General features: G+C 42.5%; 2 protein-coding genes across 2 annotated transcripts in view; both read right to left on the bottom strand.

Annotated features, from left to right (window-relative positions):
- Positions 1–21,062: 21,062 nt before the first annotated feature.
- On the bottom strand, positions 21,063–88,767 carry IDO2 (indoleamine 2,3-dioxygenase 2). Its single transcript, XM_069766677.1, has 10 exons — positions 88,370–88,767; positions 59,178–59,273; positions 55,553–55,672; positions 48,493–48,611; positions 47,990–48,004; positions 45,492–45,591; positions 41,646–41,763; positions 41,089–41,140; positions 22,060–22,208; positions 21,063–21,822 (listed from the first exon to the last, which is right to left on the bottom strand). The coding sequence occupies exons 1-10, from the start codon at positions 88,478–88,480 to the stop codon at positions 21,458–21,460; spliced, it is 1,245 nt and encodes a 414-aa protein (XP_069622778.1). The 5' UTR covers positions 88,481–88,767; the 3' UTR covers positions 21,063–21,457.
- Positions 88,768–132,798: 44,031 nt separating this feature from the next.
- STAMBP (STAM binding protein) overlaps positions 132,799–144,179 on the bottom strand; it is a 21,306-nt gene continuing 9,925 nt past the window's right edge. Inside the window, exons 3-10 of the mRNA XM_069766678.1 lie at positions 142,358–142,433; positions 142,184–142,279; positions 141,759–142,101; positions 140,502–140,629; positions 139,942–140,079; positions 138,250–138,362; positions 135,911–136,010; positions 132,799–133,470 (exon numbers count right to left, since the gene is read on the bottom strand). Coding sequence (XP_069622779.1) covers positions 133,414–133,470; positions 135,911–136,010; positions 138,250–138,362; positions 139,942–140,079; positions 140,502–140,629; positions 141,759–142,101; positions 142,184–142,279; positions 142,358–142,433 — 1,051 coding nt within the window. The 3' untranslated portion in view covers positions 132,799–133,413. The remainder of the gene's footprint in view (positions 133,471–135,910; positions 136,011–138,249; positions 138,363–139,941; positions 140,080–140,501; positions 140,630–141,758; positions 142,102–142,183; positions 142,280–142,357; positions 142,434–144,179) is intronic.

Raw genomic sequence — 144,179 nt, forward strand, 5'->3', positions numbered from 1 at the left:
GCGAGTGCTGACATCGCAGGGACAGCACCAGCGTAGCAAGTGAGTATATGCTTTATTATTTTATGAGGGCCAAGGGAGGGGTATGAAAAGAGGTGGTCTAAGGCCAGGGTCACACTTGCAAGTTCAATGCGAGAAACTTGCCGAGTCTCTCACATCAAGTTCCGGCACTCGGGACCAGAGTTTGCAGCTGCATGTATTTCTATGCAGCCGCACGCTCCGGTCCCGAGTTCCGACGGCAGTGCCGGAACTTGATGCGTGAAACTCACGTGAGTTTCTCGCATTGAACTCCCAAGTGTGCCCCGGCCTAAGTAGTGGACAACATCTTTAAGGCTAACACATGTTATTTATGCTAATATATAATGTGAGTTAAGAAAAAATGAGAGTGGTTGTATAATTTCTGAAAAAGTATATTAAAAGTTGTAATCAGCCCTGTCCACTGTCATGAAGAATAAAGGTTGAAAGAGATAGAATTTGCTTAAATGTTTATGGAAACAATTATTGAAAATGTCATATCTCATAATCAAATGTGTTCTTCAGTTTTGTATAGGACTGCAGGAAAAACTATAAAATTATATTATAAAGTATCACTCCTGTTTTTACATATATAAAACATTAACTCCCCAGTAATATTCAAGTAGTGTAACTTGTTTCATTGTAGCTCAGTTGCTTCCATACATATTAAACCTTGTATTATCACAGCAGTTTCATGTGAGTCCAGTACATGCTCTCCTGGGTAGAGAGGAAGTCAGTCTATGACTTCCTGTGAACTAAAGGATGATAGTGTCACCTTTTTAACCCATCTGCCAGCTATCAGAGACATCTTTTCTAAACCTCTCTTATTCCTCTGTTTGTTCCCAGTAGGTGTGCCTATATACAGTATTGTTTAGCTGAATAGTTTTAAAACTCTCTTGACTCACATAGACTTTACATAACTATGTGTTACGTGTGCAGAATCTCAACTGTATTTAGAAGATGAATCTTCACACTGGTATACAGCTGACAGGGAGAAACTTATCACCAGCAGGAGGCAGTGAGACAGGCTGTATTATATAGGATCAGGGCTGCCACCAGTGATTTCAGTGCCCCATACTGGCAAATTTTTTGGCCCCTTTGAGATTCCACTCAGGCTCCACTCCAGCGCCACATCCACCCCTCAACCTTCCACAGTCCCACCACCCACTTCCGCACCACATCCTCACCAATCATACATTAACAGTTGACATTGAACACCATATCACATATATAACCATCCGCTTTTATTTTGGCTAAAGTAATTCTAATCCTGCCACCACAAGGTAGACTTTTTGGCAGGGCTGTACTCTACTCTAAGGCTGGGTTCACATTACGTTATACTGTAGGCGTCCGTTAGATGGACTACGTTACACCACGGCATAACGCGGTGTAACGCAGTCCGTTAACGCTGCCATTATGTCCTATGTCGGGTGCATCGCTAGAGCACGCCCATTGTGGGCATGCGCTAGCGATGTGCCGTCATTGAGTGACGGACCTTCAGACGCGGGCTGCAGCGTTTCCGGGTCCGTCACTGCTAGCGTAGATAGAGCATCTGCTAGCTCTATCTGCGCTAGTGCAATGACACATCGGCACTTGCGTTAACAGCAGCCCGTTAACGCATGTGTTGAACTGGCTGCTGTTAACGCAATGTGAACCTGGCCTAACCTATAAAACATTTCTTAAAATACCCAATACCCTCTTTAGCTCCTGTTCACAGCCATAAATTAATGACCATGGATCGGGGACACTCAAAGCAATCTGCTTGTCTCTACCTGTGATATCTACCTAGGCAATATTCTTCATTGTAATCCTGCCTATGATAAAAAAGAGATAAATGAGATAACTATAAAGGAGCATAATAAATAATCACCGAAAAATGATCCCTTCAGAACAGGAAGTATCAGCCTAATATTAGTCTTAGAGGCCAGAGTTCAAATTGCAAGATATTAGGGTATTTTTATTAATACAAATAGTTACATGGAAAATGTAAAAAAAAAGTAATTTTCTCTCCACATTCTAGACATTGCATTCTGCTACTTTATATTTTCTCTTCTGATCACATTATGCAATATACACCAGAGGATATAAAAATATGTGTGATTGATTGTATTTTACATGAGGGACCCCATAAAGCACGTAATGGCTTCCATGTCCCTGTGTCACTCTCCATTCACTGCCCTAGAATTCTTAGAATAAGTCCCCCCATCGGGACTTTGTATCTGTCTCTGTCACGTAGTTTGTGTCCTATTCTGACTATTCCGGGATCTCTACTATCCTGGGTTGACTTGTAGGGAAATAACAATCAGAAGATGGTGACGATAGACTTGGCGGGGGTACATCTAACACAACAAAATTGTTTTGAGCAGCCCTGGCAATCACAGGAACTGCCAGCTATGTTTCGGTGAAGAACATCATTTCTATTACGTGCTGTGCTTATAAACAGTTTCCTAGACATAATAACATAGCATTAGATGGAAGACACATTTCCAACCTGTCCGTTATCTGGAGCACCTGATCCCGTAATATAACTCTGGTGGGAATGAAAGGAATAGCACACCAGCACGTATTCTTGCTATACTACCAATATCAGACAAACCATCGGCAGATTTAGTTTTCAGTACCATCTCTATGCTGATGACATCCAAGTATACTGTACAAATCTTCTCCCGACATCACCTCTGCATTACTACAAAATACCTGAAGACACAAAAAGAGCACAGCGAGGTCAAAAATACTCTGCTGTAAAGAAGTCACAGTAAATGAGCAAGTGCTAGTCAAAAAATGAAAAAAATACAGGGTATTTAGTTAATACTTTTTTTACAAAAAAATGTATATTAAGCTGCTCCACCGATCGCTAAGGTATACCCATAATAGAGCAATCCTATCTAATGTATATAATGCCTATCTGATGTATTTAAAAACCTGATCATCTGTATAGTACCTGTATAAGCAGGGGGTTCAGAGAGAAAATATCCATGTGGACATGCAGGATGGAACAGCATCAGTGCAAATGGCCCACAGAGGAGTGCTGGACTCCCCAGTCTTATAGAAACAAGAGAACAATTATAGAACCAAAAACACATGGGCTACTTGCACAGTGAACAAGTCTGTAGAAACCTGTTCACACCACCAAGAAACTTGAAGACACAAAAAGAGCACAGCGAGGTCAAAAATACTCTGTTGTAAAGAAGTCACAGTAAATGAGCAAGTGCTAGTCAAAAAATGAAAAAAATACAGGGTATTTAGTTAATACGTTTTTTTGCAAAAAAAAGTATATTAAGCTGCTCCACCAATCGCCAAGGTATACCCATAATAGAGCAGTCCTATCTAATGTATATAATCCCTATCTGATGTATTTAAAAACCTGATCATCTGTATAGTACCTGTATAAGCAGGGTTCAGAGAGAAAATATCCATGTGGACATGCAGGATGGAACAGCTTTTGTGCAAATGGCCCACAGAGGAGTGGTGGACTCCCCAGTCTTGTAGAAACAAGAGAACAATTATAGAAACAAAAACACATGGGCTACTTGCACAGTGAACAAGTCTGTAGAAACCTGTTCACACCACCAAGAAACTTGAAGACACAAAAAGAGCACAGCGAGGTCAAAAATACTCTGTTGTAAAGAAGTCACAGTAAATGAGCAAGTGCTAGTCAAAAAATGAAAAAATACAGGGTATTTAGGTAATACGTTTTTTTTCTCTTTTTGTGTCTTCAAGTTTCTTGGTGGTGTGAACAGGTTTCTACAGACTTGTTCACTGTGCAAGTAGCCCATGTGTTTTTGGTTCTATAATTGTTCTCTTGTTTCTACAAGACTGGGGAGTCCACCACTCCTCTGTGGGCCATTTGCACTAAAGCTGTTCCATCCTGCATGTCCACATGGATATTCCCTCTCTGAACCCTGCTTATACAGGTACTATACAGATGATCAGGTTTTTAAATACATCAGATAGGTATTATATACATTAGATAGGTATACCTTGGCGATTGGTGGAGCAGCTTAATATACTTTTTTTTGCAAAAAAACGTATTAACTAAATACCCTGTATTTTTTTCATTTTTTGACTAGCACTTGCTCATTTTCTGTGACTTCTTTATAACAGAGTATTTTTGACCTCGCTGTGCTCTTTTTGTGTCTTCAAGTTTCTTGGTGGTGTGAACAGGTTTCTACAGGCTTGTTCACGGTGCAAGTAGCCCATGTGTTTTTGGTTCTACAAAATACCTCTGTCTCTAACATTATGGCCTCCTTGTATCTAAGGCCATTTTCACACGTTCAGCATTTGGTCAGTATTTTACATCATTATTTGTAAGCCAACATCAGGAGTGGGTGATAAATACAGAAGTGGTGATGTTTCTGTTATAATTTTCCTCTAATTATCTAATTCCTGGCTTTGGCGTACAAATATTAATGTAAAATACTGATCAAATACTGAACGTGTGAACGTGGCTTAAAACTGGATCTTTCCAAAATTGATCTTCTTGTGTTTTCTCCCTGTACTAGCCTACATAATCCGATATTGCAATTTCTCTTTGTGGTACTATGGTAACTTCAAGCAGCATGCTGGCTGTCTTTGGGTTATATTTGAATCACGTCTTTACTTCACTTTCTATATCTAATCACTCACTCGCTCATGTCACCTTCACCTTAAAACATCTCAAGAATTCAAGCTTTTCTTGCCTTTGACTCTTCAAAAATTCTTACTGTTGCTCTGATTCATTCTCATCTGAACTTCTTCTATTTTCGGCTAATTATTCTTAATAAAATGTCCTCTCTCCAATCTTTCCTGAATGCAGTATCTTTTTTTCTATCCACTACATTGATGCCTCCATCCTGTGCCAGTTATTGCACTGGTTGCCCATCCATTGCAGGGTAGAATATAAACTTATCTCTCTCACTCACAAAGGTCTCCACAGTTCTGCACCACCCTACATTTCCTCCCTCTTCTCTATCTACCCACTCCCACCTCCAAAGCGTCTCCTGTGCTGCGCAAGTTGTCTTGAATGCTGTGACGCTAGTCAATATTCAATGTGATGCTAATCACTACTCACGGACAGACCATGAGGCAGAAGAGTATGTAGATAACCAAGGGAAAAGACGAAGGTATAAGTCAGGTCACAGTCCAGGGTCAATAACAAGAGATAGGAGATGACAAGACAAAGGAATAGTCAGAACACGGTCCAAAGAGTCAGGCAGCAGAAGGTCAGAACTTTGAGCAACTGAATCAGGCTAGCATTTACCAAGAATCACAAACTACGTCTGGCAGGGATCAGGGGCAGACAGCTCTGTTACAGTGGGTACGGAAAGTATTCATACCACTTTACACTGTGCACCCATCTTGACTGAAAAAAACAGAAATGTAGTAATTTTTGCATATTGATTAAAAAAAGAAAAAGTGAAATATCAAGTGGTCATACGTATTCGGACCCTTTGCTCGGTATTGAGTACAAGCACCCTTTTGAGCTAGTACACCCATGAGTCTCATTGGGAATGATGCAACAAGTTTTTCACACCTGGATTTGGGGATCCTCTGCCATTCTTCCTTGCAGATCCTCTCCAGTTCCATCAGGTTGGATGGTGAACATTGGTGGACAGCCATTTTCAAGTCTCTCCAGAGATGCTCAATTGTGTTTAGGTTAGGGCTTTGGCTGGGCCAGTCAAGAATGGTCACAGAGTTGTTCTGAAGCCACTATTTTCTTATTTTAGCTGTGTGCTTAGGGTCATTGTCTTGTTGGAAGGTGAAACTTCGGCCAAGTCTGAGGTACAGAGCACTCTGGAAGAGGTTTCCAACCAGGATATCTCTGTACTTGGCCGTATTCATGTTTCCTTCAAAGGCAACCAGTCGTCCTATCCATGTAGCTGAAAATCACCCCCATAGCATGATGCCGCCACCACCATGTTTCACTGTTGGGATTGTATTGGGCAGGTGATGAGCAGTTCCTGGTTTTCTCCACACCAAAATATTAGAATTTTATAGATTAGAGATAGATAGATTAGAATTATCACAAAAAAGGTCTATCTTCATCTCATCAGACCAGAGAATCTTATTTCTCATAGTCTGGGAGTCTTTCATGTGTATTTTAGCAAACTCTATGTGGGCTTTCATATGACTTGCACTGAGGACAGGCTTCCGTCTGGCCACTCTGCCACAAAGGCCCAACTGGTGGAGGGCTGCAGTGATAGTTGACTTTGTGGAACTTTCTCCCATCTCCCTGCTGCATCTCTGGAGCTCAGCCATAGTGATCTTGGGGTTTTTCTTTACCTCTCTCACCAAGGCTCTTCTCCGACGATTGCTCAGTTTGGCTGGACGGCCAGGTTTAGGAAGACTTCTGGTGGTCCCAAACTTCTTCCATTTAAGGATTATGGAGTCCACTGTGCTCTTAGGAATCTTGAGTACTGCAGAAAATCTGTTGTAACCTTGGCCAGACATGTGCCTGGCCACAATTCTGTTTCTGAGCTCATTGGCCAGTTCCTTTGACCTCATGATTCTCATTTGGTCTGACATGCACTGTGAGCTGTGAGGTCTTATATAGAGAGGTGTGCCTTTCCAAATCAAGTCCTATTAGTTTAATTAAACACAGCTATAGCCAAAGCTAATTTGGCTATAGTTCTCATGCTTCGCACTGATGAGGGCCAACAGCCCGAAACACCGTGTCTGCGAATTGAGATACTGATTTGGCTTTTATCCTTTTTATCCTTCCTATCATCTGTTTCCTCATCTGCTATGTACGCAATAGAATTTTGAATCTATAGCTATTACAGAGACTGGCTGATAACTTGTTCATGCAGCATTATTTGAATTCCCCTATTTATTTTAATGATGGCTGGACCATTCATTACAAGCACGTTTTCACCATTTGTGTCCCCCTATTACCTCGTAGATTATAAGCTTGTGTGCAGGGCCCTCACTCCTCTTGGTATTTGTTGCCTTTTGTGTAACTCTGCAATGTCCTTTATTGTCTGTACATGTTCCCTCTGATATGTAAAGTGTTGTGGAATATGTTGATGCCGGAATAGAAATACATTTATTATTGATTCCTATTCATTTGAATAGAGGTGGATATGTAGTACCCACCACAGTCACTGTGCTGTTCAGCTCCGCAGCTGCTAACATCCGACCTCTAACAGCAATGAAAATAGCTGATCGTGGGGGTGTCGGGCCCTCACCAATCTGATATTGATGACTTATCTTGAGGACAGGTCATCAGTATAAAAGTAGTGGAAGAACCATTTTGCTGTAATAGGACCAATGAGATGAAGTGGCATGGAAATTTGTTAGTATCCCCGGCAGCTTGTTTCATGAATTGATAGAGGTCTTGATAGTTTGATACCAGTGTCTATCCAGAAACAACCCATTGGGTCTTATAAAAGACTGTCCAAAAAAAAATAAAAGTCTGCATTGGTCGATGTCTGTGAGCTGGGACACAAACATGTGAATGCTTAAGTGATATCCCTGCTATCACAATGAAATGGTTCCCTTTGGGAGGGTGTTACAGTTTGATTAAACACAGCTGGACTCCAATGAAGTAGTAGAACCATCTCAAGGAGGTTCACAAAGAAATGTACAGCATGTGTCTTACAGTGCCCTACAAAAGTATTCGGCCCCCTGGAGCTTTTCAACCTTTTCAGACATATCATGCATCAAACATAAAGATACCAAATGTAAATTTTTGGTGAAGATGAAGAATCAACAACAGGTGGAACACAATTGTGAAGTTGAACTAAATTTATTGGTTATTTTAAATTTTTTTGGAAATTCAAAACTGAAAAGTGCAATATCATTCGGCCCCTTTACTTTCAGTGCAGCAAACTCACTCCAGAAGTTCACTGTGGATCTCTGAATGATCCAATGTTGTCCTAAATGCCTAATGATGATAAATATAATCCATCTGTGTGTAATCAAGTCTCCGTATAAATGCACCTGCTCTGTGATAGTCTCAGGATTCTGTTTGAAGCACAGAGAGCATCATGAAGACCAAGGAACACAACAGGCAGGTCCGTGATGCTGCTGTGGAGAAGTTTAAAGCAGGATTTGGATACAAAATGATTTAAAAACTTTAAACATCCCAAGGAGCACTGTGCAAGCGATCATATTGAAATGGAAGAAGTATCATACCACTGCAAATCTACCAAAACCCGGCCGTCCCTCTAAACTTTCATCTCAAACAAGGAGAAGACTGATCAGAGATGCATCCAAGAGGCCCATGATCACTCTGGATGAACTGCAGAGATCTACAGCTGAGGTGGGACAGTCTGTCCATAGGACAACAATCAGTCGTACACTGCACAACCCTGGCCTTTATGGAAGAGTGGCAAGAAGAAAGCAATTTCTCAAAGATATCCATAAAAGTGTTGTTTAAAGTTTGCAACAAGCCACCTGGGAGACACACCAAACATGTGGAAGAAGGTGCTCTGGTCAGATGAAACCAAAATCAAACAATGCTAAACAATATATTTGGCATAAAGGTCACCGTGAACACACCATCCCCACTGTCAAACAGGGTGGTGGCAGCATCATGTTTTGGGTCTGCTTTTCTTCAGCAGGGACAGGGAAGATGGTTAAAATTTATGGGGAGATGGATGGAGCCAAATACAGGACCATTCTTGAAGAAAACCTGTTGGAGTCTGCAAAAGACCTGAGACTGTGACAGAGATTTGTCTTCTAACAAGACAATGATCCCAAACAGAAAGCAAAATCTACAATGGAATGGTTCACAAATAAACGTATCCAGTTGTTAGAATGGCCAAGTCCAGACCTCAATCCAATCGAGAATCTGCGGAAAGAGCTGAAAACTGCTGTTCACAAACGATCTCCATCAAACCTCACTGAGGTCAGGCTGTTTGCCAAGGAAGAATGGGCAAGATTTTCAGTCTCTCGATGTACAAAACTGATAGAGACATACCCCAAGCTACTTCCAGCTGTAATCGCAGCAAAAGGTGGCGCAACAAAGTATAAAGTTAAAGGGGCCGAATAATATTGCACGCCCCACTTTTCAGTTTTTGAATTTCCATGAAAATGTAAAATAACCAATAAATTTCGTTCAACTTCACAATTGTGTTCCACTTGTTGTTGATTCTTTACCAAAAATTTACATTTGGTATTTTTATGTTTGAAGAATGACATGTGGGAAAAGGTTGAAAAGTTCCAGGGGGGCGAATATTTTCGCAAGGCACTGTAAATATGAGTGTCTGAGCAAAGGGTCTGAATACTTATAACCATGTGATATTTCAGTTTTTCTTTTTTATTAAAGTTGCAAAAATTTCTACATTTCTGTTTTTTTCAGTCAAATGGCTGCAAGGGGTCTGAATACTTTCCGTACCCACTGTAGGTGCTACTATTTTACTGGGGGAAAACACAGGGATTCAGAAAGGGTTGACTGAGTAGTGGACAACTCCTATAATTTGTGTTTTGCACTTGGATGTAAAGATATTTACATTTATTTAGTACACCAATTATAAAGAACAGAAGAAGCCATGTTTGAACCAAACTTCTGTGTCTCAATCCCATTGTGTCTATCGCCTAAATACTTTGCATTCGTTGGGCGCAGCCTTCATATCCTGCTTTACTGTAAAGATCAGACAGTAAAATAAACTTTCTACTGTAGCCTGAGGAGAAACATAAAAGCGAAATCAATGAGCAAAAGCAAATGCCCAGTCTTTCCTAATGCCACACAAATTACTTTCTAGTTGGATTCTTTTTTCTTTTTTTTGGGTCACAGACAAATATGTGGCAATGTCTGGATGCCTGACTCTTTCCTATACTGTAAACCAAGGATCACAGGTTTGATGTCTGTCTTCTAAGGATTATGTACCAGCCCTGTTGCAACAAAGACAGGATATGTTTGTGGATTTTCCTCGTTTGTAGAGGTGATCTTTGAGTTTCATTAGTGTAGTGGGAAATTCCATGTATAGGAGAAAAAATCTGCCACACACCTTGCCCAAAGGCAGATACTGGTGACAGAAACACCGGACATAAACTGGGAGATCAAATTAAAGCGTCAAACTGGGATTTGCCCCAAGATTGGATGCCAGATCAGCAGTGACATCTTTTAAAAGATGGAGTTGTGATGAACAATCCTAGAATAAAGGCTCTCATAAACAATAAATATCTGTCAGCCATCTCTCATGACTCCCCTATACACATGGTTGTTTAGAGGAGTTGGGAAAGATAGCAGATTATCTCATGAATAACAAAAGGGTTGGGTTGGTGCTAAAATTCAGCCCTTATCTCCTCAGACACCATTAGTCAAAGAGGAGTCGAGAGTCCTCCATATGCATGAGACTGTTGGCCAGTCACACCAATATCAGCAGGCTCTGACAAATTTAGTCTAATGTGTACAAGGCCCTTAAAAATGACCTGTCATGAGATGAAAAGAGGCAGTTTTTGCTTTTATTTTATTACCCCTGCTCCCCTTAGTATATGGTTTGTTTGTTTGTTTTTAAATCCTCCAAATGAGTCCATAGATATTGACCTTCTTATTTCCTGGTAATTTTATGGTCTTTACCAAAGGAGTGTGGCTTACAGGGTAATTATGCAGAGCAGCCTAAGGACACACCCCAAAGAATTCTGTGGCCAAGGCTTTTTTGAAAATTAGCACTAAATAAAAAGACCCATATCTCTGGAACCATATGGCAATCATAGGTCCTCTTTAGGAGCCAACACCAACCAGCAGCAGAATCATAACAGCAGAAGTTGGAATTCATGATCAATCCCAGTTTTTTATGTCAATAGTATTTATACTTTGGGTTGGACCCATCAGAGTACCACTGTGGCAAAATAATGGCCCAAAAGTTCAGGATAAGAGCTAACTGTGGAGCCCATTACTTTGGAGACCATTTCTCCTGGAATTTTCTTATATGCATCTGCGGCTGAGTTTACATTGTCTGTATAAAAGCAGTGCTCAAACCAAGAACTTTATCAGACTTTTATAGAAGAACTGTCGCAGAACCCTCATTTAGAGTCAGAATCAGGGGTGGATATTCCACTGGTGCGACTTGTGCAGTCATACAGGAGCCCAAGAGAGGGCCTATTTCTACCCCCAAAGCAGGTGTAATTATGAATTATGATGAGCTATTAATCTGCTATTGTTCTTGCCCAGGGGCCCTCTTCTTTCTGTGTCCACCAGTGATCAGAATACACATGCTCTGTATAGATGGAAGGAGCACTCTAAGAAACTTTTACCCTGGTAGGGAGAATGCTCCTCAGTCCGACTCTATACCAACCATACTTGCCATCTATACTGGAATGACCTCGAAGCTCTCAGTAACAGAGGAGGCCTCCCAGATCAGTTGAAAAAATCCCCATACGTCATGGTACTTAAAAGTCTCTCCTTTCGGTAGAGTGTTCACAAACTGCATCATCAATCCAAGCTTAATGTGGAGTGGTGGTAGGAGAACTTTAATGGGATCAAAGACGTTCTCGTTGGCAAACTTTTTTGGCTCCAGTGATGAGTCCTATACCAACTGTCCCATTCACACAAAATGCATCAGTACTTTGTGTATCCTCCTTGCTGCCAAGGAACAAATACAGAACTTTCAGATCACCATCTTTTATCCTAATATTTAAGTTTCTTGAGAATAAAGCCAAAATTCTTATAGCTTCCTTCAAGTGCATAAAACGCCCTATGAAGCATACTTGCTGTCATTGTGTAGTAGCACAGCTTTCAGACTTTTTTTTGGATGGATGAATCAATAGAGATTTGCTCATACTGCACTCAATGTCACATTTTTTCATCAGCCCAGGAATACACTAGATCACCGTCTTGAGAAAAGTATGGAATTAATTCCTTTTCTTTGCTTTTGTATCATAAAACACTGGAACTAGAAGGTTCTTTTTCTTTAGTCTAGAGCCTAAAAGTTCTGCAGAATATTTAGGAAGGTCCAAGTCCTTGACTAAATCATTTAATTTCAACTGTGAAAAAAGCTGTGGCTCATTGGGACTAGCATGAAAATCTTCATCAGATTCCTGTACTTAATGTCCTGAATTTTCTGAATCAGGCGTATCTTCAAGTTTTCCCGGAGGTGGAGGGAGGCGCATTCCTGGAGTGTGAGGCACAGGGCTGATGGGAGGTCCAGATATATAATTTCTTACTTATTTTTATGGTTGAATCCCTTCACATTGCACGTACAAAAGTAGCAGTCATCACTATGATTTTGCAATTCCCTTTAGACCACGGTTGTAGTTCTTCTGCAGAACAGTTGTACACTAAAGTAAAATACACTATTCTAACGAAGTCTACTGTATAATGTTCCTTCATTGTTTCTTCGCTACAAAGCAACCACAAATGTAACAAAAGTTGTCGGGTGAATTACGACAGTGAAGCGGGGCCGGGGCACACCACTTTGTGTTTGCTGTGGGCCGGAACAGACTTCTGATTGCCCTGCAACACCTGTACTAAATGGATGTCTGGGTGGGGTGTGTGGTGTGGTGGAGTATGCTCTCTTACTCACTCTTACTTCGAATCGGAAGCCTTTACCTTCCCTGTCCATGGGACTGATCCCAGATATAAACAAGGCAGAAGATCTTGGGTTCAGGTTCACAGGTCTGACTTCCTGTGCAAATCATTTACACATGGCTGCAGCATACAGATTAAGACAAAGTGTCTCTTTTTAGTTATGTTCCCTTGCTTTTGTGTCCCATCAGTCCTTGTCCCCGTACTATCCTAAGACCCACCATCTTCACCTCATTCTGCTACCTGGCTGAAATCTTCCTCATCAGGGAGACAGAGGCATGACTCTCTATACCTCTTCCAGACCTTAGGTCAAAGACTGTCCTGACATCCATAAAGATAAACAGTCACACTGAAAAAAATCATATTTTTAGTACAGAAAAAGATTTATTTCAATCACAAAAAAAGTGCAATAAATTCACCGCAGTCAGGTCAAATGGGGAAGGCAAAAATAACCTTTCGACCCTATCTGGGGTCTTTTTCAAACCTTGCTCATATGGAAGGTCATGAAGAGAAATTGTGCACAAATGGTACAAGAATCCCGTTAGGGGCTTGTGATACGCGTTGAGGTAGAGAGCTGCGGTGGAGTCTACCTCAACACGTATCACAGACGTGATCATTCTTCTTGGAAAATTATACTGAATGGACCCGTTTTCTTCTGCTGCAGCTTAGCTGCACTAGAACCTGCTAACTCTGCTCTGCTTAGTCTTGCTCTCTACTCCACCCAGAACTGGCACTTTTCCTTGAATTAGTCCTAGACTCTGACCAGACTGTGTCTGACTGAATGTAACCTGGAAAACATTTTCTACAAAACTTGGTCTAACCCCTCCCATACTATGGGCTAATTCCAACTCTATCAAGTATCAAATCCCTAGTTTAGGGCAAACTGTATCCCTATCAACTGTATGGTTCCCCTAGTGGACAAACCTCCCGCATTCCCAGGGACAGCCTTAGGCCGGCGTCCCACTTGCAACTGCAATGCGAGAAACTCGCACCTCGCGGCTGCATGTATTTCTATGAAGCTGAATGCTCCGGTCCAAACCGACGGCGGCAGTGCCCGGTATTGAGGTGCGAGTTTCTCGCATTGTACTTGAAAGTGGGATACCGGCCTTAGGCTGAGCCTGTAGGAGAACCAAACACACAACATCGGTCATAAGGATAAAATATAACACTACTTTTTTCACACTCATAACATATATAAAACTTCACACAATGTCCCTTTTGTTGACACAACATCTTCTTTATCAGAGCCACCCTCCTACAACAGCAACTTGTAGCCTTTTCGATCACGATGTTAGAAATAGGGATGGGCGAATCCGAATTGTAAAGTTTGGAACCGTACGACATTATAATTATACTTACCTGTCCAGCGACGCATCCGCTCATTAACTGCCGGCAGTATTCACTCCACTCGGCAGTCTTCAGCTTTCTCCGGCAGTGTTTGTGCAGAAGCCAAAGACTGCCAAGTGAAGTGAATACTGGCAGAAGGTAATGAGCAGCCCCAGAAGCAGATGTGGCCGGGAGACAGTGGGACGGGAGGACGCGTCACTGGACAAGTAAGTATAATTATAACGTTTATTATTAATTTTCTGCTTTTTTTTTACAGATCCCCCTACCCATCCCATATATGTAAAGTCTGAGTTCGGGGTTCTGACGCAAGTTCGTGTCCTCTCCGGCCACGAACTCGAACTTTACAAAAAACTCGGGCGAATCTGCCATTCCCGAACATCGGGTGGTTCGCCCATCACTAGTTAGAAACAGATTCTTAATCCACTACAACCACTAAATAGTGAAAGGAATTGTGGTAAGCGCACCACCACACTCTTATGAACTCTAACGTCTAAAACAAAATCTGCCTGTGCTCCCCAGAGCAACCAATCACTGTGCAGCTTTCAGTTCTTATACTACTGAGGTAAAATGAAAGTTATGTTTTGACTGGTTGCTATGGACTCCACCACACTGTCATGAACTGTGACTAAGAAAAATTCTGTCTTTATTGCCCATAACACCCAATTACTGAGCGGCTTTCATTTCTTATACTGCTGAGGTAAAATGAAAGATTTATTATGATTGGATATTATGGACATCACCACACTCTTTGGAAGCTGGGTTACGAAAATCTTCTCTGCCCACAGCAGCCAATCGCAGCACAGCGTCCATTAATTTCTAACCAATCTAATGACACCAAAATCATCCACCAAAGGTCACGCAAAGGGGTCAAAGTATGGTACAAGGTAAACCCTATGGAGTCAGTGTTTGTGAAAAAACTGGAGGTGATGGATTTTTTCGATATTTTTACGTCGTTCTGGGATCGAAAGTACAATTTTACTCTTGCAGAGTTGTTTATTCAGTAAGATTGAGAAAAGGCGACATAGAGGCAGAAAATCTTCCATTCTTCTAGACAAATTAATGGATGGAAATTACCGCTGGAATAAGAAGAGCCGTCGTGTGATGGCTGCTTACTGTGGAGAGTATAGATTTTGGGTTGAGGAGCAGTCATGTAATCCAGGTAGGGATATGAAATGGGACATAGACTGCAATCTGTACCAGACCGTCAGAATTATTCCCCTGATAACTTTGAAAAAGCTGCACCACCCAATACTTTCTGGATTTTGTGGATATTTCATAGTTTTTAAGGTTGAACGTAGATTTAAGTCCATCAAGTTAAATCTATAGCCTAACATGTTGATCCAGAGGAAGGCAAAGACCCCATGGAGCAGATGCCTTATATTAGAAGAGAAAGTCCTTCCTTTCTCCAAATATGGCTCCATGGGCCAGCGCCCCATTACAGAATCTATCGCCCATAACCTGTAATATTATGTCTTCCAAGAAAGGCATCCAAGCCCTCCTTGAATTATAGTAGGGAATCAACCATTACAACATCATGTGGAAGAGTTACATAGTCTCACTGCTCTTACAGGAAAGAATCTGTGATTATGATGATACTTTCTTCCCGCTAGACGTAGAGGATGCCCCCTTGTCCCCATCTCAGGCCTAGAGGTAAAAATATCATTAAAAATACCTCTGTACTGTCCCCTCATATATTTGAACATTGTAGTAAGATCACCCCTAAGCTTTTTTGTTTTTTTAACCCCAACTTTATTTACCTGTCTTGGTTTTGCAGTCCACCCATTCCCTTAGCTTGGTTGCTCTTCTCTGCACCCGCTTTAGAGATTTAATTTGTATGCATGTTTAATTTGTTTTAGATGTACACTATGTTTTTAATTTATGAAATTAAGTCCGGTGTAATTGTAATAATCTCTTTAGTAATCTTGGAACCTTTGAAAAATTAGGATAAATTATTCTGCACAACATCCAGAATGAGGAAACTCTAAGCACAGCCCGAAGCTACAAGACATTGTTGTGTCAATGAGACATGCCATTCATGGTTTCTGGAAAGACACACAAACATCAGTGCATGTCATGATCACTTCCACATGGTGACATTCGCTATAAACTGGCCATGGTGACCTGTGATGTACACAGATCTATTGGAAATTGCAATTATTTCTTCTAAACACCCCCGCTTATGGGAAGGAGACATTCCAACGCTCAACTATTATTAGCGCAAACACCTAAAAGTTTCCCAAAATCCGGAATTGACGTGGAAAGAAAACACAGTATCTCTCATAATCGCATGGGACAGAAATAGCTGAAATATATATAAACTACAAGCCTGAGAAATGATGTTGATATATAGAGGTGTAAACTATGGACGTGTATATACAACCTGTCAGGAGGGGACATGAAACGCCATTCCTAATCCAAAGTCGTCCAAACTATTGAATTCTGTGAAACGTCACCTCATAATGTCCCATAATAATATGGCACTGGGGCGACTAGATTAGAGGAATAAAACTGAAGGGCTTGTCTCAAGTCCATTTGGATGCCCCAATTTTGAAATTGAGCCAGCCTGGCGATCAGTTGATCACAATCCTTCTAAGGCCTCAACCACCTGAACATTTTCCCCACAATAACCACTACCGGGAAAATATTATTATTCGAATGAATGGCCAACCATGTAATTTGTTAACAGTTCATATCTGCCAGAGCACAGATGACTGATACTTATCAGCACTTCAGTCACAAAAAAGAGGTACTGAACATAGGATCCCTGTTTGAGAGTATCCAACAGCTGCAGGCTCGTGCTGCAGGGAACCATGTTGAGCAAGTGGCACTACAGTTTGTCATTTATTAAAGTTTGGTAATACTGCATTGTATGACCTCTTTACTTAGTATGTCTCAGGTGTCTTCCTGTAATCATCCATGTTGTGATTATTTAAATAATGATTGTTGTAAAGCAATTAATTGTCCCACAATATTTGAAACTTCAACAGCTTTGAGCATATTTGAAAGTTGAGATCTGTAACAGTCCCCAATACGACATAATGTAAAGAAGGAATTCCTCCAAGGGTCCTTTCCACCCATTAACATAAAAGATGCACTCAGTTTGGTATGGGCCTGATTGCTCAAGGGGCCCCATGATCTATCTCTATGGTATATATGCCTCCTTGTGCCTGTATATTACTCTGCAGACAATGTCACTACTGCATATGACACATCTAGAGTCTAAGCCAGTGTCATAATCGATGCCACATGACCTTGGCAGTCTTATTTTTTTTTTTTTTACACAATATCACCACACAATTTAATATTTATCCTGGGCCAAGTGATATTATATGGCTTCATGCTCAAAGCTGTTGAAGTGGAACAAAACGTTCAGCTCTTTATTAGAATATGCAAAAAGTTTATCATGCGAAACTCAAGTTATTTCTTTGTTATAATTGTACCAGTGAGACACCGTGGGAGAAGGCTGGGAACATTTTCTACATTGGGCCTCAGGCTACAGTCCAAATGCTCCTACTTCACAAACTGTGTGGTCAACAATGTCTTTATCATCTTACTCACTCATTCACAAATACTGTATTAGGGCCTAGGAGCTACCTTCATTTTGTATTTGAATACTTGCAAGAAATGGAAAATCTGTTTTTCTAGCGGGTGTAGTCCTACATTTGTAAGGTTAGAACTACAAAGTCACGACTTATTGTACCCCACTAGATTGAAAACTGCCTTCAAAACTGGTAAAAGAGCCCAAATGTTGCTCTTTGCAATGATCAACATAGGAGACAAAATCCAAAGATGGAGCTAAGACCTAGAGTTGATCACCTCACATTTGTATGTAGTAATGAGCCTTTCCGGGATAAGTAAAACATGGCTATTTTCTCCCACAAGCAGCACCCCGCCTGCCAATTATTGCAACCTAGCTCTATTGAAATCAATAGAAAATGAGAAAATAAATTTGCAGGACCCTGGTCCAGAGGCCATATCAGTACCCCGAGGTCACTGAAAAGGAGCCCTGTGAACTTCCTCCTACATACGGGAATCCCTGTGTCATAGAGAAAAATTAAAATCCTAAAGACAGCTCTGGAGAGGGGACATATCACCCTCTCATCGAACATAGTAACATAGTAACATAGTTAGTAAGGCCGAAAAAAGACATTTGTCCATCCAGTTCAGCCTATATTCCATCATAATAAATCCCCAGATCTACGTCCTTCTACAGAACCTAATAATTGTATGATACAATATTGTTCTGCTCCAGGAAGACATCCAGGCCTCTCTTGAACCCCTCGACTGAGTTCGCCATCACCACCTCCTCAGGCAAGCAATTCCAGATTCTCACTGCCCTAACAGTAAAGAATCCTCTTCTATGTTGGTGGAAAAACCTTCTCTCCTCCAGACGCAAAGAATGCCCCCTTGTAGCCGTCACCTTCCTTGGTATAAACAGATCCTCAGCGAGATATTTGTATTGTCCCCTTATATACTTATACATGGTTATTAGATCGCCCCTCAGTCGTCTTTTTTCTAGACTAAATAATCCTAATTTCGCTAATCTATCCCGGTATTGTAGTTCTCCCATCCCCTTTATTAATTTTGTTGCCCTCCTTTGTACTCTCTCTAGTTCCATTATATCCTTCCTGAGCACCGGTGCCCAAAACTGGACACAGTACTCCATGTGCGGTCTAACTAGGGATTTGTACAGAGGCAGTATAATGCTCTCATCATGTGTATCCAGACCTCTTTTAATGCACCCCATGATCCTGTTTGCATACATATGGGATTAATTAATAACACTTCAACCTTTACTGAAGTAGGACTTCACATTGAACATATGGGATTAACTATAGCTGGGGAAAAATAAACTAATTATAACTAGGGAAGTGAGAAAGAGAGCTAACGCTTCAACCCCCCATTAAAGTAGGGGTCTCCTGCAGTGTCCAGGTAATTACAGCAGAGAAATGCTTTGAGAAAAAGACAGCAATACTGGGATTTGTTTAATCAGAGTCGTGAAGTACCTTTCCCAAGGATAGAGCTTCCCCTGATCAAAGCATCTTCTTAGATGTTTTAGAGCCAGTAGTCAGTGTCATGCCCTCAGCTACAGGTCCGGTCTCCGCTGCAAAGGGAGACCGGCACCTTTCAAGCAGCTCCTCTGGTACTACTCACCCTGTCTGTGGCTCCAGACGATCAGCGGCTCCTTTCTCTGCTAAGAACCTGCATCCTCTTGGCAGGTCTCCTGGAAATGCTCTTAGGAGGCGCGCCCCGCTTCCTGCACATACGTAAAACAGCAGAGCACCTGTTCTCTATTAAGGCTCTCTGTGCTATGATGCTCTGTGCATAAAAGGCATCCTCCCATTATGGGAGGTGCCTGGGCAATGTGTTCATTCTGTTGTTTGTGGCCTTCTGCTCAGGCCACGCTCTGCTGTGCTCTGCTCTGCAAAGTGTAGTTTATTACTTTCGGTTTTCTAATTCCTCTGTCTCCTCAGAATACTCCGCTGGCAGTTGCCTTTTCTGGATCCTTCTGGACTCTCCGGTTTCCACTCCAGGCTGACTAAGCTGCTCCTCACGGAACCATCCAGATATTGCTGCAGGCTGGATCAGCCTTTCCGAAACTGCACAGAGCTTCCAGGATTCTCTTCACTGACAGAGCCTGAATTCCACCGTCTTGTTAATACGGTCTGTACGGGTCGTCCCTCTGGTCCGGGTACTGCGGCATTTAGGCCATCTGGTGTTGTGACGGGGGAATCCCTGTATAGGGGTACACCTTGCCCGGTGCTCCACTATGTGGTTCAGTGTTTTGGTCCAGAGGGTTCTTCTCTCAGGCACTTCTTTCTGTTTGTTAAAGATTCATTTAAATAAATACCTTTGCTTTTTGGAAGCACATTCTCCTGTCTCTTGTGTACCGGGTATACAGCTACCACTGCTCCATCAGTGGTCTAGTGAGTCCACTATATTTCCCCACGCCTTGTGGGCATTACAGTCAGTGGTGAAAATTGGAGTTTTGCATCGATACGATCTGTATGGGAGATATATTTTTGGCATTGTAGCAAAGAGATGGACATAATGTATCCACTCACATCATGGTAAGGCTAGCAGAAGCCCTCAAACTTAACATGGATAGTGCTATCTATGTTAGGTTTCATTTCTATAGACAGGTAAAATTATGATAAGAAACATAACAACAATATCTATCGCCTGGGACTTCCAGGAGAAAAAATATCCTGTAAGTTGGGGATCTCATAAAATACTAAAGAGCCTAGCCCATCCCACAACCAGCCCCCACATGAGCTCATCAAGGGGAGGTATGTGGGCATAGCCTTGAGCTAATAAAAATGATAGTTTGGGTCTCTGTCTTTGCTCATTCTGGAAGACATACATTTACTGTGAGTGTTCCATTTTCCCAATCGGAGTGCTTCCCTCCATTAAGCTCTGAGCTATTTCCATGACATTAGGTTTAATTATTTTCTTTAGTTATTCCTTTTTATTTCATGCAATTGTATATATCACATTGTTTTTTTCTCATTTTCTACCATCTTTTTATATATATTTTTATAAACACTGCCTACTTTTCTGGAATAAATATATAAAGTTTAATAGCTCTGTTCCTCTTGCTCTGTAAACCGCACCCCTGAAGTCATACAATACATGTAATGGGTGTCCAATAGGCCTTTATAAACGATTGGTGCTGTCAGCTAGTAGTGGCTCTTGTTTTTTTTGCTATTGTAGCTGTCAGTGACCGTAACAGGATATATATATACTTCATGCATTGAAGCCGGAGGTGTATGTATCATATGGTCGCTGTGAGTTCCCCAATAACTGTCCTAGTCATGGAAGCAGCCACGGAATTGTCCATCACTCGTCAGTCAATTGTGTAGTTGCCCTTACAATTATAGACAATGGCGTAGCATTCCCATGACAAACTGCTGGCAGCGGTGGGATATGTGTGACCCCCGGCTGTTATCCTTGACACCCTGGAACGCTCTTCTTATTTGTAGCCCTGGTATTATGTAATCATTATGGTATGACGCACACACGATGTCGTTTCCGGTCAAATACAGAATTTTAATGTGGCTGCTGGGCCAGTGTCCTACAATCTATCCACTCAGCTCTACTGCCATTCATCATTAGCCTCCAACCAATATGGAGTTCTTGGTTTACAGGTTCACCATACATGACCTTCATTGCCTGTTGGTCTTTACATATGCTCTATGTACGGTATCTCGACACATAAAAATGCAAATGGTAAAAAAGGAAACAAACAAAATCCAGAAAGAAAAGAGAAATGTCAATTTAATATATTACAAGTATTATACTAAAAGACTGATAATTTAAAGGTTATTGTGTATGGGAGTTTTTCATTGGACAACTAATATGGATGTTTGTAGCGCTCGATCTATAGAGATGACGAACACTTGTTGCAAAAAAAAAGACGTTCCTCTTGGAACAGGTAGGAGACTCAAGACCATGGTGCACCATTAAAACTGTAAAACCCTGGTCTCCTAGTAAGTAAACACCCTGACGGTGGAGTTCTAATCATGATCCAATCTAGTTAGAGAGCAGTTATCCTTTAATGTTTCTAGATATTGTGAGATGTCTGAAAAACAGATCCTTCATGGTTTGAGTACCTCCAAAAGAAGAGAATTATAGAGGAGAACTGCATCAATGGTCCCCTGGATTACTGTGCCTCAGCTGTCCCTCCTTGCAGGTGTCACGAACACTCTTTAAAAAGGTCATAGCTTGTGACCCACCAGTACCCTTCTCCTGCTGGTCTTGCCCTTGATTATCCTTCTCATTCTTCTTCATCCTGGCCCGGACACCAGCTGCATTCACATATTTAGAGACAATGCGGATATGCAGGGAGCGGTGCTCTGTGAGTGCAGAGATACACTGATTGAAAGTTGACAGGAGAGTTGGATCTTCAGATCTGATTATGAACTCGGACAAGTTCGGGGCCTCTCGAACCCAATTAATAAAATTATTGTGGGCAGGAGGCATATAACTTCGCATCTTGATGAGAAAATCAGCTGCAGGAGAAGAAGAACACAAGACGATAGTGACCAGCACGAGCACAGTATGTTGCCCACTACTTTATTAATAAGAATGTTTTTTCAATTTTTTTAAAGTGCCCGTCTACTTTGCCCAAATTTGAAGTTAAGAGAAAAATAATCAATGATGCATTCAAGGCAATAAGTGCCCTTCCTAATGTCTAATCCTAAAACATTAGCCTCCAACGCAGATGTTATGCCTGTCCTATTACTTACCACTTTGAGGTTGGTGCTGAATTCCCAAAAGTTCATCAAAGGCATGGTACACCGAGCTCTGAGCAGCACTTCCCCCTGAGAAATAGAGAGGTTCGTCTGATACACCTTCATAGAGCAGACCCTCCTGCATGTTCGGGTTATCCTTCCAGCTGCAAGTAAATGCAAAATATAAACCCAATGTCATAAATCCCATTGACTTGAAGAACTGAGTTAAAACTGAGCTGCCATCAGAAGGATGATGAGGAGACAGAAATCCAAGTACGCGTTTCAAAGTTTCAAACTTCTTCATCAGGACAAACCACAGTGGTGAAGACGTTTGATAATTCGAAACGCGTTGACTAATAAACCAGATACTTGGTTCCTGTCTCCTCATCGACCTTCTGATGGCAGCTCAGTTTAAACCCATTTGATTCCAGTTTTTCATGTTTCCAACACTGTAGGTCTATAGCAGCCTATACTTTTTAAGTAGTCGTGAGCACACAACCTGATCAGGTGAGCACAATTGCCCACATTTTCCCTACTTAATATTCGGATAAGACCCCATTGCACTTTTTGTCCCTCCAGTTTTTTCCACTATAAATCCGTTTTAAAAATAAATCCCGTTTAAAAATATTACATGTCCACAATATGGCACACTGACATAATTGGAGAATTGGAACTTTTTTTTCTCTGTATCACCTTACCCTTATTCTTAACTCTAATACTACTGGAAATCTGGAATTTCCCAATTACCTCTTGCTTTTCATGGAATTTTAATGGGCTGAAGAAGTCAAAGTGAAGGAACACAAGTGCTTCAATCAAATCCCAAAGAAATGCTCTGTGCCAACTTTACTTATTAAAGTGTTATTGGGATAAAAAAATATATATATAGAAAAACGAAAACATTGCAGAAAAAATGAAACTATCAAAAGTGCAAGAATATTACAATTACAAAAATATTACTTTTTATAGTTTTACTAATAGATGGTTGCTTTTTGGCCTTTAAAATAATGTGGTAGAGGATGGCCCCTTTAAAAAAAATTTATAAGGTTTCCATATATTTAACTTACAGAATTATCTATATCCCCACCCTGGTCTTTGCATACTTAGACTATGTTCACATTTTCATTTGTATTTCAGTTACAGGACTAATTAGCTTTAATTTTTCTTTTCTAAAATTTCATTTTTCTTTTCTAAATTTTTAGTTTCCTTTCCTAAAATGTCTTCAGATAGCATCTGCTTTTCATATTTTGGCTGGATAAGAAAAGTTGGTCTGGGCAATTGTTTTCTTAACTGACCAAAAAAAGATAGCCTACAAAATGGACACTTTTGTTTTTATTTAAATTGATAATTTAGAGAAAATGGATCATAATGGACATCCACTAGTCTTTCTGTGTAACGGATAAAATTTTAAGCACTGCACGTAGAACAAAAGAGGTAGTCAGAGACAGTAATAATAGACAAAGAAACTGGATGGAAGCAAATAAAAAAACTCATACCAAAATTTTCTTTTTTAACGGATGTGTTTAAAAACAGAAATGTTGGTTTGCGTTTACATCTATATTTGTTTCTTTCTATTTTTATATTCAGCTGGATCCCTTACAAATGGATCTCAAATGCTGGTATGAACAGAGTCCGATTCACATCAGTAACAGTCGTAGAAATGACATTGTTATGGACAGAATACCTCAGCTGCAGCCATTATTGGCGAAACTGAAGGACAAAATAAGAGGATGGACATTGGCAATAAGAAGCTGGAGTAAAGTTAAGGTATGTATATTTGAATTTTTGAATTTTTTTGTGCCCAAATTGTTTTTAAATATCCACAACAACCTCCTCCCTTCAAATTTGAAGCTGAGCAAATTATTGCTTTAGGCCGGAGTCACCCTTGCAGCGGCTATGCGAGAAACTTGCGCAAGTCCACTGCCTCAAAACCCGGCACTGCCGCCAGCGGTTCGGACCAGAGTGCTCAGCTGCATAGAACTACATGCAGACGCACACTCCGGTCCCGAGTATCGACGGTAGTGCCTGGTATTGAGGCGAGAGACTCGTGCGAGTTTCTCGCATTGCAGTTGCAAGTGTGACCCCGGCCTTAGCAATGTGTTTAGGAGTGAAACCATGGAATTCCCATCTCAGCTGACATTATCGATCAATTTTTTTAGGTGAAAAACCCCCTTAAAGGGAATCTGTCACCTGAATTTGGCGGGACCGGTTGCCTTGCGCAGGTGTGTACTATGGAGGACATAGAATGAACTTCAATCCAATATTGCGGCCAGCATGCAGCCAGCGGGTAAGGAAAGGGTGAATCAAACACCCAAAAACTCCACCCATATGACCGAAAACCGGTCCCGCCAAATTCAGGTGACAGGTTCCCTTTAACTACAGCTCACAGCATTGAATAAAATCATCCTAAATTCCTTTTAATTGTTATCTGTGCTCATTTGACCTGTGTCTGATAAACTTCCCAATATATACACATGTTGAACTCTGATGATTGTTCAATATCGTATGGACCTGACTACTAAGAAAACAAAATATGCCAAGCTAAAGTGAAAAAAAATAAAACAGAACCATTCTAGGAAATAGAAACAATGGTGAACAATTGCTCTAATAATCACAGAGTGGACTTTAATGGGGCTTGGTGTTCATTTATGGCCTTCTACATACCACTAGAGTTTCTTCGGAGGTTACATATTTTTAGGTCCCCTGGGAATATTTAGGAAGTTTCTAAAGATAATATTTTCCGGGGAGCTTGGGAATTAGAGGACTTAGCTAAAAATATTTTCATAAACAAAAGTCATTAAATTGAAGCCATGGGCAAAGAGGTTGGAAAGAGCAACAGAAAGGGAATGGGGTCGGATAATAAAGGGATAAAGCCATGTTAGAACGAGGATCAGATCCATCTTGGACAGGTACCTAGTAACTTATGAAGCTCAGTTAGAGTTAAATATTACAATCCATTTTTACCCCTCCTTTACACTCAGTCCAGTAGCTCTTCAAGGGGTTTTCCATTGTCAGGTCGGGGGCTCAATCTCAATGTTGTCATGTTGACAGCGTGCATGACCACTGTAGCTAATCGCTGAGCTTAGCAGCTCCAGCCGTCGATCTCACCCCAACCGCGGAGCTCAGTGATTAGGTACAGCACAGCAGTGTGGCACATTGTCGATGTGATGTCACCACTCCAGCCAAAACATCGAGATGTGTTGGCGACAGGAAGCTGGCGCTTCACTCTAGAAGGGTGAGAACCTGCTGTGTTTGTTATTTTAAGTAATTTGGAGCATTTAGGGTTCACTTTCTTAAAATCAAGACCTTACTAATCTGACACTTTCTGCTTGCTATGGACATAATGCTTGACAACCCCATATAAACAGCTATGTCTATTGTAAATGTGTTTCCTCAGTGACCAGTCTGCCTGACGTAATTAGATTGGCACTGTGGAGGTGTAGGAATATAAATTTGGTAATGATAATGCCTAACTATTGACCGCTATTAATCTGATTTTTCTTGCAACTAATTTAGTTGTAAACCATATCTTATTACAGTTCTTAGAAAACTCTACTAATCAACTACATTACTTATATATATTGTGTCAAGGTCACTCACAATGTAAGTAAGGGGAGCTATCTCTTCACTGGCTTCCATTCCCTCAGCGTGTCCTGATCAAATTACTAATGCTGACCTACAAAGCCATCCATAACCTTTCTCCTCCATATATCTCTGAACTAATCTCCCGATATCTTCCCTCACGTAATCTCCGGTTCTCCCAAGACCTCCTTCTCACCTCCACACTTATTTGCTCCTCACCCAAGCGCCTCCAAGACTTCTCCCGAATATCCCCCATCCTCTGGAATTCTTTGCCCCAACACATCCGACTATCAACCACATTCGGATCCTTCAGACGGAACCTGAAAACCCATCTCTTCAGGAAAGCCTACAGCCTGCACTGACACCGCTGCCGCCTCACCACTACCGGAGCTACCCCCTCACCAACATCAGAGCTCCTACAACCCTCAACCTACTGTCTCCTTCCCCACAATCCTGTAGAATGTAAGCCCGCAAGGGCAGGGTCGTCATCCCTCTGTATCAGTCCGTCATTGTTAGTTTGTTTACTGTAAGTGATATCTGTAATTTGTATGTAACCCCTTCTCATGTACAGCACCATGGAATCAATGGTGCTATATAAATAAATAATAATAATAATATATATCATGAAGATTGCTATGTTCCATGATGTGAAACCAAGACATTTCTCTCCAGCATGTTCTGTGCTAAGAGGGGTTAATCAACCATGACAGGGTTGGTTTTTTTTGTGAGTAGCTTTAAGAGATGGACTGGGTGGGTTACCCACCAAATCTTCACCTCAAGGTTGTAATCCGCAAGTTTAATGTCCTGCCACTGAGTTTTTTTCTCTGTCTGTAGGTTTGGAGGAAGGGAAGTCTCCAGTCTGGAGCTCCAGTGGGAGCTGAAGTTTGTTGCACCCTGAGCGGGCGAATCTCGCAGGTATATGGACTGTGCTATAAGTTATCTTTTGTTTTGCCGTTATGCCAGAAAGGCAAAGTTTAATTGGTTAAATCCTGCACTGGTTTAAATCAGTAGAAGAAACGTTCCTGTGTCTAACTCCGAGAGCAGCCGAGTGAGCCAATCCACCACAATATATTATTTAACATTGTTAGTAGGACCGACCTGTATCATCCTTGTCATTACTAAAGGGGGCAGGTGATCTAGAGCATGAACCCCAAACCCATAATTAACCCCTTCCCGACATGCGCCGTACTAGTACTGCTCTGAGGGAACTGAGTTCCCGCAAACCGCAGTACTAGCACGGAGGCACGATCGTGCGGTCTCACAGTGAGCACCGCGGCGATCGCGTGCGGGTGTCAGTTGTATGTGACAGCTGACACCCGGCAGCAATGCCCGCGATCGGCGCTAGCACCGATCGTGGGCATTTAATCCCTCTGATGCCGCTGTCAGTAGTGACAGCGATATAGAGGGGCATCGCGCACGGACGGGGGCTCCCTGCGCTCTCCCACGGGAACAAGTCAATGCGAACGCGTTGTTCCGGGGTTCTGGAAAAAGTCCCCAGATCCAAAATGGCCGCGGGGCTCCTTCTGGGTCCTTCACTGAGGTGGCTTGCCAGCGCCTGCTCAGAGAAGGCGCCGGAAAGTCTCCTGCACTGCCTGTCAGATCGCTGATCTGACACAGTGCTATACAAAGTGTCAGATCAGCGATCTAATGAAATATAGTGATGTCCCACCCTGGGACAATGTTATAAAGTAAAAATAAAATAAATCCGCAAAGAAAGAAAAAAAAAAAATATTTTCCAATAAATCCATTTATTTATGTAAATAAAAAAAAAATAAAAGTACACATATTTGGTATCGCCGCGTCCGTAACGACCCGCTCTATAAAACTATCCCACTAGTTAACACCTTCAGTGAATACCGCAAAAAAATAAATAAAAAACAAAGCAAAAAACAAATTCTTTATAATCATAGTGCCGAACAAAAGTGGAATAAAATGTGATCAAAAAGACGGATATAAATAACCATGGTACTGCTGAAAACGTCATTTTGTCCCGCAAAAAAAAAGCTGCCATACAGCATCATCAGCAGAAAAATAAAAAAGTTATAGCTCTCAGAACAAAGTGATGCAAAAACAATTATTTTGTATATAAAATAGTTTTTATTGTGTAAAAGCGCCAAAACATAAAAAATTATATAAATGAGGTATCACTGTAATTGTACTAACCCAAAGAACAAAACAGCTTTATCAATTTTACCACACGTGGAACGGTATAAAAGAAATTCAGGAATTGCTGGTTTTTGTTCATTCTGCCTCCCAAAAATCGGAATAAAAAGCGATCAAAAAATGTCATGTGCCTGAGAATGGTACCAATAAAAACGTCAACTCGTCCCGCAAAAAAGAAGACCTCACATGACTCTGGGGGCCAAAATATGGATAAATTATAGCTCTCAAAATATGGTGATGCAAAAACTATTTTTTGCAATAAAAAGCGTCTTTTAGTGTGTGACGGCTGCCAATCAAAAAAAAAAAACCGCTATAAAAGTAAATCAAACCCCCCTTCATCACCCCCTTAATTAAGAAAGAATAATAATTTTTTTTAAAATGTATTTATTTCCATTTTTCCATTAGGGTTAGGGTTGGGGCTAAAGATAGGGTTAGGGTTGGGGCTAAAGTTAGGGTTAGGGTTGGGGCTAAAGTTAGGTTTTGGATTACATTTACGGTTGGAATAAATGTGGTTAGGGTTATGGTTGGGATTAGGGTTAGGGGTGTGTTTTGGTTAGGGTTTCAGTTAGAATTGGGGGGTTTCCACTATTTAGGCACATCAGGGGCTCTCAAAACGCGACATGGCGTCAGATCTCAATTCCAGCCAATTCTGCGTTGAAAAAGTAAAACAGTGCTCCTTCCCTTCCAAGTTCTCCCGTGCGCCCAAACAGGGGTTTACCCCAACATATGGGGTATCAGCATACTCAAGACAAATTGGAAAACAACTTTTGGGGTCCAATTTCTCCTGTTACCCTTGGGAAAATACAAAACTGGGAGCTAAAAAATAATTTTTGTGGAAAAAAAAAGATTTTTTATTTTCACCGCTCTGTTATAAACTGTAATGAAATACATGGGCGTTCAAAGTTCTCACAGCATGTAGATAAGTTCCTTGGGGGGTCTAGTTTCCAATATGGGGTCACTTGTGGGGGGTTTCTACTGTCTAGGTACATCAGAGGGCAGGGGCTCTGCAAATGCAACGTGACGCCTGCAGACCAATCCATCTAAGTCTGCATTCCAAACGGCGCTCCTTCCCTTCCGAGCTCTGCCGTGCGCCCAAACAGTGGTTCCCCCCCATATGGGGTATCAGCATACTCAGGAAAAATTGGACAACAACGATTGGGGTCCAATTTCTCCTGTTATTCTTGGGAAAATAAAAATTTGGGGGCTAAAATATCATTTTCGTGGAAAAAAAATATTTTTTATTTTCACGGCTCTGTGTTATAAACTTTAGCGAAACACTTGGGGGTTCAAAGTTCTCACAGCACATCTAGATAAGTTCCTTGGGGGGTCTAGTTTCCAATATGGGGTCACTTGTGGGAGTTTCTACTGTTTAGGTACATCAGGGGCTCTGCAAACGCAACGTGACGCCCGCAGACCATTCCATTTAAGTTTGCATTTCAAAACAGCTCTCCTTCCCTTCCGAGCTCTGCCATGCACCCAAACGGTGGTTCTCCCCCACATACGAGGTATCAGCGTACTCAGGACAAATTGGACAACTTTTGGGGTCCAATTTCTCCTGTTACGCTCATGAAAATAAAAAATTGCAGGCTAAAAGATCATTTTGTGGAAAAAAATATTTTTTAATTTTCACGGCTCTACATTCTAAACTTTAGTGAAACAATTGGGGGTTCAAAGTACTCACCACACATCTAGATAAGTTCCTTAGGGGTCTACTTTCCAAAATGGGGCCACTTGTGAGGGGTTTCCACTGTTTAGGCACATCAGGGGCTCTCCAAACGCGACATGGTGTCCGATCTCAATTCCAGCCAATTTTGCATTGAAAAGTCAAACGGCGCTCCTTCCCTTCCGAGCTCTACCATGCGCCCAAACAGTGGTTTACCCCCATATATGGGGAATCAGCGTACTCAGGACAAATTGAACATCAACTTTTGGGGTCCAATTTGCCTTGTTACCCTTGGGAAAATAAAAGATTTGGGGCAAAAAAATCATTTTTGTGAAAAAAATATGATTTTTTTTTACGACTCTACATTATAAACTTCTGTGAAGCACTTGGGGGTTCAAAGTGCTCACCACTCATCTAGATTAGTTCCTTAGGGGTCTACTTTCCAAACTGGGGCCACTTGTGAGGGGTTTCCACTGTTTAGGCACATCAGGGGCTCTCCAAACGCGACATGGTGTCCGATCTCAATTCCTGCCAATTTTGCATTGAAAAGTCAAACGGCGCTCCTTCACTTCCAAGCTCTGCCATGCACCCAAACAGTGGTTTACCCCCACACACACAGGGTATCAGCGTACTCGGGACAAATTGCACAACTTTTGTGGTCCAATTTGTCCTGTTACTCTTGGTAAATTAAAACAAATTGGATCTCAAGTAAAAATTTTGTGAAAAAAAAGTTCAGGCCATGTTCACACGTTCCTGATTTCCCTGCTGTTTTTTCTGCACTAAAAACCGCAGCTCTTGGCAGAAAACGCAGGTGCGTTTTTTGGTGCGTTTTTGGTGCGTTTTTTGATGCGTTTTTTGATGCGGTTTTTAGTGCGGTTTTTTATGCAGTTTTCTCTGCAGAGTCTGTGTGTTTTCTAGGAAGTTTTTTTAGGGTTAAAATGGCTGAAAGTACCCTAACCCTACCCCTAACCCTACCCCTAACCTTACCCCTAACCCTAACCCTACCCCTACCCCTAACCCTAGTTCTAACTGTAGTGGGGGGAAAAAAAAAATTCTTTATTTTATTATTGTTACTACCTATGGGGGTGATAAAGGGGGGGGGTCATTTACTTTTTTTTTTATTTTGATCACTGTGAGGTTATCACAGTGATCAAAATGTGCCTGGAGCGAATCTGCCTGCCGGCAGATTCGGCGGGCGCACTGCGCATGCGCCCGCCATTTTGGAAGATGGCGGCGCCCAGGGAGAAGACGGACGTCAATGTTCAATTTTTTTTAAACATTCCAAAAATTCCTGTGAAGCTCTTGAAGGGTTAATACATTTTTTGAATGTGGTTCTGAGTACCCTGAGGGGTGCAGTTTTTAGAATGGTGTCAATTTTGGGAATTTTCTGTCATATAGACCCCTCAAAGTTACTTCAAGTGTGAGGTGGTCCCTAAAAAAATGGTTTTGCAAATTTTGTTGCAAAAATGAGAAATCTCTGGTCAACTTTTAATCCTTAGGCTATGTGCACACGTAGGAAAAGTGGTGCAGAATTTTCTGCACAAAATCCGCATCTCCTGGCAGAATCTTTAACTGCGGATTTGCCACGGTTTTTATTTGTTTTTTTGTGCGGTTTTTATGCAGAATTGATGCGGATATTGTGCGGATTTTCTGCGGTTTTTGCCACTGTGGATTTTTAACATGGAGGGGTGCAGAAACGCTGCAGATCCGCACAAAAGAAGTGACATACACTTCTTTGAAATCCGCAGCAATTCCGCACTGATTTTTCCACACCATCTGCACAGCTATTTTTTTTTATCCCATTGATTTACATTGTACTGTACATCACAGTGCGGATCTGCAGCGTTTCTGTGTGGAAAAATCCGCTTTGGATCTGCAGCAAATCCGCATCGTGTGCCCATAGCCTTATAACTTCCTAACAAAAAAAATTATGTTTCTAAAATTGTGCTAATGTAAAGCAGACATGTGGGTAATGTTATTTATTAACTACTTTGTATGATATGACTCACTAATTTAAGGGCATAAAAACTGAAAGTTTAAAAATTGCAACATTTTCAAAATTTTTGCCAAATTTCCGTTTTTTTTTTTACAAATAAACGCAAGTCAAATCGAAGAATTAAAAATTATGCTCCATAAAAAATAACAAGCTTTCAACTGCTGAAGTTTGCCCACAGGTAATTCTTACTGTATATTGCAGGGTAAGCATAGGATGAGACATAGATTAGTGCTTAGGAAAAAGATAGATAGTAACTGTAGGAAAAGTAGGACAATAGGACAAGATACAGTTAATGTTTGGGATTAGCCCACATTGGGAGTGGGAAAGGGCCATTAAAAAGGACTACTTCCTGATAGTTAAGCAGACAGAGAGTTCGTTGAGTAGTGTGACAAGATCAAGTTCAAGGTGAAGTAGACTGATAGCAAGAGTAGTACATATTGGTCTGAGTGGTATGAGGCCTTATAAAATTCCCTACGGACATTCCTGCAACGTCCAGAGCTCAAGGCTCGATACAGGTGCTATATAGAGCACCTCAGCCCCTTCTGTACAGATAAAGATGGACATGGGAAAGGTAAAGGATGCTGGCAATACTGTGGGACTGGATGGGAAATCCATGGGGTTGGCAGGAACATTAAGCGTAGGGAGAGTCCATGCAGAACGGAAGTTAAAGCGGGAAATGTACTGTATTAATGAAACATGAAATGGAGGGTGCTGTGCCCGATACTGCATGTTATGATCAGATGTACTTGAACAGTCTAGTAAACTTTTACTTGTTGGAACGAAGCGGGTGTCCCCTAATCTGGGTGCAGCTGGTCCTGAACATGGAGAACTGAAGACAGCGGAGGCCAGCGGTCTACAAGTGAGTGTAACGCACCCAACATGAGACAGAACACTGGGGATAGCACACAAATTTCCTGTAAAGTGCCAGGGTGTCATGGAACAGCAGCAGCTCGACCACGGTTACCGCCCTCTTGCACCTTACGGCAGCATAATCTAAAAAGCATCGGCAGCAGCGGCAGAGACTGGAGCACTGGACCTGACGAAGGTGAGAAAGGCAGAATTTAAAGAAAAAATTACGCCTGGGGACGAGGGTTTTCTGAAATCAGGAAACTTCTTTACATTTCACAATTTAGGTCGCTCCTTTGTTCATCAAGCAATCACCTAAAACTGTCCAAATGGTTCTAATGCAAGTTAGAATAAACCACATGGAAAATGAGAATACAGATACATTTGCAAAAATAAAACCCAAAAGAACATTACCTGCATTTCGAAGACTTACGAAAGCAAAATAAGGTAGAAAAGAGGCAACAACTGTTCTATCCTGAGAACATTACATTTAGTGGAGGGAGCAGATGACCACAAACTCAAAGAAATGCTGAGCCCTCACAACCCTGAGGACTTTACTATGCAATACGCAACCTTAAAAGCATCTATTAAAATTTTATAACATCTAATTAAATAAAGAACGGAATAACAGCAGACATTGGCCTCCAGATGGAGTCAGTACAGCTAATTCCTGGGAACTAAAATGCATGTTGTAAACCAAAACCACAACTTCAAATACTTCTAATTAACATTGAATGAAAATCTTAACCTTTCTGAATATATAACCCCTGGAAAAAAATCTAACCAACATGTTTATCTATTTGTGGTCAAACGAGAATGACAAAATTGGAATAATCATATTACTCTGTAGAATAGGGATAATACTGAGTATTGTGCCAGAAAGTAACTGTGCCAGGTTGACACACTCAGTATGGACGACCAAGGAGAAGCTCCACCTGAGGAGCAGATAGTGGAGGCTTAGAATAAGCAAGGTTTTGGGGTGAGGTAGGAACCAAGATAATGATACTATGGTGGCCCATTATCATGCACATAAAATTTGTCAGGGTTGGCCAATCAACTGATGTGTTTGGGGTCCCCTTTGCCCTGTGGGAGCAGAACAGTGGAAAATTGAAGACTTGACGGTGCGAGGGAAAAGGTAGAGATGGGGTTTAGGTAGGGCTGATCGGGCAAGAAGGGCTCCTATCTTTTGGGACCTTACAGACGAGCCGTGTGGGGGACATTTGTGGTAGTCATTGGGGCACCTGTTGCAGGAATTGTAACTGATATGGGGCATCTCAAGAGCAGACAGAGAAAGAAGAGGGCCCCTGTGTAAGAACACTGTTGGCCATTGCAGCTCATCATAATGCACATTTCCACCTGCTTTGGAGACGTGGCCCCCTTACCTCTTGGGCCCCTGTGCACAGGAGCACAAATGATATGTCCTCTCCAGGGGGAATCTGTAAAGGCCGAGTGATGAAGGGAGGGGGCAGTCATTCCAAGGGGTGATATGTGGTAGGTGCTACATGGTGACATCTGTGAGAGTAACAGGGGTATTTGGACAGGTGCTTGGGGAATCTATGGCGTATACATAAAAATGTTGGCGGAAAGAATGTCACAGTAAAAATGCAGAGTATCCTGTGCATGCGCATCCAAAATGACTCCACACTGCTATTTTGGTCCATTATATGTGGTTGGAACGCACTTGATCGCATAAAAGACTGTAACATCAGAATCCAAAAAAAACCAAAAAGTCGAGATCCCATTGCAAATCTGGAGTTTGGTGTGAAAATTCCTAAACTTTGAGCTTTCTATTGAAATTTCCAATAAAACATAATTGTATTACAAGCCAAAAATAAAGCAGAGCTAATCCTTAAATTACCATGAAGACAATTTGTGGGAATTTGTTCTATAATGTAACAACTGCCCCTGTCATGTCTTACGACTAGTGTTGGGCGAGTAGCATTGTTGCTCGGGTCTTCACGAGCACGCTCGGGTGGTCTTTGAGTATTTTTGTGTCCTTGGAGATTTCATTTTCGTCGCTTCAGCTGCATAATTTGCGGCTGCTGGACAGGCTGAATACATGCGAGGAATGCCTGTTTGTTAGGGAATTCCCACATGTATTCAGCCTGTCTAGCATCCGTAAATCATGCAGCAGAGGCAACGAAAACGAAATCTCCGAGGACACAAAAATACTCAGAGACCACCCGAGCTTGCTCGGGGAGACCTGAGCAACGAGTATACTCGCTCATCACTACTTACGACTAGTGATGAGCGAGTAAACTCATTGCTCGGGTTTTCCCGAGCACGCTCAGGTGGTCTCCGAGTATTTGTTAGTGCTCAGAGATTTAGTTTTTGTCCAGGCAGCTGCATGATTTACGGCTGCTAGACAGGCTGAATACATGTGAGGAATGCCTGTTTGTTAGGGAATCCCCACATGTATTCAGCCTGTCTAGCAGCCGTAAATTATGCAGCTGCGTCGACAAAAACTAAATCTCCGAGCACGCCAAAATACTCAGAGACCACCCAAGCCTGCTTGGGAAAACCCGAGCAACAATGCTATTGACTCATCACTACTTATGACCAATGAATACATGTGAGTGGATGTATTTGAATCACAGTGGATTATTCCAACTTTTTGCTTATTGAAGTTTAATCACAGAAAGACAAACATATATCCAGTGGAACCGAGAAAACCTCTTGAATGGAAGGTGGACCTGTTTGTTCAAATGCCAGAAGACCCCATAGGTTACTCCGCATGGTGGGAAATTGAATTTAACGAAGAATTGCACAGTTTCCACAAAAATAAAAACATGTGCCTGTGCAATGTCAGGTTCTCCACTGCGGGAGGCGCTCTTTGAAGCCAATCTAAGTTTACTTTTATACACTACTCAACATTAACAATGCAGCACCAAGATGGAAACGTTATGGAGTTATAGAAATCACAGGATGATAAACATGTTATTGATATGCAAATTATGATAAAATGGAAACCAAATTTTTGAAATATTTCAATTTATTCAATGTCGAGTGTGAGCACCACATGCAGAAATACATGTACTTACACGCCCTGGCTGCTATTGATGAGGTCTTCAAACTAATCTCTGGCAGGCAGACAAAAATTAAGATCCATAAAGCATCTCTGGAGAGAGGACATATCACACATTGAACATATGGATTAATTATAGCTGGCTAAGAGACAAACTAATTATAACTGGGGAAGTGAGAGAGAGCTGACATGTCAGCCTCCATTGAAATAGGGGCCTCCTACAGTGACCAGCTAATTAAAACAGGAGATATGCTCTAGGAAAAAGACATGAAGACTGAGATTAATTTATGCAGAGACGGGGAAGTACGCTTCCCAGCATAAGCTTCCCCAGATCAAACACAGCTCCCAGACCTTTTGGAACCAGTGGTCTGTACTGAATATTGTGGTTTGCATTAATCCAATATTTATGGGAGATATATTTTCAGCATCAAAGGGAGAATATAACGCATTCAGACATCTCAATGGAACCTCTAGGGACAAAGATATCCTGTAAGTTGTGGATCCATAAAATTTGGAAAAACTAAGCACATCCCATAACCAACCCCCACATAAGCTAACCAAGAGGATGTATGTGAGCGTAACCTTTATCTAATAATTAGCACAATATGGGTTTGGTGAATTCTCAGTCCTGTTATGTACAGCTTGCTGTAGTTCTGTCTGTTTTCCTAAGGAGTGCCTCCCTTCCCTTAGCTCTGAGCCATTTGAGTGACACAGGTTTAGTCATTTTCTTTTGTTATCCCTTTTATCCAATGTGATTGTATATACCGTATTGATTTTTTCCCATTTTGCACCAACTTTGTATATTTTTTATAAACATTGCGTACCTTGCAGGATTAAATTTATAAAATTGAATAGCTCTGTTCCTTTTGCTCTGTAAACCGCACCCCTGAATCCATACACTACCTGTAATCGGTGTCCAATCAGTTTGTATAAACGATTGATGGTGGAAGCTAGTGGTTTCTTTTTGCTATTGCTGAGTTGGCAGTGAGCATACCAGGGTATATATACAGTATGTATTCCATGTGTTGAAATCAGTGCTATATATACACCTTATGCTCACTTTGAGTTCCCCAATAACCGGTCTATTAGTGGAAGCAGCCGCAGCCTCATCTGTCACTCATTAGACAATTGCACAGACCACCTATTCTACATTTCAGGTACACCAACAGCATGGCATTACATTGATTTGGTCATGGGACCAGTGTTTTCACCATTTCTGCAAGGTGTCCCTGGAGCGTTTTTTCAACACAAAAATGCCAGGTCGCATGTCGCTCATGTGACGGTGAAAGACTTGAATGCCCTAAACGTGACATCAAGGCCTACAGCATCTCCGGACTTGTCTCCCATTGATGACATCTGGGATGTCACTGATTGGCAGTTGCAAAGGGAGCTGCCAGCGGCAGATCTTGATGAATTCCCCAAGAGCATTTAGAGCAGTAGAACCTTCCTCAGACAACCATTAATAAACTCATTAATATCAGACAAGATATGTTAGTGCATGAATTAATGCACGTGGTTCTCATACTCGATATTGAATAAATCGAGATGTTTGTTTCCATTTTTCACCATTTGAACATACGGTAATTACCATGGCTATCCATCCTGTGATTGCCATAATTCTATGACCTTTCCTTCTTGATGTTGCAATTACAATGTTAAGTAGTGTAGTACTATGGATATGTTTTTAATGTAAAATTTTATGATAGGACGATCTATTGGTAGATATTTACGAAGCAGATTAAATTAAACATTTCTTTACACTTAGGCCATACAATAGTGTAAAACCAAGAACCTACAGTTAACTAATTCCATGACAGAACCCCTAACTAATTGTTTTACCTAAGGTTGAACATGAGAATGAAGAAGTAGGACCAGTGCAGAACATTAGATTGCATTGTGAGATGTCATTACTTTCTTAGTAACTGATAATAATAATAATAATTTCTCAGAGGAGGCAATTTGCATATTATATTTCCCAGAGGAGCATTGCATGGCGAATAAGCCTCCTTACCTTGACAAGCCAGAGATGGTATGTCACTCTCCATAAGGAGAAACGATACCCCTTAGGCCCCAGTCCAGAGCCTCTCACCTAGCCAAATCAGTTCTCATGCTTCGCACTGACGAGGGCCAACAGCCCGAAACACTGTGTCTGCGAATTGAGATATTGATTTGGCTTTTATCCTAAGTCATATTGCACGACTCGTTAAAGGGTTGATTGTGACTTGTAGGATCGCTACTTCCAACAGGTGGCGCTATAGAGTTTAAGTCCTCTTTTTCTCAGAAGAGGCCATTTGCATAATAACGTATGAGTAACTCGGAAACCCAGAGGTCTTCAGAATGGATTCCCAATATCTAAATAAAACATGTAAGATGCTGACCTATAATATCTGGCTGTCCCATGGAGTGATTTGTCTATGAGTAACTATAATGGAGAATATTCCACAATTTCCTGGGAAGTAGAGAAATTCCATATATAGAACTGGAGGGAATAGAGTTCAATACTCGGACAGTAAATAGTTGAAATTCTAAGAAACAATGGATGGCATTCTTGCATATTCTCACAGATGAAAACTATGTAAAAAAAAAATAAAGGAAGTAATAAAACCAGAAAAAAAAGATCAAACTAAAACCGCAGTCTATATATTTGCCTCTATTATTTCAAATATATGAATAATGAAAAGAGAGGGTCATAATTAGTGATGAGCGAATATACTCATTACTCAAGATTTCCCGAGCATGCTCTGGTGTCCTCCGAGTATTTTTTAGTGCTCGGAGATTTAGTTTTCATCGCCGCAGCTGAATGATTTACATCTGTTAGCCAGCATAAGTACATGTGGGGGTTGCCTGGTTGCTAGGGAATCCCCACATGTACTTATGCTGGCTAAGGCCGGTTTCACACGTCAGTGGCTCCAGTACGTGTGGTGACAGTTTCCTCACGTACCGGAGACACTGACTCACGTAGACACATTAAAATAAATGTGTCTCTGCACATGTCAGCGTGTTTTCACGGACCGTGTGTCCGTATGCAAAACACGGAGACATGTCAGTGTTCGTGGGAGCGCACGGTTCACACGGACCCATTAAAGTCAATGGGTCCGTGTAAACACGTACCGCACAGGGATGCTGTCCGTGTGCCATCCTTGTGCCGCCTGAGGACCACACGGAACAGCACTACAGTAAGTGCTGCCCCTGTGTGTGGTGCTGAAGCCGCCATTCATCCCTTCTGTCCTGCTCGGCTGAAAGCAGCGCTAGCAAGAGAAAAGGGATGAAAGATCAAGTTATTTTTTTGTTTAAATTAAAGTTTGGGGTCAACTCCCACCTCCCACGACTCCCCCCCCCCCTTGCGCCCGCCCGCTTGCAGAGAAATACTCACCCAGCTCCGGCAACGCCTCCTCTCAGAGCCTGCAGCTCGTCCTGTGTGAGTGGTCACGTGGTACCGCTCATTGCAGTGATGAATATGCGGCTCCACCTCGCATAGGAGTGGAGCCGCATATTCATTACTGTAATGAGCGGTACCACGTGACCACTCACACAGGACAAGCTGCCGGCGCTGAGAGAAGGCATTGTGGGAGCTGTGGGAGTATTTCTCTGCAAGTGGGCGGGTGCAAGGGGGGTGAGAGGTGGGAGGTGACCCCAAACTTTATTTTTAACAAAGAAAAACTTGATTTTTCATCCCTTCTCTCCTGCAAGCGCTGCTTTCAGCCGAGCAGGACAGAAGGGATGAATGCCGGCTTCAGCACCACACGCAAGGGACAGCACAGTCTCTCCTGTACGGTCCGTGTGGTCCTCAGGCGGCACACGGGCGGCACACGGCTGCCGCCTGTGTGCCGTACTGATGTGCCACGTGAGCACACGGACACGGATAACTCCAGTACCGGAATTATCTGGACGTGTGACACTGGCCTAAGAGATGTAAATCATTCAGCTGCTGCAAGGAAAACTAAATCTCCGAGCACTTACAAATACTCAGAGGACACCGAGCGTGCTCGGGAAATCTCGAGTAACGAGTATATTCGCTCATCACTAGTCATAATGGATCAAGCCTGGACAGGGGTTGGTCATTAAAAAGGGTTAATCAGTTGGGGTGGAGGGCTAGGAGTATAAGAATAGTTATGGGAGGATGTTAGTGGAGCAGGAGACAGGGCGGGAAAAGCCAGTTGGGGGCTTGGACTAGTCAGGTCTCTCCCTATAGTCCTTGATTATTTTTTCAAACTATGTTTTAGATCAGATTTGTGTTTTCTGTGGTTTGGACAGCATGGATGACTTATTGGGGTAGTTGAGGTCTATCAAAATGATGGTCACCCACTTCCATAAGTGCTACAACAAATGGATCTGTTATGCCCTCCAAACATTGAAGCTTCCACTACTACTTAATGACCAGACTTGTTCCCTCCAGGGAAGTCACAGAATCATAGAATCATGAAAAAGAAGCCCGGAGAACAGGTTCTGAAATGGATCAAGTACCTTGGGACAGACGTGTCATTCCAGGGTAGAGCAACTGGGGAAGGGGGAGCAATTATTTTGGTTTTGTTGGTATGAGCACATCCAAGATCTCCTCAGTTCAACAGAACTTTTTGAATGTTTGTAATGTTATTTGTGTTTGTTATGGTAATGAGTTTCTATTAGTCATATTACAGAGGCTGTGCCATTAAGTTTACCAATGTCACGCATCTTGTGTTTTATTTATGATATGATTTATGGTATGGTGTATGTAAGATGGTGTACAGTATGCCTGGTACATCTGCCCTGCCTAGTCATATATTTTCCAATCAAAAACATCAGTAATAGAAGCATTGTAAAATATAATTAGGCTGCAGTTCTCATGCCTCCAAAAAGATAGAAATAATTTGGTTTTATCTAGGTGACCGGTCGGCAATTGCCCATGGACTTACATTATCATGTTGTCTTCACTACTCAGGCCTCTCTGAATTTTCCAGATTCTGTTGTTCACCTTTTACTCTATTTGGCTTGAAAACGGCCCCAAGTGGCCAAAACATCGACCTTTTTTTATTTTTAATGATCTGACAATATTGTGGAGAATTGCATCAAGAATCTACGGGTCATGGAGTTGTGCATAGGAGTAGACATCTTTCCCAGATTCTCCATTCTCAAAACAAGAGTTTCCGTAGTTTTTAGCAATGTTGGGAGAATAACTTCACTTGGCTGGAAATGGCAGTCAGTTTGAAGGTACTACTGCACGGTACGAATATATAATGGAAGTGACCAACAGACCTCCATCAGTCTTGGTATGAAAAACAGTAAATCTCAATATTCCCATTGAGAAAAGAACTGGGTTGCTCTTGATGGCGATGTCATTGGTGGACTATCCTAAATCAAACTATTAGAAGTCTGAGTCATTGACATGTAGGTCTAGCCTGACAGGGCTCCTCAGTGGCCATGCCAGGGAGACTGTGGCTTTCAGGCTACTTTATAGGGTGTTCGGAGAAGGGAACTGCAGTTGTACATCCTATGGGTTGGTGCTCGTGTGCTTACATGGCCACCCCAGTCCATCCAAACCTCGGGTGAATGGGTGGAGTTCATTTTTGGACTTCCATATTGTAAGGGGAAAAAATCCTTCCTGACCTGCCCCTCCATAAGTTTCCATTTTGGGGGGAGGATCTTCTTTGTCAAAGTAGCTTAGTTCAGGTCAAGAGTTACAATACAAAGCAAAGAAGACATGACCATTATGGATCTAGGGGTTTAGCTGTTGTACTTATGACCAAGTTATGGATTCTTTTTTGGAGTGGGCATTATTGTATATTTTTTACTTACCCGGACAGGAATATGCGGATTGTGTTGTAATACACATCAGAGTCCACGTAATCTAAAGGAAAGAAAATTGTACATTTTAGTACAAACACAACAGATCAAAGAATGGGCATACATGGAATTAAAGGGCTTGTTACATTTTGGATAATGCTGGACCCGGCTGCAGTTTATTAAAAAAATAACAAGCTACTATGTACTCGTCTTCACCAGGTCCAGCGCTGAGTCTCATCTACTTCTCCCGCTGCCTGGTATTGGTTGCGGCGTTGACGTAACATCAACAGATCGGCAGCCAATCAGTGAGATCATCGGCTCTGAAGGGGGTGTGGCATCTACAGGGGCAGAGCTATTGATCTCATGTAAATGTTCTGATAGACCTGGGAAGGGTGAATACAGTGTGGTTTGTTATTTTTTTTAACAAACTGCAGCCAAGGCTGAATATTATCTGAAACTGAGCAAGCCCTTTAAGACCCCATACACATTAGACTAGGCTGCCTGGGGAAATAATTGAGAATCAGGGTTGGAGTGGGGGAGGAATAACAGAAGTACACCTACTCACTGACCGTACATGAGCTGCAGAGCTGCACTCATCTTCATTATGGATTGCTGCAGGTCTTGCAGTGCTGGAAGAAGCGTCTTACTGTCTTCCTCTTGGACGGCTCTCACTGTCCTGATTATAGACTGCCCAGAAGGTAAAACACAGAATATCGTCATTGCATTGTACTCAGGGCCGCTCCATTCTACCAACTATTTTAACACAGTAACGTTACTACCTAACATCTCTGGAGAACATTTTCTTAGTAACCTGATGTGTTGTTCCTCTGTTATTCCTACAAAAATTTATTAGAAAATGGGTGTTACCAAGAGGGGGTGTGCCCCCACATTCTCTGACAGTGTCCAATCAGAGCTGCTAATACCATTCCACAGGGACACGCCCACCGATTGGGGGGGTGTCCCCACATGCTCTGACAGTGTCCAATCAGAGCTGACAATACCATTCCACAGGGACACGCCCACCGATTGGGGGGTGTCCCCACATTCTCTGACAGTGTCCAATCAGAGCTGACAATACCATTCCACAGGGACACGCCCACCGATTGGGGGGGTGTCCCCACATGCTCTGACAGTGTCCAATCAGAGCTGACAATACCATTCCACAGGGACACGCCCACCGATTGGGGGGGTGTCCCCACATGCTCTGACAGTGTCCAATCAGAGCTGACAATACCATTCCGCAGGGACACACACACCTATTGGGGGTGTGTCTCCACATTCTCTGACAGTGTCCAATCAGAGCTGACAATACCATTCCACAGGGACACGCCCACCGATTGGGGGTGTGTCCCCACATTCTCTGACAGTGTCCAATCAGAGCTGACAATACCATTCCGCAGGGACACACACACCAATTCGGGGTGTGTCTCCACATTCTCTGACAGTGTCCAATCAGAGCTGACAATATCATTCCGCAGGGACACACACACCAATTGGGGGTGTGTCTCCACATTCTCTGACAGTGTCCAATCAGAGCTGACAATACCATTCCGCAGGGACACACACACCAATTGGGGGTGTGTCCCCACATTCTCTGACAGTGTCCAATCAGAGCTGACAATACCATTCCGCAGGGACACACACACCAATTCGGGGTGTGTCTCCACATTCTCTGACAGTGTCCAATCAGAGCTGACAATACCATTCCACAGGGACACACACACCAATTAGGGGTGTGTCTCCACATTCTCTGACAGTGTCCAATCAGAGCTGACAATACCATTCCACAGGGACACGCCCACCGATTGGGGGGGTCCCCACATTCTCTGACAGTGTCCAATCAGAGCTGACAATACCATTCCGCAGGGACACACACACCAATTGGGGGTGTGTCCCCACATTCTCTGACAGTGTCCAATCAGAGCTGACAATACCATTCCACAGGGACACGCCCACCGATTGGGGGTGTGTCCCCACATTCTCTGACAGTGTCCAATCAGAGCTGCCAATATCATTCCACAGGGACACACACACCAATTCGGGGTGTGTCTCCACATTCTCTGACAGTGTCCAATCAGAGCTGACAATACCATTCCACAGGGACACACACACCAATTGGGGGTGTGTCCCCACATTCTCCGACAGTGTCCAATCAGAGCTGACAATACCATTCCACAGGGACACGCCCACCGATTGGGGGGGTCCCCACATTCTCTGACAGTGTCCAATCAGAGCTGACAATACCATTCCGCAGGGACACACACACCAATTGGGGGTGTGTCCCCACATTCTCTGACAGTGTCCAATCAGAGCTGACAATACCATTCCACAGGGACACGCCCACCGATTGGGGGGGGTCCCCACATTCTCTGACAGTGTCCAATCAGAGCTGACAATACCATTCCGTAGAGACACACCCCTTTGACAAGAATGAGGTAACACCATGAGGAATAGCAAAAAGTAATGTTTCAGAATTGTTATTTCATAGTGTATACTAATATCTCTCTGAAAACAGGCCTGTCAGGAGAGCTGATGGATCCTCTTTAAGTCAAGTCATTTAGTTTGTGTCTGAGAGGAGTTCCCCTTTTATTCTATATGCCCCTCTGAAAACATGTCAACACTTTTAGTAAGTAACCTCATGTTTTTGGAACTTGCACCTCATATGTTATCTTACATGGCATGATCTCCGTAGGTAGCCATACTCAGGGGTGTAGTTGGGAGGAGGCAGGTTTGGTCTTTGCCCCAGGTGTAAATGTCCTGAAGATCTACTGGCTTGGGACAAAGCCCAGCAGGTGTTAGTGTGCCAGTCCTTGCTGGTGGGTATGGTACGTCTGGTTCAAAGTTTTGGGAGCTGGAGACAGGTGGCCCCCGCTTAGTGGGGCCCCTTACTCTCTATTTCAAGTGATTTAAATAAAAGTGGCACACTCTGCAATTTAGCTAAAGGCACTGTCATAGATGTCATAGATGTCAAAAGTCCCGTACGGGGAATAGGGATAGGCACAGGAGAGCTGTAAGTGCATTGTCCCGCCCATAGCACTTGCACCTAATCCGCTTACAATTTCAACTATGGATTTTTCTAATAGACAAAAACTGGATTTGTATCAAAAAGGTACAGATTTACTCAGCATAAAGCACCCTTACATTACATACGTGCCCTTAGTTTGGGGTATAAAATGCTGACAATAGGTTCCTATTACAGAGTAACCATCATTGAACTATTTTATTCTTAAATCAATAAGATGTGAAAATAAAAAACTTTGTATTATATTTTATTGGAGAAATCTGCTTTTTTCTCCGCGACGACTGATCTTTCATTCTCAAAATTCACAATTTATGAGTAAAATCTGTCTTCAGTAAATACAGACTTTCCCATCGCTGAGATAGGAGACGGCAGTTGGTGCTCATAAAGTTCTATGGAGAACTGTAACTGTCATTTTAGGAGAATGTCTGTGAATTCCTCTAGCTCCTCCCTTCTCCATAGAACTTTAAAAGCACCAATTGCCACATCTTATCTCAGAAATGGTAAAAATCTGTCTTTGCTGAAATCAGATTATACCCATGAATTGAGAGTGAAAGATCAGTCCAGGAGGAGAAACGAGCAGATTTTGCTGATAATACATTTTTTACAAAGTTGCTTATTTTCATGTGTACTATTATTGTTTTACATAAAACGACGGCTATGATTTAAGCATCTCTATTCTATTAAAGGGATTGTTCATATTCTCTGATGCTGGCGCCAGGTGTTGGCGGTCATGTGACCACAGATATGTGATTTGCATACTTCCGGCCACATTCCGACTAGACGAGTCTAACTGCACGTCTAGTCTGCATGTGACCACATGTATACAAATCGCATACTTGCCCACCCCTGGCATCAGCACCTGAGAATCCTGACAGCGATGTAAGGATTTACAAATCTGCAATTACATAGCGTGACTGCAGTCTTGTTGCCTAAGGCCGGACAACCCCTTTAAGCAGGATGTTGCCAAGTATGACATGTGTGGATGTATTTACAGTATTTATGGGAATGGGGGTCATCATTTTAGGTCAGTGTGCACTTTTTGGACAATCCTTGGTTTTACCTCAGACCCGTCAGCACATGCATTTCCTACCGGCCATATCTTGGGCACTACTACGGTATTAGCGTGAGGACGGAGTACGGTAAAAACGATGACACATCGCGCAGACTCATGTGTAACACAAACAGTGGCTTTCTCATGTCGCACTGTTTAGCGCTGTGTCCTTATAACAGATGATAGACGCCGATTATCTCCGCGCAGCCTGAGAAAAACACACACAACACAGATAAATGGAATCCAGGCCGCCCACACTTCATCCCCATCATCGCAAGACTTTCCCAAGATCTGTTCACCGCAGACTCCCGTCCTTACAGTAGATACGACATCTGTACTCACTTTTACTGCTGGAATTGCTGCCACCTCCACAAGTAATGTGACGAGAACAAAGCCCTGCAGACTATCACCTCCTGGGACAGACACAATGGTGGAAAGGTTCCTATGGGCAGGAGAGAGGAGGTCAGCAGGTTGCTGTAGATATCCCTTTCTGCCCCGGGTCCTATGACAGCTGAAGACCATCGGACACCCAGTAGTCTGGTACTGTTCACACAGAACACGCAGAAAGTCATCAGTATCTGGTGGAAAGTATTGGGACACCTCCACATTACACCTACAGAAGCTTTTATGACCTCCCATTCTAAATCCATAGGCATTACTATGGTGGTCCCCATCATCGCTCTCCCTCACTTTACCACCATAACAGCTCCCGCTCTTCTGGGAAGGGTTTCTACAAGATTTTGGAGGTGTCTGTGGGAATTTTTGCCTATTCATCCAGAAGATCATTTGTGAGGTCAGATACTGATGTTGGAGGAGAGGCCGGGCTCACGATTTCTGTTTTAGTTCCTTCAAAGGTGTTGGGTGGATTGAGGTCTGGGCTCTGTGCGGTCGGTCATGTTGTTCCACACCAAACTCCTCCAACCATGCCTTTATGGACCTTGATTTATGGACTAGGTACAATCATGGGGAACAGAAAAGGGCCTTCCCCATACTGTTCCCACAAAGTTGGAACGATAATAGTCCAAAATGTCTTGCATGGTGAAGGATTAAGATTTCTCTCTTCTGGAACTAAAAGATGAAGGTCAAACCCTGAAGAACAACCCCATAGCATTATCCCTCATCCACCAAACTCCAGCTGGTACTATACAAACAGGCAGGTAACTTTCTCCTAGCATTCACCAAACCCAAAGTCATTCATTAGATTCCAGATAGAAAAATGTGTTCCCTCTCTTCACAGAACACGTTTCCACTGATCCGGAATCCAGAGGCAGCTTTACACCACTATGACCAGTGCCTGGCATTGTGCTTGGTGATGTAAGACTGCATGCAACTGCTTGGTCACGAAGTTCAGGAAGAGGTCACAGTTTTTATGTTGATGTTGAAGAAGCACTCCTCCCATCAAAAATGTTATCCTCTTAATATATTGCTGTCATCATATTATATGGCACTGTGTACTTACAATTGCTCATTTTGCCTTTCTACCCAGTTAATTCTTCTGTTTTCCATTAGATCTATGACATCACGTAATTAAAAACTGATGAGCTAACTCCTTCTAAGCTCTATGTAGAAATAGGAGGTCAACTTTCCCTGTATAAGTCATGGGTCACTGCAAAAGTCTCAGGCAGGGGGCGGAGGGAACAGCTGGGTCAGGAGGTGAAGAGGGGAATGATCAATGCAGTGGACAAGAGACTTCCTGTTTCTACACAAAGCAAAGAAAAAAGAAGGATTAACTGGGTAGAAAGGCAAAATGAGCAATTGTAAGTACACAGTGCTATATAATATGATGACTTATACTCTTCAAATCCTGATCATTAGGAGGATAAAAGCTTTGATGGGAGGAGTGCTTCTTTAATGCCAGAGCAGGTTTGGATTCTGCAGTTATGGAGTCAGCACAGCATTGATGACTTTTCTGCCCTCTGCTCCTCAGCGCTTTGTAACATTACGGGGTCTTCACTTCATGGCTGAGTTGCTGAGGTTCCTTCCATTTCCCAATAATATCCCTCACAGGTGATGGGGGAAGATTTAGGAGGGCAGAAATGTTACGATCTGAATTGTTACCCCGGTGGCCCCTATTAAAGGTGCGCGCTGGTATTGGGGAGCTCTGCACCTCCCATTCTGTTACATGTCAGTAGAGGCAGATAGCATGGCGGGGGGCCTGAGGTTATACACCGGGGGTCAATGCTCCTCAATGATAAACTTGAACTTTATGATTAAGTTGTGTGTCCCAATACTTTTCTCCATACAGTGTCACCTCTTATCTAAGTAGATTAGAAATTAAAATACATACCGTAATTACATAAATTCTTCTTGTACTGATTCCAAGTCACAGTCTATACTATACTCCAGAGCTGTATTCACAATTCTGTTTGATTTTATTGAAAATAGTCAGACGTGCACATGCCGGTGCAGCTGGGCTCACATTATACAGGGTGACTGCTTTTGTTACATGTCATCACCCTGTTGTTCTCAAGCACAGACTGATTACAGGTGGTCTAGTGAGTTATGGAGGGGTCCCACTCATAGTGACTCCTACAGGGTATGGACGGGGGACATGTACATAGTGCCCTGTCTGAGACCAGCACCTAACATTGCCGATAAGAACATGTGCTCTTCAGATGAGACCTTTGCAAATCAAACTCTTGAACCCATATAACTGCACTGTCCTACAGAGCAGCGCTCCTCCCACAATGCACCCTTAATAATCAGTCCATCCACAGAGCTTACAACTTATCATTACACAGTTTCTATCAGCATTCCTTTCCGTGTGTACCCCAGTGTGAGGCCCGACACCCCCTAATTAACATCAAAGAGAACACTAAAAGTTATGGAGTTTCACTTACTCTATTGTCAGAGGTCTGAGCATGAATCCCCGGGAGCCAAGAAAGGAAGGAAACAAACAATTAGTACGGAGAGAAGGTTGCCAAAGGCTATCCCAGCCCGTAAAGAGATTTCCATCTACCCAAAATGTATTGTGTGCCATATAACAATAGAATATATCTTCTCTATTCATAGCGCCAGGCAAAGGGTTCAGGACACATTTTATTGTTATTAACCCCTTCCGCGAATGCCGAGCCCATGTCATTATTAGAGTAAACAACAGCTGCAGACTTATGCTTGAGGGACCGTGCTGCGTAGACAGATGGCAATGTGTTAAAAGATTATTGAAGGGAGTCTGTCACCCCCCAAAATGCAGTCTGATGATGCAGATAATGGTTACTGTGTATCCAAATAAAACAGGTAATTCTCCCATATAGTCTGACTCTAAGCATTGGATGATTCTGCTGAAAGCTGAAATCCGCAACAGTCCCATCCATATAGACACTAAATCCAGAGCTTCACTTACCCCGCGGGATCCTTCCGTTTCCAGTTAGCCAAAACAAAGTCTGCATGGACCATGATCAGCGGCAGCCCAAGGGTCTGGGACACTTGATGATATGGTACGGCCAGATTACGAGGCAGCACCTGAGTCAGATGAAAAATTGGTGTGGTCGTCATAAAAAAGTTTTGTAGAATATTGTGTAAAATGTCATTAATGTATAGTCTGTTCCAGTTACACCATGCTGGCCATGAATCAAAGCACTGGTATCGTCCAATGTAGACCCAATATGACAAACTTAGCTCTGCTACATCGTTATGTTCCACCAAGTATGTTATTTTCACACTTTCTTGTTCTTGCCTTAGGATCCCTTTCACATTGCATTACTCCCTACGTTTTGTGGCCACGTCGGGGCCTACGTTCGAAACCACTCCCATCTTTCGGATTTGGACGTGTGGCACCATTGACTATAATGGTTGGAGATGGACAGCAAGCGTCAGTAGACTACATCTCTCTGTGTGGCACCACAGGGTCCTGGTCGTAACAGTAGCATTGCTTTCCTCATGGGGAGAGTGATGTTACGCTTGAAGGCAAGAAGGGATGACTGTAACCAGGTAACACAAGCATGCAACACATTCACACTCCAGGCCACCAGGGGGAGCTTTTGATCCTATTTACTAGGTGACTCCCCATATATATGGTAGTTTTGGTGGGAAAGTAGCTAGAGAGTTTCAGTCAGTTCCTGTCAGAGAGACAGAGGGGAAGGAAGCAGAAAGATGTGCTAGCGAGAGAGATTGCCAGAAGGGAGCTTGTCGTGGAACATCAGCTGAGGCGGAGCTGGTACGATAGGAGAATAGCTGAGTAGACGTGGGGGTCTGCAACTTCTGGCAGAAAGAGGAAACTGAGAAGGAAAGATCATCAGTCTGACATTTCTTGCCAGGAAACAGACTGGATCCGTCTGAGGCAGAGGAGAGCTTACGTGTAGCCGCAGTGCAGCAGTTCCTGGAAAGAGACATTCAGAAAGCCGAATTGATTGCAGTGAACGTGCAGGAGAGCAAAGCACAGGAGAGGATATCAGGGGGAGACCAGCCCCAAGCAGGCTGCCTCCTTCTGAGGCGCAGAGACCGGTAGCCGGAACACCGAGGTTGTAAGAACCTCCATTACTTACATCAGAGACCGGCAGGACAGCTGAACTCCAAGTTACCTGTCCGACCTAATACCCAGGAGGCATGGTGGCACCCCTCAGAGGCTGGGGCATGCTAGAGTCCCTATAAACCGCCTCAAGCCACCAGTCATATGGGTTATGTCCTATCCGGGGGACAGAGAGAGAGATAACATCTCTCCAGCGATCCTCTAGGTGTGCTGAATGCTTATGGAGGAAAACACGCACACCAGAAGACTTCATACTCTTCAAATTTATGTTAAGGACCTATAACTTTGCCCTTCACTTCGCTAAACAGACCTACTTTACCACTCTGATCTCCTCACTATCCAACAACCCCAAGAAACTTTTTGACACCTTTCACTCCCTCCTCAGGCCAAAAGCGCAAGCCCCTATCACAGATATTTGTGCTGGTGACCTGGCCTCCCACTTTATAGAGAAAATAGACAATATCCGTCAGGAAATCCGCTCCCAACAACTAAGTTCAGTGACTCCCATCCCTCCCCTCATTGCCCCTGGCTCACTCTCCACATTCGATCCCATTACAGAAGAAGAAGTCTCCAAGCTCCTCTCCTCTTCTCGTCCGACTACATGCACTACCGACCCCATTCCCTCACATCTCCTCCAGTCTCTCTCTCCAGTTGTCACAAGTCACCTAACTACAATCTTTAATCTCTCCCTCTCCTCTGGCATTTTCCTCTCCTCCTTCAAACACTCTATCATTACTCCATTACTAAAGAAACCCACCCTCGACCCATCCTGCACAAACAACTAGAGACCGGTCTCCAATCTCCCCTTCATCTCTAAACTCTTGGAGCACCTGATATACTCCCGCCTTACCCGTTACCTCTCCACTCACTCCCTCCTAGACCCTTCACAGTCCGGTTTCCGCCCCCTACATTCGACAGAAACTGCACTCATCAAAGTGACCAATGACCTTCTGACAGCAAAACGTAATGGTGACCACTCTCTGCTCATTCTTCTCGACCTTTCTGCAGCTTTTGACACTGTTGACCACCCTCTCCTGCTCTCTAGGCTCCAGTCACTAGGCATTAAGGACACTGCTCTCTCCTGGTTCTCCTCCTATCTTTCTGACCGCTCCTTCAGTGTTCTGTTCTCTGGCTCCACTTCATCTCCTCTTCCTCTCACTGTTGGGGTACCTCAGGCCTCAGTCCTTGGCCCCCTTCTGTTCTCTCTCTACACGGCCCCAATTGGACAGACCATCAGCAGATTTGGCTTTCAGTATCATCTTTATGCCGACGACACACAACTATATACGTCATCCCCTGACCTTACCCCCGCTGTACTACAGAACACCACTGACTGTCTGTCCGCAGTCTCCAACATCATGTCCGCTCTCTATCTGAAACTCAACCTCTCCAAAACTGAACTTCTTCTGCTCCCACCATCTACTAACCTCCCTAAATCTGACATTTCCCTCTCCGTGGGTGGCACCATAATAACACCCCGGCAGCAGGCGCGCTGTCTGGGTGTTATGTTTGACTCCGATCTCTCCTTCACCTCCCATATACAATCTCTTGCCCGCTCGTGCCGCTTACACCTAAAGAACATCTCTAGAATCCGCCCATTTCTCACCATGGAGACAGCTAAAACCCTCACGGTCGCCCTGATCCACTCCCGCCTGGACTACTGTAACGCTCTATTAATTGGCCTCCCCCTCACTCGACTTTCCCCTCTCCAGTCCATCCTTAATGCAGCAGCCAAGGTCGTCCATCTGGCTAATCGTTACTCGGACGCGTCCGCTCTTCGCCAGTCGTTACACTGGCTACCCATTCATTACAGGATACAATTCAAAGTACTTGTTCTCACCCACAAAGCTCTCCACAGTGCGGCACCCCCTTACATCTCCTCCCTCATTTCTGTCTATCAGCCTAACAGACCACTGCGCTCTGCAAATGACTTTCGGCTAACCTCTGCACTTATCCGTACCTCCCACTCCCGACTCCAAGACTTCTCCCGTGCTGCGCCAATCCTCTGGAATGCTCTACCCCAAGATATTAGGACTATCCATAATTTGCATAGTTTTAGGCGCTCACTCAAAACACATTTGTTCAGAGCGGCCTATCACGTTCACTAATCAAAGTTATGTTATGTTTGTGTGTGTGTAGCCCATTCACTATCCCCATCTATTCCCCAACCCCTGAAGATGGCTGGACCATGATTGTAAATACATCATTGTAAATACACACCTGTACTTTGTATCTCCCCCACCTCATTGTAGATTGTAAGCTCTCACGAGCAGGGTCGTCTTATTTTGCTTTAATTATTGTATTGTTAACGTTGTTACTTATGACTTTTGTGATTGAAACTGTTAAACTGTAAAGCGCTGCGGAATATGTTGGCGCTATATAAATAAAGATTATTATTATTATTATTATTATTATAACATCTGTGAGTACCTTATGTGAAGCCATAGGCAGTAAGAGACTACAACACCACGGCGCTAGAGGAAGGCTCTGATTTCCACCACGAGAAGGGGACTCCTAACTTGCCTCCAAGCCAGCTTGACCCTGCCTGCCCTGTGATCTGGTGCCCTGGTCTGTGGCTGCCTGAAGTCTCCAGTAAACTAGGTAAAGAGACTGCAAACCTGTGTCATCGTTCTTTACTGCGTTATTCACCATCTTCCATCTACACATCGGGAGCCCTGGGGATATACCTCACCTGTGGGAAGTTATACCATCTAGCTGCCATACCATCACCCCAGAGGACCCCTTAAAGCAGCGTCGGTCCCCACTGACCGAATACCACAGGTGGCGTCACGAACATAAACTTTATTCCCTTTAAAGACCTTTCCCTTTTACATGGGCCGTCCAGGGACACGGACCGGATCGCCACCATGACATCCCCCTGTGAACCGCAGGACCCGGTACTGAGTACCCCACGGCCCTGGCAGGGCGACTCATTTGTCCGCCTCCAATAGACATACACGGGCGAAAACGATGCACGACCGTGCCCCGACATAGTGAGGTAAGCTCCGACGGAGCCGCTAAATATAGGAGAAAATCCTGTGTGAAAGGGCCATAAGACGCAGGGCCTGTGGCAGTGTTGGGGTATGTTCACACTAGGGCCCTGTTTCCACAAGAGCTGCGTTATTGATGCTTGACGAGGAGCCTCATGTTCACACAGTTGGAGCAGCATGACTCAGATCACAAGTTCCCTTTCATTTGGTTTCCTAGATGTAACAATCCGAGATTGGTTATAACTTTTATATGAGCGCTCGCTATGGAGTAAAGTTACAGAATGACAATCCCGTACTAAAGTCCATCAGTTATTCCGGCTCAATCTATGTGTGGATAATGGCTGCTCCTCATGAAACTCCAGGAGATAAAGGTTTTCTCCAGCATCACAGGGGTGATTTACCTGTGACTAATACTGTAGGAATGACTATACCGACATTGTACTGGCACTGGCCTTCATGGCCACGTGGTCTCTCCTCCCGACCTTCCTTTACAGTAGCCATGCACAATTTTTCCCATACCTGACCAAACAGAGGTCACTTTGGCTCTGACATTTCTGCACGTTTTTCTGGAATTCCTTCTAATGAACCAAATCTTTGCCAAGGATAAAGCAAAGCCTGACTTTGTTGTTTGATACGGAAGCTGCCAGACAGGGGCGTAATGTGTGGGAGTGGGGCCCGCTGACACTAGCAGCGATATCAGCTGCATGTCCATCCGAGGATGCAAATTCACCTGAAGTGTATTGTGGCTCAGAGACCCGCTGGGTCATTGCACTGCTATACATGCTCTCGGCCAATCAGAAGCCGGCAGCTGACGTCAGCGTACAAGTCACTGGTAGCGCAAGGTGGAGATGTCATGTGCTGCCCGTCACTTGCACGCTGAAGTCAGCTGCCGACATCTGCACCGACTAAAGAAGAGGACGCTGCATGTCGTTGGAGCAGCAGAAGATGAGTAGAATCGTTTATTTTCTTTTTAAATTTGTTGAGAAAGAGCTGCAGAACAGGGACATTACTACAGGAAGAAACCCTTGAGAGGAACATTATACTTGGATGGGGACATTGTACCAGGATGGAAGACATTATACCTGAAAGGGTCCCAGGATGGGGGACATTATTACAAGGAAAGTCCAGGATGGAGAACATTATTACAGGGAGAAGCCCATTAAGATGGACATTATAACTGGATGGGGACATTGTACGAGGATGTGGACATTATATCTAGAAGGGTCCCAGAATGGGGGACAGTATTACAAGGAAGGGCCAGGATAGAAAACATTAGAACAGAAAGGAGCCGAATGGGGACCTTATTGCAGGAAAACGGCACAGGATGGTGAACATTATTACAGGAAGGGGCATAAATAAGGGACATTATTACAAGATGAGGGCATAGTTACATGGCAGGGGGCGAACAAGTATGTGGAGCGCCCCGTCAGGGCAGGGGGGTACTCGGTACCGGGTCCTGCTGTTCACTGGGGGATGTCACAGTGGCTGACCCGGTCCGTGGCCCTGGGACATCCGTATAAAAGGGAAAGGTCTTTAAAGGGATAAAGTTTATGTTCGTGACGCCACCTGTGGTATTCGGTCAGGGTGACTGACGCTGCTTTAAGGGGTCCACTGGGGTGATGTTATGGCAGTTAGATGGTATACCTTCCCACAGGTGAAGTATGTCCCCAGGGATTCCCAGTGTGTAGATGGTAGAATGGTGAGAGGTGCAGTGAAGAACGAGGACACAGGTTTGCAGTCTCTTTACCTCGTTTACTGAAGTCTTCAGCAGCCAAAGTCCAGGGCACCAGATCACAGGGCAGGCAGATTCTGGCCGGTTTGGAGGCAAGTCCAAAGTCCCCTTGTCCAGGTTGAAATCAATAGCCTTCCCTTGTGCTGTGGTGGTGTAGTCCCTTACCTCACAGATGTGGTGTCTCTCTCTGTCCCCCCGAAGTCGGATAGGACAAAACCTCTATGACTGGTGGCTTGAGGCAGTTTATAGGGACTCTAGCATGCCCCGGCCTCTGAGTGGTGCCACCGTGCCTCCTGGGTGTATGTGCGGACAGGTAACATGCAATTAGCAGTCCTGCCGATCTCTGAAGTAAGCCATAGAGGTCCTTACTACCTCGGTGTTCCGGCTACTGGTGTTCTGCGCCTCAGAAGGAGGCAGCCTGTTCGGGGCTGGTCCCCTTCTGGTATCCTCTCCTGTGCCTTGTTTCCTTCACGCTCGCTGCAATACAATTCTGCCTTCAAAATGTCTCTTTCTGGGAGCTGCAGCTCTTAGGGCATGCACAGCTCCGTGGACCCTCCTCTCCGTCCTCTGACAGGAATTCACTCCTGCCAGGAACAGCTTCCCTAAAGGACTGTTAACTTTCCCTACAGACTACCAGTTATATATATATGGGGAGTCACCTAGTAAATAGGATCAAAAGCTCCCCCTGGTGGCCTGGAGTGTGAATGTGTTGCATGCTTGTGGTACCTGGATGCCGTTATCCTTCCTTGCCTCCGAACGTAGCATGACTCTCCCCTGGAGGAAAGCAATACCACTGTGACGATCAGGACCCTGGGGCGCCATATATGTTTTCACTGCATCTGGAATGCTATAAGGGCCCATACATCTGACGAACATGCAGGTGGGGGCCCAGGTCCAAATTTTGCATAGGGGCTTACTGGTCGCTGGTTACGCCACTGCTGCTAGATACCCCTGGCACTGCTTATCCAATTTTTAAATAAAATTGGTGGGATAATATGTAACGTCCAAAAGGCTTGTTTTACCCAGTACTATAGAAAAGGACAACAGGACCAAACACACTGTGGTTGGCAATATATGACAACAAAGTCTGCCTGGAAATGAAATTCTCATCTGGGGCATGTATGGTACATTGACAGGAGATACCATAAATGTCGGAAAGTTGCGTTTCAACAAAGCTTTAATTTCCAAGCCATTAAATGGGAGATCTTCTCACCTTAACTACCCCAGTCTCTCCGTTCTGCCATACATAACCCATGACTATATGACTGAGGATCACTCGGGCCAAGCGGAAGTGTCTGTGCCCCTTGAGGTGCTGTATGCCAAGTTCTGGCATCTAGAGAAAAAGACAAAATGTTGGTTTGTATCACGTAAAGCTGCAATAACTGACTGGTACAACACAGAGCAACACAGAGCGTGGTAATCACCGAGCAGTGAAATGTGGACTGTCCTTATATCTCCATTATAGAGGAATAGTGAGAGTTTGTAATGTGCTGCTGCCCACTGGTGCTGAAACTTAGTACTGTACTTCTACATTTGGTCTATTTATTTGTGGATTCCAAAACTCTATGCTAAAAAATGTTTTCAAGCCTATCTCCAGTGCGTCTTCAATTTCTTTTTAAAGAGTTACTCCAAATATTGAAGATTATTTCCTATCCAAAGGGTGTGCACCAGTGACAGTAACAACTATGCAATGCGACTGTGACAATCGCTCCAGACTCTCTAAAGACTTCTTCAAGTGGACATTGGGGTTTGAATGGTGGACATTGGGGTTGCTTAGGATTATTGTCCATGTTGGAAGCTCCCATAATGACCTCAGTTTCCTCCCAGACGGCATCACGTTTTCTCGTAGAATTTCCCTATAGAAATGGCTTTTCAAGCCTTGGCCTGAAAAAGACCTACCTATATATTAAGGTCGAAACGTTTCTTGTCTTCCCTGTTTTGGTGATGGAAAAATTTAGGTGTTTTACAACCTCATTTGGATCTATACTGGTCAATAATTATAATTTTGCTGAGAATTTCCCGCCGAGGGGTCGGACTTGGTGAAACCTTGCCCAAAAGTGGGTGTTTCAGCTCTGTTCCTAGTTGTTTTAGACCTTTCCCTGACGTCCTGGGGTGGGGCTCAAAGGTTTTGTAAAAGGATTGACCTGCTGTCACCTTCATGGTCCAACATTCACCTCTGTGGATCCAGCGCAAGTCACCTTAGTGGTTGCACCAGTGATTGGCTGCAGCCATCACGTGACTTGAACTGCATGTCATCGATGGAACATCCAATGACTCGCTGTTCTGTTCACCTGACCGCTGCAGCTAACCACAAGTCTCAATCCTTTCACAGAAGAGGAAAGGTGGCATTATTGCTTATGTTTATAGTGCAGACCATTAGAACGACCTCCACTGGATCCAGAAGGGATGACAGCAGTAAGTATAGGTCAGATTATTATTATTTTTTTTTTATAAGTCATCGTAGCTCAGAGTAAACATTTTTTTTAAAGCCAGACAATCCCTTTAAATATCTCAAATTTTGAGTAGTATTTTTTGATAAGTATGGAACAGATTTTTTGTTTTATTGTACTAAGACAACCTCTTTGAACTGTGTCTTCCAGTCTAGCTTGCGTAGTGTTCGTTATATACAAAAGTAGCAAAGGTTATTATGACTCACAACACATCCCGATCACTTGTCAAAGAAGGTTATCTCACTAAAAGTCATCAAGAAAACCTAAGGGTACCGTCACACAATGGCATTTTGATCGCTACGACGGCACGATCCGTGACGCTCCAGCGTCGTAACAATATCGCTCCAGCGTCGTAGACTGCTGTCACACTTTGCAATGTACGACGCTGGAGCGATAATTTCATGATGTGCGATGTAGAAGCTGTTGGTTACTATGCGCACATCGTAAACAATATCGTGCACACCTTTGTTACAACATGCGATCATGCCGCCACAGCGGGACACTAGACGACGAAAGAAAGTTTCAAACGATCTGCTACGACGTACGATTCTCAGCGGGGTCCCTGATCGCAGGAGCGTGTCAGACACAGCGAGATCGCTGGAACGTCACGGATATATCGCTGGAACGTCACAAATCGTGCCGTCGTAGCGATCAAAATGCCACTGTGTGACGCTACCCTTACTCTGCAGAAGCCACTGATTGGTGTCAAGACGAGTGTCGAATTACATTTGTCTGTGCCATGATATGAAAGTGCTGAATTGTGTGAGGCAGGCAACCATTGTTACATCCGTATGTGCAATTTATATAAACAGTCATGGCTGAATGTGTTGGCGCCCATGAAATTATCCCAGAAAATTAAGTATTTCTCCCAGAAAATTATTGCAATTCCACATGTTTTGTTATACACATGTTTATTTCCTTTGTGTGAATTGGAACAACAACAAAAAAAAACAAAGAAAAAAGGCAAACTGGACATAATTTCACAAACAACCCTTAAAAATGGTCCAGGCAAAATTGTTGGCTCAATTTAATATTTGGTTGCACACCCTTTGGAATAATTAACTGCAATCAATCGCTTCCTATAACCATCAACACGCTTCTTACACCTCTCAACTAGGTGTCTGTCCCCCGGCGTCAGCTTCCCTGCACTGTGTCTGCTTTACGGCCGGCCGGCGCTGACACAGTGCAGGGAAGCTGACGTCGGGGGACAGACACCGGAATGTAAGTATGTACTGTTTTTTTTTTTTTTAACTTTTACAATGGTAACCAGGGTAAACATCGGGTTACTAAGTGCGGCCCTGCGTTTAGTAACCCAATGTTTACCCTGGTTACCAGTGAACACATCGCTGGATCGGCGTCACACACGCCGATTCAACGATGACAGCGGGTGATCAGCGACCAAAAAAAAGGTCCTGATCATTCCCAGCGACCAACGATCTCCCGGCAGGGGCCTGATCGTTGGTCGCTGTCACAGATAACGATTTCGTTAACGATATCGTTGCTACGTCACAAAAAGCAACAATATCGTTAACGAAATCGTTATGTGTGAAGGTACCTTTACTCACATACATTTTGGCAAACTGCAGTCTAGCTGTTTTATGTCTCTGTGTCAGCAGTAGGGTCCTCCTGAGTCTCCTGCCATAGCGTTTCATTTAATTCAAATGTCGACAGATAGTTTGTAATGACACTGATGCACCCTGAGCCTGCAGGACAGCTTGAATTTCTTTGGAACTTGATTGGGGCTGCTTATCCACCATCTGGGCTATCCTGCATTGCAGCCGTTCATCAATTTTTTCTCTACTCTTCACGTCCAGGGAGATTAGCTACAGAGCCATGGGTTGTAAACTTATTGATTGTGTTAGTGAATGGACAAAGGAACATCAAGATCTCTGGAGATAGATTTGTAACCTTGATATTGTTGATATTTTTCAGCAATTTTGGCTCCCAGGTTTTCAGACAGTTATCTTCTCCTCTTTCAGCTCTCCATGCTTAGTGAGGCACACGCAGACACACAATGCAAAGATTGTGTCAAATTATCCCCTTTTTATTTGGTTTCAGGTGTGATTTTCATATTGCCCACGCCTGTTACTTGCTATAGGTGAGTTTGAACGAGCATCAAATGCTTAAAACAAAATTGTTTTTCTATGCTTTTGTGTTGTTCCAATTCACACACAGGAAATAAACATGTTTATAACAAAACATGTGTAATTGCAATAATTTTCTTAGACAAATACTTAATTTTCTGGAACAATATCAATGGTGCCAACACTTTCGGCAATGACTGTATAGTATATATGGGTGTTATATTTGTCCTTTGATTCTTGTTTACATAGAATGATTGTTATTTGTTAAACATTAATCCATAAAATCTTGAAATACCACACCCACCTTGCTGACTTCATCCCGAAGTTTCTTTGTTTCTATCAGTTCAGCTAAATGTTCTGCTATGTCCATCCAGGGCTTGTAGTAGCCAGAGAGTTTAACCTTTGTTTAAAAAATGCAGAAATATATAATTAGAACAAATATTCCCCAGCCAATAGGAGTTTCTCAAATTTGGGGACCTATGTTGACAGAAAAATAAAAAAAAATGTAGCTCTTGGAAGAGGAGAAAAAAATGAAAGCACAAAAATTAATAAAATCGCCTAGTCCTTAAAGGAAATCTGTCAGCAGGATTTCACACCCCAGTTTATTTGCATGTGTAGCTCTTTTAAAGACAAGCCCAGCAACACATTTAAGGTACCTTCACACTCAGCGACGCTGCAGCGATACCGACAACGATGTCGATCGCTGCAGCGTCGCTGTTTGGTCACTGGAGAGCTGTCACACAGACAGCTCTCCAGCGACCAACGATGCCGGTAACCAGGGTAAACATCGGGTTACTAAGCGCAGGGCCGCGCTTAGTAACCCGATGTTTACCCTGGTTACCATCGTAAAAGTAAAAAAAACAAACACTACATACTTACCTTCCGCTGTCTGTCCCCGGCGCTATGCTTTCCTGCACTGACTGTGAGCACAGCGGCCGGAAAGCAGAGCAGTGACGTCACCGCTGTGCTTTCCGGCTGGCCGGCGCTCACAGCCAGAGCAGAGAAGCACAGCGCCGGGGACAGACAGCAGAAGGTAAGTATGTAGTGTTTTTTTTTTTTTTACTTTTACGCTGGTAACCAGGGTAAACATCGGGTTACTAAGCGCGGCCCTGCGCTTAGTAACCCGATGTTTACCCTGGTTATCAGTGAAGACATCGCTGAATCGGCGTCACACATGCCGATTCAGCGATGTCTGCAGGGAGTCCAGCGACGAAATAAAGTGCTGGACTTTCTGCAGTGACCAACGACATCACAGCAGGATCCTGATCGCTGCTGCGTGTCAAACTGAACGATATCGCTAGCCAGGACGCTGCAACGTCACGGATCGCTAGCGATATCGTTCAGTGTGAAGGTACATTTACATGGCCAGTTCATTCCTCCACTACTGAGAAATCAGAGTTTGAATTGATATGTAAATGAGGCTGAAGAGATATTTGTAGATCTGAAGCCTCTGTCACTCCAGCTCTATTTTTTATCCAGCTGTTCAGTGTGAACATACTACTAAGTGTATGGTCACATTGAAAGTAAATTAATTATCTTATATTGTAAGAGGGTTAGATCTGCACTGTTAATTCTCAGAACTTCAGGGCTGAAGTATTGACAAGCGGTGGACTCCGTGTCATACCCTGGACCCACAGTGAGCAGCTCATATCCATCCTTCTTGTTGGATGACCTACCATTATTAAGAAGCATAACCGATCAGGACTTAGTCTGATCACCACTATCGCTTTCCAAGTCAATAAGTACATTACTGAGGAAGGTCACCTTAGACCGAAACGTTTATTGGTACTACACAATAAATACTGAGCTTCCTAAACTTAAGTTGAGTGCCAGGTTCTCTTTATATTGATGTCACGTGGTGTGGGAACGTACCTGTGCACCCTTCCAGTAGTGCTCACGCTTTATTTATTTATGTAGTCTCCCCATACGTGACAGCACACTGTCTTGGTCATGACCTCCACCACCTTCTCATATAACGCGGAAGAAACCACGAATATTCTAGCACATTCTAAATATTCTTGTGATTTTCTAAAAGTTGCACCTCGTGAAACCAGAGGATACAACTTAGAACGCGAACTCCGGCACCATACCAATATAGAACTTCACTGTGCCACTCTCTCGGAGTATCTATGGGTACAATAAGTTACAAGGGAACTTAGAGTTCCTCTCCGTCCCACACTGTTTCGAGACTCTCCAGATTTTTGCACGAGATTCAAACAAATACTCAACAAGTGCTCTCTTAACTTAATCACTCTTACTATAGAACACCTACAAAAGGCAATTGAGTCCAGTTCCGTACGGATCAAGACCATCGAAGCACTTTCTTCCATAGGTACCCCAGAAGAACTGAATACCCTTAAAACTGAGATCCAGAATTGGATTGACCAACACAGGAAGGATACGGAGAACAGGAAACGCATTAAATTCGCTCGTGACACCGAGGATTACAAGACCAACCAGGTCTATAAATGGCAGGACAATTACTCCACCAGGTGCATTCCAACAAGATCCGGACATCGCTCATCTACCGACTACTCCACATCTGGATCCAAATAGGACAAAAGCTCTACTTTACCTAGCACTTCTCGTTTTTTAGGACAGCGCGGATAACGCATGAAAAAAAGAGGCCACGGAGAAGCCATGGACACAAGAAGGGACATGGACCACATGAGGATCACACGGTCACAGGTACTGAATCCTTGATTGTCAACATTTCTTCCAGGACATTGGGCATATCTGAATACAGTGTACTTCAGAAGGGACTCTCCTTCTGCCTCGCTTATCGCTGGTGCACATTTGATCTTGAGATGGAATTACAGTGATTCTTTCGGACAATACGACTTAAAGTGTATTTTGCTGATTCTGCTAATAGCACTCTACCAGCTCCAACACACAATGGTGACCCACCCCAACTACTTACTGCCCAGAGCCTGGGACTCCACAACAAGAGCCACTTTAGACCCCCACGATGTTCTCATGCTCTAGAGACATTCATAGAATTCATCCAGAATACATTCCACTCACTGCGGGGTGATATTGAACAGGGGAAGTTATTCTACCCCCCTAATCTATCAGTCACTGAACGCCAGGCCTTACAATCACTATAGACAGACGAGGGTCTGATGATAAAACCTGCTGACAAGGGTGGGGCTATCGTGATTATGGACAAAAGCGATTATATGCAGGAGGCACTTAGACAACTCCAGGACAGCATGATTTATCAGAAACTTCACACTAATCCCACCAGCAGTATCCGTAATAAGATCTCAGCGATTTTACAGAAATAGACCCACCTGGGCGTCCTGGATATCAAAACTGTGACTATTTGACAAATGATCACCCTGTAGTTCTCATTTTCTATACACTCCCCAAGATCCATAAAACCTACAACACCCTCCGGGGAGGCCCATAATAGCAGCAACGGACTCCATATTGTCACCTACTGCGATCTACTTAAGAGAAAATCCTGACCCCTCACATCCTATCCACTAAATCGTACCTTCTGGACACAGGTGCTTTCCTTGAGAACATACGAAACTTGGGAAATATACCTCCCAACGCATTTCTTGTATCACTAGATGTCAAGGACTTATACACCTCAATACCTCACACTGAGGGTATCCTGTCAGCTAAGAAACTTCACTCTTCTGATCTGATATGGGTCGGTATTGGGACCTGTTCTCTTCAACATATTCATTAATGATCTGGTAGAAGGTTTACACAGTAAAATATCGATATTTGCAGATGATACAAAACTATGTAAAGCAGTTAATACAAGAGAAGATAGTATTCTGCTACAGATGGATCTAGATAAGTTGGAAACTTGGGCTGAAAGGTGGCAGATGAGGTTTAACAATGATAAATGTAAGGTTATACACATGGGAAGAAGGAATCAATATCACCATTACCCACTGAACGGGAAACCACTGGGTAAATCTGACAGGGAGAAGGACTTGGGGATCCTAGTTAATGATAAACTTACCTGGAGCAGCCAGTGCCAGGCAGCAGCTGCCAAGGCAAACAGGATCATGGGGTGCATTAAAAGAGGTCTGGATACACATGATGAGAGCATTATACTGCCTCTGTACAAATCCCTAGTTAGACCGCACATGGAGTACTGGGTCCAGTTTTGGGCACCGGTGCTCAGGAAGGATATAATGGAACTAGAGAGAGTACAAAGGAGGGCAACAAAATTAATAAAGGGGATGGGAGAACTACAATACCCAGATAGATTAGCGAAATTAGGATTATTTAGTCTAGAAAAAAGATGACTGAGGGGCGATCTAATAACCATGTATAAGTATATAAGGGGACAATACAAATATCTCGCTGAGGATCTGTTTATACCAAGGAAGGTGACGGGCCCAAGGGGGCATTCTTTGCGTCTGGAGGAGAGAAGGTTTTTCCACAAACATAGAAGAGGATTCTTTACTGTTAGGGCAGTGAGAATCTGGAATTGCTTGCCTGAGGAGGTGGTGATGGCGAACTCAGTCGAGGGGTTCAAGAGAGGCCTGGATGTCTTCCTGGAGCAGAACAATATTGTATCATACAATTAGGTTCTGTAGAAGGACGTAGATCTGGGGATTTATTATGATGGAATATAGGCTGAACTGGATGGACAAATGTCTTTTTTCGGCCTTACTAACTATGTTACTATGTTACTATGATATGGATACACGACAAATAGATCTGTGTGTTGACCTTCTTACATTATTCGTAACAAGACTTGTGTTATATCAACATGTGACCGGATTCCCTTCGTGTCAACTTATAGTGCAGCGAGTAATCGCATTGGTAATATACTCAGGAGACATTGGACCCTATTACAGCGTGGTCTACCGTCTGTCCCTAATTTTGAGATACACCCCATGATGTCTTTCAGAAGGGGACGTAATTTTAGAGACAGACTAGTGAAGTCTGATATTGGGGCCTCTTAAACCATGATCCAGAGTACCTTGAGCACAGCTAATCACGGGAATTTCCCGTGTTTAGGTTGTGCATGTTGTAACAATATGTTAAAAGGGGAGTTTTTTTACCATCCGCATACTGGAAAGAAGATTTTTCTAAAAGAAAGGTACACCTGTGCTTCGAGTTACATTGTGCATATGATTGTGTGCCCGTGTGGACTCACCTATGTAGGTGAAACAACCATGGAAGTGAGGGCACGCATCAGTAAACACAAGAGCACGGGTGAGAACGGGGCTTACAGAGCTACTGGTCCCCAAACATTTTGTGGAAAATAGACATTCAGTGAATCAATTAAGATTTAGGGTAATTGACAGCGTCCCAGCACTGAGAAGGGGTGGAAACAGGTTACAAATTCTCAATAAAAAGGAGCTTCGGTGGATTTAAATCTTGATTTCAATTTACATACTTGTGTTTGGTAGGGTCTGTGGGGGCATCGTCGTGGGTATTTGTTTTTATTGTCTCCTCTGCTGGTTGGTTGTTTTTTTATGTTTCTTTATTTCTTTCCTCCCCTCTTTTCTTCTTTTCCTCTGGATCTTAGGCCATTACTGCTACAGTCGGCTGTCAGAAGGATGGGACGTCTTAGAGTTATGTATGTACGGATACATGAATGATGTGATGTCCTTTTTGGCTCCCCTCCTTATGCCCCTCGACTGTTGCATGTATATGATGCAATGTAGTATATACGAATATGTGATTGATATAAATCCTGGCCCTCTTGATGCCCTTTGGATTGTTGCATATATGTTATGAAATATGGTGTATATTGTAACATATTATTGATGTAATGTCTGTTTGGCCCTCCTTCCTATGCTCTTTGACTGTCGCGGATATATAATGAAGTAATTTTTACATATGATCATATGACTGATGTGATGCCAGTTGTTGGCTCCTTCTTTTATATTCCCCGTCGTCACGTGAGGTGGATTCTTCCGGGTAGCAGTGCGCATGCGTGCCCTGGGTGCCGCGTCACTGGGCTCCAGTCAGCGGGAACGGACTCCTGGTGATGACATCGGAAGCTCTTGAGGTTGTTACGGGCCAGTGTATAGGTTAGATGGGAGTCACTTGTTGTTTGGGAGACAGCGATTGGCGGCAGGAATATCTGTGGCGCCACTTGAAGATGGAAATCCATTGGCTCTGCTATGTTTACAAAATCCACATGGACCTACATGGATTGGTGGATGTTGCCATGACGACCCCAATGCTGGGACCCGATTGCTTGAGACGCCGAGGTTATTCTATGTGAATCATCATTGTGTGGGGATTATTTATTGGAAATGTATAATGATAGCATTGGCGGTTGGGGACTTTTATTATAGATATGTTGGATGTCTGTTTTTTGTATATTGTAATGTATTCATCGATGGGTGGTGGGCGGCTTGATGGTGATTGGTGCCCTGTGTGGCACACACACTATTTAAAGCTGGACCTGTGCACTTTACTTTATGCTTGACAAAGACCCACAGGGTCGAAACTTGCTGTTATATGGCTGAATAAATTTATCTTTTTGGATTATACACCTGGATGGAGCGCTGTTACTTTATTGCTTGAACCTTTGATGGTCCTGGAAGGTTCCCTGGACTTGGACGGGCGCTCCAGTCTGTGAGTGCTGTCAGCCATCTATTTTCTTCTTGACCTTCTTACATTGGTCTTGAACTCCAATCATTTTCTCTTTCAGGATGATTTCTATCTCCAGATACAGGGTACCGCGATGGGCTCCAACGTGGCGCCTCCTTATGCAAACTGCTACATGGCAGACTTTGAGGAAAGTAAAATATATCCAGATATACGTTTCCGAGATAATATACTAATATGGAAACGCTATATTGATGACATATTTTGCATTTGGGATGGCACGTTGGAGCCCCTCCTAACCTTTTTTCACTATCTGAACACAGCCTGGCCGGGCATTTCCCTTACTATATCCTATGACTACAATAGGATGAACTTCCTAGACACAATTGTCATCAAAGATTCAAATGGCCTTCTTACCACGGACCTCCATATTAAAAACACAGATCGGAACAGTTTGCTCCATTTCCAGAGTTTCCATCCCCCCCTTCAGTGAAACGGTCCATACCCACGTCTCAAATTCATAGGGTGTCCCGCATAGTTTCAGATGGAGCCCTACGCAGCAAACGGGTTCTTGAAATGAAGGCCAAATTCTCCTCAAGGGGTTACCCCAACTCCATCTTACAAGGGGCGGAACTCCTATCTAGTGATACCAGATGGGAGAGCAACAACAGTATTTCCTTTGTCCATTCATTCCACTCCTTTACATATGTCCTACACAAAAAACATTCGCCGTCATTGGCATCTCCTAGCCACAGCCCATCCAAATATCCTGAAATTCCGAGAACCCTTCCTCGCATGTTTTAGGCGAGCACGCAACCTCAGAGACACACTTGTCCAAGCTGACATTGGTACCAATAAACATCTTTCCAGACACGCTTCCTATAGCAACCTAGGTTCGGGACATTCCCGTGCTTACATTGCACTCAATGTAGCAATGTACAAAAGGGGAATACATTCCATCATCCCCGCTCAGGCAAGAGTTTTTCCATCAAAAACTATTTCACATGCAATTCCTTGTAGGTCATCTACCTCATAAAATGACCCCGTGGCATGTTATATATTGGGGAGACAACACAAGCTATACGTATCGTATATCTAAGCATAAATCTACCATCAGATTTAGAAACATGCTTTTGCCAATCCCCCACCATTTCATCACCAAAGGGCATAACATCTCACAGCTGAAATTCCAGGTTATTGAACAGGTACAGACGCACAGACGCGGTGGCGACAGGTTGGCCAAATTAAAACGTCGCGAGGCATACTGGAACCACACTTTGGATACCTTGAGCCCCAAGGGACTCAATAGGGAGTATAATTTACTTTCGTTTATGTAATGACTATGGGTCTTTTGGATACATCGTTTTTCTATGTACCACGCTGTAAGGATCTGGGTGGGCCGTACATACTACCTGTTGTCTCTAGGTTTTATCTAGATCTATATATCCATAAGCATTTACTGGCCATACGCTATTACTACTAGGTTGTCCTGACTGGATGATAAGTATTCTTGGAAACATTTGTGACCATTGATCATAAAAATACTGGCAATAATATGTACGATATTTACTATATATTTCTGATTATGTAATATATCTAGTAAAGATTGGTCAAAAGTGTTCCTATATATAATAATAATAATAATCTTTATTTTTATATAGCGCTAACATATTCCGCAGCGCTTTACAGTTTGCACACATTATCATCACTGTCCCCGATTGGGCTCACAATCTAGAATTCCTATCAGTATGTCTTTGGAATGTGGGAGGAAACCGGAGTGCCCGGAGGAAACCCACGCAAACACGGAGAGAACATACAAACTCTTTGCAGATGTTGTCCTGGGTGGGATTAGAACCCAGGACCCCAGCGCTGCAAGGCTGCTGTGCTAACCACTGCGCCACCGTGCTGCCCATATAACGCACTTATCTGTCTTTCTAGAGTCACCTATATTGATGCCCTTGAGGATACCTTTGCAAACACGAACACCACCCTTAAGGAGAGCACCCTCCACCTCAGCATCTATTTTTCATAAAACCTATGCTATCTATATTCATCACCATCACCGCATGATCACAACCACGATGCATGATATTATACTGCCATATGCGGCGTATCTCCGAGACTGTAAGGACACTACTATCCAGGCACCTCCTCCCGTGACCTCACTCCTGGAACGCTACACGCTCAGTCACATGGAACGATAGACCAGGGGCGGATTATAAGAGGGTCAATCTGGGCGGTAGCCCAGGGCCCAGTGGTGTGGGGGGCCCTGGGTTACTGCACAGATTGCCCGCCGGCTGCCGCCATCAGGGCATTACTGCACGTGCCCATATCATTTATCTGCCCCCGGACCCGGTGGGCAGAGAGAGGGGGCCCGCATCGGGCCCCGTCTCATCTGCTCACCGGCCCCCTACCGACGCTGCGGCGGTTTCCTATTAATGTGCGGGCGCGCGCCCGCACGTCAATAGTTAACAACAACAGCCGCCAGACAATTGGAGGCTGGCAGCTGAAGTCGGCTGCAGGCGCAGCGCACACGTCGCCGGCATCTGACGTCATTGTCAGTCGCTGGCGAGTGCGAGCTGCTATAGGGAGCTCGCCGCCTGGAGCGCAGGTCAGGTGAGGAGAACTCGGTTTGTTTTTTTTTTGTTTTTTTGATAACCTAAAGGTGGAGACACTGGGGGCAATGCTGGAGGACACACTGGGGCAGATGATTGCTGGACACACTGACTGGGGCAATGCTGGAGACACTGGGGCAGATTGCTGGACACACTGGGGCAGATGATTGCTGGAGACACTGGGGCAATGCTGGAGACACTGGGGCAATGCTGGCTACACTGGGGCAGATTGCTGGACACACTGTGGTCAATGCTGGACAATTGGACATACTGGGACATATTGCTGGACAGGACACACTGGGGGCAATGCTGGACATACTGGAGCAGATTGCTGGACACACTGGTGGTAATATGCTGGACACACTGGGGCAGATTGCTGGACACACTGGGGGCAATGCTGGACACACTGGGGCAATATGCTGGACATACTGGGGCAGATTGCTGGACACACTGTCTGGGGGCAATGCTGGACACACTGAGGCAGATTGCTGGACACACTGTCTGGGGGCAATGCTGGACACACTGGGGCAGATAATTGCTGGACACACTGCGGCAATGCTGGAGACACTGGGCACATTGCTGGACACACTGGGGCAGATTGATGGACACAATGGGGGCAATGCTGGAGGACACACTGGGGCAGATGATTGTTGGACACACTGGGGCAATGCTGGACACACTGGGGCAGATTGCTGAACACACTGTCTGGGGGCAATGCTGGACATACTGGGGCAGATTGCTGGACACACTGTCTGGGGGCAATGCTGGACACACTGGGGCAGATTGCTGCACACTGTCTGGGGGCAATGCTGGACACACTGGGGCAGATTGCTGGACACACTGTCTGTGGGCAATGCTGGACACACTGGGGCAGATTGCTGGACAATGTGACAATATGCTGGACATACTGGGGCAGATTGCTGGACACACTGGGGGTAATATGCTGGACACACTGAGGGTAATATGCTGGACACACTGGGGCAGATTGCTGGACACACTCGGGGCAGGACTGGAGGCATGGGCAGAATGTAGATACATGGCATGATTGGAGACACGGGGCAGAATGAAAGACATGGGGCAGGATTGGATCATGGGGCAGGATGGATACGATAGAGACAGATGGGGCAGGATGGGGAGATCATATGGGGTAGAATGGATACTCATGAGGGCAGGATGGGAGAACATATGGCTGGAGCCAGGAATGAGATACACGGGGCCAAGATGGGGGATATTATTATTACCATAGGGGCTAATTAAGGGATATTATTACTGCAGTGATGTATTTATTTCATTTTTTGAGTATACTGTTTTAAATGGGGGGGCGGTCCTGTTACTGTGCAGAGTGACACTATATCGCCTTTTTTTCTTCATGTGGTGTAATGTAGAAGTTGTGAAAAATTAAGTAATGTGTTCTGGAAGCGGAGCTTGAGATAACTGTGTTATTTCCTGCAGAAACGAGTCCTGGCTGGAAGAAATTATGGCGGTCTGTGCTGGAGAAAGATGAAGGACTTCACCTAGAGACGTCACTGGTGAGTCAGTGTTACCTATACACTGACACTATACACTGTATACTATATACAGAGGTCCTGTGTACAATGTCACCAGTGATCACTGTATTACCTATACATTATATACAGAGCTCCTGTGTATAATACCACCAGCGATCTCTGTATTACCTCTACACAGACACTGCATACTAAGTACAGATCTCCTGTGAATACTGGCACTTATGGTGATAGTATTGTGTTGTTGTTTTTTTTATTACTGGTCAGTATTGTAGTATTCAGTCACTATGTAGTGGTAATATGTGGTCTGGAAATGGTGTTGCGGTATTTGTCCCTTGTATGTGCTATTTGGTCACCAAGTGGTGGTAATATGTGGTCTGGTCATGGTGTGGTGGTATTTGTTCCTTGTATGTGATATTGCTCATTTTAAAAATTGAAAAATAAATCAAAATATACCTAAATTGTATTGCATATTTTAACAAATATTTAATAGCTTACAGTAGAGTAGGGCCCTGCCATTTTTCTTGAATAATCTGGTTCAGGTATATCATGACCCCCGTCACATGACCGGGGGGGCCACAATGTCTGAACTACCCTTAATCCACCCCTGTGATAGACGCACTTCCGGTACGTCACTTCCGGCCCGGACGCTAGGCAGGACAGACACTCTATTTAACACACGTCTCCACACAGAGGGCCACTCACTGCATCGTATTGACAAGCGGTGGACTCCGCATCATACCCTGGACCCACAGTGAGCAGATAACCACTTATAATCAACGCCCGAGGACACCGGCACACAATCCATAGCTCCACAGTTGTATCTTATACCAATACTAAGGGGGCCTTTTGTGTCTCAGTTTACAGCTCATATCCGTCCTTCTTGTTGGATGACCTACCATTATTAAGAAGGTAACCCATCTCCACCTATGCGCACTGTGCATCCCTGCCAATCACCATCTAATGACACTTTGTTGTACTCATTATGTCCATAGCATAACCGATCAGGACTTAGTCTGATCACCACTATCGCTTTCCAAGTCTATAAGTACGGTACGCAAATTTTCTTAATATTATGCACTCTACCTAAATATTTTGTGGCTCCACCAATGTTTATGAGATACCTAACTGATCTACTATGACCGTATTTCATGGATGTATTTACTGACTCACTCTGCACCGTTTTGACAAGCGGTGGACTCCGCGTCATACCCTGGACCCACAGTGAGCAGCTCATATCCATCCTTCTTGTTGGATGACCTACCATTATTAAGAAGCATAACCGATCAGGACTTAGGGTATGTGTCCACGTGCAGTAAACGCTGCGTGTTTGACGCTGCATAGGGACGCAGCGTCAAACACGCAGCGTCCAGATGTTACAGCATAGTGGAGGGGATTTAATGAAATCCCGTCTCCACTATGCGTGGTAACACGCACGCGGCGGCCCTGCGACTCCGGACATGCTGCGCGTCTTTTCAGATCGCAGCATGTCCGTATATCTTGCGGCGACGCTGCGGCGACGCAAGATATAGCACAGGGCCCTATGGTGGAGAGCGATGATCCCGGATGTGTGCTGTGAACACATCCGGCATCATCGCGTCCCAGAAAGGGGGCGGGGCTTACCGCAGAGCAGCTAAGCCGCTCCGACGATACCGCCGGCCATCCTGAACGTGGACACGCAGCCTTAGTCTGATCACCACTATTGCTTTCCAAGTCTATAAGTACGTTACTGAGGAAGGTCGCCTTAGACCGAAACGTTTATTGGTGCTACACAATAAATACTGAGCTTTCTATATTTAAGTTGAGTGCCAGGTTCTCTTTATATTGAAATTCCCTGCAGGCCCCGAATCTGTCTTAGGTTGGGCTCACACTCTAATTGACAACTCATTTTTCTGTTCTGTTGCAGGAACAGAAAAAAAAGGAAAACAGAAATTCCTGCAAGAAACAGATCTGCTTCACCAGACGGACCTAGTGGACTATAACAGAGTCCATTTGGTTTCCATTTGGATGTTCGGAATTGTAACGATAACAAAGAATCTAACATAATTTGTGAGAAATTATTTTTCAGACATAAACTCAGAAAATTGAAGTTGGGTTAAAGGGGTATTTCCTCCTCGAAAATCCTATCCCAATAAGTAGTAGGTGTAATAAGAATAATATTCACAAATATAGCTCCAATTAGAAATGTAGTATAGTTCTTTTGATAAGCTATGTCGCTTACCCCATGTGCAGGGCATTGCAGTAGCTTAGGTATCCATGGTTACAACCATTAGCAACTACCTTACTAATTGTCACAATATGAGTGATTCTAACCATGGATATCTAAGCTACTGCAATGCCCTGCACACGGGGTAAGTGACATATGGAATTAGAAGAACTATGCTACATTTCTAATCAGAAGTATTTGCCAATATTATTATCAACCAAATGGCTAGGTGACAACAGTGGCTCCTCGGATATATCATTCTAGTGCTTCATGCTTCATGTTGGCTTCTATCCTGTCTGCTTTAGGGGTGTCAGAGGTAGAGGTGAATGGCCCTTTTGACGTTCGGTTATTTCGACGAACATGTAAATTGCTTGACAAACGCCTTTTCAGGCACATGTCAACTGATTGTTGAGATCTGACATCTTAACCCCTTTACCCCCAAGGGTGGTTTGCACGTTAATGACCAGGCCAATTTTTACAATTCTGACCACTGTCCCTTTATGAGGTTATAACTCCGAAACGCTTCAACAGATCCTGGTGATTCTGACATTGTTTTCTCGTGACATATTGTACTTCATGATAGTGGTAAAATTTCTTTGATAGTACCTGCGTTTATTTGTGAAAAAAACGGAAATTTGGCGAAAATTTTGAAAATTTCGCAATTTTCAAACTTTGAATTTTTATGCAATTAAATCACAGAGATATGTCACACAAAATACTTAATAAGTAACATTTCCCACATGTCTCCTTTACATCAGCATAATTTTGGAACCAATTTTTTTTTTTGTTAGGGAGTTATAAGGGTTAAAAGTTGACCAGCAATTTCTCATTTTTACAACACCATTTTTTTTTAGGGACCACGTCTCATTTGAAGTCATTTTGAGGGGTCTATATGATAGAAAATGCCCAAGTGTGACACCATTCTAAAAACTGCACCCCTCAAGGTGCTCAAAACCACATTCAAGAAGTTTATTAACCCTTCAGGTGTTTAATAGGAATTTTTGGAATGTTTAAATAAAAATGAACATTTAACTTTTTTACACAAAAAATTTACTTCAGCTCCAATTTGTTTTATTTTACCAAGGGTAACAGGAGAAATTGGACCCAAAATGTTGTTGTCCAATTTGTCCTGAGTACGCTGATACCCCATATGTGGCAGTAAACCACTGTTTGGGCGCATGGGAGAGCTCGGAAGGGAAGGAGCGCTATTTGACTTTTCAATGCAAAATTGACAGGAATTGAGATGGGACGCCATGTTGCGTTTGGAGAGCCACTGATGTGCCTAAACATTGAAACCCCCACAAGTGACACCATTTTGGAAAGTAGACCCCCTAAGGAACTTATCTGGATGTGTGGTGAGCACTTTGACCCACCAAGTGCTTCACAGAAGTTTATAATGCAGAACCGTAAAAATAAAAAATCATATTTTATCACAAAAATTATATTTTTGCCCCCAATTTTTTATTTTTCCAAGGGTAAGAGAAGAAATTGGACCTCAAAAGTTGTTGTCCAATTTGTCCTGAGTACGCTGATACCCCATATGTGGCAGTAAACCACTGTTTGGGCGCATGGGAGAGCTCGGAAGGGAAGGAGCGCAGTTTGACTTTTCAATGCAAAATTGACAGAAATTGAGATGGGACGCCATGTTGCGTTTGGAGAGCCACTGATGTGCCTAAACATTGAAACCCCCCACAAGTGACACCATTTTGGAAAGTAGACCCCCTAAGGAACTTATCTAGAGGTGTGGTGAGCACTTTGACCCACCAAGTGCTTCACAGAAGTTTATAATGCAGAACCGTAAAAATAAAAAATCATATTTTTTCACAAAAATTATATTTTTGCCCCCAATTTTTTATTTTTCCAAGGGTAAGAGAAGAAATTGGACCTCAAAAGTTGTTGTCCAATTTGTCCCGAGTACGCTGATACCCCATATGTGGCAGTAAACCACTGTTTGGGCGCATGGGAGAGCTCGGAAGGGAAGGAGCGCCGTTTGACTTTTCAATGCAAAATTGACAGGAATTGAGATGGGACGCCATGTTGCGTTTGGAGAGCCACTGATGTGCCTAAACATTGAAACCCCCCACAAGTGACACCATTTTGGAAAGTAGACCCCCTAAGGAACTTATCTGGATGTGTGGTGAGCACTTTGACCCACCAAGGGCTTCACAGAAGTTTATAATGCAGAGCCATAAAAATAAAACAAAATTTTTTTCCCACAAAAATTATTTTTTAGCCCCCAGTTTTGTATTTTCCCTAGGGTAACAGGAGAAATTGGACCCCAAAAGTTGTTGTCCAATTTGTCCTGAGTACGCTGATACCCCATATGTGGGGGGGAACCACCGTTTGGGCGCATGGGAGGGTTCGGAAGGGAAGGAGCGCCATTTGGAATGCAGACTTAGATGGAATGGTCTGCAGGCGTCACATTGCGTTTGCAGAGCCCCTAATGTACCTAAACAGTAGAAACCCCCCACAAGTGACACCATTTTGGAAAGTAGACCCCCTAAGGAACTCATCTTGATGTGTTGTGAGAGCTTTGAACCCCCAAGTATTTCACTACAGTTTATAACGCAGAGCCATGCAAATAAAAAATATTTTTTTTTCCACAAAAATTATATTTTAGCCCCCAGTTTTGTATTTTTCCAAGGTTAGCAGGAGAAATTGGACCCTAAATGTTGTTGTCCAATTTGTCCTGAGTACGCTGATACCCCATATGTGGGGAGAACCACCGTTTGGGCGCATGGGAGGGTTCGGAAGGGAAGGAGCGCCATTTGGAATGCAGACTTAGATGGAATGGTCTGCAGGCGTCACATTGCGTTTGCAGAGCCCCTAATGTACCTAAACAGTAGAAACCCCCCACAAGTGACCCCATATTGGAAACTAGACCCCTCAATGAACTTATCTAGATGTGTTGTGAGAACTTTGAACCCCCAAGTGTTTCACTACAGTTTATAACGCAGAGCCGTGAAAATAAAAAATCTTTTTGTTTTCCCACAAAAATTATTTTTTAGCCCCCAGTTTTGTATTTTCCCAAGGGTAACAGGAGAAATTGGTCCACAAAAGTTGTTGTCCAATTTGTCCTGAGTACGCTGATACCCCATATGTTGGGGTAAACCCCTGTTTGGGCACACAGGAGAGCTCGGAAGGGAAGGAGCACTGTTTTACTTTTTCAACGCAGAATTGGCTGGAATTGAGATCGGACGCCATGTCGTGTTTGGAGAGCCCCTGATGTGCCGAAACAGTGGAAACCCCCCAATTATAACTGAAACCCTAATCTAAACACACCCCTAACCCTAATTCCAACGGTAACCCTAACCACACCTCTAACCCTGACACACCCCTAACCCTAATCCCAACCCTATTCCCAACTGTAAATGTAATCTAAACCCTAACCCTAACTTTAGCCCCAACCCTAACTGTAGCCCCAACCCTAGCCCTAACCCTAGCCCTAACCCTAGCCCTAACCCTAGCCCTAGCCCTAACCCTAGCCCTAACCCCAGCCCTAACCCTAACCCTAGCCCTAGCCCTAACCCTAGCCCTAACCCTAACCCTAACCCTAGCCCTAACCCTAGCCCTAACCCTAGCCCTAACCCTAGCCCTAACCCTAGCCCTAGCCCTAACCCTAGCCCTAACCCTAGCCCTAATGGGAAAATGGAAATAAATACATTTTTTTTTATTTTTCCCTAACTAAGGGGGTGATGAAGGGGGGTTTGATTTACTTTTATAGCGCGTTTTTTAGCGGATTTTTATGATTGGCAGCCGTCACACACTGAAAGACCCTTTTTATTGCAAAAAATATTTTTTGCAATACCACATTTTGAGAGCTATAATTTTTCCATATTTTGGTCCACAGAGTCATGTGAGGTCTTGTTTTTTGCGGGACGAGTTGACGTTTTTATTGAAAACATTTTTGAGCACGTGACATTTATTTATCGCTTTTTATTCCGATTTTTGTGAGGAAGAATGACCAAAAGCCAGCTATTCATGAATTTCTATTGGGGGAGGCGTTTATACCGTTCCGCGTTTGGTAAAATTGATAAATCAGTTTTATTCTTCGGGTCAGTACGATTACAGCGATACCTCATTTATATCATTTTTTTATGGTTTGGTGCTTTTATACGATAAAAAATATTTTACAGAAAAAATAATTATTTTTGCATCGCTTTATTCTCAGGACTATAACTTTTTTATTTTTTTGCTGATGATGCTGTATGGCGGCTCTTTTTTTGCGGAACAATATGACGCTTTCAGTGGTACCATGGTTATTTATATCTGTTCTTTTGATCGCGTGTTATTCCACTTTTTGTTCGGCGGTATGATAATAAAGCGTTGTTTTTTGCCTCGTTTTTTTTTTTTTTTTCTTACGGTGTTTACTGAAGGGGTTAACTAGTGGGACAGTTTTATAGGTCGGGTCGTTACGGACGCGGCGATACTAAATATGTGTACTTTTATTGTTTTGTTTTTTTTATTTAGATGAAGAAATGTATTTATGGGAATAATATTTTTTTTTTTTTTCATTATTTTGGAATATTTTTTTTTATTTTTTTTACACATTTGGAAAATTTTTTTTTTACTTTTTTACTTTGTCCCAGGGGGGGACATCACAGATCAGTGATCTGACAGTTTGCACAGCACTCTGTCAGATCACTGATCTGACATGCAGCGCTGCAGGCTTCACAGTGCCTGCTCTGAGCAGGCTCTGTGAAGCCACCTCCCTCCCTGCAGGACCCGGATCCGCGGCCATCTTGGATCCGGGGCTGGAGGGAGCAGGGAGGGAGGTGAGACCCTCGCAGCAACGCGATCACATCGCGTTGCTCCGGGGGTCTCAGGGAAGCCCGCAGGGAGCCCCCTCCCTGCGCGGTGCTTCCCTGCACCGCCGGCACATCGCGATCATCTTTGATCGCGGTGTGCCAGGGGTTAATGTGCCGGGGGCGGTCCGTGACCGCTCCTGGCACATAGTGCCGGATGTCAGCTGCGATAAGCAGCTGACACCCGGCCGCGATCGGCCGCGCTCCCCCCGTGAGCGCGGCCGATCGGCTATGACGTACTATCCCGTCCAGGGTCAGATAAGCCCAGGGCACCTCGACGGGATAGTACGTCTAAGGTCACAGAGGGGTTAAAGATGCCTCTCCGATTACTAAGCCATAGGCCTGATATCACCAGACAATACAAAAGTGACAGCAACCCCAAAATATGAGCCCTACTTGCCACCGCTACAGGGCAAGTGGGAAGAGCCGGGCAAAGCACCAGAATTGGCGCATTTAATAGATGCGCCTTTTCTGGGGCAACTGGAAGTTGCTATTTATAGGCTGAGCGGGCAATATATATGGCCCCTTACCAGCCTGAGAATACAAACCGCCAGCTGTCTGCGTTAGCTTGGCTGGTTGTCAAAGATAGGGGGGCACGTCTTTATTTTAAATAATTTATTTAAATAATTAAAGAATATGGTATGGGTACCCCTCTATTCTTGATAACCTGCCTTGCTGAAGCTGACAGCTGAGGGTTGCAGCCTGCATCTGTCAGTTTTGCCTGGCTATCAAAAATATAGGGGAGCCCCATGTCATTTTTTGGGGAGTCCCCCATTTTATTAACCAGGAAAGTTTACAGCTGTTAGCTGATATTAATAGCCTGGGAACCATTATGAATATTGTCTCTTTCACAGAATATTAACATCAGCCCCCAGCTGTCGGCTTTCCCTCAGCTGTTTATGAAAATTACAGGGGACCCTATTCCCTTTTTTTGTTTATTTTTTATGTATTTACTAGTAAAGTAAAGTACACACCCAAGGTAACCTTAGTGTACAGTCTTCAGGTACAGTACAGACCAAAGTTTGGACACACCTTCTCATTTAAAGATTTTTCTGTATTTTCATGACTATGAAAATTGTGCATTCACACTCAAGGCATCAAAACTATGAATTAACACATGTGGAATTATGTGCTTAACAAAAAAGTGTGAAACAACTGAAATTATGTATTTTATTCTAGGTTCTTCAAAGTAGCCACCATTTGCTTTTGATGACTGCTTTGCACACTCTTGGCATTCTCTTGATGAGCTTCAAGAGATAGTCACCGGGAATGGTCTTCCAACAATCTTGAAGGAGTTCCCAGAGATGCTTAGCACTTGTTGACCCTTTTGCCTTCACTCTGCGGTCCAGCTCATCCCAAACCACCTCGATTGGGTTCAGGTCTGGTGACTGTGGAGGCAGGTTATCTGGCGTAGCACCCTATCACTCTCTTTCTTGGTCAAATAGCCCTTACACAGCCTGAAGGTGTATTTGGGGTCATTGTCTTGTTGAAAAATAAATGATGGTCCAACTAAAAGCAAACCGGATGGAATAGCATGCCGCTGCAAGATGCTGTGGTAGCCATGCTGGTTCAGTATGCCTTCAATTTTGAATGAATCCCCAACAGTGTCACCAGCAAAGCACCCCCACACCATCACACCTCCTCCTCCATGCTTCACGGTGGGAACCAGGCATGTAGAGTCCATCCGTTCACCTTTTCTGCGTCACACAAAGACACGGTGGTTGGAACCAAAGATCTCAAATTTGGACTCATCAGACCAAAGCACAGATTTCCACTGGTCTTATGCCCATTTCTTGTGTTCTTTAGCCCAAACAAGTCTCTTCTGCTTGTTGCTGGTCCTTAGCAGTGGTTTCCTAGCAGCTATTTTACCATGAAGGCCTGCTGCACAAAGTCTCCTCTTAACAGTTGTTGTAGAGATGTGTCTGCTGCTAGAACTCTGTGGCATTGACCTGGTCTCTAATCTGAGCTGCTGTTAACCTGCGATTTCTGAGGCTGGTGACTCAGATAAACTTATCCACAGAAGCAGAGGTGACTCTTGGTCTTCCTTTCCTGGGGCGGTCCTCATGTAAGCCAGTTTCTTTGTAGCGCTTGATGGTTTTTGCCACTGCACTTGTGGACACATTCAAAGTTTTTCCAATTTTTTGGACTGACTGACCTTCATTTCTTAAAGTAATGATGGACACTCATTTTTCTTTACTTAGCTGCTTTTTTCTTGCCATAATACAAATTCTAACAGTTTATTCAGTAGGACTATCAGCTGTGCATCCACCACACTTCTGCACTACACAACTGATGGTCCCAACACCATTTATAAGGCAAGAAATCCCACTTATTAAACCTGACAGGGCACACCTGTGAAGTGAAAACCATTCCCGGTGACTACCTCTTGAAGCTCATCAAGAGAATGCCAATAGTGTGCAAAGCAGTCATCAAAAGCAAAAGGTGGCTACTTTGAAGAACCTAGAATATAAGACATAATTTCAGCTGTTTCACACTTTTTTGTTAAGTATATAATTCCACATGTGTTAATTCATAGTTTTGATGCCTTCAGTGTGAATGTACAATTTTCATAGTCATGAAAATACAGAAAAATCTATAAATGAGAAGGTGTGTCCAAACTTTTGGTCTGTACTATATTCCAGCAGTTGGACATTTCAGTAACCTTAAAATGTTCCTCAAAGTTTCATATGAAGTTTCTGGGCCTCGCAGCTGCCAGGAGACCCAGTGACTCTGAACTCTTACCTGAGTTCAAGCCACTGGGTCTTATGGTAGCTCCAATGCTGGACTCTTGAATGCCGAGTGCCAGACTCGCAGCCGTTCATCAGAACAACACTTGCAAAGCAAGAGAAACAGCTGCTATGAACTCAAGTGACCTTACTGTTCTTGTTGACAACTAAAATAGTAATTGAAAAAAAAAAAAAACGCTTTGGGGTAAACTGTAATTTTTATAGTCAGCAGAGGGAAAGCCAACAGCTGGGGGCTGATGATAATATTCTGTGAATGAAACAATATTCATAAAGGTTCCCAGTAATATCCGCTCACAGCTGTATACTTAGCCTTCCCTGGTTTTTAAAATGGAGGACTTATAGTCCCCCTATAGTTAATAACCAGGCTAGGCTAGGCAGACACCTGCGAGCTGATAATAATAGCCTAGGAAGGGGTCATGGATATTGACCCCTTTCAAACTAAAAACATCAGCTCTCAGCCGCCCCAGAAATGGCACACCCATAAGAAGCACCAAATCTGGCACTTAGCCTTACTCTTCCCACTTGCCCTAGTGTGGTGGCAAGTGGGGTGATAGTTGGGGGGGTTGATGTCAGCTTTGTATTGTATTTGGCTTCTGTGGACTGGGCGATGACATGCGCATGGGTTACCGTATATACTCGAGTATAAGCCGAAATTTTCAGCCCAAATTTTTGGGCTGAAAGTGCCCCTCTCGGCTTATACTCGAGTCACGGTAGCGGTGGGGTCGGCGGGTGAGGGGGAGAGGGCGCTGAGGTATACTTACCTAGTCCCAGCGATCCTGGCGCTCCCCGCCTGTCCCACGGTCTTCTGTGCTGCAGCTTCTTCCCCTCTTCAGCGGTCACGTGGGACCGCTCATTAGAGAAATTAATAGGTGGCTCCACCTCCCATAGGGTGGAGCCGCCTATTCATTTCTCTAATCAGCGGTGCCGGTGACCGCTAATAGAGGAAGAGGCTGCAGCACAGAAGACCGTGGGACAGGTGGGGAGTGCCAGGATCGCTGGGACTAGGTAAGTATCGCATATTTACCTGTCCCCGTTCCAGCCGCCGGGCGCCGCTCCATCTTCCCGGCGTCTATCTGCGCTCTGACTGTTTAGGTCAGAGGGCGCGATGACGCATATAGTGTGCGCGGTGCCCTCTGCCTAGTCAGTCAGAGCGGAGAGACGCCAGGACTGGACGCTGGGAGCTGCAAGCAAGAGAGGTGAGTATGGCATTTTTTTTTATTGCAGCAGCAGCGGCACAGATTTATGTGGAGCATCTATGGGGCAATAATGAACGGTGCAGAGCACTATATGGGGCACAGATATGGGACAATATGAACGGTGCAGAGCACTATATGGGGCACAGATATGGGGCAATATGAACGGTGCAGAGCACTATATGGCACATATATGGGGCAATATGAACGGTGCAGAGCATATATGGGGCACAGATATGGGGCAATATGAACGGTGCAGAGCATATATGGGGCACAGATATGGGGCAATAGGAACGGTGCAGAGCACTATATGGCACAGATATGGGGCAATATGAACGGTGCAGAGCATATATGGGGCACAGATATGGGGCAATATGAACGATGCAGAGCATATATGGGGCACAGATATGGGGCAATATGAACGGTGCAGAGCACTATATGGCACAGATATGGGGCAATATGAACGGTGCAGAGCACTATATGGCACAGATATAGGGAAATAATGAACGGTGCAGAGCACTATATGGCAGAGCTATGGGGCAATATGAACGGTGCAGAGCACTATATGGCACAGATATGGGGCAATATGAACGGTGCAGAGCACTATATGGCACAGATATGGGGAAATAATGAACGGTGCAGAGCACTATATGGCACAGCTATGGGGAAATAATGAACGGTGCAGAGCACTATATGGCACAGCTATGGGGAAATAATGATCTATTTTTATTTTTGAAATTCACCGGTAAATGCTGCATTTCCACCCTAGGCTTATACTCGAGTCAATAAGTTTTCCCAGTTTTTTGTGGCAAAATTAGGGGGGTCGGCTTATACTCGGGTCGGCTTATACTCGAGTATATACGGTAATTTAGATTCATTAAAGGAGTTTATGTTATTCTTTCAATTAAAGGATTTTATTCTGGCTGTGTGTTTAATTACCATATAACCATAGGATTAGTAATGGAGGTGACTTATAGATGCCTCTCCATTATTAACTTGTGGGTTTGATGTCACCAGACAATACAAAGGTGACATCAACCCCACAAATATGTTGCCACTGCAACAGGGCAAGTGGGAAGAGCCGGGCAAAGCGCTAGATTTGCGCATCTATTAGATGTCCCTTTTCTGGGGCATCTGCCGGCTGCTATTTTTAGGCTGGGGGGCAATGGATATTGCCCCTCACCAGAATGGGAAAACCAGCTCCCAGCTATCTGCATTAGCTTGACCTGCCCCTGAAGACACCAATTGTGTCATGTGAATAGTATCATGCGTCTTTGTGTCATGTGAAGTGTAAACTATGTCCTGGAGTTTTGAAATGTATTAAGTAGTCATGTGATATAATGTGAATTGTCATGTAAAGGTGATATGCATAATGTATACGTTAATGTATAAAGTTGGTAATGCACAGCGCAGCATACGTATAAGGTAAGATAGAGTGTGATAGGCATTGTGAGGGTACTATGCTTAGAGAATACTTTTATATGATGCACAGTGTTTATAAAAGAGATCATTCCAACAACTGGCTGGGGCAGATATAGTTAAGAGTTGAAACTAGCTCACAGGGGGAAGGCTTAGTGATAGGGACAAGACTGTGTGTCCTGGGTAGAGTTTGTTAGAGTTCATTAGCTAGATCTATAAGGTCAAGTTCAAGGTTCAGTGGGCTGATAGTGTAAGCGATTACATATTGTTCTGAGGGGTACAGGGCCTTACAAAAATTCACTGTGAAGATTCCTGCAACATTAGAAGCTGAAGGCTCGAGACAATTGCTGTGGTGAGCACCTCAACCCCTTCCGTACAGATCAAGATGGACGTGGAACCGCATGTGGGAGAGGTAACGGATCTCGGGTGTACTGCGTTACTGGAATGAGAATTCCTGGGTCTGACATCATCAGTGAACGTAGGGATAGTCTAGGAAGAACAGATAGTACAGTACATTTGCAGCATTTCTATGGAAACAAGAAATGGAGAGTGTTGTGCCCGATACGGCATGCTACAATCTGATGCACTTGAACTGTCAAGTAAACTTCAGTGTATTGAAACGAACTGGGTAAATAACAAATTGCCTAAGGCAAGTAACCCTAACTAAAGACCTAAAAGAATTATACTTTATTAAACCAATCAATAAAAAAATTAAAACTTTCACTGGACAGTGTGGTATTGGGGACACCAACATATTAATGATTAATTATGGATTGAACGCACGTCCTATAAGATACTCATTACCCCATTAATATATTCAATAGAAGGCATGTGGATTCAGGTGTGGCCGCTACCTATACCATATCAACCTACGCTGCCTAGTGTTATCTGAAAAGTTGCCCTAAGCCTACGAGACATGTTTCGCCAGAGTAACTGGCATCATCAGGGGATTGAGGCTGTAAATGAACTGGGTGTCTACTGATTCATGTGCGGTGGCTCCTGAAGTTGAAGGCCTTGGGATGAGGCCTGCGGCCTACAAGAGAGTGTAACACATACTACACGTGAGAGCACATTGGGACTGGGACACGATTTATCTGTAAAGTGCCAGGGCAACATGGAGCAGCAGCTTGCCCACGACTACCGCCCTCTGACACCTTATACTTGGAGGTAGCTCACTCACAATTTTTCCAAATAAAACTGCCATGAATAAGGAAAGGGATCTAACCATCCTCCAAGAGCAATTTCACCTAGCCATCCACAGCAATTTGATGGTGAACAATGGTTTTCCATGTTAGAGACCATGTCACAAGGCAGAGTGGTAACTAAGTGTCTCACTGGAGAATACTTTGAAATTTTGGGTCCATGGCCAAGAAACATCCCAGATCTAACACTAAGTACGAGTACTGATTAGGCAAGAAGGGTCTGTCAGGATTTGGCCCACAAGCTGATATGCAGCTGCCATAGTGATGGTCAAGAAGCCTTGAAAAATATGGAACAATACGTAAATATTGAATCTTTGCATAAAATTGATGTATTTGTCAATTAAAAATTTATGAATTTATGAAATGTTGATAATTGTGAAATGCTTTACAATTATCAATTATAAAGCAATTACTATATCAATCATTATGATTTGATAGATGCTGAAAACCATTGAAACATCTGACGAAAAGATCTAAAAATACTGACACAGCAGAATTTGTGTTAGTCTCAAAACTTTTGTTCCCAACTGTGCACCACATAACCAGGTAGCACGTGCTTCTTTCTGCTTATGGCGGGAAGAGAAGTCTTTTAACCCCTTTCCGACATTGGACGTACATTTACGCCAATGTCTGTCTCCCTCCCTTTGATGTGGGCTCCGATGGTGAGCTCACACCTTTCCCGAGACATGCCAGCTTTTTGGACAGCTGACATCTGCCCGCAATAGCCGCGGGTGGAATCGCAATCCACCCGCGGCTATTAATCAGTTAAATGCCGCTGTCAAACTCTGACAGCAGCATTTAACAAGGGCTTCCGGCAACTGTGCCGGAAATGCGCCCACCACGTGATCGCGGGTCATCGGTGTGCTGGCATGACAACCGGCTCATAGCAAGTGAGTAATTCTGCTATATAGAGGCGATCTGATCAATGGACTATGTTCCCCATAGATTATTAATGTGTACTCCATCTACTTCTGTGACCAGAGCTGCAAAATGGCCTAAAATTGCAATTTTTTGTGCAAATGAGGCATACACAAAATTTGCAACTTTTATACACCAGATTTCACGTGCAAAGCCAATAATGAATTTCCCTCAGGCTGTGGAAAATTAGGAATAAGACTTCTACTTGGTGTTAGTGACAACCCATGCCTGAAAATCCCACCTGATATTGTCCTCCTTTTGCATAGCTTGTTACATTACATCAACCAACAGGCAAAACTCTAAGGGTATGTGCACACGCTGCGGATCCGCAGCGGTTTTGACGCTGCGGATCTGCAGCTGTTTTCCATGAGTTTACAGTACCATGTAAACCTATGGAAAACAAAATCTGCAGTGCACACGTTGCGGAAAATACTGCGCGGAAATGCAGTGTGTCAATTCTTTGTGCTCCATAATAGGAATCCGCAGGTGTAAAACCGCAGGTGGAATTCACACAAAAACCGCAAAAGAACGCGGTAAATCTGCAAGTAATCCGCAGTGCGGTTTACCTGCGGATTTAGAAAAACAGGTGCAGAAAAATCCGCAAACATCCCATCTACGTATGCACATACCCTTAGAGCAAAACACACAAAAGCTGCCAATTATAACCTTAAAGACCAAGCCCAATTTTTTATATCTGACCAGTGTCATTTCATGTGGTAATAACTTTGGAACGCTTCAACGGATCCCAGTGATTCTGAGATTGTTTTTTCGAAACATATTTTACTTTCTGTTACAGGCAATTTACGTAGATATGTTTTGCGTTTATTTGTGAAAATATCAGAATTTTGGCAAAAAGTTTGAAAAATTCACAATTTTCAAACTTTCATTCTTTGTATTCTTAAACCAGTTAGTCGTGTTGTACAAACTAATTAACAAACAACATTTCCCACATGTTTATGATTGATCCACCCCATGCTTAATGGTTGGAGATGTTCTTTTCCTGAAATTCTGTCCCCTTTTTTCACCACACATACCTTTGCTCATTGTGGCTATAGAGTTCTATTTTATCTTCATCAGTCCACAAATCTTGTTTACAAAATGCACCAGGCTTGTTTAGATGTTTATTTTGCAGACTTCTGATTCTGAATTTTATGGTGAGGACGCAGGAGAGGTTTTCTTCTGATGACTCTTCCATGAAGGCCATATTTGTGCAGGTGACTCTGAACGGTAGAACAATGTACCACAACTTCAGAGTCTGCTAAATCTTATTCAAGGTCTTTTGCAGTCAAGCGGGGGTTCTGATTTGCCTCTCTAGCAATCCTACCAGTTGCTCTCACTGAAATTGTGCATGGTTTTCCAGACTTTATCTTGACCTCCACTGTAATTTCTTAATTTCATTTTGAACTGATAAAGGGCAGCTTGAAAATGCTTTGCCAGATTCATATAGCCTTCTCCTGCATGTGGCCTCCACCATTTTCATAGTGCTAGGCAGCTGCGTAGAAGAACCCATGGCTACTGTTTTTTGGCACAAGGTAAGAGGATGTTGGGTTTTTATAAAGCTGGGAAATTTGCAACACCTGGCCTTTCCTAATGATGATAGTGAACAAGCCATAGCCCTAACAGAGAAGAACCCATGGGTCTTCCCGTTGAAGTGCTAGTTACGCACGAAACGGCCGTCGTCCGTGTGTCTCCACTATTCTCCCTGCTGGATTATTTGTATGTCCAAATAAAGGATTGCCTTTTTTTACTCCGGTGAGTGCGCTCTACTTTCTTCTATTAGACTGTTTTATGGACTTGTATTTTTTGAGCTGCACCAGAAGGATTTATGGGGCTATAGTAATACGGCTTGGTGTGGATTGAAAGGGTTGGAGGTATTTGGATTTGACGTATAACAGCTGTGCGGTAGTGCTTTCTTTCTTTTTTTGCCATTGGTCCCATTATACTGTATGGAAGGCAATGCAGGACCCCGTTATACTGTATGGAGTACTATCTTGGGCCAATTTTACTGTATGGAGCACTTTTTGTGGCCATTATACTATATGAAGCACTGTATGGGGCCATTACACTGTATGGAGCACTATGTGGGGCCATTATATTGTATGGAACGCAATGTAGGTGCCCGTTCTACTGTATGGAGGTCTATGTGGGGCCATTATTCTGTATGGAGCACTATTTGGGGTGCATTATACTGTATGGAGCACTTTATGTGGCCATTATACTGTATGAAGCATTGTGTGGGGCCATTAAACTATGGTGTACTATGTGGGGCCATTATATTGTATGAAACACAATGTAGGTGCCTGTTATACTGTATAGAGGACTATGTGGGGCCACTATACTCCATGGAGCACTATATGGGGTGCATTATACTGTATGGAGCACTTTTTGTGGCCATTATACTGTATGAAGCATTGTGTGGGGCCATTAAACTATGGTGCACTATGTGGGGCCATTATATTGTATGAAACACAATGTAGGTGCCTGTTATACTGTATAGAGGACTATGTGGGGCCACTATACTCCATGGAGCACTATATGGGGTGCATTATACTGTATGGAGCACTTTTTGTGGCCATTATACTGTATGAAGCACTGTGTGGGACCATTAAACTTTATGGCGCACTATATGGGGCCATTATATTGTATGGAACACAATGCAGGTTCCTGTTATACTGTATAGAGGACTATGTGGGGTCATTATACTCCATGGAGCACTATATGGGGTGCAATACACTGTATGGAGCACTATGTGGGCCATTATATTGTATGGAATGCAATGTAAGTGCCAGTTATACTGTATGGATGACTATGTGGGGCCATTATACTGTATGGAGCACTATGTTGGGCCATTATACTGTATGGAGGAGTATGTTAGGCCATTATACTGAATGGAGCACTTTTTTGTGGCCTTTATACTGTATGTGGGGTGATTATGCTGTATTGAGGGCTACGTGGTGCCCATTATTCTGTATCAAGAACAATGTGGTGCCTACTATACTATATGGAGCACCATGCAGGGCCCATTATCCTGTACTGAGCATCATGTGGGGCAATTATACCGTATGGATCACTTTTTGTGGCCATTATACTGTAAGTAAGGCTGTGTGGGAATTACAGTTCGAGAACCATACTGTGATGAGGTCACCATTCTTTGTCGGGAGGATTGAGGGGGGGGGGGGGGGGTGTACAGTAGGGTCATCATACCAAATGTGTGGAGGGTACTGTGGAAGAATTCACTGTTTGGGGGCACTTTTGTTTGCATTATACTTTATCTGTATTATTCAAGGTTTTTAATCCTTTATTATCACATAATTAAATTAGGCCATGTAGCTGTATGCTTTTTACTGCTCTTACATAACATATTATATTATTCTAATATTTTATTCTAAGATCTATTAATTAAAATGTATTTTTTTTGTGGGACAATTCCTTTAAGTTTGTTTCCATATGAAAAAGTTAATTGTTATATTTGATAAGGGAAAACTTCCTCATTTGTTGATTTTTTTAAACAAATATCAAAGTTGGCCCACCACTTTGTCTAAGCTTTTATTTTAGCCTCTTTGTGTTTGAGTTTGACATCCCTGCTTTAGATTATTTCTATCTTCTTGACAACACAGGAGGCATAAATACTAATCCAACCGGGGTCACATCTGCTCAGAGTTTGTCTGTTTCCTTTTCTTTAAAATTGGATTTCTAATACACACAAAAAAATAGTAGTAGGCCTGCTAAGTTATGAAGGTAGAAAAAGGATATTGTTTACCCCACTGGGGTCAAAGACTAATGTGAGTGACCAGAGGAGCGACTGTAAATGCTACAGAAGTCCGGGTGCATAAGAGCAAAATCTCAGATGTTGTGTTTTCATAGCATAGCCCAATGGATGGAAAAAAAAATCCACAACACATACACAAGTCAATTTCCACACTATATTATTCCAATTCAGAAATACTTTCCAGACTTATCTATATTTGTTGAAGATTTCTAATGTGTAATCACAGTGATGTTCCACATTTGGCACAAATTGTCAGAAATTATTTAAAAACGTTCCCAATATTAATTGCGCTTGTGTTTTTTTGCATTGTAAATTATTAATATTTTATACAATATATGAATTTACCCTATGGCGATCCATAGATTTCTCTGGCACATAAAAAAAAACACTAAAATAAAAAAAAAACACTCAGTAAATTGGGTCCAGTTAGATTCTGCAGAGGGACCAGGAGTGTAATCTGTGTACAGCGCTGCAGAATGTGTTATAATAAATAATAAGGTATGCAATGTGCTGCGAAATATGGTAGGGCTATATAAGCAATGCATAATAATAATAATAATAAGTGCTTTTATCTCACCAGGGGGTCTTGTAGTATGAATCCATATTCCTCAGAGACGTAACAGTCTTCCAGTTTTACCGCCTCCATTTTCATTTCTTGTGTCTTTACCCCTATAGAGCTCCTGCTCATTTGTGATCGTCGCACCCCCCACCCGTCCTTTTAAGAGAGTGTTTGATGACTCTATGGGGCAGAGTCTGAAACCAGCAAATCCACCTGAGCTAAAAGGGACTCGGCAATGTGGAGTCTCTCCAGTTGGGTAAATATTAATTCAGGCAAAAAACAAGGACATTTAGATTTAGGAAACTACAAAACAGAGAAAGGAGGATACAAGCTCATGATGATTTACCGAAGGAGGACACTTTCACACCACATTTGAGTCTCCTTTCGTGACTACATTTGGGGCTTTCAGCTTAAGTCCTGAAACCAGGATTCAGAAAAAACCCTGACAAAGGCAATGAGTACAACAAGGATAAGGACTACAAAGTCTGAAACTCGGGACTTCTTTTGACCTCTTTGTCTGGCTTTTAAGTCTGATACAATATCTAGGCAGATAGCATTAACAGTACATAAAAAAAATACTGTGTAACTACTGTACTGATATACAGATAGGAGTAAAAGGTTCAGCATGATAGGCATATAGAAAGAATGCACCAAACAGTGAAAATATAAAAAAAATATTTATTAATTCAAAGATTAAAATAGTACAGGGTGTGGCAGCGTATTATACACATGTCATCCTCCGTATGTAATCCGTATGGCATCTGTACAGCGAGATTTTTTCGCCGGCTTGCAAAATGGACATACGGACATACAATGGATCCATGGGCTCAAATATTCATGAAAACATATATATGTATTAAATTGCCCCCCCCCCCCCTGGCCTGGTTATTGGCCCCCCCTGGCTAAAAACATTTGCCCCCAGCCACCCCAGAAAAGGCACATCTGTAAGATGCGCCTATTCTGGCACTTAGCCTCTCTCTTCCCTCTCCCCTGTAGCGGTGGGATATGGGGTAATAAAGGGTTAATGTCACGTTGCTATTGTAAGGTGACATTAAGCAAGGTTAATAATGGAGAGGCATCAATAAGACACCTATTCATTATTAATCCAATACTAGTAAATGGTTAATAAAACACACACACATTAGGAAAAAGTATTTTATTGAAATAAAGACACAGTGTGTTGTAATAGTTTATTATACTCTCAATCCAATTGAAGACCCTTGTCACCTGAAACAAAGTTAAAATAAAAAAACAACAATATCCCATACCTCTCCGATGCTCAGTCATGTCCCACGATGTAAATCCATCTGAAGGGGTTAAATAATTTTACAAGCACGAGCCTGCTAATGCAGCCGCCCCTGCCTGTAAAAACTGGGGAATGAATGGGAAGAAGGGGAATGTAGCTACCTAGACTTGCGGTACTGCGCCCCCTGCTGGTATAAACTCAGATGAACTCGAGCGTGAGAAAATATTCCGAAAAATTCCCACGCTTGAGTTCATCTGCGGTTATACCAGCAGGGGGCGCAGCACCGCAAGTCTAGGTAGCTATGTTCCCCTTCTTCCCATTCATTCCCCAGTTTTTACAGGCAGGGGCGGCTGCATTAGCAGGCTCGTGCTTGTAAAATTATTTAACCCCTTCAGATGGATTTACATCGTGGGACATGACTGAGCATCGGAGAGGTATGGGATATTGTTGGTTTTTTATTTTAACTTTGCTTCAGGTGACAAGGGTCTTCAATTGGATTGAGAGAATAATAAACTATTACAACACCCTGTGTCTTTATTTCAATAAAATACTTTTTTCATAATGTGTGTTTTATTAACCATTTACTACTATTGGATTAATAATGGATAGGTGTCTTATTGACGCCTCTCCATTATTAACCTGGCTTAATGTCACCTTACAATAGCAACGTGACATTAACCCTATATTACCCCATATCCCACCGCTACACGGGAGTGGGAAGAGAGTGGCTAAGTGCCAGAATAGGCGCATCTTCCAGATGTGCCTTTTCTGGGGTGGCTGGGGGCAGATGTTTTTAGCCAGGGGGGCCAATAACCATGGTCTCTCTCTAGGCTATTAATATCTGCCCTCAGTCACTGGCTTTCCCACTCTGGCAGAGAAAATTGTGCGGGAGCCCACGCCAATTTTTTCCGTGATTTAACCATTTATTTTAACAGCTAGAGCCCCCAAATTTTACACACATACTCTTGTAACATTACTAATGAGGAATATGTAAAAAAAAAGAAGGGATATGAAAAGGTTTACTGTATGTGAACCATGTCTCATATCCTGTCGGGTTTGGGAAGGAGATAGCAAAAGCCGGCAATTGAATTACCGGCTTTTAAGCTATCTAGCGCTGTATGAAATATAAATATATAAATATATATATGTCTCACTGACATATATATATATATATATATATACCCCTATACTATGTGTAGACATTTATTCTATATATTCTAATAAAACCTGTCAGTGTCATTTTACTGTACACAGCACTGAATTGACGGCTTTTCTATAGAACACCGCTGCGTATTTCTCGCAAGTCACACTGTTGGTCCGTGTGTAATCCATATTTTTCTCGCCCCCATTGACTTTCATTGGCAGATTTTTTGAGCAATACGCTGACAAACGCAGCATGCTGCGATTGTCTACAGCTGTACAAGAGCGTAAAATACAGATGCGTAAAATACACCAGATAGGAGCTGGGCCATAGAGAATCATTGTACCGTGTGCAATGCGTATTTTCTGCGCCTCTCATACATCCGTAAAACACGCTAGTGTGACCCCGGCCTAAGTAGTAAGATATAAATTAGCAAGTACAAGTAAGTAAATGGCTGAGATAACCTGGGAGCTACCAAACACTGGTGTCCTGAGGTAGTTATCACATATCAGCTGGTAAATAGTGGCCTTGCAGAGAACATAAATGTATAAACCATAATAAATTACCTGAATATTGTGGTGCCACTACCCCAACGCGCGTTTTGGCTGGTGTGTCTTCTTCTGGGAGAGTGGTATTAAATAGTGGCAAGGAGCCAATGAGAAGAGATGTCATAATGCTAATAGATATTATATTGCTAGGGATTGGAGCTTGAGTGATGGACATGCAGATGGTGGTGATTTTTTTTGTATGTTACATTTGGGATGAAATCCTGACCCTCAGAGCCAGAACGTGACAATCAATAGGTTTTATAGCAGGAGGGAAACTGTACATAGCTGATAACCTGCTTTTGAAGTCAGGTATAGGGGACAATGTTTCCCACGCACTCATTGAGTTGTGTGGCCGAGTGTGATCTGAATATCAGATCCAACTCGGGCACGTTGTGTGACTTTTTCATCGGACAATCTTTATCCAAGGAAAAAAAATCAGACATGTGCACGGCCCCAAAGAATAACATGAGAAGAGTGCTGTCCATCAAAACGACAGATAGAACTCATCCGATTATTACGGTCATCTGCCTGAGCCCATAGTTTTACAATAACCCCAGTTTTACTTATTTTCTGCTTAGTCTGGACAGCGCAGACACTGGCAATGACAGGTACACAGACCGGCCCTGATCCTGCATGTTTATTACATTCTCATTAACTTTTCTGTTGTGCAATTTGTCCGCCCGTCCTGGACTCTGATCAGTGCTGCCAAATATCCTGAAAACTATTCTTAGCTATTCCATCTGACTACTATCACAATATGACCTTTTTTACTGAAAACTCTCCCCTTTCTGATCAACTTTTATCAGCAGAGTTCATACAAATCACATATCTTTTTTCCTTACTCTAATTAGTGTCTTAAGGTACCGTCACACTAAGCAACCTTTGAACGATAACGATAGCGATCCGTGACGTTGCCGCGTCCTGGATAGCGATCTGTGACATCGCTGGTCGGAGCTAGAAGGCCAGAACTTTATTTCGTCGTCAGGTCACCCGCTGTCATCGCTGAATCGGCGTGTGTGACGCCGATCCAGCAATGAGTCCCCGGGTAACCAGGGTAAACATTGGGTTGCTAAGCACGGCCCTGCACTTAGTAACCCGATGTTTACCCTGGTTACCCGGGGACTTCGACATCTTTGGTTGCTGGAGAGCCGTCTGTGTGACAGCTCCCCAGCGACGACACAAGGACTTTCCAATGATCACGGCCAGGTCATATCGCTGGTTGTGATCGTTGGAAAGTTGATCAGTGTGAAGGTACCTTTAAAGAGAATCAGGTTAATGCTGCCCTATCTGATGGAAGTGTAAGGAAGTGATGGACACTCAGATTCCAGCACTGGGGCACTTAATGGGCTTGTTGAAGCAGATTCTTATGAAATCCCACTTTATCAGCTGCAGTGCTAAAGTCATATGTTTGACCTTGTGACATTGCTGAGAATGGGATATTCAACCCTGCCCACCAACCACTAATTGACAGCTTTCTTCTAATCCACAGAATAGGAACCAAGCTGTCAATCAGTACATGAGTCATTTCGGCACAGACCTGGACTAGAATAAGATTCAAGCCAAAGGTCATGGACATCCACAATATCTTCTGTCAATCCTTGAAAAGGCCACACCATTGAGCTGCTGTGCCGGAAGCCGCTCATGTTGGGAGATTTATTTGTCTGATGGTTGTTTGTTTTTTGTGCCCTGGAAATAGAGAGAAACACGTAGCGCCACAGTCTCATTGCCTTGTAGGAAACATTGCTGTGTTAAGACGAAGCTTTTAGTTACACACTTGTAAAGGTACTGCATCAGGGGATCTATTGATCTGTTGCCCCGATCATACTGGTGCAGACATCTATGACACACGACCTATAGGACAAAACACCTTGAAGTCTTCCAAATGAAAAGCATTATACGAAAAGGAAAAATAAATATAAGCTAGTATTGACTTTATGTCTATTTCACTAAGAATGAGAATTTCCTTGGAGTTTCCATACTCCTCAATAAAGCCGAGCATACACATCTATGGGGCAGCAGAAAAAGCCCCTTGATCGGCCAAGGGCGGTTGACTTTATATTTACCGGTGATTCTTTTTTTTTTTTTTGAAAGAAATTCTAATTTCATTAGACAATTATCCATGAAAAACAAGTGACCTTTAAACAAGCGTGAAACTTCCAGCTAGGGTGCACTAAAGACATACCAAAGTCTTATCTAAATCTTCTAATCAAGTCAGCAAATACCCTTTAGAATGGCCAATGATGCGGTTTCGTGAGCGAAAAATAAACAGACCTTTCAACCTCATAAAAAGTGTTATACTATAAAGCCCATCTCCTGGCGCTACCATTTGACCATCAATGTGTGTGGGAAGGATGTCGGGGGAATAAGGATCGGGCATCTGGAATTTAAACATCGAAGCCTTTTGGTCCCATGAAAAATAAGTAATCGACAGAGGGGACTGTGACAGCACCATAATATACAGAATGTCACTTTGTGATGATACATTCCCTTTAACCCCTTAAAGGGAATCTTCCTGTAGGATCGACCCTGGTAAGCCATCTATATGGGCATGCGGGGCATAGAAAGTTGAATAAAGTAATAGCTTGATAGCTGCGATCTGATGTCGTATTCCAGAGAAATGCATTTTATTCTTAATATGGAATTGAGCAGTTAAGATCTTTGGGCCACACATAGATCTCCCCGAGACTCTGCCTCCACATCTTTTTGTAAATGAAATGGGAAGTTACCAGTGTGATATGTAATGGCTGACACTTTGTAATGTCTGATATCACTGCAGAGCTGTGTGTGGTTATGAGAGCAGACTGTCAGTCATTACATGTCTCACACCGGTAACACCCCTTTTAATTAACAATCTCAGGAGGTAGCTCCTAGTTCAACTTAGACCTGCAAGAAGTAAAAAGATGAATATTGCCTTACGATAACTGCCCATAGGGTCTCACCTATGAAACATGTGCTAAATTAAATGGTAGAAAACTGACCTTGTACGGCTCCTGCTCCTTAATCCGAGACAGAGTCATGGCTGGGAGATGAAGTCGAAATGAAGGTCTGACCAGATGGAGAAGAAACAGCAGAAAATGTCTTATCAGATGAGTCATCAGTGGTCACTGGATGTAAATATTAATCAGTATCTGCACTTTATGACTTAGAGTGATACTGTCATTTGTAAAATCCCTTAGGCTGTATTCTAACATTCAGTGTGAATTGTCCATGTGCGGACTCGTATGATGCTATAAAACTCTTCACATATCAGTAAAAATCACGGCTCTGAGAATGAGATCAGTGAGGGTCAGAGAATATTCTGTACTGATCCAATTTTGAGGATCAGAATAGGACATCCTCAATGCGTCTGTAAAAGCAGGTAGCACACCGACACTGCACACGGATACAGGAATGCAATCTTATTAAGCTTAGCACGGTCCCTTACTATGTAGTGTACTCACTTATTATGTACAGCACGGTCCCTTAGTATACAGTGTACTCACTTATGCATAGCATGGTCCCTTAGTATTTAGTATACTCACTTATTATGCATATCACGGGCCCTTAGTATTTAGTGTACTCACTTATAATGCACCGCAGTCTCTTAGTATATAGTGTACTCACTTATGCATAGCACAGTCCCTTAGTATATAGTGTACTCACTCATTATGCACAGCACAGTCCCTTAGTATATAGTGTACTCACGTATGTACAGCACAGTCCCTTAGTATGTAGTGTACTCACTTATGTACAGCACAGTCCCTTAGTATATAGTGTACTCACTTATTATGTATAACGCTGTCCTTTGTTACAGTTTGACCCTAACTGGGGTATTGTCAAGAGGAAGATGAGAGACACCAGACCCCAGAATGCAGACAAGCTGAAAGCTGCTATAAAAGCAACCTGGGCTTCCATAACACCTCAGCAGTGCCACAGGCTGATCGCCTCCATGCCACGCCGCATTTATGCAGTAATTGATGCCAAAGGAGCCCCAACCAAGTATTGAGTGCATTTACTGAACATACATTTCAGTAGGCCAACATTTGGATTTTAAAATCATTTTTTCATAATGACATTTGGGTTTTCACTGGCTGTAAGCCATAATCATCAACATTAACAGAAATAAACACTTGAAATAGATCAATGTTTATCATGACTCTATATAGTATAGGAGTTTCACTTTTTGTATTGAAGAACTGAAATAAATTAACTTTTTGATGATATTCTAATTTTGTGAGATGCACCTGTATGTGTGTGGCTATATATATCTGTAGCTTTGTCACCATAAAAGAAGGGGGCCCAGACATATTTCTTTTACAAGGGCCCCAAGCTGTCAGTGTCCGCCCTTGCCCAGGAATCTGCCCAGGGGCCAGATAAAAGATCTGAAGTTCCCCACCCCTGCATTAGACAGACATCTAGAATTTTCAATAAGGTGTGTTTCCTGGAGACAGACAATAAGTAGATTAGATTCTCCTTATTTGAGAGAATTGACCTCTTGGTCAAGACCTCCTACAGTCCAAGACACACATTTGATGGTGAGACCACCAGTTCAAGACCAATCTCTCTGCTATTATCCGTATGAGGAAAATGGTGTTGGTTGTAAGCGAATGTGCAGATTGAGATCTTGGCTTGTCATTGACCAGAGATCGCAATCTGCGCATATACTGACAACCGGCGCCATTTTCCTGAAGCCCACCCCAAGGTCAATGTGAAAAGCGAGCACTCCGCTCCTGCCTCGCACCGCTGGGACATGCCCTACTCTTAGCCCAGGGTCTGCAGCATCACCCCACACCTACCACCGCCAGCTTCCTATAGCATCGACCTTGCGTCCTTCCCCCGGTAAGCTACGTTCGGAGTATAACATGTACCCACATTTTACTCCCAAACTTGTTTTTTTTTTTTAAATTCAGTACCCTCAAAATACCCTAAATTCATTCAAAAAACCTTGTCACCTGAAAAAAATTTTTTTTTGTAGACCTGCGTAATACTTATGCAGTCAACATTTTATGAAATACACCTAGAAATTTTTGATTATGATTAACAAAAATATTTTGCTTCCGGATGGTCTCTCTTCATGGTCCATGCTGGGGCTCTAGTTCCACTGGTATCTCCGCTCCATTTTAGAAATCTGCTCCCCATGCTGGTCACAAGATTTTCTTGGAAGAAGTCCAGGTGGGAGTCCAAGAAATGAAGTTTTAAGGACATGTTGCATCCCATAGTTTGGCATGATTTCACAAGATCACTCACTATAATCATCGTAGTTTTCTGCTTTTGGATTTCCGAGAACAGAAGGGGGAGACATTTTTGAAGGACATCCAGGCTGCTTTTTGCAATGGATTTTACAGTTCCTGATATTGTTCATCATCCATCACCGATCTTACTTATTTGTGGCAATAAATCAATCACATTCAAACCTCTACAAATATTCCAGTTATATTTTTCATACTTTCTCCTAACAGCAGTTCCATATTTTCGTTATTACCATCATGCAAAAGAATGGCCTTCAAACTAACTTTTGACGAGTCTACGAACAATCGTCACTCGTCTGCCCACTGTTGATGTCCAAGGGCCTCCATCACAGAACAAACATTACTACAAAAAACGATGCCTTTTTCTTCAGAGAAATAGAGTTTTCAAATCATCAATATTTAATTGTGTCTTCATGGAGAAGATTCCATCCTTACAAGCTCTGATTGTTATTTAGACAAGTCTAAATCACGGAAAAGGTTGTTCAGATCTTCTTGAGATAAGAAGTGAGGTTCTGATGAGCAACTTACTTCGAAAGTAGGATCACTGTATGCTTCCTGTTAAGTTACGGTTAGAGTCAGAGCTGTCCTTTAGGGTATGTGCACACGTCAGGATTTCTTGCAGAAAATTCCTAGGGAAAACCGGACATTTTCTGCAAGAAATCCGCATGCGTTTCTTTCGCGTTTTTTTCCGGAGCTTCTCATTGCATTAAATAGCAGGAAAAACGTGAAAAATCCACAAAATTAATGAACATGATGCGTTTTTTACCACGATGCGTTTTTTTGCGGAAAAAAAACGCATCATGTGCACAAAAATTGCAGAATGCATTATAATTGATGTGTATGCGTTTTTATCACGAAATAAACGCAACGTGTACACACAGCTTTACAGACACAAAATCTGGACACTTGGGTACAGGAAGCTCTTCGCTATGTAAGACAGGCCTCATTGCAGATGGCAAATTTGGGCAATAAACTGTATATTTTGTATTGGATGCAGGGTGGATAAAAATCAATGTTTTTTAAAAAAAATTTTTTAAAAAATCGGATTTTTTTAATTTAAATCGGATTTTTTTCAATAAACTGCTTTTTGAGGAAAATATTTTACCCTCCAAAGGTTCTTCCATCATGAGATAAAGCTGAGTTGTTTAACTCAGTAGAATAAAGGCTGTATATGTGTAACATTCACAATGCCATGCTCTTCCAGAGGTTTCTGTAGGATTAGTGGGCAGTTTCTCTCCTATATTATCACAGACGCTCGCTTTACTTACGCAGTTCTCAAAACTGAATTTGACTCCGCAGAGGTCCCAGCCTCTTCTTCACGGCAAAAATGTTACAACATGAACAGAGTTGAGAAAAATACCTTAATCCTATTGTTCTACAAACCTATGAATACAGAATCAACCCCTTCAGTGCCAAGTCCAAGAAGTTAGACAATATGTTTCTGATTGTTTGGAGTGAAATAGATCTGCACAACACAAGAAGAATGTGAATCTAAGTGTGAGGAGGAGGAAGGGCAAGCAGACAAGAAAATGAAAGTGAAACTTTGAGCACAATACTGCAGCATAGCCACAGACAGACAAGTCTGGATCTGTTTGTGTGTTCGATCTGAGGTTTATTACATTCTTTCCTTATAATGGCATCAGGCCGTAAAAGAGACCCAGTTTGGGAATATTTTAATGAAGCTCCTTCGCCTATCGGTAAGGCAGGCATGCGTGCAAAATGCAAACGATGCAACAAAGAGATGCAAGGCCTGGTGGCGCGAATGAGGCAACATCATGAGAAGTGCGGTGATGAAGATGACCAAAGAAACACTTCTGAACAGGCAGGATCTTCAGGTTGGTAAACATTTTTATTGAATCCTATTTCTAAAGACTGAACTGTCATGTGTGAGAAAAATTATATTTCTTATTACTACTGCATGTTACTGTCATTTGGTACAGTTATGAAGAAAAACAAATATTCCTTTTGGGGCAGGGGCAGTGATGTGTTGTGTACAATAAGCAGAAATTGTATAAACAATAAAATAACAGCATTGACTTTTTTTGTTTAGGGGAATTCATGGATTCTGGAAACTATCCACCTCCAAGATCACCATCATCCTGTTCTACAGTTTCAGAGTTATCCATCCAGGATAGTGCTTCATTAGCAGCAGCATCATCATCAGACACCCACAGCCACATATCACCATCACCCAAAAGGAAGAAAAAACCTTTACCTCCTGGAACCACCATAGATAGGTTTGTGATAAGAACTAGCAGATTAGAAAAAGAGTTGACTGATGAAAAAATTGCCCAGTTTATTTATGCAACGAACTCTTCTTTCCTCAAACATAATGATCCACTAGGCAGATATTAAGCTGCATGCTGAATCAAAGAGTGCTATGTTTTTTTTATAAAAAGTTATAATTTTATTAACACATACAAAACGAATACTAAAACAATGCCTCAAAACCATAAGAATCAATTATATCATGGAGATAGGCGAAAATAGAATTGTAATATTAATAGGAGAGCACCAGGTAATACACATATACATAAATTCGTTAAATTTGGCAATGGAGCATGCTGAGAAACTACTTCCAATGAATATTAGATTTAGGTGCCTATTATCTGTTGCACAATAGTGTAAAAAATATTTATATACATCCGAGTATCAATTTAATAAGATATATACATAATTGAATATTATTCTAAAAAGACCCAAAAGGGTATATTAAAGCATTGACAACAGTTAATGTGCACAAAAAGCTATTCACATAATTCAAGATAGCCTAATCACGGTTCAATTGTATCAAAATCACCAATGCTTTATAGCCGCAAAAAATACGTGTTCGTGAGCATTGCCTTGATATAGAAAAATCTAGGATGGTTCAGGATTTTGCTAGCCTCAAAACACTTCCTAGGCACTACAAAAAATATCACAATAGCGATCCTAGGCTGATGAAAGTCAAGGCCATAGATCTTGTTAGCATGGGACCTAGAGGGGGTGATTTAGCTAAAAAGTTGGCCCAGGTTGAAAGCCGATGGATTTATCGGTTGGATAAATGGGTGGAACCAAGCTAGATGGAACTCTGTGGTGGACTGTTTTGAGCAGTATATCAAAAACTGGCCTATTCTGATGACACTTTGTGAAGAAAATCGAGATAAAATAGATGGCACTGTCACGGCCAAAATCCTCAACATTGGGCTTAAGAGAAATGTTGAACATATGCTGAGCTTCCTGAAACCCATCTCTCAAGCTTTAAACAAAATACAGAAAAATAGCTGTTTTATTGTGGATGCTGTTGAAATTTGGAAGGAACTGAGTGAACACTTAAAAACAGAACTACACATGGACAGAATTAAATTACAAGCAGTAAACAAACGAATGGGACAAGCACTGACTCCAGCTCATTTTTTGGCAAATATTGTCAATATCCAATATCAGGGTCAAAACCTAAGTGCTGAGGAAGAGGAGTTAGCTATGACATGGGTATCCAGCAATCATCCATCTTTAATGCCAACTATAATAAACTTCAGAGCTAAGGGGGAACCATTCAAGAAATATGTTTGCTGAAGATATTTTAAGGAAGGTCACACCAGTAAACTGGTGGAAGTCACTTAAGCGCTTGGATTTAGAGACTGTTCAAGTAATGATTTCACTTTTTACAGCAGTAGCTTCTTCTGCAGGCGTTGAAAGAATATTCTCTTCCTTTGGACTCATTCATTCTAAATTGAGAAATCGGTTGGGACCCAATAAAGCAGGAAAGCTTGTTTTTCTTTTCCAGATTATGAATAGGAACAAAGAAGAAGATGATGATGAAGATGACGACAAGTGAGCTACAGAGGACAGCAGGGACAGTAGTATTTAAGTTTTTCATGTGTCGGCTGGGCTGACAGTCTAAGTTTCTTATAATATATATATATTTTGTTTAGCCAAATTAGTTAACAAACATGGATGTTTGTTTAAGCAAATAACTTATGCTGTAATGTTGTTATTGTTTCAGTTGAATAAATCTATTTAAATTGTTATTAAGGTCAGGATTATTTTTCTCCTTCCTAAGAACAACAGAACAGTGGTGTCCAAATATGAAAGATTAACCCATTAAACTGGGGAGAAAAAAGTAATATAAAAAGTGATTCTAAAAATCTTCATCTACTTGCATGTTAAAGTAGCAAGAACTAGTTTAGGTAGAAACTTTGATTTAAATCACTGATTTAAATCAAGCCTTACTGACTAGTGATTTAAATCATGATTTAAATCAGTTAGATTTAAATCAAATCCACCCTGATTGGATGCAACTCCTTTACTGTTTGTTAAGCATAAATAGTCTCCTAAATGGTCCTAGGGTTCCCTCCAAACCATCGGAAAAGCAAATGACATGAAGTGAACCATTTTTACAACCAGTAAGAAGCCAAACAGCAAATATGTGGTGCCCACTAAGTTTCGAGATCACCAACTTTACACCCGAAATGAAGGGGTTTTTTTTAACCAAAGGAGTAAAATTTAATCTCCGACTCTTGAAGGTCAGTTTAGCACACACATATAAGAAATTGTCTGGATGATTTAAAGACTTTCTTGGTCTTGGCATTATTAAAAAATGTATGACATCTAATATAGTAGGAGTAACAAGGAAAACACTTTGGATCAACAGAAGAACAAATACTTGTGATAACAGACTGACTGCCATATCACTACTGGCTGTCTACTTACAAAGATGCAATATCTAAGCGTGTTCTGAATATGAATAAACCGGCATAATCTTGTTATTTGGTCTTATAACATAACAGAAGACCTCATTCCTCTGGTCACAGACTGATTAGAACACTAAATTTTATAGTTTAATCATCTGATGGCAAACCATAAAAAAAAAAAGCTGAAATAAAAACTAGATAAAAAAAAAAAAAAACAGAGCCGCCTGATGAAAAAAATGAAGACATATGGGCATGCGGGGCATAGAAAGTTGAATAAAGTAATAGCTTGATAGCTGCGATCTGATGTCGTATTCCAGAGAAATGCATTTTATTCTTAACCCTGCTGTTCTGTTGGTCAAAAATGACCGACTTTGAACTTCAATATTCTTTAAAATATTCAAGATGCGGCTCTGAAACCCGTGGCCGACCGACCCATCCTCATTTAAGTCAATCGACCACAAGTTTCAGAACCGCATCTTGAACACCCCAAAAAATACCAAAGTTCAAAATAGGTCTCCCCAGACCGAACAGAACAGCAGGGTTAATATGGAATTGAGCAGTTAAGATCTTTGGGCCAGACATAGATCTCCCCGAGACTCTGCCTCCACATCTTTTTGTAAATGAAATGGGAAGTTACCAGTGTGATATGTAATGGCTGACACTTTGTAATGTCTGATATCACTGCAGAGCTGTGTGTGGTTATGAGAGCAGACTGTCAGTCATTACATGTCTCACACCGGTAACACCCCTTTTAATTAACAATCTCAGGAGGTAGCTCCTAGTTCAACTTAGACCTGCAAGAAGTAAAAAGATGAATATTGCCTTACGATAACTGCCCATAGGGTCTCACCTATGAAACATGTGCTAAATTAAATGGTAGAAAACTGACCTTGTACGGCTCCTGCTCCTTAATCCGAGACAGAGTCATGGCTGGGAGATGAAGTCGAAATGAAGGTCTGACCAGATGGAGAAGAAACAGCAGAAAATGTCTTATCAGATGAGTCATCAGTGGTCACTGGATGTAAATATTAATCAGTATCTGCACTTTATGACTTAGAGTGATACTGTCATTTGTAAAATCCCTTAGGCTGTATTCTAACATTCAGTGTGAATTGTCCATGTGCGGACTCGTATGATGCTATAAAACTCTTCACATATCAGTAAAAATCACGGCTCTGAGAATGAGATCAGTGAGGGTCAGAGAATATTCTGTACTGATCCAATTTTGAGGATCAGAATAGGACATCCTCAATGCGTCTGTAAAAGCAGGTAGCACACCGACACTGCACACGGATACAGGAATGCAATCTTATTAAGCTTAGCACGGTCCCTTACTATGTAGTGTACTCACTTATTATGTACAGCACGGTCCCTTAGTATACAGTGTACTCACTTATGCATAGCATGGTCCCTTAGTATTTAGTATACTCACTTATTATGCATATCACGGGCCCTTAGTATTTAGTGTACTCACTTATAACGCACCGCAGTCTCTTAGTATATAGTGTACTCACTTATGTATAGCACAGTCCCTTAGTATATAGTGTACTCACTCATTATGCACAGCACAGTCCCTTAGTATATAGTGTACTCACGTATGTACAGCACAGTCCTTTAGTATGTAGTGTACTCACTTATGTACAGCACAGTTCCTTAGTATATAGTGTACTCACTTATTATGTATAACGCTGTCCTTTGTTACAGTTTGACCCTAACTGGGGTATTGTCAAGAGGAAGATGAGAGACACCAGACCCCAGAATGCAGACAAGCTGAAAGCTGCTATAAAAGCAACCTGGGCTTCCATAACACCTCAGCAGTGCCACAGGCTGATCGCCTCCATGCCACGCCGCATTTATGCAGTAATTGATGCCAAAGGAGCCCCAACCAAGTATTGAGTGCATTTACTGAACATACATTTCAGTAGGCCAACATTTGGATTTTAAAATCATTTTTTCAAGCTGGTGTTATAAAGTATTCTAATTTACTGAGATAATGACATTTGGGTTTTCACTGGCTGTAAGCCATAATCATCAACATTAACAGAAATAAACACTTGAAATAGATCAATGTTTATCATGACTCTATATAGTATAGGAGTTTTACTTTTTGTATTGAAGAACTGAAATAAATTAACTTTTTGATGATATTCTAATTTTGTGAGATGCACCTGTATGTGTGTGGCTATATATATCTGTAGCTTTGTCACCATAAAAGAAGGGGGCCCAGACATATTTCTTTTACAAGGGCCCCAAGCTGTCAGTGTCCGCCCTTGCCCAGGAATCTGCCCAGGGGCCAGATAAAAGATCTGAAGTTCCCCACCCCTGCATTAGACAGACATCTAGAATTTTCAATAAGGTGTGTTTCCTGGAGACAGACAATAAGTAGATTAGATTCTCCTTATTTGAGAAAATTGACCTCTTGGTCAAGACCTCCTACAGTCCAAGACACACATTTGATGGTGAGACCACCAGTTCAAGACCAATCTCTCTGCTATTATCCGTATGAGGAAAATGGTGTTGGTTGTAAGCGAATGTGCAGATTGAGATCTTGGCTTGTCATTGACCAGAGATCGCAATCTGCGCATATACTGACAACCGGCGCCATTTTCCTGAAGCCCACCCCAAGGTCAATGTGAAAAGCGAGCACTCCGCTCCTGCCTCGCACCGCTGGGACATGCCCTACTCTTAGCCCAGGGTCTGCAGCATCACCCCACACCTACCACCGCCAGCTTCCTATAGCATCGACCTTGCGTCCTTCCCCCGGTAAGCTATGTTCGGAGTATAACATGTACCCACATTTTACTCCCAAACTTGTTTTTTTTTTTAAATTCAGTACCCTCAAAATACCCTAAATTCATTCAAAAAACCTTGTCACCTGAAAAAAATTTTTTTTTGTAGACCTGCGTAATACTTATGCAGTCAACATTTTATGAAATACACCTAGAAATTTTTGATTATGATTAACAAAAATATTTTGCTTCCGGATGGTCTCTCTTCATGGTCCATGCTGGGGCTCTAGTTCCACTGGTATCTCCGCTCCATTGTAGAAATCTGCTCCCCATGCTGGTCACAAGATTTTCTTGGAAGAAGTCCAGGTGGGAGTCCAAGAAATGAAGTTTTAAGGACATGTTGCATCCCATAGTTTGGCATGATTTCACAAGATCACTCACTATAATCATCGTAGTTTTCTGCTTTTGGATTTCCGAGAACAGAAGGGGGAGACATTTTTGAAGGACATCCAGGCTGCTTTTTGCAATGGATTTTACAGTTCCTGATATTGTTCATCATCCATCACCGATCTTACTTATTTGTGGCAATAAATCAATCACATTCAAACCTCTACAAATATTCCAGTTATATTTTTCATACTTTCTCCTAACAGCAGTTCCATATATTCGTTATTACCATCATGCAAAAGAATGGCCTTCAAACTAACTTTTGACGAGTCTACGAACAATCGTCACTCGTCTGCCCACTGTTGATGTCCAAGGGCCTCCATCACAGAACAAACATTACTACAAAAAACGATGCCTTTTTCTTCAGAGAAATAGAGTTTTCAAATCATCAATATTTAATTGTGTCTTCATGGAGAAGATTCCATCCTTACAAGCTCTGATTGTTATTTAGATAAGTCTAAATCACGGAAAAGGTTGTTCAGATCTTCTTGAGATAAGAAGTGAGGTTCTGATGAGCAACTTACTTCGAAAGTAGGATCACTGTATGCTTCCTGTTAAGTTACGGTTAGAGTCAGAGCTGTCCTTTAGGGTATGTGCACACGTCAGGATTTCTTGCAGAAAATTCCTAGGGAAAACCGGACATTTTCTGCAAGAAATCCGCATGCGTTTCTTTCGCGTTTTTTATGCGTTTTTTTCCGGAGCTTCCCATTGCATTAAATAGCAGGAAAAACGTGAAAAATCCACAAAATTAATGAACATGATGCGTTTTTTACCACGATGCGTTTTTTTGCGGAAAAAAAACGCATCATGTGCACAAAAATTGCAGAATGCATTATAATTGATGTGTATGCGTTTTTATCACGAAATAAACGCAACGTGTACACACAGCTTTACAGACACAAAATCTGGACACTTGGGTACAGGAAGCTCTTCGCTATGTAAGACAGGCCTCATTGCAGATGGCAAATTTGGGCAATAAACTGTATATTTTGTATTGGATGCAGGGTGGATAAAAATCAATGTTTTTTTAAAAAAATCGGATTTTTTTAATTTAAATCGGATTTTTTTCAATAAACTGCTTTTTGAGGAAAATATTTTACCCTCCAAAGGTTCTTCCATCATGAGATAAAGCTGAGTTGTTTAACTCAGTAGAATAAAGGCTGTATATGTGTAACATTCACAATGCCATGCTCTTCCAGAGGTTTCTGTAGGATTAGTGGGCAGTTTCTCTCCTATATTATCACAGACGCTCGCTTTACTTACGCAGTTGTCAAAACTGAATTTGACTCCGCAGAGGTCCCAGCCTCTTCTTCACGGCAATAATGTTACAACATGAACAGAGTTGAGAAAAATACCTTAATCCTATTGTTCTACAAACCTATGAATACAGAATCAACCCCTTCAGTGCCAAGTCCAAGAAGTTAGACAATATGTTTCTGATTGTTTGGAGTCAAATAGATCTGCACAACACAAGAAGAATGTGAATCTAAGTGTGAGGAGGAGGAAGGGCAAGCAGACAAGAAAATGAAAGTGAAACTTTGAGCACAATACTGCAGCATAGCCACAGACAGACAAGTCTGGATCTGTTTGTGTGTTCGATCTGAGGTTTATTACATTCTTTCCTTATAATGGCATCAGGCCGTAAAAGAGACCCAGTTTGGGAATATTTTAATGAAGCTCCTTCGCCTATCGGTAAGGAAGGCATGCGTGCAAAATGCAAACGATGCAACAAAGAGATGCAAGGCCTGGTGGCGCGAATGAGGCAACATCATGAGAAGTGCGGTGATGAAGATGACCAAAGAAACACTTCTGAACAGGCAGGATCTTCAGGTTGGTAAACATTTTTATTGAATCCTATTTCTAAAGACTGAACTGTCATGTGTGAGAAAAATTATATTTCTTATTATTACTGCATGTTACTGTCATTTGGTACAGTTATGAAGAAAAACAAATATTCCTTTTGGGGCAGGGGCAGTGATGTGTTGTGTACAATAAGCAGAAATTGTATAAACAATAAAATAACAGCATTTTTTTTTTTGTTTAGGGGAATTCATGGATTCTGGAAACTATCCACCTCCAAGATCACCATCATCCTGTTCTACAGTTTCAGAGTTATCCATCCAGGATAGTGCTTCATTAGCAGCAGCATCATCATCAGACACCCACAGCCACATATCACCATCACCCAAAAGGAAGAAAAAACCTTTACCTCCTGGAACCACCATAGATAGGTTTGTGATAAGAACTAGCAGATTAGAAAAAGAGTTGACTGATGAAAAAATTGCCCAGATTATTTATGCAACGAACTCTTCTTTCCTCAAACATAATGATCCACTAGACAGATATTAAGCTGCATGCTGAATCAAAGAGTGCTATGTTTTTTTTATAAAAAGTTATAATTTTATTAACACATACAAAACGAATACTAAAACAATGCCTCAAAACCATAAGAATCAATTATATCATGGAGATAGGCGAAAATAGAATTGTAATATTAATAGGAGAGCACCAGGTAATACACATATACATAAATTCGTTAAATTTGGCAATGGAGCATGCTGAGAAACTACTTCCAATGAATATTAGATTTAGGTGCCTATTATCTGTTGCACAATAGTGTAAAAAATATTTATATACATCCGAGTATCAATTTAATAAGATATATACATAATTGAATATTATTCTAAAAAGACCCAAAAGGGTATATTAAAGCATTGACAACAGTTAATGTGCACAAAAAGCTATTCACATAATTCAAGATAGCCTAATCACGGTTCAATTGTATCAAAATCACCAATGCTTTATAGCCGCAAAAAATACGTGTTCGTGAGCATTGCCTTGATATAGAAAAATCTAGGATGGTTCAGGATTTTGCTAGCCTCAAAACACTTCCTAGGCACTACAAAAAATATCACAATAGCGATCCTAGGCTGATGAAAGTCAAGGCCATAGATCTTGTTAGCATGGGACCTAGAGGGGGTGATTTAGCTAAAAAGTTGGCCCAGGTTGAAAGCCGATGGATTTATCGGTTGGATAAATGGGTGGAACCAAGCTAGATGGAACTCTGTGGTGGACTGTTTTGAGCAGTATATCAAAAACTGGCCTATTCTGATGACACTTTGTGAAGAAAATCGAGATAAAATAGATGGCACTGTCACGGCCAAAATCCTCAACATTGGGCTTAAGAGAAATGTTGAACATATGCTGAGCTTCCTGAAACCCATCTCTCAAGCTTTAAACAAAATACAGAAAAATAGCTGTTTTATTGTGGATGCTGTTGAAATTTGGAAGGAACTGAGTGAACACTTAAAAACAGAACTACACATGGACAGAATTAAATTACAAGCAGTAAACAAACGAATGGGACAAGCACTGACTCCAGCTCATTTTTTGGCAAATATTGTCAATATCCAATATCAGGGTCAAAACCTAAGTGCTGAGGAAGAGGAGTTAGCTATGACATGGGTATCCAGCAATCATCCATCTTTAATGCCAACTATAATAAACTTCAGAGCTAAGGGGGAACCATTCAAGAAATATGTTTGCTGAAGATATTTTAAGGAAGGTCACACCAGTAAACTGGTGGAAGTCACTTAAGCGCTTGGATTTAGAGACTGTTCAAGTAATGATTTCACTTTTTACAGCAGTAGCTTCTTCTGCAGGCGTTGAAAGAATATTCTCTTCCTTTGGACTCATTCATTCTAAATTGAGAAATCGGTTGGGACCCAATAAAGCAGGAAAGCTTGTTTTTCTTTTCCAGATTATGAATAGGAACAAAGAAGAAGATGATGATGAAGATGACGACAAGTGAGCTACAGAGGACAGCAGGGACAGTAGTATTTAAGTTTTTCATGTGTCGGCTGGGCTGACAGTCTAAGTTTCTTATAATATATATATATTTTGTTTAGCCAAATTAGTTAACAAACATGGATGTTTGTTTAAGCAAATAACTTATGCTGTAATGTTGTTATTGTTTCAGTTGAATAAATCTATTTAAATTGTTATTAAGGTCAGGATTATTTTTCTCCTTCCTAAGAACAACAGAACAGTGGTGTCCAAATATGAAAGATTAACCCATTAAACTGGGGAGAAAAAAGTAATATAAAAAGTGATTCTAAAAATCTTCATCTACTTGCATGTTAAAGTAGCAAGAACTAGTTTAGGTAGAAACTTTGATTTAAATCACTGATTTAAATCAAGCCTTACTGACTAGTGATTTAAATCATGATTTAAATCAGTTAGATTTAAATCAAATCCACCCTGATTGGATGCAACTCCTTTACTGTTTGTTAAGCATAAATAGTCTCCTAAATGGTCCTAGGGTTCCCTCCAAACCATCGGAAAAGCAAATGACATGAAGTGAACCATTTTTACAACCAGTAAGAAGCCAAACAGCAAATATGTGGTGCCCACTAAGTTTCGAGATCACCAACTTTACACCCGAAATGAAGGGGTTTTTTTTAACCAAAGGAGTAAAATTTAATCTCCAACTCTTGAAGGTCAGTTTAGCACACACATATAAGAAATTGTCTGGATGATTTAAAGACTTTCTTGGTCTTGGCATTATTAAAAAATGTATGACATCTAATATAGTAGGAGTAACAAGGAAAACACTTTGGATCAACAGAAGAACAAATACTTGTGATAACAGACTGACTGCCATATCACTACTGGCTGTCTACTTACAAAGATGCAATATCTAAGCGTGTTCTGAATATGAATAAACCGGCATAATCTTGTTATTTGGTCTTATAACATAACAGAAGACCTCATTCCTCTGGTCACAGACTGATTAGAACACTAAATTTTATAGTTTAATCATCTGATGGCAAACCATAAAAAAAAAAAGCTGAAATAAAAACTAGATAAAAAAAAAAAAAAACAGAGCCGCCTGATGAAAAAAATGAAGACATATGGGCATGCGGGGCATAGAAAGTTGAATAAAGTAATAGCTTGATAGCTGCGATCTGATGTCGTATTCCAGAGAAATGCATTTTATTCTTAATATGGAATTGAGCAGTTAAGATCTTTGGGCCAGACATAGATCTCCCCGAGACTCTGCCTCCACATCTTTTTGTAAATGAAATGGGAAGTTACCAGTGTGATATGTAATGGCTGACACTTTGTAATGTCTGATATCACTGCAGAGCTGTGTGTGGTTATGAGAGCAGACTGTCAGTCATTACATGTCTCACACCGGTAACACCCCTTTTAATTAACAATCTCAGGAGGTAGCTCCTAGTTCAACTTAGACCTGCAAGAAGTAAAAAGATGAATATTGCCTTACGATAACTGCCCATAGGGTCTCACCTATGAAACATGTGCTAAATTAAATGGTAGAAAACTGACCTTGTACGGCTCCTGCTCCTTAATCCGAGACAGAGTCATGGCTGGGAGATGAAGTCGAAATGAAGGTCTGACCAGATGGAGAAGAAACAGCAGAAAATGTCTTATCAGATGAGTCATCAGTGGTCACTGGATGTAAATATTAATCAGTATCTGCACTTTATGACTTAGAGTGATACTGTCATTTGTAAAATCCCTTAGACTGTATTCTAACATTCAGTGTGAATTGTCCATGTGCGGACTCGTATGATGCTATAAAACTCTTCACATATCAGTAAAAATCACGGCTCTGAGAATGAGATCAGTGAGGGTCAGAGAATATTCTGTACTGATCCAATTTTGAGGATCAGAATAGGACATCCTCAATGCGTCTGTAAAAGCAGGTAGCACACCGACACTGCACACGGATACAGGAATGCAATCTTATTAAGCTTAGCACGGTCCCTTACTATGTAGTGTACTCACTTATTATGTACAGCACGGTCCCTTAGTATACAGTGTACTCACTTATGCATAGCATGGTCCCTTAGTATTTAGTATACTCACTTATTATGCATATCACGGGCCCTTAGTATTTAGTGTACTCACTTATAACGCACCGCAGTCTCTTAGTATATAGTGTACTCACTTATGTATAGCACAGTCCCTTAGTATATAGTGTACTCACTCATTATGCACAGCACAGTCCCTTAGTATATAGTGTACTCACGTATGTACAGCACAGTCCTTTAGTATGTAGTGTACTCACTTATGTACAGCACAGTTCCTTAGTATATAGTGTACTCACTTATTATGTATAACGCTGTCCTTTGTTACAGTTTGACCCTAACTGGGGTATTGTCAAGAGGAAGATGAGAGACACCAGACCCCAGAATGCAGACAAGCTGAAAGCTGCTATAAAAGCAACCTGGGCTTCCATAACACCTCAGCAGTGCCACAGGCTGATCGCCTCCATGCCACGCCGCATTTATGCAGTAATTGATGCCAAAGGAGCCCCAACCAAGTATTGAGTGCATTTACTGAACATACATTTCAGTAGGCCAACATTTGGATTTTAAAATCATTTTTTCAAGCTGGTGTTATAAAGTATTCTAATTTACTGAGATAATGACATTTGGGTTTTCACTGGCTGTAAGCCATAATCATCAACATTAACAGAAATAAACACTTGAAATAGATCAATGTTTATCATGACTCTATATAGTATAGGAGTTTCACTTTTTGTATTGAAGAACTGAAATAAATTAACTTTTTGATGATATTCTAATTTTGTGAGATGCACCTGTATGTGTGTGGCTATATATATCTGTAGCTTTGTCACCATAAAAGAAGGGGGCCCAGACATATTTCTTTTACAAGGGCCCCAAGCTGTCAGTGTCCGCCCTTGCCCAGGAATCTGCCCAGGGGCCAGATAAAAGATCTGAAGTTCCCCACCCCTGCATTAGACAGACATCTAGAATTTTCAATAAGGTGTGTTTCCTGGAGACAGACAATAAGTAGATTAGATTCTCCTTATTTGAGAAAATTGACCTCTTGGTCAAGACCTCCTACAGTCCAAGACACACATTTGATGGTGAGACCACCAGTTCAAGACCAATCTCTCTGCTATTATCCGTATGAGGAAAATGGTGTTGGTTGTAAGCGAATGTGCAGATTGAGATCTTGGCTTGTCATTGACCAGAGATCGCAATCTGCGCATATACTGACAACCGGCGCCATTTTCCTGAAGCCCACCCCAAGGTCAATGTGAAAAGCGAGCACTCCGCTCCTGCCTCGCACCGCTGGGACATGCCCTACTCTTAGCCCAGGGTCTGCAGCATCACCCCACACCTACCACCGCCAGCTTCCTATAGCATCGACCTTGCGTCCTTCCCCCGGTAAGCTATGTTCGGAGTATAACATGTACCCACATTTTACTCCCAAACTTGTTTTTTTTTTTAAATTCAGTACCCTCAAAATACCCTAAATTCATTCAAAAAACCTTGTCACCTGAAAAAAATTTTTTTTTGTAGACCTGCGTAATACTTATGCAGTCAACATTTTATGAAATACACCTAGAAATTTTTGATTATGATTAACAAAAATATTTTGCTTCCGGATGGTCTCTCTTCATGGTCCATGCTGGGGCTCTAGTTCCACTGGTATCTCCGCTCCATTGTAGAAATCTGCTCCCCATGCTGGTCACAAGATTTTCTTGGAAGAAGTCCAGGTGGGAGTCCAAGAAATGAAGTTTTAAGGACATGTTGCATCCCATAGTTTGGCATGATTTCACAAGATCACTCACTATAATCATCGTAGTTTTCTGCTTTTGGATTTCCGAGAACAGAAGGGGGAGACATTTTTGAAGGACATCCAGGCTGCTTTTTGCAATGGATTTTACAGTTCCTGATATTGTTCATCATCCATCACCGATCTTACTTATTTGTGGCAATAAATCAATCACATTCAAACCTCTACAAATATTCCAGTTATATTTTTCATACTTTCTCCTAACAGCAGTTCCATATATTCGTTATTACCATCATGCAAAAGAATGGCCTTCAAACTAACTTTTGACGAGTCTACGAACAATCGTCACTCGTCTGCCCACTGTTGATGTCCAAGGGCCTCCATCACAGAACAAACATTACTACAAAAAACGATGCCTTTTTCTTCAGAGAAATAGAGTTTTCAAATCATCAATATTTAATTGTGTCTTCATGGAGAAGATTCCATCCTTACAAGCTCTGATTGTTATTTAGATAAGTCTAAATCACGGAAAAGGTTGTTCAGATCTTCTTGAGATAAGAAGTGAGGTTCTGATGAGCAACTTACTTCGAAAGTAGGATCACTGTATGCTTCCTGTTAAGTTACGGTTAGAGTCAGAGCTGTCCTTTAGGGTATGTGCACACGTCAGGATTTCTTGCAGAAAATTCCTAGGGAAAACCGGACATTTTCTGCAAGAAATCCGCATGCGTTTCTTTCGCGTTTTTTATGCGTTTTTTTCCGGAGCTTCCCATTGCATTAAATAGCAGGAAAAACGTGAAAAATCCACAAAATTAATGAACATGATGCGTTTTTTACCACGATGCGTTTTTTTGCGGAAAAAAAACGCATCATGTGCACAAAAATTGCAGAATGCATTATAATTGATGTGTATGCGTTTTTATCACGAAATAAACGCAACGTGTACACACAGCTTTACAGACACAAAATCTGGACACTTGGGTACAGGAAGCTCTTCGCTATGTAAGACAGGCCTCATTGCAGATGGCAAATTTGGGCAATAAACTGTATATTTTGTATTGGATGCAGGGTGGATAAAAATCAATGTTTTTTTAAAAAAATCGGATTTTTTTAATTTAAATCGGATTTTTTTCAATAAACTGCTTTTTGAGGAAAATATTTTACCCTCCAAAGGTTCTTCCATCATGAGATAAAGCTGAGTTGTTTAACTCAGTAGAATAAAGGCTGTATATGTGTAACATTCACAATGCCATGCTCTTCCAGAGGTTTCTGTAGGATTAGTGGGCAGTTTCTCTCCTATATTATCACAGACGCTCGCTTTACTTACGCAGTTGTCAAAACTGAATTTGACTCCGCAGAGGTCCCAGCCTCTTCTTCACGGCAATAATGTTACAACATGAACAGAGTTGAGAAAAATACCTTAATCCTATTGTTCTACAAACCTATGAATACAGAATCAACCCCTTCAGTGCCAAGTCCAAGAAGTTAGACAATATGTTTCTGATTGTTTGGAGTCAAATAGATCTGCACAACACAAGAAGAATGTGAATCTAAGTGTGAGGAGGAGGAAGGGCAAGCAGACAAGAAAATGAAAGTGAAACTTTGAGCACAATACTGCAGCATAGCCACAGACAGACAAGTCTGGATCTGTTTGTGTGTTCGATCTGAGGTTTATTACATTCTTTCCTTATAATGGCATCAGGCCGTAAAAGAGACCCAGTTTGGGAATATTTTAATGAAGCTCCTTCGCCTATCGGTAAGGCAGGCATGCGTGCAAAATGCAAACGATGCAACAAAGAGATGCAAGGCCTGGTGGCGCGAATGAGGCAACATCATGAGAAGTGCGGTGATGAAGATGACCAAAGAAACACTTCTGAACAGGCAGGATCTTCAGGTTGGTAAACATTTTTATTGAATCCTATTTCTAAAGACTGAACTGTCATGTGTGAGAAAAATTATATTTCTTATTATTACTGCATGTTACTGTCATTTGGTACAGTTATGAAGAAAAACAAATATTCCTTTTGGGGCAGGGGCAGTGATGTGTTGTGTACAATAAGCAGAAATTGTATAAACAATAAAATAACAGCATTGACTTTTTTTGTTTAGGGGAATTCATGGATTCTGGAAACTATCCACCTCCAAGATCACCATCATCCTGTTCTACAGTTTCAGAGTTATCCATCCAGGATAGTGCTTCATTAGCAGCAGCATCATCATCAGACACCCACAGCCACATATCACCATCACCCAAAAGGAAGAAAAAACCTTTACCTCCTGGAACCACCATAGATAGGTTTGTGATAAGAACTAGCAGATTAGAAAAAGAGTTGACTGATGAAAAAATTGCCCAGATTATTTATGCAACGAACTCTTCTTTCCTCAAACATAATGATCCACTAGACAGATATTAAGCTGCATGCTGAATCAAAGAGTGCTATGTTTTTTTTATAAAAAGTTATAATTTTATTAACACATACAAAACGAATACTAAAACAATGCCTCAAAACCATAAGAATCAATTATATCATGGAGATAGGCGAAAATAGAATTGTAATATTAATAGGAGAGCACCAGGTAATACACATATACATAAATTCGTTAAATTTGGCAATGGAGCATGCTGAGAAACTACTTCCAATGAATATTAGATTTAGGTGCCTATTATCTGTTGCACAATAGTGTAAAAAATATTTATATACATCCGAGTATCAATTTAATAAGATATATACATAATTGAATATTATTCTAAAAAGACCCAAAAGGGTATATTAAAGCATTGACAACAGTTAATGTGCACAAAAAGCTATTCACATAATTCAAGATAGCCTAATCACGGTTCAATTGTATCAAAATCACCAATGCTTTATAGCCGCAAAAAATACGTGTTCGTGAGCATTGCCTTGATATAGAAAAATCTAGGATGGTTCAGGATTTTGCTAGCCTCAAAACACTTCCTAGGCACTACAAAAAATATCACAATAGCGATCCTAGGCTGATGAAAGTCAAGGCCATAGATCTTGTTAGCATGGGACCTAGAGGGGGTGATTTAGCTAAAAAGTTGGCCCAGGTTGAAAGCCGATGGATTTATCGGTTGGATAAATGGGTGGAACCAAGCTAGATGGAACTCTGTGGTGGACTGTTTTGAGCAGTATATCAAAAACTGGCCTATTCTGATGACACTTTGTGAAGAAAATCGAGATAAAATAGATGGCACTGTCACGGCCAAAATCCTCAACATTGGGCTTAAGAGAAATGTTGAACATATGCTGAGCTTCCTGAAACCCATCTCTCAAGCTTTAAACAAAATACAGAAAAATAGCTGTTTTATTGTGGATGCTGTTGAAATTTGGAAGGAACTGAGTGAACACTTAAAAACAGAACTACACATGGACAGAATTAAATTACAAGCAGTAAACAAACGAATGGGACAAGCACTGACTCCAGCTCATTTTTTGGCAAATATTGTCAATATCCAATATCAGGGTCAAAACCTAAGTGCTGAGGAAGAGGAGTTAGCTATGACATGGGTATCCAGCAATCATCCATCTTTAATGCCAACTATAATAAACTTCAGAGCTAAGGGGGAACCATTCAAGAAATATGTTTGCTGAAGATATTTTAAGGAAGGTCACACCAGTAAACTGGTGGAAGTCACTTAAGCGCTTGGATTTAGAGACTGTTCAAGTAATGATTTCACTTTTTACAGCAGTAGCTTCTTCTGCAGGCGTTGAAAGAATATTCTCTTCCTTTGGACTCATTCATTCTAAATTGAGAAATCGGTTGGGACCCAATAAAGCAGGAAAGCTTGTTTTTCTTTTCCAGATTATGAATAGGAACAAAGAAGAAGATGATGATGAAGATGACGACAAGTGAGCTACAGAGGACAGCAGGGACAGTAGTATTTAAGTTTTTCATGTGTCGGCTGGGCTGACAGTCTAAGTTTCTTATAATATATATATATTTTGTTTAGCCAAATTAGTTAACAAACATGGATGTTTGTTTAAGCAAATAACTTATGCTGTAATGTTGTTATTGTTTCAGTTGAATAAATCTATTTAAATTGTTATTAAGGTCAGGATTATTTTTCTCCTTCCTAAGAACAACAGAACAGTGGTGTCCAAATATGAAAGATTAACCCATTAAACTGGGGAGAAAAAAGTAATATAAAAAGTGATTCTAAAAATCTTCATCTACTTGCATGTTAAAGTAGCAAGAACTAGTTTAGGTAGAAACTTTGATTTAAATCACTGATTTAAATCAAGCCTTACTGACTAGTGATTTAAATCATGATTTAAATCAGTTAGATTTAAATCAAATCCACCCTGATTGGATGCAACTCCTTTACTGTTTGTTAAGCATAAATAGTCTCCTAAATGGTCCTAGGGTTCCCTCCAAACCATCGGAAAAGCAAATGACATGAAGTGAACCATTTTTACAACCAGTAAGAAGCCAAACAGCAAATATGTGGTGCCCACTAAGTTTCGAGATCACCAGCTTTACACCCGAAATGAAGGGGTTTTTTTTAACCAAAGGAGTAAAATTTAATCTCCGACTCTTGAAGGTCAGTTTAGCACACACATATAAGAAATTGTCTGGATGATTTAAAGACTTTCTTGGTCTTGGCATTATTAAAAAATGTATGACATCTAATATAGTAGGAGTAACAAGGAAAACACTTTGGATCAACAGAAGAACAAATACTTGTGATAACAGACTGACTGCCATATCACTACTGGCTGTCTACTTACAAAGATGCAATATCTAAGCGTGTTCTGAATATGAATAAACCGGCATAATCTTGTTATTTGGTCTTATAACATAACAGAAGACCTCATTCCTCTGGTCACAGACTGATTAGAACACTAAATTTTATAGTTTAATCATCTGATGGCAAACCATAAAAAAAAAAAGCTGAAATAAAAACTAGATAAAAAAAAAAAAAAACAGAGCCGCCTGATGAAAAAAATGAAGACATATGGGCATGCGGGGCATAGAAAGTTGAATAAAGTAATAGCTTGATAGCTGCGATCTGATGTCGTATTCCAGAGAAATGCATTTTATTCTTAATATGGAATTGAGCAGTTAAGATCTTTGGGCCAGACATAGATCTCCCCGAGACTCTGCCTCCACATCTTTTTGTAAATGAAATGGGAAGTTACCAGTGTGATATGTAATGGCTGACACTTTGTAATGTCTGATATCACTGCAGAGCTGTGTGTGGTTATGAGAGCAGACTGTCAGTCATTACATGTCTCACACCGGTAACACCCCTTTTAATTAACAATCTCAGGAGGTAGCTCCTAGTTCAACTTAGACCTGCAAGAAGTAAAAAGATGAATATTGCCTTACGATAACTGCCCATAGGGTCTCACCTATGAAACATGTGCTAAATTAAATGGTAGAAAACTGACCTTGTACGGCTCCTGCTCCTTAATCCGAGACAGAGTCATGGCTGGGAGATGAAGTCGAAATGAAGGTCTGACCAGATGGAGAAGAAACAGCAGAAAATGTCTTATCAGATGAGTCATCAGTGGTCACTGGATGTAAATATTAATCAGTATCTGCACTTTATGACTTAGAGTGATACTGTCATTTGTAAAATCCCTTAGGCTGTATTCTAACATTCAGTGTGAATTGTCCATGTGCGGACTCGTATGATGCTATAAAACTCTTCACATATCAGTAAAAATCACGGCTCTGAGAATGAGATCAGTGAGGGTCAGAGAATATTCTGTACTGATCCAATTTTGAGGATCAGAATAGGACATCCTCAATGCGTCTGTAAAAGCAGGTAGCACACCGACACTGCACACGGATACAGGAATGCAATCTTATTAAGCTTAGCACGGTCCCTTACTATGTAGTGTACTCACTTATTATGTACAGCACGGTCCCTTAGTATACAGTGTACTCACTTATGCATAGCATGGTCCCTTAGTATTTAGTATACTCACTTATTATGCATATCACGGGCCCTTAGTATTTAGTGTACTCACTTATAACGCACCGCAGTCTCTTAGTATATAGTGTACTCACTTATGTATAGCACAGTCCCTTAGTATATAGTGTACTCACTCATTATGCACAGCACAGTCCCTTAGTATATAGTGTACTCACGTATGTACAGCACAGTCCTTTAGTATGTAGTGTACTCACTTATGTACAGCACAGTTCCTTAGTATATAGTGTACTCACTTATTATGTATAACGCTGTCCTTTGTTACAGTTTGACCCTAACTGGGGTATTGTCAAGAGGAAGATGAGAGACACCAGACCCCAGAATGCAGACAAGCTGAAAGCTGCTATAAAAGCAACCTGGGCTTCCATAACACCTCAGCAGTGCCACAGGCTGATCGCCTCCATGCCACGCCGCATTTATGCAGTAATTGATGCCAAAGGAGCCCCAACCAAGTATTGAGTGCATTTACTGAACATACATTTCAGTAGGCCAACATTTGGATTTTAAAATCATTTTTTCAAGCTGGTGTTATAAAGTATTCTAATTTACTGAGATAATGACATTTGGGTTTTCACTGGCTGTAAGCCATAATCATCAACATTAACAGAAATAAACACTTGAAATAGATCAATGTTTATCATGACTCTATATAGTATAGGAGTTTCACTTTTTGTATTGAAGAACTGAAATAAATTAACTTTTTGATGATATTCTAATTTTGTGAGATGCACCTGTATGTGTGTGGCTATATATATCTGTAGCTTTGTCACCATAAAAGAAGGGGGCCCAGACATATTTCTTTTACAAGGGCCCCAAGCTGTCAGTGTCCGCCCTTGCCCAGGAATCTGCCCAGGGGCCAGATAAAAGATCTGAAGTTCCCCACCCCTGCATTAGACAGACATCTAGAATTTTCAATAAGGTGTGTTTCCTGGAGACAGACAATAAGTGGATTAGATTCTCCTTATTTGAGAAAATTGACCTCTTGGTCAAGACCTCCTACAGTCCAAGACACACATTTGATGGTGAGACCACCAGTTCAAGACCAATCTCTCTGCTATTATCCGTATGAGGAAAATGGTGTTGGTTGTAAGCGAATGTGCAGATTGAGATCTTGGCTTGTCATTGACCAGAGATCGCAATCTGCGCATATACTGACAACCGGCGCCATTTTCCTGAAGCCCACCCCAAGGTCAATGTGAAAAGCGAGCACTCCGCTCCTGCCTCGCACCGCTGGGACATGCCCTACTCTTAGCCCAGGGTCTGCAGCATCACCCCACACCTACCACCGCCAGCTTCCTATAGCATCGACCTTGCGTCCTTCCCCCGGTAAGCTATGTTCGGAGTATAACATGTACCCACATTTTACTCCCAAACTTGTTTTTTTTTTTAAATTCAGTACCCTCAAAATACCCTAAATTCATTCAAAAAACCTTGTCACCTGAAAAAAATTTTTTTTTGTAGACCTGCGTAATACTTATGCAGTCAACATTTTATGAAATACACCTAGAAATTTTTGATTATGATTAACAAAAATATTTTGCTTCCGGATGGTCTCTCTTCATGGTCCATGCTGGGGCTCTAGTTCCACTGGTATCTCCGCTCCATTGTAGAAATCTGCTCCCCATGCTGGTCACAAGATTTTCTTGGAAGAAGTCCAGGTGGGAGTCCAAGAAATGAAGTTTTAAGGACATGTTGCATCCCATAGTTTGGCATGATTTCACAAGATCACTCACTATAATCATCGTAGTTTTCTGCTTTTGGATTTCCGAGAACAGAAGGGGGAGACATTTTTGAAGGACATCCAGGCTGCTTTTTGCAATGGATTTTACAGTTCCTGATATTGTTCATCATCCATCACCGATCTTACTTATTTGTGGCAATAAATCAATCACATTCAAACCTCTACAAATATTCCAGTTATATTTTTCATACTTTCTCCTAACAGCAGTTCCATATATTCGTTATTACCATCATGCAAAAGAATGGCCTTCAAACTAACTTTTGACGAGTCTACGAACAATCGTCACTCGTCTGCCCACTGTTGATGTCCAAGGGCCTCCATCACAGAACAAACATTACTACAAAAAACGATGCCTTTTTCTTCAGAGAAATAGAGTTTTCAAATCATCAATATTTAATTGTGTCTTCATGGAGAAGATTCCATCCTTACAAGCTCTGATTGTTATTTAGATAAGTCTAAATCACGGAAAAGGTTGTTCAGATCTTCTTGAGATAAGAAGTGAGGTTCTGATGAGCAACTTACTTCGAAAGTAGGATCACTGTATGCTTCCTGTTAAGTTACGGTTAGAGTCAGAGCTGTCCTTTAGGGTATGTGCACACGTCAGGATTTCTTGCAGAAAATTCCTAGGGAAAACCGGACATTTTCTGCAAGAAATCCGCATGCGTTTCTTTCGCGTTTTTTATGCGTTTTTTTCCGGAGCTTCCCATTGCATTAAATAGCAGGAAAAACGTGAAAAATCCACAAAATTAATGAACATGATGCGTTTTTTACCACGATGCGTTTTTTTGCGGAAAAAAAACGCATCATGTGCACAAAAATTGCAGAATGCATTATAATTGATGTGTATGCGTTTTTATCACGAAATAAACGCAACGTGTACACACAGCTTTACAGACACAAAATCTGGACACTTGGGTACAGGAAGCTCTTCGCTATGTAAGACAGGCCTCATTGCAGATGGCAAATTTGGGCAATAAACTGTATATTTTGTATTGGATGCAGGGTGGATAAAAATCAATGTTTTTTTAAAAAAATCGGATTTTTTTAATTTAAATCGGATTTTTTTTCAATAAACTGCTTTTTGAGGAAAATATTTTACCCTCCAAAGGTTCTTCCATCATGAGATAAAGCTGAGTTGTTTAACTCAGTAGAATAAAGGCTGTATATGTGTAACATTCACAATGCCATGCTCTTCCAGAGGTTTCTGTAGGATTAGTGGGCAGTTTCTCTCCTATATTATCACAGACGCTCGCTTTACTTACGCAGTTGTCAAAACTGAATTTGACTCCGCAGAGGTCCCAGACTCTTCTTCACGGCAATAATGTTACAACATGAACAGAGTTGAGAAAAATACCTTAATCCTGTTGTTCTACAAACCTATGAATACAGAATCAACCCCTTCAGTGCCAAGTCCAAGAAGTTAGACAATATGTTTCTGATTGTTTGGAGTCAAATAGATCTGCACAACACAAGAAGAATGTGAATCTAAGTGTGAGGAGGAGGAAGGGCAAGCAGACAAGAAAATGAAAGTGAAACTTTGAGCACAATACTGCAGCATAGCCACAGACAGACAAGTCTGGATCTGTTTGTGTGTTCGATCTGAGGTTTATTACATTCTTTCCTTATAATGGCATCAGGCCGTAAAAGAGACCCAGTTTGGGAATATTTTAATGAAGCTCCTTCGCCTATCGGTAAGGCAGGCATGCGTGCAAAATGCAAACGATGCAACAAAGAGATGCAAGGCCTGGTGGCGCGAATGAGGCAACATCATGAGAAGTGCGGTGATGAAGATGACCAAAGAAACACTTCTGAACAGGCAGGATCTTCAGGTTGGTAAACATTTTTATTGAATCCTATTTCTAAAGACTGAACTGTCATGTGTGAGAAAAATTATATTTCTTATTATTACTGCATGTTACTGTCATTTGGTACAGTTATGAAGAAAAACAAATATTCCTTTTGGGGCAGGGGCAGTGATGTGTTGTGTACAATAAGCAGAAATTGTATAAACAATAAAATAACAGCATTGACTTTTTTTGTTTAGGGGAATTCATGGATTCTGGAAACTATCCACCTCCAAGATCACCATCATCCTGTTCTACAGTTTCAGAGTTATCCATCCAGGATAGTGCTTCATTAGCAGCAGCATCATCATCAGACACCCACAGCCACATATCACCATCACCCAAAAGGAAGAAAAAACCTTTACCTCCTGGAACCACCATAGATAGGTTTGTGATAAGAACTAGCAGATTAGAAAAAGAGTTGACTGATGAAAAAATTGCCCAGATTATTTATGCAACGAACTCTTCTTTCCTCAAACATAATGATCCACTAGACAGATATTAAGCTGCATGCTGAATCAAAGAGTGCTATGTTTTTTTTATAAAAAGTTATAATTTTATTAACACATACAAAACGAATACTAAAACAATGCCTCAAAACCATAAGAATCAATTATATCATGGAGATAGGCGAAAATAGAATTGTAATATTAATAGGAGAGCACCAGGTAATACACATATACATAAATTCGTTAAATTTGGCAATGGAGCATGCTGAGAAACTACTTCCAATGAATATTAGATTTAGGTGCCTATTATCTGTTGCACAATAGTGTAAAAAATATTTATATACATCCGAGTATCAATTTAATAAGATATGTACATAATTGAATATTATTCTAAAAAGACCCAAAAGGGTATATTAAAGCATTGACAACAGTTAATGTGCACAAAAAGCTATTCACATAATTCAAGATAGCCTAATCACGGTTCAATTGTATCAAAATCACCAATGCTTTATAGCCGCAAAAAATACGTGTTCGTGAGCATTGCCTTGATATAGAAAAATCTAGGATGGTTCAGGATTTTGCTAGCCTCAAAACACTTCCTAGGCACTACAAAAAATATCACAATAGCGATCCTAGGCTGATGAAAGTCAAGGCCATAGATCTTGTTAGCATGGGACCTAGAGGGGGTGATTTAGCTAAAAAGTTGGCCCAGGTTGAAAGCCGATGGATTTATCGGTTGGATAAATGGGTGGAACCAAGCTAGATGGAACTCTGTGGTGGACTGTTTTGAGCAGTATATCAAAAACTGGCCTATTCTGATGACACTTTGTGAAGAAAATCGAGATAAAATAGATGGCACTGTCACGGCCAAAATCCTCAACATTGGGCTTAAGAGAAATGTTGAACATATGCTGAGCTTCCTGAAACCCATCTCTCAAGCTTTAAACAAAATACAGAAAAATAGCTGTTTTATTGTGGATGCTGTTGAAATTTGGAAGGAACTGAGTGAACACTTAAAAACAGAACTACACATGGACAGAATTAAATTACAAGCAGTAAACAAACGAATGGGACAAGCACTGACTCCAGCTCATTTTTTGGCAAATATTGTCAATATCCAATATCAGGGTCAAAACCTAAGTGCTGAGGAAGAGGAGTTAGCTATGACATGGGTATCCAGCAATCATCCATCTTTAATGCCAACTATAATAAACTTCAGAGCTAAGGGGGAACCATTCAAGAAATATGTTTGCTGAAGATATTTTAAGGAAGGTCACACCAGTAAACTGGTGGAAGTCACTTAAGCGCTTGGATTTAGAGACTGTTCAAGTAATGATTTCACTTTTTACAGCAGTAGCTTCTTCTGCAGGCGTTGAAAGAATATTCTCTTCCTTTGGACTCATTCATTCTAAATTGAGAAATCGGTTGGGACCCAATAAAGCAGGAAAGCTTGTTTTTCTTTTCCAGATTATGAATAGGAACAAAGAAGAAGATGATGATGAAGATGACGACAAGTGAGCTACAGAGGACAGCAGGGACAGTAGTATTTAAGTTTTTCATGTGTCGGCTGGGCTGACAGTCTAAGTTTCTTATAATATATATATATTTTGTTTAGCCAAATTAGTTAACAAACATGGATGTTTGTTTAAGCAAATAACTTATGCTGTAATGTTGTTATTGTTTCAGTTGAATAAATCTATTTAAATTGTTATTAAGGTCAGGATTATTTTTCTCCTTCCTAAGAACAACAGAACAGTGGTGTCCAAATATGAAAGATTAACCCATTAAACTGGGGAGAAAAAAGTAATATAAAAAGTGATTCTAAAAATCTTCATCTACTTGCATGTTAAAGTAGCAAGAACTAGTTTAGGTAGAAACTTTGATTTAAATCACTGATTTAAATCAAGCCTTACTGACTAGTGATTTAAATCATGATTGAAATCAGTTAGATTTAAATCAAATCCACCCTGATTGGATGCAACTCCTTTACTGTTTGTTAAGCATAAATAGTCTCCTAAATGGTCCTAGGGTTCCCTCCAAACCATCGGAAAAGCAAATGACATGAAGTGAACCATTTTTACAACCAGTAAGAAGCCAAACAGCAAATATGTGGTGCCCACTAAGTTTCGAGATCACCAACTTTACACCCGAAATGAAGGGGTTTTTTTTAACCAAAGGAGTAAAATTTAATCTCCGACTCTTGAAGGTCAGTTTAGCACACACATATAAGAAATTGTCTGGATGATTTAAAGACTTTCTTGGTCTTGGCATTATTAAAAAATGTATGACATCTAATATAGTAGGAGTAACAAGGAAAACACTTTGGATCAACAGAAGAACAAATACTTGTGATAACAGACTGACTGCCATATCACTACTGGCTGTCTACTTACAAAGATGCAATATCTAAGCGTGTTCTGAATATGAATAAACCGGCATAATCTTGTTATTTGGTCTTATAACATAACAGAAGACCTCATTCCTCTGGTCACAGACTGATTAGAACACTAAATTTTATAGTTTAATCATCTGATGGCAAACCATAAAAAAAAAAAGCTGAAATAAAAACTAGATAAAAAAAAAAAAAACAGAGCCGCCTGATGAAAAAAATGAAGACATATTTGAATTCAGGAGGTGAATCTATATCAATATATATGTTATAAAAATTATAAAGCGTGAAAAAAAAAAGCAAACAAAAACAAAAACACACCATCACCAGACACTTAGGTACAAAAATGAAAATACCACAGGGAGGTGCCTGCCCCTGTTCTGTTACCGCACTACCTACCAGCGGAGGATGGCTCCCTATACCTGCGCAATGGCACCCCCGTCCGTCGACGGCTCACCCTGCAGAGCCCTGAATGGAACAGGGGAGCAGAAGATTCCTAATTAGAAAAGGATAAATGTGTGTCAGCAGAAAAAGCAAGAAGAAGATGTTATTGTATGAAAAATATGATAGATCACGGAGGTTCATTGATCTATGAAAGTAGGGGTGTATAATGGCATAAGATGAGGTCAGGCGAGGTCTGGGTGTACAGCTGTCGCCCAAGCTGCCTCTGTATATATTTGCCTGCCTTACAGCGGAGGGTTGGCACCCTATAATACCGAGATTGGCGCCCCCGCCTGTCCCTCCTATCCCTAATTAATGTGTTAGGGGCTAAAGTAATGGGGCGAGGAAAAAGAGGAATAAAGTGCTCAGTGCTTTACAGATAAGAAAGTGCTGCTGACATCCCCATTGTGGCCCGGTTCAGTAAAGAAAAATCAAGGGGGGCGTGTCCTAGCTGGCCATGTGAGTGGAAGCAGGGAAGAGTGCTCCTGCTGCCATAAGGACAAAAATCCTGCTTTAACCCCGATTTTTGGGTAAACTCACCTAAATCCGGCTGGCTGAAGGTCCGGAGAGTGCAGCGGTGCGGAGCAGCAGGTCCGGAGTCGGCAGCGATGACCAGGAGGCGGCAGAAAGACGCTGGCACCAGCGATGCAGGAGCCAGCCAAGATGGCTCCGATGCTAGGGAGGACGCCGAGAAGGAGAACGCCGCATGTCAGCGGCGCATGGAGGTGGCCGCAAAGCTGCAGCAGTATGCCAGAGTGGAGGCTGCTGAGGAGGCAGAACCAGGATCTGGAGCTGGAGCTGACCAGGAGGAGGAGGAAGCAAGCACAGCCGAGCAGCATGAGGTACAGAGGGGGAAGGAGAGAGGCAGCATGGCGGGGGCTAGTGGGGGACCTGAAGCCATATCACAGGGAGAGGAGCCAACTCTTAGAGATGTTATCACACTGATCTCTTCATGTCAGCAATCCCTGAACTCCTTGGCCCAGCAGATGCAGGAAGTTAAAGGGGACACGGCACAGATTAATGCGGCTCTGCAGAAAATGGACAAACGTATAGGAGTGGTGGAGGAGAGGGTGAGCACGGCAGAAGATCACATAGTTAAGCTACAAAAAGCTGAAAAGAAGTTCGCCCAAGCAATAGCCGAGCTCGCTGCTAAAAATGAGGATCTGGAAAATAGATCCAGAAGAAATAATATACGTATAGTGGGGCTGCCTGAAAAGACTGAGGGGAGAAATCCCACTGAGTTTGTTGAAAACTGGCTGCTGGAGAAGATTGGGAGCACAGTGTTGACAAAAGTCTTTGCTGTTGAACGGGCTCATAGGGTCCCGCCGCAGCCCCCTGCCCCAGGAGCAAATCCCCGTACCATGCTTGCTAAAATACTGAACTACAGGGACAGAGACATTATCCTCAGAAAGGCTAGAGAGATGGAGGATCTGACGGCTGGAGGTCAAAAAAATCGCCATTTATCCGGATTATTCCGCTGCGGTCCAGAAACAGCGGATGAAGTTTACTGGAGTCAAGCGGCGACTGAGGGAGCTGGGAGTGCAGTACTCAGTGATGTTTCCCGCCAAGCTGAGACTGGTGGCTTTTAATAAGACACATTTCTTCCTGACACCGGAGGACGTTACCCAGTGGCTTGATACTCATGAGAAAAAACTTAAGGGAATGGGCGACTGACATTTCGGCAAGATCCAGTTGGGATTTGTTTTCTCTGTCGATGGAGGAGAGTTCTGCGCTCGTTAGCAATGGTTAAAGAGTTGAGCAACTGTTGAGGGTTTTGCTGGGCCATATTGAAGGAATGGCCGGAGGGGACAGTACCAACTACTAAGTACGGGGGAGGAGGGTTATGCTGGGTACTGTGAACTGGTTTGGTACTTTTTCTATATGTTAATATAAGTTGAAATGTTAAGATACAATAAAGTGAAAGTTGGGGGGGAAATTGTGATTGCTATGGCAGCGGGACTCGAATGGAGAGGGTTAAGTAAGGGAGAGTGTTCGCAGTGGGCAGTGGAGCCCCACTCTTGATGAGAGGAAGAATGCGTTATATTGGGGGGGTTAGGGGGGTAAGTTGGGAGGGGGCAGGGGGGGTGGGAGGGTTGGGGCAGCTCATACTTGGGAAATTGGATACTTTAAGAAATGATGAGCCACATGATGGGAGATTGTATTAAAATATTGAGTTGGAATGTGAGAGGTCTGGCAGATAAAACACGGCAGGCGGCAAGTCTGCAGTATGTCCGAGAACAGAAGGTCTCAATGATATGTTTGTTAGAGACACATTTAGTGCGGGAGAGGGTGAACATATTGAATAGGCTCTGGATACAGAGGGTGTATCATTCTACTTTCTCGACGTATTCTAGTGGTGTGTCTGTGTTAATACCTGCGGGGGTGCAGTATGAGGAGGTAATGGTAAAAGAGGATGTCGATGGTCAGTATGTGGTGGTGAAATGTAAAATGAATGGAGTATTGATGTGTATAGTGGCAATGTATATTCCGCCCCCATACTCAAGCAAGAAGATAAGAGAGGTGCTGGAGAGGGTAGAGCGCTGGGGACCGTTACCATTACTAATTATCGGCGATCTTAATAATATCTGTGATGACTTTTGGGATAAGAACAAAAACCCCCAGAATAGGATGGCGGGACATACCACTACGTTTGGGACTTATGTTGGGGAAGTGGGCATGGTTGATTTATGGAGAGTTAGGCATATCGGGGAAAGGGCGTATTCATGCTACTCACCAGCTCATGGTACGCTGTCTAGGATTGATCTGGCACTGGGTAACCGATTACTAGATACGATGGTAAGGGACGTGAGATATTTACCTAGGGCTCTCTCAGACCATAGTCCAGTTGAAGTGGAATTTCGATCAGTGGGGACACGGAACGGGAGCAGAAGGGAGTGGAAAATTCACCCTAATTGGCTACACAGTATAGACTTGGAGAAGATTAAGAAGGAATTGGTGGAATTTTTTGAGATAAATGAGGGTAGCGTAGATGTGCTTACTGTGTGGGAAGCCATGAAAGCGTACTTGAGAGGGCTGTTGTTTAGGGATATTAGCAGGTGTAAGAGGAAATCGAGAGAGGCAGAGAGGTTGGCGATAGATGGGCTGAGGGTGGCTGAAGATGAGATGGTAATAATGGGTACTTTGGAGGCTGGGAGGAGGTCAAAGGCAGCTCAAAGCCAGCTAGAGGCGGTCTTGCTGAGTAAGGCTGAAAGGAAGAGGGAATTCATGAATTTGGCCTATTACCAGGAGGGTGAATCAGTGGGTCATTTGCTGTCGCTGGTGGCATCTGCCCAGAGAAATACTTCCTTTGTTCACTCTTTGGTGACTGGGAGTGGTGTTGCTGTTTCTGAGACTTCAGAGATTTTGGAGACTTTTGCAGATTTTTACGCAGACTTATACTCCTCTCGGGTAGATGGGTCAATGGAGGACACGGTGGCGTTCCTTGAGGAGTTGGAGCTCCCGAGGCTGAGTGACACAGCTAGGGAGGATTTGGAGGCTCCCATTACGGAGGAGGAACTGGGACGGGCATTGCAGTCGATGGCTAATGGGAAGGCACCTGGCGTAGACGGATTTCCTGCCGAAATTTATAAAAGCTTGGGGGAAGTGTTGATCCCTAAATTGAAGGCGGTCTTGGAAGAGGCTACGAATGGTGGAAGGCTACCGGCATCTATGCGGGAGGCCACAATAGTGGTGATTCCAAAGGAGGGGAAAGACCCGACACAGCCGGATTCATATCGGCCAATTTCTTTGCTTACTATCGACGTTAAACTCCTGGCTAAGGTGTTGGCGATGAGGTTGACAAGTGTTATTTCTGGCCTGATACACTCAGACCAGTCTGGCTTTATGCCTGATAGGTCAACTGCGATTAATCTACGAAGGCTGTATATGAACTTGCAACTCAAAGCCGATAACTGTGGCCAGAGAGTTATTGCATCTTTAGACGCTCACAAGGCGTTCGATAGTGTGGAGTGGGGGTATCTCTGGCAGGTGTTGCGAAGAATGGGGTTTGGACCGCAGTTCATATCATGGATTCAATTAATGTACTCGATGCCGATGGCCAGGGTTAGGGTAAACGGGGAGTTGTCACGGACCATACAATTGGCTAGAGGGACGAGAAAGGGGTGTCCGCTTTCCCCCCTTTTGTTTGCTCTGGCGGTGGAACCACTGGCCGCTACGCTTCGACAGTCTGATGAGATGACGGGGTTTAAATATGGGGTGATTGAAGAAAGGGTGGCGTTGTATGCGGATGATATTTTGTTGTTTCTGGCTGACCCGGTTGCATCCTTGGAGGGAGCCATTGGGATTATTGAACGATTCGGATCAGTGTCGGGACTTAGGATAAATTGGAGTAAGTCTATCTTGTTTAAGGTGGACGATGTGGATGGGGAGCCATTGGAGGACGGGCGACTGGAGGTGACGAGTAAATTTAAGTACCTGGGAATATGGGTATCTATGCCGGTCACTGACTATATACATGAGAATCTGACTCCAATCTTGGGTGCCCTCAAGGCAAAAGCGGATGCATGGCTTAAGCTACATTTGTCTGTGGTAGGCAGGGTGAATCTTATCAAAATGATTCTGATGCCGAAAATACTGTATATTCTTCACAATGCGCCGGTTTGGATACCACGTGGGAAATTTAGACAGATCAACTCTCTGTTTAGGAATCTGATTTGGGGGAGGCAGCATCCGCGTATCAAACTGGAGACACTTCAGCGACCCAAGGATGATGGGGGTCTGGCATTGCCTAACCCTGAGTTGTACTTTCTTGCAGCCTAGAGTCAGCATTTAAGGGGCTGGGCGCATGAGGGGTCATCTGGGGAAGTACAGCGGTTGATGGAGGTGGTGACAAAAAGAAGGCCAGTGGTGCAATGTTTGGAGGATGGATCCTTGGAGAGTTTGGGGAAGCTATATCCGACTTTGCTGTTGATACGCAAGCTGTGGAGTAGATTGAGGCACATACGTGGGATCACGGACTTGACTAGATACTCGCCGCTATGGCATAATAACAATCTGAAAGAATTTGAGGCATTGGGGGTACTGATAGAGTGGTTGGGCAAAGGGATTCAGTATGTGTATCAAATAATTGAACAAGGTGAACTGAAATCATTTTCCCAATTGCAGGTGGAATTTGGCCTTGGGTCTGCAGGGGAGTATCAATATTTGCGGATGAGGCATGCCTTTGGAGCTCAGAGTAGGAACGGAGGTATTGGGATTCAGAGGGATATAGTACTGGAGTATGTGTGTAATGATGGGACGACAGGAGGAGTCATATCCACTCTGTACAGGGATCTGTTGCACACTTTTCTATTGGGGTTTCCAATAATGGCAAGAGCTAAATGGGAAAGGGATTTGGGCCCAATAGATAACGAGACTTGGGAGTCGGTGTTGGAATGGATCCCAAGACTGTCGCTGAGTGAACCATATAGACTGTCACAGCTCTATGTGATACACAGAGTTTATAGGTCTCCGATGGTGCTATATAAGGCAGGATTGCGTAATGACTCTGAATGTCCGAGGTGTAAGTCTACGGATGCAGACATTTTCCATATGATGTGGACATGTCCGAGGTTGGCTGCCTTCTGGGTGGTAGTTTTGAGTCGTATGGAAGGTGCGTATGGATGCACGGTGCCAAGGGATCCAGTTGTCTGTTTGTTGGGATGCGTGGATGAGATTGGAGTGGATAAACACCTAAAGATAGCTATAGCCAGATTGTTATACATGGCTAGGAAGGTGATAGCTAGAAACTGGATTAGGGAAGAGCCGCCGTCAAGAGGAGAGTTCCTCCAGTATGTGAAACAGGGCCTGACACTAGAAAAAGGGATTTATAAGAAGAAAGGGAAAACTGAAACGTTCAATAAAATGTGGTCTCCATGGATTGCTATGGGATAGTAATGTGAAGTGTGGCTTATACGAATGGTTGAGGGATTAGATACTCTATTGTTTTAATGATGGTAGTAATTAACAAGATGAGCTGCTTTGTGGGGTGGGGTGGGGGGCTTTGGGATCGAAGGGGGCTGTTTGAAGGGGGAGGGGGGGGGAAATACTCTATATTGAAAATGTAAATGTAACATGTTAATTGCCTTGTTATTCTTAATAAAAATTTATTTGAATTAAAAAAAGAAAAATCAAGATGTAATAACACATAAAGAAGGACTCCAGTATGGAGATCCAAAGACATAAGAGTCAGTCAGTTATAGGGAGATAGGGAGGATTGGTTATGCACAAATACACAATGAGTTAATAGACCCACTTGGCGCAGTGGGTGTGGTGCTGAGAACCAAGTCGAGTGGAAAAATGCCATTCACTTATTGATAGCACTTCATGTAGTGATATAGATTACTATTGTAAGGATCAAATAGTAATATATGCAAAAAATTCACAAAGAGTTAATAAACCCACTCAGTACAGTAGGAGCAGTACAGAGAACCAGAGTTATCCACGGTGCATGCAGTAACGTGTGCTGATTAGTGATGAGCGAATATACTCGTTACTCGAGATTTCCCGAGCATGCTCGGGTGTCCTTAGAGTATTTTTTAGTGCTTGGAGATTGTTTTTTTCGCCGCATCTTGATGATTTACAGCTACTAGCCAGCTTAATTACATGTGGGGATTCCCTAGCAACCAGGCAACCCCCACATGTACTTATGCTGGCTAATAGCTGTAAATCATTCAGCTGCGGTGATGAAAACTAAATCTCCGAGCACTAAAAAATACTCGGAGGACTCCGGAGCGTGCTCGGAATATCTCAAGTAACGAGTATATTTGCTCATCACTAGTGCTGATATCATAACCACAAGTAAAGATCAAAACGCCACAGAAAACTCTATACCCTCATAACACTCATGGTTACACTCCGGGTTATACATATAAAAGATGCACAAGGAGTTAATGAACCCATTAGGTACAGTGGGAGCAATGCAGAGAACCAGTGAGTGGAAAGTGCCACTCACTTGTTTTTAACGACCCATGCGGTAATGTGTGCCGATATCGTAACCACAAGGTACAGATCACGACCCCACAAAACACTCTCTAACCTCGTAACGCTCATGAATACACTCGACGCATCTCCCCTCTTCCAAGGTTGATAAAGGAGGCCTTAGCTATTAGTTGTCCATAATCTGATGTGGCATGGTGGCCGTGTGGTACAAGACATCTTGGGTCCGTCCCCTCTGATGGAATGCCTCAATCAGTCTTGCAGAACACGTCAGGTGCTTACAAGCTCTTTCCTACTGAGCTTGTGACCACTGCTCTGCAGTTGGCTGGGCCCCTGGAGCGTCTCATTTGCTTCTGTTCACTGGATTTGTGCTCCTCCAACGCTGCAGATGCAAAGCTGCCTCTGCTTGCAGCATGGAAGAGCACGCAGTTCGGGTCAGAAACGTAACAATGGCGCTCTTCCAACTTGTCACTGCAGAGGGAGCGCACTGCTGCCCAGCAACAGGAAGTCAGGTGAGCAGTGCACTTCTACAGAAGAAATGAGACAACCCTTTAAGGGCAGGTTCTAACAGGCACTAAAAATTAACAAGCCTAGAGTCCATAGCTAGCCCTAGGGCTGCAAAAATGTCAACCCCTTAATCGGTAAGGCAGAGCTGATGTGCACAGGTCATTAATCAGGACTGATCACGTTTCGCCGGGATCAGAGCATTCTGCAATCCTAGCCATTAATGTGGAATGTGGCTGTCAATCAGGTGAACTGTATTATGTAGGAAGAAGTTAGAGTGAATGTCTACTATTAACTATTAAAGTGCTTGTCCGCCGTCACTCAATCATGTTACGGCCCCACAAACCTACAGAGACAGGGGCACGAATGACAGGCGGTGTGCACAAGTCCTGTTTATCAGAGTAAATCATGAGCATAATAGCTGCCAACCATGTACGTGTCTGCAATATGTGTCCGGAACGTGATCAGCACCATCCATCTCCGAAGCAGAAGTGGCACCGGGTGACCCCTATTAAGGTTTTCCCTTTAAATGTCCTCCTGCGTTAGTCAGTCCGTTGAGTATGATGACACAGAGTAATAACAGCCCCACACCTCTGATCACCTTCAGGAAGCACTGAAAATATTTAATGTTGCTAGAAAATAAACATTATACAGTATTATCCTCTTTTATCAAACAGGGACATATCAGTTTTTTCTGGCTTTTGCTTAGGGAAAAAAATAATCAAATAAATTAAATTATATACATATTTTGCATTACTAAAATAACATCTGAATAAAGAAAGCATGCTTATGTGCAGAAATGCTGCTAAAAGGGGTTACCTCGGCTGTAGTTTTTTTTTAAAAAGTAAAAAAAAAAAAAAAAAAAAAACACAAAAAAAAACATTTTTGGAAAATGTGCAGTGCCAATATCTATGAAAGGAAACTCTAGCACCAAATGTGTTACAAGCTGTTAATTTTGTAGAGAGGAAAGCAACCAATCAATTAGATGCCCTCGGTGTCAGAAAGCCGGGTAGAGCCAGGAACACTGCTCCGTGTCGTTCTCTAGCCAATCCCAGGCGATAATCGCAGGCGACACGGCACAACCCTGATAGATCAGCAAATCTCCGCTCTGTGCTGGAGAGTCCTCGTCTGCAGACAGCTCTTTATAGGCAGCTCATTGGCAACTTGTGGGGTGAAGACGTAGGGTCTGGGAGTTGGCAGACACTGGAGAAGTTATCGAAGGTCCATGACCGTGACGTCCTTCTGACAGATTGTAGTGTGGTTGCTGGCCTATAGGGGGAGAAAGTGAGAGCGGCATCATAAAGGGGGAAAAACATAAAGGCGCCCATACACATTAGGCCGGGTTCACGGATCCTTTGATCACCACGTCACTAGCTCGGTCGGGTTTACATCCAAAGTGCCGGTAAACAGGATTCAGGCATATGTGCTCAGGGAACTATTGGCTGTACTGATGCAGACAGTCGCGTTCTGCTCTGCAGGACATCATTTTCCACTGAACCCGCCTATTCGAGGTGGGCGTCAAAATGTGGTTGACTGCGTTTTGGTGTCTGTCTCAAATATGTGGCCGAAAAGAAAACACAGTGACTCAGTCTGTATCATTATGGTCAACGGCCCCTAAGGCCTCTTTCACACTTCCATCTTCTGCTGTGCTTCATTGTGCAGTAAAATGATGTATAGACGGATGTCACGAAAATAGTGAAAAACGTGTGTGAGGCATCGAGAGAGAGAGAGACGATGGGCAGCGCAGGATGCGTCGCTGACCAATTTTCCGGCGTGCAGAAAGAATGTTCCTCTGAACGTTTTCTCTCCACAACGGACCGCTTTTTTCCGACGGATCCAGTGCACGACGGATGAAACAGATGGCCATCCGTCACAATCCGTTGCTAATACAAGTCTATGGGAAAATGCAGAAAATTCTTTTTGCAGGATCCTGCATTTTCAAAAAAAATCGACGGATTGCGACGTGACACGAAAGACGGAAGTGTGAAAGTAGCCTTAAGCGCTTAGGCCTGACTCCAGTTTTCCAGGGCTTCAGACCTAGGCCCCAAGAGAGCCTTAGATATGATCGTTCGGCCGACAGCCACCTCCCCCGACTGCTCCCTACACAGGACCACTCGGATCAGCTGAACACTCCTGTGATCCCTGATGAGACCAGACAGAGGCTTATCTCCTGGAGAAGAGGATATTGTAAGAACTGGATCCTTCTCTTCCACAACATCTGTTGGGGGAAGAGACTGGAGACCCCCATACACATTAGGCTGTCGTGAATTCAGACACCTTTGGTCTAATGTGAATAGGGGGCCCTAGGGCACTGCGACCGTCCACCCAGGATTTTTAATGACAATTTTTGCAGTACCCTCAGAGTCGTAATGCCAACACATTGACTGGTATTGGGATGCTCAGCCCATGTCATCAGGATGGTACCTCTCCAGGAGTCTCATGTATCGGGAGTCTTCGGCTACTTTCACACATCCGTCCTGTGCCGTCAGGCATAATCCGGCGGCAGGACGGATTGCTGGATCCGGTGAAAGTAGTGGAGAAACTGATGCACCACATCAGTTTTTCCGCTAGATCTGGAATACTCACCTTCCGGCATCCCCCGCAGCCTTCCTGCTCCTCCCGTTCCCAGGGATGCATTGCGCGATGACCTGTAATGACGTAGCGGTCTCGCGTGATGCTAGGTGATCTGGGGTCATTTCGCAATGCATCCCTGGGAATGGGAGCATCGTGAGGAGCGGAAAGGCTGCGGGGGACGCCAGAAGGTGAGAATATCACGATTTTTTTTTATTATTATTATCTTTAACATTATATCTTTTTACTATTGATGCTGCATAGGCAGCATAAATAGTAAAAAGAGATAGAGAGATATCTCCCCGGACTGGAACATGCGAACAGGGCATGCTCAGTCTGGAAGGCGAACTCCGGCGCCGGAAACCGTCATATGACGTATCCGGCGCCCATAGGCTTCCATTGTAAGAAAAGCCGGATGGCACCGATTCCTGCACCGTCAGGTTTTTCGCTGGAACAAAAAAACGTTCCTCTGTACGTTTTCTCCGTCTGCCGGAAACAGCTTTTATGACGGATCCGACAAAAAAAGGATGAAATGTGTGGCCATCATGCGCAATCCGCCACTAATACAACTCTATGAGAAAAAAAACGGATCCTGGTGGCAAAAACCTGATGCGTGAAAGTAGCCGTAGGGGGCTGGTTGATAACTGTTCACTGTCAAAGTTCTGGGATTTAAGTGACCTTTGTGGTCAGAAGTTCAGAGATGGCAGAATGAGCAAATCCAGTGAGGAAGAAAGGGGCCAACTCAAATAGAGACTGGACGCTGCTAGAACGGGGCCACCCGGAGGGTATAAAGAACATTACAAGCCTCCAGGATTTCATTCTTTATAATAAATTGTCTCTTCAGAGAGGAAGAGGACTAGAACTCTAGCGCCACCAATAGGAAGTCAATATCAACTCTCTAACGAGCCTTGTCACATGACTTAGGATAAAAGCCAAACCCAGAATCTCAATTTGCAGAAACTGTTTCGCCCTACTGCCCCTCGTCAGCGCAAAGTGTGAGCTCTGGTTTGGCTAGGTGAGAGGCGTCTGACCGGGATACAAAGGGCAACGTTTCTCCTCGCGGAGAGTGACATGTCAAGCCTGACATGCTAAGGTGAGGAGACTTAAGCCGCAATGCTCCACACAATATTACACTTACACAGAACAGGGGAGGGTCTCTGCAGTGGGGGTGAAAGCCTTTCTCTCGACAGTCACCAATTTCTTTCATGCCATAGTCCGTCAATCTAAAAATTCCTGTTCTGGGATAAAAAAATATAAATAAGGAGAGAAGAATTATTATATATTATGTTTCCATAATTACCACACAAGTATATAGATATATATTTTTCTATAGATAAAATTTATCCATTTTATTTTTTTTACACAATGCTTACGAGACCCTCAAGGGATCCTTTGATCACATTGTACAGGTCTGACTGACAGGTGGCATGGTAGATCCCGCATCTGGCAGGATGTGACCCAAAGCTCATGGTTATGCCGCCATGTATCCACAGCAAACCATCGGCAGTATCCGATCGCGCTGCAGGAAAGCAGATGGACTGACAGCAGGAGCGATCTTCCTATCAAAGTCCTAACAGGTCACTAATGAAAGCGGCATGTGAAGGGTTAGAGGGCCAGGAGCGGAGCTAGATCTGGGGCCAGCACATGCAGAGGGAGCGCAGCGCCACTACTCGGCTAATATTGATACCTAATCCTCAGGGCAGGTCATCAATATGTGAGTCCCGTACAAATACTGCACAGCATATATGACTGCTGTGCTCAGTAAGGGGGTCTTGCTGTTTGGCTTTTGCAGAACACTTTTTTAAATTTGGAAATGTAACTTAAAATGTTATATATTTTGTTTGCTCCCTTGAACGGGTAATTGCTACAGGACACTTATTTATGTTGCCCATCAGTATTACACATAGCCTTGTAGGTAGATCTTAGAAAGGCCCCCCGGCCGCTGCTGCAATGTCAATCACCTTACATGCCGCAGTCACAATCACGACATTAAGGCCTCATTCAGACCTCCGTGAATCATGTACTCTTCTTGATAGAACATGTACCCATTATAGTCTATGGAGCTATTCACATGTCCATGATTTTTTGCCACCATGTGTCATAAAAAAATAAAAAATCATCTTTAAGTCACGGATCAAAATTACCCCTACAAGTCTGTGGTACCGTGTGCTGTCTGTGATTGACATGGTAGTGGATAAGAAAATCTGCAATGTATTTTTTCATATGTGAAAATCACTAATGAAACGCTGACCAAACACCTATGAATGAGGCCTGACAACATCAGGAATGCCCCTATAGCAGCCAAACAACCTCCAGGATGGGGAATCTATACTTTATGCTAAGTGGTGACGCTTTTTTTAATAGTCACCAATGTTCCAGCGGTACCGAGACACAGAGGGACCGAGACACAGAGGGACCGAGACACAGAGGGACCGAGACACAGAGGGACCGAGACACACAGGTACCGAGACACAGAGGTACCTAGATACAGAGGTACCGAGACACAGAGGTGCCGAGACACAGAGGTGCCGAGACACAGAGGTACCGAGACACAGAGGTACCGAGACACAGAGGTACCGAGACACAGAGGTACCTAGATACAGAGGTACCGAGACACACAGGTGCCGAGACACAGAGGTGCCGAGACACAGAGGTGCCGAGACACAGAGGTGCCGAGGCACAGAGGTGCCGAGACACAGAGGTGCCGAGACACAGAGGTGCCGAGACACAGAGGTGCCGAGACACAGAGGTGCCGAGACACAGAGGTGCCGAGACACAGAGGGGCCGAGACACAGAGGGGCCGAGACACAGAGGGGCCGAGACACACAGGGACCGAGACACACAGGGACCGAGACACACAGGGACCGAGACACACAGGGACCGAGACACACAGGGACCGAGACACACAGGGACCGAGACACACAGGGACCGAGACACACAGGGACCGAGACACACAGGGACCGAGACACACAGGGACCGAGACACACAGGGACCGAGACACACAGGGACCGAGACACAGAGGGACCGAGACACAGAGGTGCCGAGACACACAGGGACCGAGACACAGAGGTGCCGAGAGACAGAGGTGCCGAGAGACAGAGGTGCCGAGAGACAGAGGTACCGAGACACAGAGGTACTTAGATACAGAGGTACCGAGACACACAGGTACCGAGACACACAGGTACTGAGACACAGAGGTGCTAAGACACAGAGGTGCTGACACACACAGGTACAGAGATGCAGAGGTACAGAGACACACAGGTACAGAGACACACAGGTACAGAGACACACAGGTACAGAGACACACAGGTACAGAGACACAGAGGTGCTAAGACACAGAGGTACCGAAACACACAGGTACAGAGATGCAGAGGTACAGAGACACACAGGTACAGAGACACACAGGTACAGAGACACACAGGTACAGAGACACACAGGTACAGAGACACACAGGTACAGAGACACACAGGTACTTACTCCTGGAATTTGGGGGAGCAGACGATGGCGATAGATTCCGGGAGCATCATCTGGTAGGAGCAGTGAGTGTGTAAGTCCACGCTGGAGAGAAAGGCGGTCTGAGTGGGATGTGTCTGTAAGAATAAAAATATACAGCAATGCCTCGTGACTGTGATTCCCCATCCCCCACCATGTCTGACACTACTCGTACACTCAGCCCACCATAAGATGCCCCCATACATCGGCTCATAGCTGCATGCCAGAAGTGGGGCCGACATCCTGCATACTAGCAGCTCTTTATATCTTTTTCACCTTTTCATGGTCACCAAAAATTGACTGGAAACTTACTATATGGAGAAAATCACCCGTAGAAGATGAGAAAAAATGGGCAATGTTAGTCAATTCAGCTAAATATTGTGTGAAAATGATTTAAGGCAACATCCATTATACGGAACTGCTGAAAAATGCCCATACATATAAGGTAGGGCCCACAGATCTACGTCTCCAGATTCCTTCAGATGCATGCATGCTCGATCGAGTAGAGCATGCACATTGCCATAGGTAAGGGTTGGCTAAAATCATGCTAAACCAACCCTTGTATGCCCTAAAGACAGACTTTAGGTGACACGTGATTATGTGTTTGCTTATCTAAGGCATATTTTGCAGTCGGATAAAACAAAGCATAGTTTTTCACCCACTAGTAAAACACATGCATTGAAGGGAATCCGTCAGCAGGTTTTTGTCCTGTAATCTGAGAGCAGCATAATGTAGAGGCAGAGACCCCAATACAGCAATGTATCTCTTACTGGACCGCCTGCTGCAGTCTTGATAGAATCCCAGTTTTTCTGCTGTAGATCTAGTAGTGCTCAGAATGCCGAGCTGTGTATAACCCCGCCCACACACCCCTGATTGGCAGCTTCCAGTGTACACTGCCAGCAAGCTGCCAATCAGTGGTGAGGGCGGGGTTACACAGATTAGCTGGACTGCCAGGCACGTGACATCTAGTCCTGCAGTGATAATATCCTGCTGATAAAACACAAGAGTAATGAAACTACAGCAAGATGCTGAGTAAGTGACACATCCATAGAATCAGGATCTCTACATTATGCTGCTCTCAGATTATATAGCAGATTCTGTTTCAAGGGGTATTCCTCTCTGAAAGTGGTACGTTATTGCTAGAATATTTCATTACAATGACAAAGCCCCCATTGATCCTGAAAATGAATTGGGCATATTGGTGTATTACTGGTAATACCCTCACCTAATTATATCCCGTACATGGAGGCCCACGACTGTGCAAAGAAGCTGCAGTGTGGCCTCAATCAAGTGAAAGACTACCCCAGTGACAAGTCATCACTGTATAAGAAAGGAATAAAGTGGCATTCCAGTTGGAAGAATACTCCTTGGGACCCCTAATGATTGCCAGAACGTGGCATTTTTATCCCAGTTAGAATTGGGTGACAGCTTCATTCACTCTCTATAGGGCTGCCAGAAAAAAAAGAGAGTGCAGTGCTCGGCATCCCTATAGTGAATTAATGGAGCAGCTGATGAGCATTCACACTGTCGCACTATTCTAGGAGAGAAAAAAAAGTGTTTCATTCTGACAATTGGTGGTGGTCCTCCACTGATCTAGAAGCCATCACCTATGTATATAGTAGCTAGGAGAAGCTATTGTGCACTTATAGCAGCATAAGCTTTATTGTTCTCACATACGTGTATCCAGCCCAGTGTGATGAGTCCATGCTGGTCCTGGATCACAAACAGGTCCTCCTCGTTCTCAGTGTTACAGTAGTCCGGGCCACCACACTGCTTGGGCACAATGACGTGGGTGATGGTAAACTCATTCTGCATCTAGAACATGGTAATCGGAGAAGAAGTAGATAAACAAGTGGCAAAAACAATGCCGAAAAATGATAGTACATACGATGAATATCTCAGAACAACATAGATGCACCACACGTCTTACATGACATTCGTTAAAGTGTAACTGCAGATTTACCCAGCAGATCAGAGGCATGGCAGAAGTTTTGATTAATGAGGGTCTGAGTGCAAAGAACTCAATTGCTACAAATGAGAAGGGTTTTGTTCTCCCTGAGGCCAAACATGGACTCCACAGACGTCATATCCAGCTCGTCTACAGTGCCCAGCTTCTGCTCTCCATTCCAGCTATTGCTGGGGATCTCAGCCCACCGATCAAAAACTTGGACGTCTCTAGACCTGCGGTTTCACTAGCCAACAGATGAAAGCCTTTGTCTCTATGTGATCTCTCTTACCAGCCTCCCACACAAGATGCCGCAGGTTTCCACTCCTCTCTGTGTATTGCCCTCTGCAAGTCTCAGAAACTTCACGCACACCTCCTGGGGAATGCTCACATGGCGAAGTCCGTCCGTGGACACAACAACTGGAAGCAACAAAGAGATAACCCAGATCAAGGAAAGAAGAAGAAAGTACGTTCCGGTACGTCCACATTTCCTGGGGAGAGGTGGTTGTAAATTTACCGGCCCGTCCCTTTCCTAGCTTGTGAGGTGGTTCACATAGCAATAAAAAGACGGCAGTGTGACTCACATTTATATTGTTACAGCAGAACATAAAATTTGCTTTCTTTAAACTGTAAAATATCTTTCTTGTCGACTTTATTGGGGGGACACAGAAACCATGGATAATAAGCTGCCACCTGGAAGATGGCGCTAAGAATATATTTTAGGGGGAAAAAAAAGTAAGCTCCTTCCCATCAAGCTACACCTGGCCTGGGGCCACACTACTAGTTTATTTGGCTTAGGGCTTGTTTACATTTGCAAGAAACACGTCCGTGTCTCGCATGTGAAAACCAAGCTCTGGCGCCGGCACTTGGGAGTGGAGCGTGCAGCCGCATAGCAACACATGGAGCTGCAAGCTCCGCTCCCAAGTGCCGGCGCCAGAGCTTGGATTTCACATGCGAGACACGGACGTGTTTCTCGCAAATGGAAACAAGCCCTTAGTGTCCATTAGGAGGGAGACACAGATAGCCCCCCGAGTGAACCAAGCAGTGGAGGTGTCTGCCTCCTACCCGACACTAAACCAAATAGTAAGGTGGCAGCACGTATAGTGTAACCTGTTGGGGACGAGACAACTTTTTCTAAGATGTCTTCTTTGTGTCAGCATATTAACCACGATTTCTGTGGCCCCCAATGATTCCCCCTAAAACAAAACTTTTTTTAGCAACTATCCTACGATTGGCTGGTGTCCCAGCAGTTGTACCCCTACAAATCTGGAGAAATCTCTGTTGTGGACCTGCATTAGCATACAGTCGCTTAGGGCACTAGCGGTTTGGTCTTGCTTCATATTTAAGACTATTTGCGAACATGAAAATATGAATCCGATACAGAGTTAATACACATCTAACAGGGAAAAATGGAAGTCCATCTACATAAAAAGAAGCCCATTTTTTCTGGCCACTATAGAGCTCTATGCAATTAATGTATGCTTCAGCATGATATATTCCTTATATAAAGCACAGCTATCCACGAGTGACTTCAGCATGGCCTACTCACAGCCTTCATTGGGACCGATCGATGTTGGCTTCAGAGTCCTATCAACCACGGGAGGTTGGGGGAGGGCGGCATCATTGGTGGGTAGCTGTGGAGCAGTAGGCGGCTCGTTGACCCCCGGGATGAGAGGTCCGTCAGATATCTGTGTGTTAGATTTGTCGGTAGAGAACTGGTGGAGGATCCGTAGCCGTTCGTTCTCCAGTTCTTTCCTACGGATCATATCTTCAAAGACCTGAAACTGCTCCTGCTGCTCTTGGAGCTGCTTCATGCGAGCCACGCGCTGCTTCTCGGCGTCGAGCTGCTGCAGCACGGCCAGGCGGCGGGCGCACTCTTCTTCCTCGCATCGCTGAGGGGTCAGAAGCAAACACTGTCAGGGGTCAATCACACAACCCTGTGCCTCATACAGGACTGTACCAGCACTGACTTACCCTCCTGTCCAGGTACTCCGCAAACTCCTTACTGTAGCGCCGGTGCAGTTCTTTCTTCAAATCTTCCGCTTTTGGAAAGGCCACTTCCTTCATTGTCTACAAAAATGGATATCCTTCAATTCGAGACCTCAGACAAGACTTCTAAGATCTGTGCGTGCAATCTATACTTCTTACCTTCAGCGTCTCCTTCTTCTCCGGTGCGCTAGCGGTTTTGTAATCTCGATGTTTAGGAAGTTTTTCAATGAAAAGCCTAAAATAAAGCGAACACTTGGAAGAATGACTGACACAAGAGAGACAGGAGGTCATTTCATTTTTTTTCTTTTTTAAAATTCCATTTTTGTATTCTGCATCAATCACATTTTATTGAATCATCCACAAGAACTGCACCCGATAAATCAAAAGAAGCGTGGCACTTAACCCCTTCCACTCTGGGCACTAAGGAGGAAACTATATATTTTTTTTCTATTTTTAGCAGGATAAACTGTATTTGTCAGTGGCACCATACTGGGGTACATATAACTTATAACACCGAGAAGAGAAATAGAAAAAAAAAAGAGCAATTCTGTTATTCTCTTTTTTTTTTTTTTTTTTTTTTTTACATTTTATATTTTATGCTTTTCATTTGCTGCACAAATAAAGTGTTACCTTATTCTGTGAGTCAGCAGGATTGTGGGGATACCACATTTATATACAGTTATGACTTTTGTACAATAAATACACTGACAATTTTTTTGTGCTCTAACTGTAAAGAACCCTTTCCATCAGTTAAAAAGGAAAGGGATCTTTACAGTTAGAGCAGTGAGGCTGTGGAATGCCGACCACAAGAGGTAGTAATGGCCGACACTATAGCAGCTTTATACAAGGGCCGGATGCTTTCCTCAATACACATAAAGTTATAGGTTATAGTTAAGTTAGTGACAAAATGAAAAATTGGTGGAGAAAGGTTGATCTTGATGGATCATGGTCTTTTTTTTCCCAACCTTTCTAACCATGTAACTATATTAAGAAATCCATAAGTTTTCCAATTTTCCATCAACAGAGATGTTGATGGAATGACAAGATGCAGTTCTCAGTGGTGCCATTTTCTCGTACACACAACTTTTTGATTACTTTTTAGAAAGTGGAATGTACAAAGCAAAAAATTCTGTACAATTTTTTTTTTTTAAACACCATTCACTATTTAACTTTATTCCTCATTAAATAATCACAATACCAAATTTATATACCGCAGTTTGATTTTTACGATTTACTACTTTTACACAATTAAAGAAAAAAAATTATTTTGCTGGTGGTTTGCCATGTTCTTTTTTTCTTCTTTTTTTTCAGTAGACGGTTTAATTTTTCGAGAGGCTGATTGAACAAAAACAGCAATTCTGGCATTGTTTTTCTTTTGGCGTTCACCATATGGGATAAATAATGATTTAGTTTTATATTATAATGCCGATACATTTACAGTGGTAGCAAATTTATATTAGTTTTTTTCTACTATTGCACATAAAAAAACACTTTTTAATAATTGTTTGGAGGTCGTCATTGTGAGAGCTCTAATTTTGTTTCGAATTTTCCTTTACAGAGTCAGTAATGGGGCTCATTTTTTCAACATTAAGATGTTTTTTTTTCATGATACCATTTTGGGATACATATCATTTCTTTGATTACCTTTTCTTTATTTTTTTTTTTTTTTGAGGCAAGATTAACTAAACAGCAATTCTGGCATTGTTTTTGCCCACTGTTTTCGTTGCCATCATTGTGTGTGATAAAAAATAATATAATGTTATATCACGGGTCATTACAGACATGGCAATATCAAATATGAGGCACCTTTTGGGAGGATTTCTTTATTTTCTCTCACATCAATGTCCGGCACTAGGACTGGAGCATGCGCATGCATGTATTTCTATGCAGCCGCATGCTCCGGTCCCGAGTGCCGGGTATCGATGCGAGTTCTCGCATCATACTTGCAAGTGTGACCCCGGCCTTAAGGTGATAAAGGCAC

Source organism: Ranitomeya imitator, chromosome 4 (genome assembly GCF_032444005.1).
Source record: "Ranitomeya imitator isolate aRanImi1 chromosome 4, aRanImi1.pri, whole genome shotgun sequence".
In the NCBI taxonomy this organism is placed as follows: domain Eukaryota; kingdom Metazoa; phylum Chordata; class Amphibia; order Anura; family Dendrobatidae; genus Ranitomeya; species Ranitomeya imitator.

Coding starts and splice junctions, on each gene's coding strand:
- IDO2 (XM_069766677.1), bottom strand. CDS start 88,480: ATGAGCAGGAGCTCTATAGGGGTAAAGACACAAGAAATGAAAATGGAG. Junction 55,673..59,177: donor TTCGGGATGAAGTCAGCAAG/GTGGGTGTGGTA, acceptor CTTTTTCTCTAG/ATGCCAGAACTTGGCATACA. Junction 48,612..55,552: donor GAGAGACTGGGGTAGTTAAG/GTGAGAAGATCT, acceptor CATCTGACTCAG/GTGCTGCCTCGTAATCTGGC.